The sequence below is a fragment of the Xiphophorus couchianus genome, chromosome 10 (assembly GCF_001444195.1).
Source record: "Xiphophorus couchianus chromosome 10, X_couchianus-1.0, whole genome shotgun sequence".
NCBI lineage: Eukaryota > Metazoa > Chordata > Actinopteri > Cyprinodontiformes > Poeciliidae > Xiphophorus > Xiphophorus couchianus.
In genome coordinates this window covers 17,636,867-17,776,809 of record NC_040237.1, presented here as the reverse complement: position 1 = coordinate 17,776,809, position 139,943 = coordinate 17,636,867, and the positions used below count along the sequence as shown (strand labels likewise).

Below are 139,943 nucleotides of genomic sequence, written 5' to 3'. Positions count from 1 at the left end.
CTACTTTTCATCTTCACTACAGAGGAGGGTTGGGGCCTCTTTTATAAAAATCTGATGTTTTTTCCTCAGAATCCGTATTTCTCAGAATTCTGACTTGATCTCTGCTGATTAAAATCAGACTTTTGAGGACAAAGTCTCTCTTTTCTTTTTTTTTTGTATCAGTGGCTCTAATCCTCTTCTGTACCTCTCAAATTAGAGACTTGCAAAAGTATTTGTACAGTTCAAAATTGCTGGCATTGTGTTCCACAAGCAATAAATCCATCCGTTTTCTTACACCTTTGTCCCCAGCGGGGCTGGAAGGGGTGCTGGTGCCTATCTCCAGCTAGACATTTTGGGTGAGAGGCGGGGTTACACCCTGGAGAGGTCGCCAGTCCATCACAGGGCAACACAGACCAAAAACAATCCGTCAGTGTCATTTATTGGGATTTTATGTCAGACTGAGATAAACAAATGCAGAATCATAAAGTGGAAGGAACATGCTTTTCAAAAGCAGAGGAGATGACACTCCTCGACAGACTTACAGAAGAGCTGCACCATTTTACTGCACCGACACTAAAGGACCCAAGCTTCTTCAAGAAGCACTGGACGTCTGAGGTGTACCCAGTGAAAAGGAATGGTGAGAGAACAGCCCCCGGTGGTACACCTGTGCTGGTTAGAGACTCCATCCTTCCATCTCACAAACTGTGGTCTGTTTGTCAGGTAGTCATTGATCGAGGCGAATGGTGACCCCTCCACCTGTGCCTTCTAGAGTTTATGACAAAACACCTCAGTTTCTCTTAAACTGCTCTGTATTTATCCTATCAGGTTCCCTGCCCCTGCTGAAGGAAATCAACCACCACGTTTCACTGTGGGGAAGGTGTTTTAACTATGGTGCTTTGTCAGTTTTCCTCTTCACTGCGTTTTTCAAATAGGGCAAAGATTTCAGTTTTGATGTGATCACAGTTTTCACACCTTTTCATGCTTAAAAGTGAGTTGTTCCTGCATATTGCAGTAATCCTCTTATAAATTCTCTTTCTTTACAGATGCCTGTTCTGGACTTGCCAAACCCTTTCTGGGTTCTGTTGCTCGGCTTGTTGCTCCTTTGCATCCCTCCGAGTCACACAGCAAAATGTCCACAGCAGTGCATTTGTGACCAGATCCAACTCAAAGTGGCCTGTGTGAACAAAAACCTGACCCAAGTTCCTTCCACTGTTGATGAGGTTTCTCCTCACACACACACACACACACACACACACACACACACACACTCATCAGGGTTTCTACACATACAGTTTGTCACTGAACTGTAAGGCTACAGCTGCGATGTGTTTTGCTCTAGATAACCGTGAAGCTGGATCTCCGAGGCAGTGACATCCAAGAACTTCCCTCAGGAGCTTTTAAACACACTCCCTATCTGACTCACCTTTGGCTGCCGAGGTGTAACATCCGGAGAGTTAAGGAGGGGGCTTTCCGTGGCCTTGGCCGCCTGGTCTTCCTTAACCTGGCCTACAACAACATAGAGATCCTCTACCAGGTGATCAGAAAGTCACAGATACAGCTATAAGCTATGCTGTCCCAATTTCTCCCTTTTGAGTTGCTGCCATTCTTCATGCCATAAATTCACCACCATTCTTCAACAAATGCCATTGATTAGACAAGTCCAATTTAGATCCACTTTCAAAAAAAAAAAAATCCAGTTCATGAATTCAGAATTGAATACAGTTGATCAATAGTCAGATCAGATTCAAAATAATACTTATGTTTTTAGGGCAAAGTGGGTAAAACTATGGTTTATGTCCTTTGAGTCTAGGAATCTTTTGATGGCCTTTCCTCGCTGAAGGAGCTGTTCATCGACCATAACCGTGTGGAAGAGATAAAGCCTGGAGCGTTCTCTCAGCTGGGCTTCCTCAACCTTCTCTCTGTCACCCACAACCAGCTGGTCTACATGCCCCACCTGGCCTTCCAGGTACACAATCACAAAAATTTCCCGAAAGGGAAAACTGCGCACACACCAATCAGAAAATAGACTACAAGCGCCTCTTGTAGTCATTATCGTTGATACAAGCAAATGTTCATCCTTCAAGGGCTTGCAGAACATCAAGTGGCTTCGTCTCAGTCACAATTCTCTGAATTACCTGGACACTGAGGCGTTCGCTGGCTTGTTCACGCTCAACCGACTCAGCCTAGACCACAACGAGCTGCAGTTTTTTCCAACTGAAACCATGACAAGGTAAGGATGCTCGGAGAGATGACCTCTGCTTTCAGTGGGGAGGGAGCTTAGACAATCCTCCAAAGGAGATACCAGACAGCAGATCCACTGCAGTAACATACATGTTTAAATCCTGATGTTTCCCTCTTCTTCTCCACATCTCTTCCTTCCTGTGTCCAGGCTGCCAGAGGTGACTCGTCTGGACCTTAGCTATAACCCCATGACATATCTGGGAGAGAACGCAGTGTCCATGGCAAAGCTGACACACCTCTTCCTGGACCACATGTCCCTGCAGGACCTGGTCAACACCGCTGTATCGAAATCTCCCAACCTTGTACACCTGGACATCAGCCATAACCAGCTGCGTGTCCTTCAGCCCTTTTCTGAAGGCTCACCCAAGCTGGCACGTCTCAGCCTGGCTGGGAACCCCATCAACTGCAACTGCTACTTGCGTCCACTCAGGTGCAGCTAAACTCACTGGCTGGTTTTTAATCAACCACAGGGATGTTTATTTTTTTATTTTTGACCATCTTGCAGAGAGTGGGCAATCTATCGCAAAGTGAAGCTGCTGGGGACGTGTGGAGGACCGGCCCATCTTTCAGGGGAGAGCCTGGAGGCTGTCTACCCTAAAGAGCTGCGCTGCCAGAGCCAGGAAGCCATGCTGAAGGCAGAGTTTGAGGAAGCAACCAGGATCACTCCACCACCCACCCAAGAGCCAGAAAACAAGATCAAATGTCCTGCCAACTGTGTCTGTGAGGTGACTGGATTACTTAAGGGGATTGGATGGATTAATGAGAGGTTTCAAGTTTTGCTTTGTTTTTTTTTCTTTTTCAAATTTGTCTTGCCCTCTCTTGTGATTCAGTATACCAGAGAGCAAGTACAGGTTATGCAGAAAAAGAAAGCACATTCTTATATTTCTAAGGTTTTTATGAAAACTAGATCATCTGGACCTTGAACCAAGTTCAGCAGCAATACCTTAAAACCATTGTCCTGTCTTACTTGGTTGTGGACTTTGAGGTGTCGTCGGTTATAAAGGCCTCGATGTGTTTCAGTCACTTCAGTTGCACTTTGGCTACATTGATGTGATTTAGGTGTAGAACTTAGGGTGTCCCTCACGTTTGGGCAAACCTCTAACTATCAGACAGATGGCTTCACATTTGACTCTACAACAATTTGATTTACGTACAGAGTTCGTGGCAAACTCCATGCTTGTTTGTTTCCCAGATCAGGAGGGCTTCAAAATGAGTCAAAAGCATCATCCCTCCACCACCTTGGTGGACAGCTGGTTTGAGGCATTTACGCTTAGTTTTGCGTAAACTGGTAACCTACCCTACCTGTCATGAGACCAACAGAAAATCAGCTTATGGATAGATTAAACTAGTAGTTGTGTTTGTCTGTGTGGGTCTTTGAGTCTTTACCAATAATACTTCTGAAACTGTTTGCCAGCAGGCAGAGACACACCACTCTTCATGCGAGAACCGCGGCCACACCAAAGTGCCTCGAGGTTTCTCTCCCGAGACACGTCTTCTTGACATGCGAGGCAATAACTTCCACTACATTCCCAGCAACAGTTTCCCCGGTGTGGCCCAGGTGGTATCACTGCACTTGCAGCGCTGCAAGATTGTGGATGTGGAGGTCGGGGCTTTCAGCGGTATGAAGGGACTGATATACCTCTACCTGTCCGAGAACGACCTCACGTCCCTCAGTCCTGAAGCCTTTAAAGGTGCTTTTTATGAGGAAAAAAATCTATAAGGTTTATTCTTTCAATAATTACAAGCTTGGTTAATCTTCTGAATCCACAGGTCTGCCGCAGCTGACTTACCTCCACCTGGAGAAGAATCGCTTTGCTGATTTCCCCAAAGGAGCCTTTAAATTGGTGCCTAGTCTGCTAGCACTTCACTTGGAGAACAATGCCATCACCAAGTTGGAGGCTGGTATTCTGACTGGAGCTTTGGGTCTCAGAGCTCTTTACCTCACTGGAAACAACATCGGGAACATTTCACCCAGGGCTTTGGATCAGGCCAGTGGTCTAGAAAAGCTCTACCTGGGGGGAAACAAGCTGAAGGAGGTGCCCACCGAGGCACTGAGCAAGGCAAGGAACATTGAGGACCTCAGGCTGTCCGGTAATTTGATCCGCTGGGTGGGCCCGAACGCTTTTAAACCGCTGGACGGATCTCTGAAGGACCTGTATCTGGATAAGATGAGGCTGGAGAAGGTGAGCTTCTCCCCAAAAGAGCTTAACCAAGTGCACAAAAATGCTTTCTGATGATGTTTTCCAAACCGCAGATGTCTGAGAACTCCCTAGTTGGTGTGGGTCCAAGGTTAAGGAGTCTGTTTCTGGAAGGTAATAAGTTAGAAGAGGTGCCCGATTTCCATCAACTTGCATCCCTGGAAGTCATCAACCTGGCCGACAACCCTCTGATGTGCGACTGCCCTCTACTGCCGCTACGCCTGTAAGCAGCTCCTTTGACTTAAAGATATCCCATTGGCAGACATTTTGGCATTGCTAATGGAGAACTTAGACATTATCTGTTCCTCTCTTTCATCTAGGTGGATTGAGAAGGTTAATCTCAAGGTGAGAGCCACTTGCGCTAATCCCCCTGAGGTGAAGGGCCGAAAGGTCAAAGATGTCTACGTGTTCAAGGCATGTTCGGGTGGAGAAAGTCTTCCACATAAGGCCACTGGCACGGAAAAGGAGCACAAGAGGTTATGCAGGGCCCCTGTCAGTGTTATTTGTCGCCATGGTAGACGAAGGGCCAGGGCATGCGCAAACCAGAAGTTGCGCTAGACTTTTTTGTTGTCGTACATTTGAACTGACTCCGTCAAAAATATTCTGTCGTATTCTATTTAAATGACATCGACGTGGGTTACTCTGTCGCATCTAATTTTTATGCAGTTTAATTAATATTCAACAAGTTGAACAGACAATCCAGATCCCATCACACATAAAAAGAAACCCCAAAATACACCACCATGGTGGACATCCGATAATGAGGATTAAGTTAATAGTAAAATCACAAGCTATGCTCCACCGTTGCCATCTAGACGTGTGTGTGTCTATGTTCTCTACTGCGCATGCAGGGACACTTTTAGGCAGTTTGCAACAAGCACATTTAATTGAAAATAACTTAGCAGGTGTTGATGCTGCATTTTTGTCTCTGTCTGTACATTAAAAAATAAAGTGTTCTAGATGACGCAACATATTACTTTAGTACTTACATTGCACCGTCTACTTGCTGTGTTGGTTTTCGTTCTGTTTTTTCCTATAACTGTGTAGCACTTTGCCAAAGACATATTTCCCTTTGGAGACAAAGTATATTCTAATCCACAGGTGTCAAACTCCAGTCCTCGAGGGCCGCTGTCCTGCAGTTTTTAGATGTGCCACAAGTACAAAACACTGGAATAAAATGGCTTAATAACCTCCTCCTTGTGTAGATCAGTTCTCCAGAGCCTTAATGATCTAATTATTCTATTCAGGTGGTGCAGTAGAGGCACATCTAAAAGTTGCAGGACAGCGGCCCTTGAGGACTGGAGTTTGACACCCCTGTTCTAATCTATTCAATTTTACAGTACTGTATTTTCTGTTTTAAATATAAGCAATATGGTTGATCTAAACGTTTTTGTTGGAAATTTGGTGCTAAAATCAAACCACATGCATTTTTAATCCAGTTTCTCACAAGTTGAAAATCCCCCACTTATGTCAGACAGTTCTTTGTTTCAAAATAAAATTCTGTATTAATATCCTGACAAAGGTTTGAAACTTTTAACTAATTGTCATTAAACTCTAATCTAATATGCTCAATAGCTTAGCTTGTTTCTGTCTGGATAAGCTAAATGACTCCATCTTGGCTTTGCGGCTTTTGCTCCAGACCCATAAACACAAACTTATCTGGTATTACTTCCACAAAAGACGACAGCAAATCAGCTGGTTTATTTGTAACTGATAGGAAATTTAGACAAAAGTGATTTGCAGAAGACAAAGTAAAACAGAAGTAAATAAAAAAGAACCATCATTACAGCCAAAGTTATCCATCATGCTTTTAACATGGTCAAAGGGAGGTAGTTCCTAAACTCTACACGATGTGATTGACATTGACATATTTATCAAAACTAATATTTTGTTCTAAACTTGTGAGGTTTTCATTGTCTGTGAAAGCCTCTCCCTCTCATACGTCTATGTCCTCAGTTTCTCCGGCCCGGTCCTGCTCAGTGTTGCTCTCCCACATCTCATTCTGGCTGCTGTCGTTTTCTCGACTCCCGGCCTTCAAGCCTTCTTGATCTGGGTTTTTGTTTTCACTCTGAACGGTAGTTTCTCTGAAGTTTTCCTTCGGAGATCCAACCTCCTCTCTGTCGGTCCGCATCGACTCCGTCTGCTGCTCCGTCTTCTCCTGCTTTACGGGTCTCAGTGAGGCTTGCCGAGTCTTGTGAGGATTCTCGATAGGAGTCTCCATCTCCTCCACTTTCACCTGGACCGGGGCGACTGCAGAGACAAACCTCGTTCAGCCGGTTGTTTGAAATGTATAAGTGACGGATCTGACAACCGGTCACTCACTCTCTTGTTCCTCCGCTTCAGTTTTGATGGCTGGGATCTCCGGCTGACTACTCTGAGAACTTTCTGGCAGCTCGTTAGAGGCGTCGCTCGCTTGTTCCTGGATCATCCGCTTCCTACCGTACTTTCTTCCTGAAGCAGGGAATAGAATAAAAAAATAAAGGAAAATAAAGCAGATGAATCTGTAATTTGTGAGGAAATTTAAATATTTTATAAAACACAAAGCAAAAACACGCTGGAGCAGAATTATGGATTTTTGTTAGCCGAAAAGTCAACCTGCGTCTAATTTATGGTCAACAATAAATTCAATTCAAAAATACTTTATTGATCCCAAACAGAATATTTTTGTAACTCCCACGATCACAAGTACATGATTAGACCTTTTTGAATACTGCACAAAAAAATTTTAATGCAAAAAAAAATATATACTACTAAGTCTAATTAAAAACTAAGCAACATTTAACTAATAATAACTAGAAAACACACTATTAGATTTATTGATGGGGTAATTAATAAATCTAATGAAAAAAATCCAAAACTATTGTGACCCTGGCGTGTAGTGGGGAAACGTTTCACGTACTCTTTCTGCCGTGCACGATGGGTTTGGGCTTCTTGTACTGCGCCGAGTGGTTTTCAGTCAAATGTGCTGGAAAACAAAAACAAAATCATTCCATTATCCAACACACCGCTGAGATGGGGTTAAAAATAAAAGCTAAAAACTAAAAAGAAAAGCTCTCCAGATGTTTTCACCGAGTCCTGGAGGCGGCTGCAGCTGGTAGCCCACCAGCTCGCACCATCCGACGGGGTAGATGTCCGGAGACTGGTGGTCTACCCACTGGTCGAACTCGTCCTCCCAGCCGTCGAAGTGGATCAGCAGGAGGCGGCCCACGCAGCGCTTCACCGTGGCGACGCACACCAGCCGCGGCTCCATCAGGTCCACGGCCTCCAGCTTCATGTTGGGGGAGAAACCGTGGCCTGGGTTGTCCTGAGGAAAAACAACCAGAAACAAACAACAAAAAACACCACAAGGTGTGATGGTTTATAATATTTACACCAGTAAAACTTTTCCTCAAACTTATTGGAATTTAAAGTGACGAATTGTCAAATGGAAAGAAAAATGATGACTTGTTTACATTTTTATTCTGCCCCCAGTTACTCTGACATCCCGAAATAAAGTCCAGCACAACAAACTGGATTCAGAAGTGGCCTAACAAGAAAACAGAGCTACCAGGATCTGCAGCCTAAATGGGACAAACATTTTTTAAAACAACTTCATAATCCTTCTCATTACTGACGACAACTGTTCAACAGTTATTGAATCTAAGCTGCACCTCTGGTAAAACACAGTGGTGGCAGCATAAGGCTGTGGGGACGTTTTTCTTCAGTGGAGAAACTGGGCAGAGGATTTTTATTCAGCTCCTCTTAGGATTTTGCTGCAGTATCAGCTCCGAATCGTTACGAGGCATATCTCTAGTAACTGAACATTTTAGCCGTCCTGATTCAACAAGCCTCATTACAATTGGTGGCTGATAAACAGGCTTTCACTAAACTGTAGTCATCTGAATCAGGTGTGTTAAAAAGGCAGTATTATGTATTTTCTAGGCCTATTTTATAGCACAATCATGTAACTACTGTATATTATCTGTTATAAAGATGTTGCATGTCAAACATAACCCAGAAGAAATCTGACTTTGTATTTTAGCACCTTGAAATTGGGTCTCTGTCTCTTTAAGAAGCTCCTGCTCCTTCTGAAACTCCGCCTTCAGGAAGTCATCACAACATGGCTCCTCTATTGACCCTTTGACAACGTTTTTACCAGCGTTGCACTGAGAAGTAGCTCCTATAATGAGCTCAGTAGATGAGCAGTTCCACCAGGTGTTTGCTAATTGCTGCTGGCTAGTCTGAAGGAGCTGAGTGAGGGACAAACAGGGGAGGGGCTGCTCTGTGAGGCGGAAACTTGGAAACTGCAGCTCAGAGAAGGTGGGGCTAGGTCCAACCAGGACTTTTGCACAGATTAATGGTTGCCATGGAGTTGAAAGGATTTCTCAAACATGCATGAAAGAATCAAGGCAACACTCCAGGTATGCTTCTGATGAGGGAATAACATAGCATGATATAAAGTAAAAAAAAAAAAAGAAAAGAAAAAAAGTCAATTTTACATAATACTGCCTGTTTAAAACAGTGAACCATGTAAAACCTGCAATAAACTGACGTTTTCAAGGTAGTTTGTAATCCTGGGTGGTTTAGTCCATCTCTGTTCAAACCGTCATATAACAAGGACCAAATTCAGACTTCTGCCTCCCAAAGCAGAACTCACAGTGTTAAACAGTCGTGCTGGTGCAGCCGTTGCTTTTGTCTCCTGCAGATATTTGTCCCAGGTGAAAGTCTGAGGATCAGAACCTGCCAGGACACAGACACGGATCACGTTTCTTGATAAAACCACAAGCTGATGAATCACAATCCGCAGGAGAACGACTCGTTTGGAGCGCTGATGAGGCAGCAGACCATCACCTCGGGGCACGGTGAGGGTGATGTCGTTCCTTTTACAGAAGTTGATGGGCAGTATGGCGTGGGAGGAGGCGTGGTAGCAGAACCAGTCGGCGCCGTTGTTCAGCTCTGTCCCGTCGATGCCCACCATGAGGTAACCGTCCAGCAGCACCTGCAGATGACCAGGTACAAGGCAGAGGTATTGATTCTGATGAAGGCAGAGCTGACCAATCAGACGCGAGTGCCACCCCCAAACAGAAAAACTAATAAAGCTTTGTTACCTTGTGAACAGTGGCGACACAGATGTTTCCTAGATTCAGAGGATCAATGGCTTCCAGCTTCATTCCCTCCTCAAAGAATCCCTCCCCCATGTAGACGATCCTGGGCTGCAGGTCGCACGAAAACATTTTCAATTCATACAAACAAGAATTTAAGATTCTTTTACATCTGACAATTTGAAACTAGAACAGCTGAAATCATCCAAGCAAGTAAACCTTTAGAAGACACAAGTTTATGGGGGGGGGGGAAACCCTACAAAACATAACCAAAGGCAGGAAAACACCGCCAACTAGTGGTGAGTTAAAGCAGCACAAACATTTTAAAGTAGGAATCTCCAAGTTTCCCCAGCCCAGCTGGTTGAGTCAGATATTTTATTAATAATTAGGGCAAAATTGTTACACACAAGTTTTAACTTTCTTACAATGGGAAACAAAAAGAACACAACGTGTCGGTCCTTTAATAAAGAATGTTTTCAGAGTTCGCTTTAATCTTAAAAGGATCACATTTATCTAATGAATTTTACTCCAAAGCAGACTTTGTTGCACCCAAATCTGCTTTTGATTTATCATAAGTGCTTTCAAAACTTTTTTTCTTTAATTTAGCCTAAATAAAGAATGTGTTGCAAACTGAATTTGACTAAAGCACACTGGCTTTTCAAGTTAAACATCTGCTATGCTTTAGACATCCGATAACCTTATTTGTTTTAATAAAATATTTACCGGATCCATGATGAGTTTAACAGGTAAATATTATTCACAATATATTTTTTGTGATGCTAGGTTATAGTATTTTTCTTATTTATTTATTTTTTCCAAAGTTGGGATGCCACCTCTTTACAGAATGTGAGACAGGAGTCAAACATTTTAGCATTAGAGATGCAGCTTACCTTTTTAAAGAGGCCCTGGAACATATTTTCACTGTTTCCCTTTGGGTTGCTTGAAGCTTCCATGTTGCTTCCTATAAACAAGACAACTGAGTAACTGACAGTAAAAATAAGAAGAAAAAAAAACTTCACTATTGTAAGCTATTATCCACAAGTCAAATGAACAGTTTTTTTTTATGTTTCCATGACTGAGTTGTTTCTAACTTTACACGCAATACACAACAAAGTGGAAATAAGAAATGGCAATCTTAGCGGAAACCGCCACAGCAGTGCAGTGATATGCCATTATGGTCTGTTAAGATCTCCATTGTGACAAGAATTCATTAATATGCAGCGATAACAATAATAATAATCCAAATGCAGCTCCCCATGAACATGTAAAAAGAACGAAAAGAAAACTTTCAAACACATGACATTTATAGATAAAGCTCAACACTCAGTATGAAAAATAAATAAATAATCCCATGTTTTTCCCCGCTTTTGAACTCACCATATGCTTTAATGGTGTGACCCACGGTCTTGGACCAGCCCAGCGGGTGGACAAGAGGACTCCACATGTGGCACCAGAAGTCGAAGACCACGTTGTCGGGGACGTCGCTCTGGTCAGCGTACACCAGCCGGAGACGGCCGCCGACGACGGCGTCGACGACGGCCAGGCGGGTGCGGCTCACGTGTTTGGGGTCCACCACCTCCACGCGTGTGCCGACCCTGAACGAGGGCTTCATGCTCTCCGCCAGCTGACGAAGCCAAAAACAAACAGTTCGGCTCCAGTTTCGTCTTCCGGGGAAGAGGAAACGCGTCAAAAACAGCGAAACGTCTACCTTCACGTAGAAGTCGACGGGCAGAGTGGTGGAGCCCACCAGCTTCTTCATCAGATACAATTTCCAGTCGGAGATATTCTTCGCATCTGTAAAACGGACGAGTTTTTTGTTTGTTTGTTTTTTCCGGTAGGGAACGTGGTTTTCTCGCGCGTCGTTTTACGGTTAGCCAAGATTCAAATCTGGGAAAAGGGGAAAAAAGCAGGAGCTCACCTTGCGGCGGCACCAGCAGCTTGCTGGTCATGGAGCACCACCCGATCGGGTTCAGCTCCCCCGACACTATGCTGCACCAGAAGTCATGGCTGCTGTCGTGTTCGTAGCCTTCGTATCGAAGCAGAGCTTTGTAGCCTGCAGACAGGCGAGCGGAGGACGGAGTTAAAAGCACAAAACATTACAGAGCAGCTCGGGATGCGGCGTGAAGGTTTTCATATTCCGTCTCGCTACAACCCCAAATTTCCGTGGCTTTCATAAGAGAACTGTCACAATAACAAATTTTGGTAGGCGATGCATTGAGACCATTTTCTTCAAGTAGCAGCCTGCACTGATAATGCAGACCAATAAACTTTTAATTTCTTAAAGAACACTTTGCACTGGATCTGGAAGATATTTTAAATATTCAAACAACCAAAAACTAAATAAAATGTAAATAAAAACCAAACAACCAAAAGCACAAATAGGGGCAGTATTATGTTTTTTCAGGTACCCGGTGCCATTTTATAGCACAATCAAGTAACTATGTTTACTTCAGTTGTTAAAAAAATGCTAGATATATCAAATATGAAAGGAAATCTGACTATGCAATTTAACGCCTTAAAATTGGGCATCTGTCTCTTTAAGAAACTCCTGCTCTTTCTGAACCTAATCATAGTATGGCTCCTCTATTAACCCTCTCACGACATTGTTACCAGTGTTTCACTGAGAAGCAGCTCCTATAATGAGCTCCACTGATGAGCAGATCCACCAGGTGTTTGCTAATTGCTGTTGGCTAGTCTGAAGGAGCAGAGTGGAGGAGGAGCAGCACTTTTCAGTTTGTTATAAACAATGTTTTGAGTCACGTTTACTTTTCTTACTAATTCCACAATTGTGCGCCCCTTTGTGTTGGTCTTTCCTATAAAGTTCCACTGAAATATATTCATGTTTGTGGTTGTAATGTGTCAAAATATGGAAATGTTCAAAGGGTGTGAATATGTTTTGCATACAAGTGTATATTGGTTATACAGAGATGATAAATGTATGAAGTTTCATCATCATCATCATCATCTACACCACATTTTAGAATTGACAAAAACACATTTGTTAGCAGGTATTAAAAAGTACAACTCTCGTGGTTTGACGGCACATTAATTGAAAAATAAGCAGAAAACCTTTACAAACCTGCGACCTGAAGAACAGTAGCAATCCAGTAGACTTTATTGGACAGGACAGCGTTGGTGTTGAGGACCTCCACCTTCATCCCGACGACCACATCATCCCAGTCAGAGCTGAGTGGAGCCTGCAGAGGGGAAGATCGTGAGCCACCTTCTTCATGCGCAACACGAGCTCACAACTACCCATAATCCATTTCTGGTCACTTTTCTCTTCTCTGCAGCAACACGTAGTCTGAGCAGCATTTTCAACCTGAAGACGTTCTCTATATTTAACCAATCGGTTCTTAAAAGCAACACAGGACATAATGTGTGTAACTTGCAGGACGTGGTAAGGTAGACTCACGTGCGCGAAGCCGGAGACGGGAGCAGCCAGCGCTGCTTCAGTCGTCAGGTAGGAGCCCCAGTCAAACACTGAATGTGCTGCAGAGTGAGCAGAGCAGAAAGCTACGTGCATGCCTGAGTTATCAAGAGAAAAGTTTCATCCTGTTGTAAATGGGAATATTTTTCAAGAACGACATTTATGTCTGTGGTACAATGAATGCTGTGCCATGCAGTCACAGCCATACAGTTATCTAACGGATCACAGAGAGAACGCTGATGCCCTAAACAGGCTGGAACAGACGAGGCATATATGCGTATATTTACAATACGGTCCATATTGTCTCTGCAAAAAAGACTCGTTATATAATCTTGAGGATTTACCCGGCGTTGAGGTGGTCGACATAAACCAACTATCTGGTGCTGCAGACTTCATATTATACGATGAGCCAAAAGCAAGTTTACAAAAGCCTGGAAGCATGCAGTTATTAAGTTTCAACCATTTAGGATCAAAAGAATCCAAAATGGTTGCTCTAACCTGATCAAAGAAATCCTCGAGATTATATGACAAGTCTCTTTATTTTCCCCGAGACAATATGGATCATATCCTAAATATACGTGTATGTTTTCCAAGATGCCTCGTCTGTGTCAGCCCATGCGGGGCATTAGATACTCGCTGTGATTAATCTTGCTCTGTTTTGAAATGGAGAAATAAACTTCCTGACCCCCGTCTGAATTTCACATGTTATTCTGCAACCCAGCAATAGCACCAAAAAATATCACAATAAAACTCTTAAGTCCACATTGCAGGATCAAAAGTAACATTATATCTATGATAATCTAACCAAGAACTTCTAATTATTATATTTGTATCACCAAAACTGCATTTCATTGCAAGTTGTTAGTTTTGACCCCTTATAGCCAGAGGGGTGTGTGTGTGTGTGTGTGTGTGTGTGTGAGCGCGCGCCCGCACCATTACCTTCTACTCCTGCAGTAGGGGAGGTTTTGTTCATTCTGTTGAGAACTGTAGCTTTCTTTGAGGGTGGTCGCCCCTAAAGAGAGGAAAGTGCATTATATATAAAGGTAGATCAGTTTCTCTGCTCTCACTACTGTAAACTACAGAAGAAGAAAATGTATTGTTTATTTATATATATATTATATTTATATATTTATATTACAAGTGTGCCAGGGTGGGGCCCCGTACGATCAAGATGCAACACTCTTCTGTTGTATTCTTACGTCTACCTCCAATAAAAGAATCAGTAAGTCTTTGTTTTTCCCTCTTTAATGTTTTGTTATGCTTGGATTCAAGATTAGAATGAGTCAAAACCCAAACTCAGCAGGTCAGACCTGAAAGAGAACCAGAAATCAGCACTGGCTCAAAAACAGACAGACTGCTGCATTTCTGCCAACATGAAGTTAATGTCCATCAAAAGTAAATATGAACTTAAATAGGTGTTGTCAAAAACTCAAAGTTCTTTTAATACACTGATCTCCTTTTAGAAGATGAAATCAGGTATGATGTCAGGAAATGGAAAACTGTTTCCAGTCAACTGTATTTTTGCACAGTTCTCCCAACTCGCAGAAGGATATAGAAAAGTAATACTTTTCCAAACTTTTTAGGACTGAATAGATATTTGAATTCAAACATAAACATCTGAATTCTCCTCAGATATCTACGTCCCCATCAAACGGTGGACCGACGCCGGCTCAGCGTGACGTCGCTGTTTTCCAGCATCCCGTCCACCGTGGTGACCGCGGGAACTCACCACCTTGCGCCTGAATGGAACGCCGAACAGGTCGTCGACGCATTCGGTCGGGACCGCAGTGATTTTGAGCAAGGGGCCTCGGCGTCTCACACAGGAGTCCGTTTCTAGGTAATCGTCCGGCTGGAAGTGTTTCTGGCACACAAAGATCTTGCTGACGACGTGGACCGGGGTGTTCGGGTCCATGCCCAGCGTAAACAGCCATTGTCTCAGTCGCTCCGGGTCGCTGACAGGAAACCGATGGTAGACGAAGTCAGACCGCCTGCTCAAGCAGGAGTCCACGCAACAGGTTTTGGGCATTTCCGTGAGGAACAGGACGGAGCTGAGCGAGCTGAGCCCCACACACGCTGGCTCACATCAACAACAGTAGCATTTAAAATCTAGCGCGGTCTTCTTCTTCTTTATTTATTTCCCCCCGGGGTTGGAAGCCGTAAAGTAGTTGAGTGCTGCCACCTACTGGTCACTGTAACAATAAGACTCAAAAACTAGGAGTGTTGAAAAGTTGGTGACGGATTTCCGATGGACGTTTAGGGCCGTTGTGGATAAAAAATAATAATAATAATAATAATAATAACGAACGAACGAAGTAGTGCATTTCTGCCGAAAAAAAGACAGACATTTCTAGATTAACTTCACACATTTGAAAAAAAAAACAAAGAAGAATATTCCTGTTTATTGAAGAGTAGAAACCAATTGCTAATTTTCAATGAGTAAATATAATTTACTATATTTTCACTAGTAAATTAGTATATTCTTGACCGTTGTAAAGTCTTAAAATTTGCATGAAAGAAAAAAAAAGAACTCGGAAAATTTCTGAGAGGATAAAAACAGATATTTGCGGAAAACATAAAAATACCAGAAGTTGTCAAGGATTTTAGTGGGAAATTCAGAAGATTCACATCGGGATATTTTCTAAAGTGTTAGTACATCCGAGCTATTTTCCTGTATCAGAATGACATTTCCTGGGTGGACAAAATTAAGAGTTTTGTTTTCTTACTAATTTCTAATTTTTCAATGTCCAAATTGTACATTTATGTCTTCAATTGTGGAAAATTTAACCTGTTTCTCATAAATGTATTACTCTTTGACATTAGAGAATATTCCATTTCTCTTCCAATTTACTCAAGAAATACCCATTTTTTATTTATTTTATTTTAACAAATGACTCTTTCAGATCAAAACCTTTGAGCTGATTAGATGGGCCACTAGTGCTGACTATATCGGAAACATGTCTAACACCAGGAACAACTTTTTAATTTGACAAAACGATTTGAATGGATCAATACCAAGGTATCGAGCCGAATCTCAAACCCTGCTGGAAGACACTCAGATTGAGTCTAAAGCAGGAATTTGCAAAGGCATAATACATAATGTATACCACAGTGTGCATTAAGAACTTTAAATGTTCTCTGAAGTTTGGCAATTCGTTAAAACAGAATTGAAAAGAAGACCCTACCTAAAACATGGCACATGCCGACAGGATGGATTTCATTCTAACCTGCAGACGTGCCAGTATGGACGACCTCTTGGAGTTGGATGAATAAGAGCGTGAACAGGATAAGCTGCAAAAACGCTTTGATTTTGAAAAGAAGGTGCTGAAAGTGCCGGTTGTTCCACACATCTCACAAATCACTGCGAAATGGAGAATGTAATCAGAGCCTGGTTTGTTTGGGTTTTTTTTTTGCAAAAACATCTGCAATTATTATTTTCAAATATCTGTTCCTCACATGGTCCATCACTTCTTGCTTTTTCCCTCCTGATCACCCGTACTTTTGGCACACATTCTTCTTTGCGAATGTTCTTATCGTCATCCTCCTTTCCTTTGTGTTCTCCCTGTGAAGAAATGGAGCTGAGGTTTATGTCGAACCACCGAGAAAACCCCACAAATCGATCAGCTTGCTTACATTATTCTTGCGCTCTGCTGTTTCCGCTGCGGAGGCGCGGCGCTGGATGGAAGGCAGGCACTGTTTGCAGCCCACTCCCCCGCAGGAGGAGCAGTGCGGTCGGACGAACACTGTGGGAGCTGCCCCCGGCCTCAGCTTCAGTGTCCCTGAAGGCATCTTGTCCTCAAAGTACTCTTTGCCAAAGTGCTCGCTGCAGAGGTGAGAGAAGCTTGTGGCCACCCACTTCACGCGGGTCCTCTGAACCTGCTTCTCCCACTTGCGGAACTCATCTGGATCCTTTGGGAACCTAAACAAAGTCACCCCATCTTCGACAGTTTTGCCACATCCGTAGGCCACACAGTGGTAGGGCATCTTAAAAACGGGACCATCCGCTTCTCAGAGCTTCACGCACAGGCCTGGGTTCAGTGGTGGGTTTCTGGGGTTTTTCCAATGAACGAAAATCCATGCTACAAAAATCACATTTCAAACCCAAGGGTCCTATGTCCTGTAATATCAGAGCGAACATTTTATTTTACAGACAAAGCATTAAGGAATTGGTTTTCTAAACACTGTAACCTAAGCTTTCATAAATAAATACTAAAACAACGAAGTATCTTAGCTTTAACAGCTTTCTACAGGCTCTTCACTCACATCGAACCAAAATGTGACAGACTGTAAATCAAAGCTAGCTGCTAACCGTATGAACACTTCCTCATCTGTCCGTCAATAATACAACACGTCATTCGATATTACCTTCAATTACTACTTCCTGTGTCTAGTGATGTCCAAACATTTGGTTTAAAGATGTGTAAAACTGTAACATGTTCACACATGAGCTGTTCGACATCTTTGGAAGCACAATATATGTACAGTAGTGACAGCTTCTTCTTCTTCTTGTGACAATTATTGGCGGTTGGTAAACAACTTAATGGTGCATTACTGCCACCAGCTGGTAAGACGTGTATAGCAGAATTCTGACATCTACACAAAATAAAAATTAAAAATAAACTTAAATGAAAATGATAATTTATTAAATCATTCTAAACATGTTAGTACACCGAAGAAACTGCAATATAAGTAAATAGCATTTCTTTCCCCCTTCAACGCTTCTGATAATTTAACTAAACTTAAAGAAACAGTTATTAGTGGTCGAGAAAAACGGCAGATGTCTCAATACTGCCACCTGCTGTTACTGAAAGCTTTTTAGTGAATAAATGTGAAGCGGCAGAAAAGGATGCAACTAAAAATCCGAACAGTGTTACGTGAATTTGTATTTTTTATTTTATTTTTTTATTTTATCTTACCGGTTCTTTAATGGGTAGTTTTATTAATATATGCTATCATATATATTAATATGGCAGAATATTAATATCTTCTGCAGATATATTCTTTCTCACTAGAAGTCTTACGCTGTATCAGTCAGCCATGCCCTTCACTGCCACTAATATCAATGTGGGATGATTGTGGCAATGTTAGTAGGAGTACATCCTCTAATCGGTAGGTTGCCGGTTTGATTCTGTTGATGTGTCTTTTACCACTTACCATCAGTTGGCAACAATCAGTCTAAATTATCTTTTCAGTCAAGACATATGGTTGTAACTACAATCATGTGAATATTGATCGTTGACTAATGAACCTAGGTGTCTTGTGACGCAACAGTGAAGCGGTCTAGAAGAAAGTATGGAGCAGACTGTACTTTTTGAGGATGCTTTGCTCCTTCAGTGTTTGGACCACAATGCTGCATATCTTCCATAAATCCATTGCTCATCATCCGTTGGGGTAGCAGCATCAGAGCCAGGGACTTGAAAAGGCTCAACAAGCTGACAAAGATGGATGGTTCTGTTCTGGGGACAACCGTCAACCTTCTTGAGATGATGCAGAGAAGGAATATTAATAATATGAAGAAGATTACGGACAACCCTGAGCGTCCTCTTTATGAGATTATATGACAACAGAGTGTCTTCGGTCAGAGACTGCTTCATCGTCGCTGAGACACTGACTGCTTTAGGAGATCCCTCCACAGCCATCACCATCTCCAATAACTCTTAGAGGAAACTTGGTTAATGCAAGTTACAAAATCCCTTAATTCCCCTTTGGGGTTAATAAAATATTTTAAATTTGAAGTTTGAAACTATGGGCCTGTCTGACATTGTGAACAAACAAGGATGTTCAATGTCAAAACACCATTCTGGTTCTTATATAGCAGCTCTCTTGTCCATATCACATCAAGTTACAGCGCCATCACCTATGTGGTTGCTGATATTCCCATAGTAAGTAAGATAACTGATGTTATCTTACTTACTATGGGAATTGTATGTACATACATAGTAAGTAAGATAACATCAGTTATCTTACTTACTATGTATGTACATACAAGATTCTAAAAAACATTCCCACACATGAAAAAATACCTGTATAGTGGATGAAATGTACCGGCTGTTTCTCAAACTTATTTTGAATGGATAGTATTGATCAAATTTGATTACACGGGCAAAAATATGAAAAGCGTGGCAATTTGATTTCATATATTTTTAATAAGTGCTCTTAAATATGCTTTTTTTTTTCTTTACATTATCCTGCAAACACAACAAAAGTTGAATTTTATTATCATCATAACACATAACACACTCACATTCTGTTTTGGTGAAATGTGAGACAGTATTCTCATAACATCTTGTTTTATTTGATGTTGTGAATCGTTATACTGTAAATATATCCCTGTTGTAAAATATAGCTGAGTGGGGCAATAAAGGCTATGAGATCAAGAGTAACTCGTAGATATGTGGAATAATAACTGCTGCTTGAATTTAGAGTTTGAAATTTCAACTTTAAGAGTTGTTTTTTTTTTTAAATGCATAGACAATTCTTGACATCACTTATGGGTTGGTTCAATTTTATTTTGGAAGTTATGGCACCCATAAAATAAGAAAAGAAAATATTACCGAGGACCATGCATGAAAGGTTTTAAGATACATCTTTAAAATAAATTATACATGAAATGCTTTACAAAAATATCCACACTTGTAGAATTCCTTCACATTTTGTCATGTTATAATCCCAAACTTTTACTGGGATTTTATGTGACGGACCAACATAACTATTAATTCTAACTTAGTTAGAATCAATTAGAAGATATATGGAGTCAAATTCCAGACAGCAGAAAAATAGCATTAAGATGTCTCAAAGAGCTTAAGATTTTTGCTGTATGTTTGCTTTTCTACGACAAATGAATAGTTTAAATCCAAGTATATACATTTTTTAGAATGGCCCAGTCAAAGTTTAGTCTTAGTGTGCATCCCAAACAACTTTCAACAGTAATTGTGGTAAAAGGTGGTTGCAGAATGAATTAACCAGGGGTAAATACAAATGTAAATTTGTATTAAAAACCTGAAATCATATGAGCAGACAATGGTTTTCAGAGGGCTTTTTTATTGTGAAAAAAAAGTATCACTTTTCTTCCCAGTATAATCATAGGCTACTTTGTATTGCTGTATTTTATAAAATTCCACCTAAAAACATTCAAATTGGTTGGAACAAAAATGTGACTAAGTTCAGTGGGTGTGAATACTTTGTAAGGAACTGTGGACTATAGATTTGTAGAGTTGGAACATCATCTCTGGTGTTGTGGGCACAAAGTTTGCTTGATTCCACTAATAAAAAAAACAACAACAAAACATTAACCCAGTGAGCTTCTGTCAAAGATAACTGTTGACTGGAATAATTCAAATCTCTTTGCATATGGTCACTTAAAAACGAGGATATGCAAGTTTGTTTCTGCATTAATAGACTTTTTTTTAAAAATTTACCTGTAACAACTATGACGAACATATTAATGAAAATACTTTTGTCCATTTTTGCTGCACATTTGTCAGTTTTATACATTTGATTTGCATCCCATCATCCTCACCCGCTGCCACCAGCAGCACCACCACCGTCACTTCGCAGCCAAGCGAGCCTTTCTGCCCGACATTATCTTCATCCTGACTCCGCAGGAAAGGAGGCTGAAATGACGGATGCAACCATGGAGGCGACACCCGGGGACGGTTTATTTACACCAGAAGAGCCGCTTTAAGTTTACTAGAGGGAAGCAGATGCGTGTGTCCCCCTCTTTACTTTCACGGACCCCCTCCTCCTCCGCTGGCAGAAATTTATAAAGAACAAAAAATCCGACGAGGGAGGGGAGGGGGGTTGATATGCGCCGAGGCTGAAATCTAGAGGCGAACCCAGGGAAAGCGGAGTAATTTGTACACGGGACTTTCCCCCTCTTAGTACCCCAAACGGAGGGGGAAAAGTCGCAATATTGGCAACGAGAAGGAATGGGCTTCTAAAGGCGTGAAAACGTCTGCAATTGTGGATACTTTATATATTTTTATTTCGAAAAAATATGGCCGAGAACGTTCTGGACTCTGGCCCGCCTTCAGCCAAGAGGCCTAAACTCTCCTCTCCGGCACTTTCCGCCTCCGCCAGCGATGGAAATGGTAAGTTTTGATTTAACCTATCCACCGCTGCCGTGATATTGGTTTACATAAATGTTTTTCGGCGGCGTTTGGGACTGAAGGAGGACGGCGAGGCGGTATTATTTGGCTGTTTTTGTCGCGGCTCGCTAACGTTAGCTTGCTATGAGAGTGTGTGTGACGGACGTGAGGAAGGGCTCCCCTGTTAGCTCCCGTGCTAACAGCCATTTTAGCCGGAGGAAGCTGCGTTAGCCACGGGGCTAACTCCAAGCGCTATACGACTCCACAGCTGACGATGTCGTGCCTAATGGCTACTTCGCCTTGGTTGATTAAAAGCTCTGTCCCAGGGGAACTTGTGCTAAAGTTTTGGGAGCTTTATCATTGTGTCACATAGGCACTTGTCTGGATAGGCTGATATATTAACCAAGGCATTATTAAAGGCTCTGCTCTCTGTCTCACCTATGATGAGATGTCGTTGAAAATGTTAGAATGTGAAAGCAGAGTGTTTAAAATGGGACTTCTCGGTGTATGAGATGTAAATTTGGGCTTCAGTTGTTGTTAAGCTAAATTTGTCATTTTTATCCTGCTTTTTTTATTATTACTAATTGGTTGGTGGTTTGTGGGAACAACTGGAATAATGGCCTAGGAGAAATCTAGTTCGCCATGCTTCAAACATTGCTCCAATTCAAGGATAGTTGTTAACAATAAACAGCTCGTGATTAATTTTTTTTTTTTTTTTTTTTTACTTCAGCCCTTTCTAACATGATCAGGCACGATTGTCACCAACTTGTCATCAGATTGACAGGTTATCCATCCAGAATGCTTCACACATGTCACGTAGCTCTCTGGTATTTTGTGAAAGAACTGCAGAGTCTTCAAGAAAATCTTAAGGTTGCAAGGATGCAACGTATTGTCCCTGCTGTATGTGACAGTGGCATGAAGTACAGTGGCTTGCAAAAGTCAACCTACAACTTTACGCTTTTTACAGGAAAGACCAACAACAGAGTAGCGCATAGTGGTGAAATGGAAAGCAAACAGTGCATTACCTATGTTTTATTTCATATATTAAGCTGGAGAGTGTGGCCATCTTTACCCGAAAACCCCAGTATAAAATCCAGTGCACCTGGTTTCCTTTACACAAAACAGGGTAAGCTAAATTCAGGACAATCCTGGGAGAAAACTAAGGATGCACTGATCTACTTTTTTTTTTTTTAGTTCCGATACCAATACCGATATCTGAGGTTTAGTATTGACCGATACCGATTTGATTCAGAAAAACAGTACTGAATTGATTTAAAATGTTTATTCCTTCTTAAAACACAGACACAAATGTACTTAATTACACATTTATTTGATAATTCTGCGTCATTACATCACACTTAAACCCACCAGCATCTTCACAAGCTTGGTCAAACATCCTAAAACAACTTTAATTTGTTCATTCAGTGCAGTTAGGATACAGCCAGAGTTCCGATGTAATGATTTAGATCATAACATAACTTTGCTCTAAAACGTCCCAGTCAAAGTTCAGACCTAAAATCAGTTGAGAATATACTTGGAAAAAGTGCAGTTCAGACACTGATCTGAGAACTGTTCTGGGGTGGATTTTTTTTTTTTTTTTACCTGTCTATTATCACACTGACTTTATTCTTACAGACTGAGCTGTGACGAAATGATTTGGATTAAAATGTATTAATGTATTAGAATGGCCCAGTCAAAGCACAACTGAGAATTTGTGGCAAGACTTGGAAGGAATGCTTGAGGAGACGGTCTCAGTCCTTTCTGACTCAGCTTGAGTCTATTTTGCAAAGAAGAATGATGAAAAGTTTCTGTCTGATGTGAAAAAGTGGTGGAGCCAAACCCCAAAACATTAGCATCTGCAACTGCAGATGACTGCAAATGCCTGCCACACTTTTCTGATTTTTATTTTTTAAAAGTCACAAAGCTATTATTTTCTTTCTCTCTTAGAATTGTGCACTAATGCGATGTTTAAAATAAATCTCACCAAACGTATGTTGCTATTTGTGGATCTAACGTAACAAAATATGTAGACTGAACACTTTTGCAATAACTACATTGAAGTGTGCAGTCGGGGCTAAAATGTGCAACATGTAAATTGCAAAAAATAAAAACAAATTTTACATCTAAATTTCACTTTGATTTTTGATTTCTTTCTTGGAAGGTGAGGTGTGCTGTCATGGTTACGTGGCCTTTTACATTTGCGGAAATCATGAACAAAATTCAGAAAAGCCTTTAAATAAAAACACAAATTTATTGTCATCAGTTGTTTTTTTGACAAAATTGTTTTTTTTTGTTAAGATAAAATAAATAAATAAAAAAAACGTGACAAAAGGCTGGTTAAAAATCACCACAATCTTTCTTTTCAAAAGATATTTAGTCCAAAAATAAACTTTTGTCAAAATGACTTCGGACATTATTTGACATGTGGTTGCCGCTGACGACATGTGGTTTTAGTTTATCTTCTTAACAAAAATATTACAAAATTGAGTTTTGTGTAGAAATTGGTGTTGCACGTCATTCTTGGCTTCTAGAAACTTGACGGGTGTTAAGAAACAGCAAAGAGCTGGATTTGCAGAGACTCCCATCAGTTTTCATATGTTTTCACTCTCTGTGAGAACTCATTTAAAATCTCTACAGTAATGAAAATAAAATGCATGTTCATTTCCTATGATTCTTGTTTTGTTTTGAGAAAAAGTGGGTTTGTGCATCTGTCCATTGGGCATCTGATGGTAATGATGGGTGTTTAACTGAAGCAAAGAAACAATGTCAGCGGTGTTTCTATTTTTTGTACAGTGTTGACAGAGTATAGAAATATATATAACATCTATAAATATTTATAACAGCGATATTTATATCAATAGCTGCCAAAATGTATGTTTCGGTGCTAGACCTGCTATATGATAAATTGTCTAGTAATTGCGCTAAACTATAATATTGTTTTGAAATCGTTTTTAAGTAATATAATAATGTTCATGACATAATGCAAAAACACAATCTCAAATAACAATAAACTTTAAATTCTAATGTACATTTAGCACTGGAAACTGGAAGACGTTTTAAATATCCAAAATAAATAAACAAATCAGAAACGACAAATAAAATGAATTATAGCCTCTTTAAATAGTTCCTCTAAAAAGGACTGATTGACACCAGACTGAAGACTGTTATCCAGTTTCTATTAGAAGGAGAGAAAAATGATAAATCACGCAAATGGAATTTATTTTGTTTGAGTTTATTGTGTGGTTAATTTTTTGCTTATTGCAACAGGCCTAATCGGTGCATCAGTAGTCGTTGCGTATGTGTGTATGCCGAATGACTATGATTTATTAATTTGGTCTTAATGGTTTACTGCATATTTCACTTAATCCTTCTGGAAATTGGACTATTTATTATATCTTAGCTTGACTGTGGTGATTAAAAAAAAAAATCTTTTTTGTGTTTTAATAATGCCACCCAAAGTTTCCCTGAGAAATCTTGCTAAGCCCGGTGGTTGAGTGTTAGGGCAGTCATTCGTCCAGCAGCCCGTCTTGTTTTGAGTTAAAAAATGTTTAAAGTTGACAGGAAATTTGAAAATACCACTTGATAATTATGTGTTATAAAACTTAAAAAATGCAGACATTTTAAAACGACTAAAATAAATAAGTAATGCTTAGCCTGGTGAAGATACAAATAAAGCCTGGCTTATAATACACCAGGGGAAACCCTCTCACCTCTCCTAATCTTTGATTTTTTATTTAAATTTTTTTTGTTCTTCCTTTTTTCAGATTTTGGGACGCTGTTGGACTTGGAGCACGACCTCCCAGATGAGCTGATTATCCCCAGCGAACCGGTTCTTGTCAACGATGGGGACCTGAACCAGCTGAACAGCAGCTTGGGAAGAGGACCCGCAGGTGGAACAGCAGGGGGAATGGGGCTGGGCTTTGGCCCCGGTCCCGGTCCCGGGGGGGAACCCGGCGGTGTTGGCGGGGGCCAAGACGCAGTGGCCAAGCACAAGCAACTGTCAGAGCTTTTGCGTACAACCACCTCCAGTCAACAAGGGCATCCGGGAGCCATGGGTGGCCCCGGAGGCCCCGGAGTGATGGGGCAGCACCTAGCCAACATAAAGGTATCCTCAGGACAGGGGCCTCAGCAGATGATGGGGGGGCAGCAGCAGCATCTCTCCCAGCAGCAGGCCAACATGATGCAGCAGCAGCCGGGGATGATGGGTAACAGGGGCATGATGGGCGTGCAGCAGAAAGCCAATAACGGCCAGCAGCAGCAGCCGGGCATGATGGGAAGCCAGGTGATGAACGGCTCCCCCAGGATGGGCTTCGGGAACCAGGGGATGGCCGGCAGCGGCAACATGTTGGCCGACACACTGCAGCAGCAGGGAGCCGCTGGGCCGGGAGTCATGAGGGGCCAACAGCATGGAGCCATGAACAAGGTAGGGGCCCTGAGCCTGTTCACATGGAGAGCTGATGGAGTTCAGTCACATCCAGATGAAGATGCTCATGTTACATGTGGAAACCAACACATTACTGTGTTTGGTTGAAGGGAAAAATAAAGTCTTTTTTTCGGTTCTAATTAAATTATTAGCCAACGTTGTTGGCAATTTTATAGTTCATCAGCCTGAAACATGAACTTATTTATAGAGTTATGTTTTATCATACCTCAACAAAAATCACATTTCTTACCAACAGACATGCATTCATGTTGGGGGGGGAAACCTGGAGTTTGGTTGCAGAGGCAGCTAATCGGTCTACAGATAGAAAATGTTTCTTAATATTAGGAAAACATTAGTCTTACAATATTTGATATGCTATCCAATCAAGTGATGTTACAAGGAAGCCTTTTGGATCATTTAAGTACTTTGCATAAACGCCACAAGGGTCTGAACGTGAATCCTCTGATGTACATTTACTGTTGAGACGGATCTACAACATCAAGTAGAACGACTGCGTAGTGAGCCATGCTACATGAAAATATGTAAGAGGAGCCGCAGTAAAAGTTCATGAAATACAATACAATACACTATTATTATTATTATTGGTAATGCACCTGTCAGTATTTGTCCATTGATCAGCTCTGATTGGTGATCAGCAGCCTTAAGTAAATGCATCAAAACAAAGAATTGCCACCATTTTAAAAACACATAAACAAAGTTTTAAACATTATTTTAAAAACAATTTTTTGGAATAATTATGCAAAACCTTGCAAATGAGATTGTTTTATTAAAAGAAATTGTGCTAAATGAAAAAAACGAGCATTAAAAAAAACAAGCATTATAAACTTTAAAAGCACAAATGACGGCTGTTGTTGGACTTGCTATGTTTGTTATTTTCTGTTTTTCTGATTCTGTATTTTCTGGTTTCTAATCATTTTAACTTCATAGTAAAATAGTTTGAAAAAAAAATCAGCATGGACACTGGTGGGCCATATCTTTACATATACCACGAACAAAAAATATCATCAAAATTGTAAATGCTTTCAAACCTCAATGGTTGATTATTTGGTTGAGATGGATTTATCAGAATCAATTAGATTCATTAACAATTAGAGACCATGTCTGATTAAATAAACTTGATCACATATTTTCTCTTCATATGGTTCTTATACATAATTTGAGTTAATTTAATAGTCTGATCTTACTCATATGTGCTACTGCTATTGTAGTTGGTTAACATGGGTATAATTTTTTGTATAAATCAGATTTTTTTTTAACATTTCCGTCATTGGTCAATTAGTTCATAATTTTCTAAATTTATTGGAGGTTTTCATTATTTTGGTTAATATGTACAGTAAAAAGCAACAACAGCTCTGAATTTCAAATGATTCTAAAGTTAGTTTCTTTTTGCTAGTTGTCCTGCCAAACAAAATAACCCCTTTTCAATTCATTACAAAACAAACTATTGTTTCTCTGATTAAATTACATAATTGGTCAAATAAGTTGTTAAAAACCTTAAATGGAAACTTTAGGACTTGCACTACAATGACTTGGTCCCACCTCTGTTTCTGTAACTTTGGTTTCTAAGCGTCTAGTCTGCAAGCAGTGAAACATTTGTCTCAAAAAAGACTGTTTTTGCAATACATTCACCAAACTATTGTGATTAAAACTTCAAATTCATACTTCCCACGCCTGACCCAAATTGTATTTAGCATCTTAAGCTTGTTTGGAGATTTATCCCAATGAATCAGTTTCCTTTATCCCTGACTGGGATATTACAGCTGGAAGACATTTAAGTCTAAATCTTCATAAATGGTTCATATGCAACTATTGGATCGTATAGAGTTTACATGGTTGAGGAGAGATAAGCAAGTTTACTTATTTATAAAGCAGTAATTACACACAACGCTCTGTACTGGACTATAAGGGAAAGACTAGAAAGAAAGAAAAGCATGAAATGGAAGTTGTTTGGATTATTTCTGATAACGTAATTGCAAAATATTATAACAAGATTCTTCTGTAGCTACAGTTGTAAGTCTGTACAATTTTAGTGATGATGACAATCCCAAAAAACTCCACATCTTACAAAGTACTTTTGGTCTAGTTTCTAGTTCAGATATCTTGGTAGACTTGAAATAAGACTTACAAGTAACTTTTCAGCATGGCATAAGTTCTTGTTGAAGTCAATAATTATTAATGAAAAAGCTGTAGTTCACAGACAGATAATTTCACTCTTTTTCTTTTGATGCATTCTGTTGCAGCCGGGCATGATGGGAAACCCAGGCGGCTCGTTTGGAGGTCCATATCAAGGAGGTCAGGGTCTGGGAGCTGCAGGGCTGGGCCCTCAGCTCCAGAACAAAGGGCCCATGGCCAACAACCTGGGCCAGTTCAATGTGGACAAGAAGACCCAGCCAATGCAAGGAATGGGTGCCATGGTAAGGCATGCACTCAGATTTAATTATGACGAGCCAAACACAGGCATTGTTTTTACCGCTTCTTCAGAATAGTTTTCATGACAAACAACTTTTTTTTTTGCCCCCGTCTTCTGCTGCTTTCCCTTTTTGGGCCACCAAGCAGCCGCAGCCGGGTGTGGGCGGTCCAACGGGCGCACCGGTGGGAGGAGCACCAGGGATGGTCCCCAGCGCGCAGGCGGGCCTGGCAGGATACAACACGCAGGCCTCCGCGGCGTCCGCTGCGGCCGGAGCGCCACCCACAGCAGACCCCGAGAAGCGCAAGCTGATCCAGCAGCAGCTGGTCCTCCTGCTTCACGCGCACAAGTGCCAGCGGCGGGAGCAGGCCAACGGAGAGGTCCGGCAGTGCAACCTGCCCCACTGTCGCACCATGAAGAACGTCCTGAACCACATGACCCACTGCCAGGCCGGCAAGTCCTGTCAAGGTGAGAGTTACAGCGCTGTAAACTTGTTACCTTATGTCAGACAGATCTAATATGATGACTGCGTTTCTCTGGAAGTATGTTTGACTCTGCTGAAGTTCAGCTTTTATAGCTGCAGTATATGACTTTGTAAAAAAGAAAAAAAATTCTGTTTTTAACATATTTGGTTAAACTGACATTATATCCTGACAGTGTGGTATGAGACCCCTTGAACTGCTATTGCTGTCAGAGTCAGGAGGAGGGGCTTAGAGCTGCCAATAAACCTTGTATATGCACTACTAAATGTGCTAATGGCAGAGAAACAACTTGCCATTCCAGGAAATGCTAACTAACATTAGCATTCATGGCAGACTCTGCTATTGAAATTCAGCTTTAGCGTAGCAGAGAGAAGTAATGTGAGTAGCGTGTGCATGATTGACAGCGCTAAGAAGCTGGGTGCTAACAAATCGGTTCTGATTTTCTTAATGGGTGATCGGCTGATATTTACATAAGTTTCTGATCTTATCTACATCTGCAAAGGTCTTAGAATCAGCCACTGCTCCCTTTTGGTCTGCTGTGGGAGAGGACTGACAGACAGAGAGGTTATGTCTTCACATTAATGGTTTACTGAAATCAGGGCCTTGTTGTCAACTTAGAAAATTTTAGACAAAATATCAGTATTGGTCAATATCAGACTGGGCAGCTCAGGTTTTTTTAAAGATCGATGATTGGTCAGAAAACTGACCGGTGCACCAATAATTTTACCGTCCTTCATGTGCTCATATTTCATTTTCACATTTTGTACTTTGTGTCTCCCCCATCCCCTCTTTCCCTTTGCAGTGGCTCACTGTGCCTCCTCCAGACAGATCATCTCCCACTGGAAGAACTGCACGCGCCACGACTGTCCTGTTTGTCTGCCACTGAAGAACGCCGGGGACAAGAGGAACCCGCAGTGTGAGTGTCTGTATCTGACCAAACCGACACATCTACACTGTTTCTTATTTTGTTCTCAAATACTGTACATCTGCTTTTTTTCTATCATTTTATTAGCTTTGACTACTCCAGTAACTTGTAGACATTTTAATTCTAAGATTGTTAAGCTTTGCTTGGTAATGGATTAGAACCAACAACCTCATTTTCACCTCACTTGTAAACTCTACTCTTTTAGAAGCTTTTGCATAGACGTTTTAAATGTATTTGTTGAAATCACTGTTGTTGATGCTTTCGAGCAGAGGAGATAAATAATCACTGATCCAATATTATTCTTGCTGTCCTCACAGCTCTGCTGAGTGCAGCAGGTTCAGGACTGGGAAGCTCGCTGGGTTCGGTCCCCGGTGGTCAGCCCAGTACTCCCAACATCAACCCTCCCAGCCAGATTGACCCCAGTTCAATAGAGAGAGCCTACGCCGCCCTGGGTCTCACCTACCAGGGAAACCAGATCCAGGGTCAGACTGGTCCACCCAACGTGGCCAGCCAAGGTCAGGCCGGCATGAGGCCTCTGAACCCAATGAGTAAGTTAAACAAAACAAGCTAAGCTAACAGAAAACATCCAAGTAATTCCAGAATAATCTGTTCTCTACCTGGTTTCAGGGCTGGGCAATTATCGCATCGTTCATAATTTATTGTGATAAATTTATCAGAAGAATTTAAATGTATGGTTATGATAAATTCCAATTAATGATGTTTAACCCCCCCCCCCCCCCTCCCAAACTGTCACTTTTGTGAGTTTTACTATTTTCTCCACTGAAATGAAAACGTCAATAAATATCAGTAAACTTGAAAATAATGTGTGATACAAATCACACTTCTTTATGTCACTGAAAAACATGCTGCACCATCATCCTCAAACTACTTTCTGTCGTCTTCTTCGTGGTTTGCACCAACATCTGGTTGTTGATCATGTGACTCGTGAAGAAAGTGTTTCTGTCACAGTTCAACAAAATAAACCACTTTTTTCTTTTTTTTTTACCCCTCCAGGGGTCTTTTGTGGGCTCTAGTGTCCCTTATATGACAGTAGGCTGACAGGAAACAGGGAAGAAGAGGGGGGAAGACATGCGGCAAATGTCGTCGGGTCCGGGAGTCGAACCCGCGACGGCCGCGTCGAGGACTCAAGGCCTCCAAATACGGGTCACGCTATCCCCTATGCCACCACGGCACACCCAAAATAAACCACTTTTAATACAGCCAGAAACACCCCCTCACCCTAACGCCAAGACGTTTTATGAAAAACCAAAATATTTTCAAAATTTCTGTTAAGCAAATTTATTTTTGAAATGTCCAATTGTGCATTTATATATACAATGAAAACACACTTAATGTCATACAGTTACCTAAAAGTGAGGAAATAAATACTTAATATCGTCACTTTTATCGTTATCGCAATAGTACGGCAAAATATTGTGATAAAACCTTTAAGTCCGTATTGCCCACCCCGACCCGAGTAATGCCTTATTGCCAAAATCCTCCAGAAAATTTAGATGAAACTGAATTATTTAGAGTAAAACTGCAGACAAAAGTCACCCAATAAGAGAGCGTTCTGTTAGGAAAGAAGAAATGACATCAGAGTTGTATAAAGCCAATCTCTTATTTGTGTAGGTGTGAATCCGATCGGGGTCAACGGCGGCGTGGGCGGCCCCCCTCAGAGTCAACAAGCCAGTTTACTACAGGACACCATGATGCATCTTAATGTGAATAACCAAAGGTAAGAAATGGCACCACGATGTGTGATAAATATCAAGAAATCAGTTTAATGATACTCCATTTTGTTTTTTTAAAATATTATTTCCAGTTTGATGAATGATGCTGTGGGAGTCGGATCCATGCCCACAGCAGCCCCTCCCTCCGCCACAGGGATAAAGAAAGGCTGGCATGAAGACATCACACAGGACCTCCGGAACCACTTGGTGCACAAGCTGTAAGAGTCACCAGCAAAACACAACACACTTCGACTTGTGTCACCACTTCGAAAACCCTTTGAGATTTTCTACGTTTTGTCACGTTAAAAGCACAAACATCAACTTATTTTATTAGGATTTCATGTAAATACTCCAAATTAAAGTGGCACATCACTGTGGAGTGGATGGAAATGACGTCTGATTTTTCTGAGATGTTTGGCAAGAAAAGTCTGATAAGTGTGGCGTTTATTTGCATCCAACTCCCTGAGTCAACACTTTGTGGAAGCGCCTTTCAGTGTCTCGAGCAGCTCTGCACGCTATAGTTTTATTTCATTTATTTATTTTTTGCTCTTTTTAGTGTCTGAGTAACTTTCTTTTAAAAGTCTTTCCACAGTTTCTTATCTGGATTCAGGTTTGGACTTTGACTAGGATATTTAAACACATGATTATGCTGTAATCTAAACCATTACATTGTAGCTTAAACTACTTTTCCTAGTATTTAACTCCATCCGTTTGAGTACTGTAGCCAACTTGCACGTTTCTACCAAAGGGAAAAAAACAGCATCTTCATGATGCCGCCACCCCCTTCCACTTTGAGATGATTGATTGAACCGTTCTAGCTTCAATTTAAACTTTATTTCTAACTCGTCTGTGTTCCTTCGTCGTGTTGATGCGGTGTGAGTTACTCACAGGTGGATTTTATTCACTAATTTTATAACTTCTGAAATCAGTTGATTGCACTACATTTTATTCAGGGATACTACAGTTTAGGGCTTGAATACAAATGCATGCCACGCTGTAAATTCAGAATTTTAATTGTGAACCTTTGAAACCCATGCATCAGTTTCCTTCCACATGACAACTATCCACAGCTTTCCGGTAGTCAGTCACAGACTCTGCTGTTCCCTCGTCCATTAGCCTCTTCTCGTCTGCTTGTTCGCTCACAGTGTCCAGGCCATCTTTCCGACTCCGGATCCTGCCGCGCTGAAAGACCGTCGGATGGAGAACCTGGTGGCCTACGCCCGGAAGGTAGAGGGAGACATGTACGAGTCGGCCAACAGCAGAGTAAGCTGCTCTCTTCTCAACCTCACCAATTACACAAAAATAAAATATAAATGGAATATGCAGACTTCAATCTTCTTCATTGGTGGTTCTGCCGTTCTGATTTTTTCTTCTTTTAATTTTTTTCCCAGGCTGAGTACTATCACTTGCTGGCGGAGAAGATCTATAAGATCCAGAAGGAGCTGGAGGAGAAAAGACGGACTCGGCTGCAGAAACAGGGCACAGCCGGGCCCGGCATGGGTCAGTCACCAACCGGGCTGCCTCAGAGTAAGTGGACATCTAGATTCTCATGCCAGTGCCTAACCTTTTATTTCTGTTTTTACTCCAATACGTTGCTTAGAAATCTTGGGTTTGGAGTATAAATAACTGGTCGTCACAGCTGTTTTCATTTTTCTAACTTCTGCAACCTGCGCCTCAGTAAATCAACTCTGCAGTTCTACTTTCTCCCATTTTGCACTTATGGGTGTCGCTGTCTACCTCCTTTCTGCAGACGGCCCTCTCTCTGATCCATCCATGGTGCGGCCGCCTGTACCCAATCAGATCAACAGGATGCAAAACCCAGGTAGGGAACTTCCTCGAAGGATTGTTTTATCTGTTCAGATAAGATTTAATTGCACAAAAAAGTCAATTTTCCACTAAACAATTTTTTATTCCTAACATTATGTGGGTGTTTTTGTCAGGTATGAATCAGTTCAATCAGATGGGGATGCCAGCTATGGGTCAGAGGTCAACACCGCCTCTTCCTATGGGAGCATCTGGCAACCAGGTCAGCGCTTTGCTCTGTTTTGTGTTAAGCTACAGCTAGTAGAGCCATTTATTGTTTCTTGGACATCTCCATAGAGATGACTTTTTAATCAAAGACAAGTAAAAAAAAAATTGTTCTTTTTTTTTTACACATTTATTAATTTAGCTTGGAATGGTTGGGCCCAGAGTGGGGCAGCCCAACGTCAACACAATGCCGACCCAGTATCTGTCCCATGGACAGTTTCCTGGGTCGGGACCTGGAGTTGGAGCACCTCGGCCTGGACTGGCCCAGCCTGGAGCCCATGGCGGGATGGTACAGGTAGGAAGACTCACATTCCTTTAATTCTTCCCTGTCGGCCATGTTTATTTACTCCGAACTCATGTTTGGTCTTGACATTATTGAGAGGTTTTGTGACATTCTCTATCTGAAATCTGAGTGGTGGTGAGTGAAATCAGTTCACAGGTGTGTTACTCCTGTCTTGTGGCTCGGCGCCAAACACTGTACAAGCAAACCTGCAATAGCTAAGATTTTTTTTTTATCATGTTCGTGGTTTCTTAGGTTTTTAAAATCAGACGCTTGAACCAGACATTAGCTTTTCTTTAACTGAGTATATGCTGAGAATATGACAAATATTTTCAATAATCTCTTCATTAAAAAAAAAGAGAAAAGAAATCACCACCTCCCAAAGATGTTTTAGAAAAAAAAACTTTTGGGAAAAAAATGACTTGTACTACATGTAGTTTTTTTTTTTTTCGCAAGACTTTTCTGTCAGGCAAAATTTTGAGTAGCATTCTTCATCCTGTTCTGTAACTTGAACCGACCGAGGCTACCGCTAGTTAGCTTGTTTGCGTCCATCGTGGGTGCAGATTATCGGCAAGTTTGTCTTCGCCATTGGTTCACTTCTGTTACCAGCCCATATGATGTTTCATTCACACTATAGTATAAAATATGTTATTGTCTTTTGTACATCACATCTCTTAGATTTCATTCATTGTGGTCTTAAAAAATCTTTAAAAGTTTTAAATATGAGCTGGTGAACCCTGTCCTCCTCCTTCTCCCTGTAGGCCCAGATGGGAACTCCTCCGTCTCTCTCTGTGGCCAGTCCTCTGGCACAGCCCGGTTCAGTGGGCGGTCCCAGTGGGGTCCCCACTGTGGGGCCCATGGGTCCCCAGAGCGTGGGAGGCGGCGGTCCCAACGCATCTCTTGGGACCCCCGCTCCATCCGTGACCTCATCTAACTCCAACCAGCAAGCCAACTCCATGCCCCACCTGGGACCCATGCGTGGCAGCTCACCCTCCCCGGCACACAGTCGCTCCCCAACGCCCCACCAGACACCCCCCAGACTAGCGGGCTCCCAGACGCCGCAGCCACACACCCCCAACGCTCCTCAGCTGGCGGGGCCCCCGCTGGCCCTTCAGCAGAATCAACTCAGCCAGGGGCCTGGCTCCAACAAGCCCCTCCAGCAGCAACACATGGGGCCCTCGGGTTCAACCACTCCGTCTCATCCCGGACTAGCCCCCAGCTCCACGCCGCATGCTGCTCAGCTGCCCCGCACTCCGGTTAGTTAGAGCTGCAGCTCCTCCTGTTCTAAAGGAAATAATTAGATCTTATTAGTTTAAGTTTTATTTGCAAGACGTTGCTCTTTTTATTTCAAGTATAAATCTATTCATTCCAATCATAAAGCAGGGCTGGGTCATAAATCGATTTCATCGATTCATTGAGTTTTTGGCTATAGTAGATTTAATTTTTTGAAAATCAGGACTTTTTTTTTTTTCATAAAAAAAAAAATCTAGTTTCTGTAGTACAGTCTCAGTCTGTCACAACAAGCAATAAATCTATTAATTGCATGATAAATTAAATGAGCTCCATATTTTCCATTCTGATGAATATTTTTTAAAGGGCAATTTTGTTTACAGAAACATAATAATTAATTTTTTTTAATGGTTTTGGTCATGTGTGGTTTTTATTTCCACTTTATTTATTGTTCTTTGTTGTTATATTTTGTTTTGGATATTTAAAATATTTTCCAGTTTCAGTGTTAAGTGTTCTGTACAAAATTACAACAAAAGTTAGTTGATCTCTGAGAGGATGAACTTTGCCGTTATTATATCAGTTAATCTCAAAATGACAATATTATCATTTATCTCAGTAATTTCTAGGACAATCTATTAGGGCTGTTATAAATGAATATTTTTGTAATCGAGTAATCTATCGATTATTCTTACGATTAATCGAGTAATCGGATAAAAAAGAGCTAAAATAAAACATTGGTAAATCTAACATAACAGCAGTTTTACTATTGGATATCAGTCCAATTTTACACAGTTGAGCTTCCCTAACAATAACTTTTCTGTAGCTTAGAAAATTTACCTGTAACAATAATAGCTCACTTCCTAAGTTAACCTGAAAAAAAGTTATACAAGAATCTGAAGTTATATTCAATTTAATAATAAAGAGGCAGGCTCACAAATAGGTTAATGAAGAAATGTCTATACTCCAGCTTTTAGTTTATGTTTTCATCTTCAGTCAATTTAATAGATGAACTCTCACCTTGCCCAGACATTTATAGCTTTTGTGTTCATGTTGGCGATGGGATTGAACACCTTCGTTCGTCACACACAGAAACATCTACCAGTTACGTTGAAACTCCCTGTTGAGACCGGGATGATATGAAAAAATTTTTCCGGTTCATCCGTAAAGCTACACTTACGTTAATCATCTAATGCGCAGCTGCCTGCAGCGTTCAGTCTATCCGCTCACCTGTATAAATACACCTGCAGCGCTGCACCCATCTGTTCGCTCTGAACCAGCAGCTCCAGGAGGAGAAAAGCTGCCGTACTCCAGGCATCGCTCCCGTCATTTTAAAGATGCTTATTGGTCCCCCGAAAAATGACAAAAACCCAGACATTATCATCAATCAATAAAATCTTTCCAGGCCGAACGTGAAAACTGGACATTATGCTGCTAACACTTAGCTTTTGTTGCCAACTCAGGCGGAAGTGAGAATTCTGCACAGCGCTAATAATAACCCAGCCGGAACACGGTGCATTAAATAATGAAGCTTCAAGGCAGATAAATTTTCCTCGAGGAATTTTAATAATCGAGGTACTGTAATCGTTCGAGGAATCGTTTCAGCCCTACAATCTATCATCCTAGAGTTTATGACGGTCGTAAACTCGCCCAGGGCGGCCATCTTGTGTTATAAGTGTGTTTCACAGCAGTAGCAGTAGAGTTGACCTTTGAATTCAGGTCAACTCGACATGAGAATATCAGGTCCAGGCTAAGACTTTACAAAAGTAAAGTTGTAATATCAAGAAAACTAACTAATAATTTTATAAGCATTTTATTAGTAACTCCTACACAAAAAAAATGAAATGAGAAATGTTGATAAACTTGTAAAGTTGTTGCTTGGTAACAAATTTTCAGATATGCTAAAAGATGACGTATTTTCATTTCAGCATCAAATTATTAGCAGCAACAGAACTTTAAAACTATTGAGGAAACGACCGGGTTCATTTAGATTAAATAATCAAATGGTCACAATAGATCTTAGTAGCTGTAGAAGCTGTTTTTCTTATTAAAACAACTTTTTCTTCCTTATAATTTTAAGACGTTCTGGTAAAATTCCGTCTTTATTCTGCCAATATTTTAGCTATAGTCCCATAAGTCAAACAAAGATCCTCAGAACCAGCCCTCATAATTTGTCGCCACTTTTTGTAAATATTTTCTGTTAATTTAATCCAATTAACTGGAATCTGTCTGTAATGGTCCCTACAGCTGTCCCAGAAGGGCTCGTTCCCAGCAGACAGCCAGGCCATGACGCCTGCCTCCGTCGGCAGTCTGGACGCCGCGTCCCAGCAGCCGCCGCTGGACGCCTCCGCCACCAAGATGGAGCCCAAGGCAGAAGTGAAGCACGAGGATGAGGAGGAGGAGAGCGACTCGGGCAGTTGCTCCAAAGGGGGGAAGCTGAGCAACCACAAAGCGGAGGAAAAACCCATCAAACTAGAACCTAAGAAGGAGGAGTGTTCCGGAGACGGAGGGAAAGGAGTCCCCATGGACACGTCCAAGCCGTCAGCGGCCATGAAGACCGAAGTGAAGAAGCTAGAGGAGAGTTCAGAGGCAGCTGCTCCACAGGCTCCTGTGAAGAAGAAGAGTAAGGCGTTGTTTTACAGAGCTGAAAATACTACGTCACAGACTAGTTGAGTTAAATTTCACTTTTTTCCCTCGCCATAATTTCATAGTCTTCAAGCCAGAGGAGCTTCGTCAGGCCCTCATGCCCACGCTGGAGTCTCTCTACCGACAAGACCCAGAATCCCTCCCGTTCAGAATGCCTGTGGACCCAAAGCTGCTCTGCATACCTGTACGTATTCTGAGTGAGAACGATGTCCAATGTCCTCAACCTGTTCTCTCTCATAACTACCATAACTACCAGTTCCATGTTCCTACTATAGCTGCGTTTCCTCTAGAGGTGGGTGGATCCATCCGAAATATCAATAACATCAATACCAAGTCGGTATTAGCATTAGCCTGCTAAGATTGATAGTTAGTTTAAAATTCCATCTTGAAATTTTATTTAGGTTTGTATTCTCAACTCTACCTCAGAAATAATTTTGTTTGTTGTTTTGTTTCTTGGCTTTCTCTCAAATGATCATTTTTCCACTTTGTTTAGGAAAAATGCACAAAAATCATGTTAATATGTGATTAAATTATTTTGTAGATACATATATAGACTTTGTCCAAATTCTGTCCCAGAATTATTTATTTGAATTATTTGAACAAAATAATTCAAAGAAAATAGGAACAACAAAAACGCCAGTAGTTTGATTATATATCAATATCAAACTTGAATAAAAAGTATCGGTATCAGCGATACAGGCCCTGTTTTTACTTGATATTGGATTGATATCTAAATATACAGTATTGCACATCTTTTTCCCCCATTAACCACACAGCTGCACTAATTGGAATCACAAGAATTCATTTGCTTAATAGAAACAGCCGTTTCGAAAAGAGTCAAACGTTTTGCCGTTACCGTGAGGTTTTTTTTTTTGCCGCATCAAAGCTACAATAGAAAGACTTTTTTCGCAGCACAAGTCAAAAACCGGATTTCACTGCTGGTCAAGAAGACAAAACAACAATAAGTAGTTGGAAGGTCATGTTTCTTAATGACTTATCACATAAACAAATGTATTCATTGATTTCAATTGTGCTTCTTATTCAATGGAAACACAGCGTATCACCACAGTGTATTTTTGAAATTAGCGGAATATCGACAAAGTTTTGCAAACGTTTGTAATGGAAACAAAGCTTCTGTCTGGACTGTGTCAGCATGTGTCTAATGACATTTCCTCTGAAACATTTGGACAGGACTACTTTGACATAGTGAAGAACCCGATGGACCTGTCCACTATCAAGAGAAAGTTAGATACAGGTGAGTGTCTGTCTGTCTGTCTGCTGGAATACATAACTTAACTTATCAGAGTATTTCTACACCTTGAACCACAAACTTCACTATATTTATTTTCCAAATTCCACTTTTTCCACTTGAATTTTTCAGAATTCCATTTTTTCCCTATTTAACCATATTTACCAGCCCAAGGAGTACTTGATTACAGTGTGAATAGAAAAAATAGATGGACCATATCGATGGGTAGAGGTCAACATTTCCTGCTATGCTGTATCACAAATGAAACAAAATGTTGTGGTTTTACAGGCTGCTAAAGAGTTTCCCCTTCATTTTTTTCTATTTTGATCACTATGAGCAAAACTAAGAATCTTGTTCTTAAAGTAAAAGAGAATATCCCTTATTAAAATACTTTAGAGTTGATCAGAATGCTAAAAAAACCCAAAACGAAACAGTTAGTAGTAAAAGCTCATGCCCTGAAGAACAGGACCTTTTGTTCATTTTTATTTCTTCCATCTCCAGTGAAGTGATGACTGCCAGCGATTTGACGCTTAGCTTCCACGTTCGCATCCACTGAACATGAATATTGTGGATTCCATTTTGTTTACTTAATTCTGCCTGCGTTTTCCACACCGTGAAAATTATACACATCTCTATTTTACTTGGATTTGAAGTGATAAACCGATGCAAGTTGCCTCGGAGAACTGTGAAGTAAGACGGAAAATCTGATCCTCCTTTTAAAATATTCAACAACTTTCACCCCCCTCTGCTCTGGTACCCCTAAATAAAGTTTTGTGTAGTCAGATGTTGGTCAGTAAATGGAGCTCCCGACTGGTGGATGGTGACCAGAGCATACAGTTAATGCCCATAGGAATGGTTTGGAACAAAGCATTGTCAAGTGTTAGAATGGCCTAATTAAAGTCCAGAGCTAAATCAGGTGGACTGAAAACTAATCCATACCACATTTATTTGTTGATATTTTAGAGAAAAAAAAAATAAAACTGCTGTTGAGATATTTTTTATGAGATATTTTGTGTTGGTCTGTCACATAAAATGCACTAAGGTTTGAGGCTGTAATGTGACAAACGGTGGAAAAAATTCATGACTAATGCACGACTCAGCATGTCCCATCAAGTGACGGCAAAACGTCAAAGTTACTTAACCAATAAGTGATCCCCTCCCTTTATATTTTAATGTAAAGTTCTTCTACTAACCACAGATTCATTTAAACCTCTGGATCTATCAGTGATCAGGCACTATCTGACCAGCCGGGGTTTGGCTCTGTCTTTGTGGCGTTTGTGTCGCTGCAGGTCAGTACCAGGACCCGTGGCAGTACGTGGACGACATCTGGCTGATGTTCAACAACGCCTGGCTGTACAACCGCAAAACGTCCCGCGTCTACAAGTACTGCTCCAAGCTGGCCGAGGTGTTCGAGCAGGAGATCGACCCCGTCATGCAGGGCCTGGGCTACTGCTGCGGCAGGAAGGTGTGTAGGCACACAGTTCTTCTTTCAGCAGGAAATATTGCAAAGTATTTGTCTTTTATCAAACACTTTTTGCTTTCTCTTTGATTCCATAGTTAATTAGGCCAGACCTGTCAACTGACGTTTAGTTAGAAAAAGGTTTTAGAGAACGAAAACCTTCTTTTTATTCATTGATTACACCTGGATTGATAAAAGTGGGACCCAAATTCTGCTTTTATTGCCGAGGATTAGCTGAATTTATTCTTTTATGTTTTGTCCAAGCCCAAAAGAATTTTCAAACTGGAAGCTTTTCTTTCAATAATGTGCAAAATCCCTTTTAAGGTTTGGATCTACAGTGATTTAAACAAAACAAGACAAACAACAAAAAAACAGACTTCTTGTTTCTTTAAAATTGTTGTATGCTCAGTTTGTTGTTGAGCCTGTTCAATAAAAAGATATATATAAAAAAAAAAAATATATATATATATATATATATATATATCTGCGACAGACTGGCGACCTGTCCAGGGTGTACCCCGCCTCTCGCCCGGAACGTAGCTGGAGTTGGGCACCAGCAACCCTCCCGACCCCATTGGGGACAAGGGTGAACAGGAAATGGATGGATGGATGGATATATATATATATATATATATATATATATATATATATATACTATGTTTGTTTTGTCGTTTTAGTTCTTTTTAAAAAAAAGTAATTTTTTGGCTCAGAAATCACATGTCCCATGTGACAAAAGGTTTAGACTGTTTGGTCACACAAAAGCGAAAGGAGACAAAGTTTGGACAAACAAACAATAAAAACGGCAGGAAATAAGCAGAATAAATTGAAATACCCAGTCAAACCTCGGTGACACCAACCAGTTCTTGCATATACAAAACATTGTTTAATTTAACCATTCATCCATTTCTTTATATCCTTTGAGTTTCCTAATTGTTTTAGAAGCTTTTGTTTTCTGTGAATCTGTGGACAAGTCGTTTCCTCCGCTAATGAAACCTGATCCGGCTCTCAAATGCAAAAATGAAGTCTGCTTCGCCTGTGACGTTGGTTCATAACTAATTTTAGTCAGGGCCATACTACTGCAGTATCATGTTTCACTTTTTATTGGGGGGGTTCTATTTTTGTTTTTAAAGACAAATACCTAAACTTAGTGTGTGTATGAGGAAAGCCTGGATGAATGGTCTACATTTAATGACTTAATATTAGACATGTTGGCACTAATGGCAGACTTTTCAAAGTTGATGTTTGGATTAGTCTTCTTCCTATTTTACTTATTATTACTGAGTGCGTTCGCTGAATGCTTCTTAAAATGACAGCATTTTTAGTTGAAGGTGTCTTCTTGATCCCCGACGACGTTATCCTTTAAACTTCAAGTTGTAGAGAGCCATCAGATTGACATGTCCCCTGTCCCCTTGTCTTGTGTCCATCAGCTGGAGTTTTCTCCGCAGACACTGTGCTGCTACGGGAAGCAGCTGTGCACCATTCCCAGAGATGCCGTTTACTTCAGCTACCAAAACAGGTATGTAGAGGAGATGATTATTGAATAACACAGGGTCGGGTTTCACCTAGGTATTTTGACTGGTAAAATTACTACTAGTAATCAACTATATGTATTTACATGAGTGTTCTATGTATAAGTTGATTTGATTTATGGTTTCCCTGAACATTTCACTTTATGTTCTCCATTTCTATTAACCTCCCTGTGATTTTTGACGCACTGGCATTTTAACAGTCAGTCCTACGATCACATTCTTTATGATTTTCTGAAAACTCAAAGAATAATTGTTAATTAATAATTAATTAACAACAATAACCAGCAGAAAGGAGTTGTGGGATAAACAATAATATTGTTGTTTTGAGACCATTTTCAAGTAATGTGATGGTAACGGCACAATAATGCAAGAATACGTTGTCAAAGAGCAATAAACTTTTAATTTTAATGAACATTTAACACCGGAACTGTAAGGCATTTTAAATATACAAAATAAATAAACAAAACAACACAAACAATAAATAAAATGAATTATCAAGTGTCTGTAAACAAAATAGTTCTTCCAAAAAAAAAAGGGCTTGTTGAGACCAAAGCAGACTGAAGACTTTTATCATCCAATTTTTGGTAGAAAGAGAGAAAAATGATAAATCATTCAAATGGAAATAGTTGAGTGATTCATTGATTTATTGCTTATTGAAGCAGGCCAAAACACAGCTACTGTTTACCAATGTGAAGCAGCAAAGTGGAGAAAATTTGTAATTTTTCTGCTGCTATTTATACTTTATACAATGTCAACAGTCTGCAGTTTAATGCAGCTAGCTTGGCTAGCATCACTAAAACAGTGATCAGAGTTTGTATTCAAATGTAAATCTTTCCTCTTACTTTGAAATTTCCAAAAAACATGTTATTGAACTTGGTAGATTTCACAGTATTGGCAGAATTTGAAGGTTAAAGAAAATAAAACAGAATCTTGCTGAATTCTGTTAAATTTTTTTGTTATGAGCTGAAAGTCCTTCTCCCTTATGAGCAAAACATGTCGCAAAACAAACTCTTCAGTTTAAATAACATCTCTATTTCTTCTGACATCATTACATACAGAAACTAGCCAACTTTGAGCCCTCCTTCAGTAACGACATCCCCACTGAAGAGTGTTAACACAATCTGGTAGCAATATATGGTACTTTCAGTGAACACTAAAAGATTGGATTTTTGAGTTTTGGTGTGTTCATTGCCAGTCAAGAGAGGAAATGATGCAGTTTAAAGCTATTATTTGAACATCTTGGCCTCTACCTTCATTTTCATCCTTCACCTTTGACCTTTGCTAACCAAAGTAAACCAGTTCACTGTAAAAGCACCGACTTTAAGATGAGCTGCTTGAATGAAGAGCTGAGCCGTCTCCTGTGCTTCCCCTGTTGTTCTGTGTAATCTACATGTCCCCCCGCCCACACCTTCCCCTTGTACAGCGGCTGTTAACTCTGCTCCTGCTTCGTTACCTGCGATGCTACCTGTTGCTCATCCTCTCATGTCCAAATTGCTAATTTGTGCTTTGCCTCGCCTCTCTGCTGTCCTTGGTGTTCGTCTCGTCCTGTTCCGTCTCGTTGTCCTGTCCTCTCTCCCACTCACTGTGACATCAACACTGGCTTCTCCTCTCCCAATCCCTCCCGTCCTGCTGTCGTCCTCCCCGCCTTGTTCGGTGGCCGCCCCCCTCCCATGCGCTGTCTGTGGTTGACTGTGCTGTGGGGGAATGGTGTAGTTCACCAAAATTTGGGCTTGTTGCTGACAGGTACCACTACTGTGAGAAGTGCTTCAACGAGATCCAGGGAGAGACCGTTTCCCTGGGCGACGACCCCACCCAGCCGCAAACGTGAGTATTTCTGTTTTTCTTGCTAACATTCCGGAGCGTCTCTGCTGCATCTTAATCAGTTCTGACCCCATAGCTGAGGTTTCAACCTGTCTCACTGCTCTCATTTCAGGTCCATAAACAAGGATCAGTTTGAAAAAAAGAAAAACGACACACTGGACCCTGAGCTGTAAGTCTGGAGCCATTAGACACCACGGCGCTATGGCGACCTGAACCTAACATGTCTGTCTCTCTGTCCAGGCTAGTTGAATGTATGGACTGCGGACGCAGGATGCATCAGATCTGCGTTTTGCACAATGAAACAATCTGGCCAGCAGGGTAAGCAACATAGTTTTCTTATGGAATAGCTAATTAGTTTATGAATTGCTTCTTTTATTGATTTTTACCTGACCTGTTTTTTTTTTTTTGCTTGCTCTGTGCTTCGTAGTTTTGTTTGTGACGGCTGTTTAAAGAAGACAAACAAGACGAGGAAAGAGAACAAGTATTCTGCCAAACGTGAGTAATGCATGATGTTGTTGCTCCTGTTGTGATGCATTCATGGTGAACCAACTCTCTGTATAAATTTATGGTGAGGCAGAAGGGAACTCGGTTCAGTTCATTTATACACCATCAATTCACAAAAAATGACGTCCTGTGGGACTTTACAAAAAATAATTTCAGTTCAATCATACATACATGTATTCCAATTAGTCCTAGTTATCAAACAGCGCATTAAGCTCATTTAATTATTAATTAATTAGACTTTATTATTAAGTACAGAGTTTCTTTACATCTTACAGAAGTCTGGAATTTAAGTATCTTCAAAGTCTGAATAGCTGAAAGAATATAAATAATATTTCTATTTCCAAACTTGATTCCATAACTAATTGTCTGAAGGTCCATTCATCCATCATTTTGTCCATCTATCTGTCCATCATTCATCCCTTCATTCTTACAACATTTTGTCTTGTAGCTCATCAATTTTTTCTTCCTTTTGCCCATTGGTCCTTCTGTCTGTCCATCCATTTGTTCGTCATGAAGTCATCTTTTTCAATCCTGATGATGGTTATCAATCATATTTCAATCCATCTATCCTTTCACCATCGCTTCATTCATCCTTCTTTTTGTCTGTATGCCCTTCCATTTCCTGCTCCAGTTTTCCAAATTCCATGTTTAAAGCTGGATCATTCTAAAAATATCTCCATAAATTTGTAGCAAAGCTTATTTATTTATTTAAATTATGACTAAAAGGGACCAGGGCAATAAATCTGAGGGGGAAAACATGAAATTTTGACATGAAAAATGTGTTGGGACCTTGCTGTAACAACAATAATAATAGATGGACTCCAGATTGCGGTTTTTCTCTTACATTCTTACCTTCCAGTCAACTGGTGATGCATATTGGGTAACAGTCTACATACACATGATGAATGAGAGGAGAATGGTCCTTTAGTGTCATTGTAGTTAGAAGTGATGGCGCTTCTCTTTATTGTTCTCTGCTGTTTGCCCATCAGGGTTGCCCCAGACGAAGCTGGGAACCTTCCTAGAGTCGAGAGTGAACGACTTCCTGAAGCGCCAGGCCTATCCTGAATCTGGAGAGGTCTTCATCCGGGTCGTCCATGTCTCTGACAAAGTGGTGGAAGTCAAACCAGGGATGAAGTCCAGGTAAAAAAAACAACAAAAAGACTTGTGAACATGGGTTTGTCATCTACAGGTACTGTAGGTCGTTTTACAGTGATTGCTAAAATGAAGAAGTTAACCTTCAGATTCCTGAAGTGTTTCTAAGCTAAAAGATGTCGCCTTAAATGCAAATACATGGATGTTGCTCAATGTTTCTTAACCTTTGGTGCTTTTTTTACGTCAGAATGCGTTGGTTTATGTGTCACAGTCATAATTTCCTGATGTTTCTGCTCTCAGGTTTGTGGACAGTGGAGAGATGTCCGAGTCGTTCCCTTACAGGACCAAAGCTCTTTTTGCCTTTGAGGACATCGACGGTGTGGACGTCTGCTTCTTTGGTATGCATGTTCAGGAGTACGGCTCCGACTGCCCTCAGCCCAACCAGAGGTACAGAAACCCACCTTGCCGCACCTTTTCCACCTCTTGTGATTTTAACCCGACTTAAAATCAGGTGAATGAGTTTGAATCAAGTCTTCATCATGGTTTCCTCCCAGGCGAGTCTACATCTCCTACCTGGACAGTGTTCACTTCTTTCGGCCTCGCTGCCTAAGAACAGCAGTTTACCATGAAATCCTCATCAGCTACTTGGAGTACGTCAAGAAGTTAGGGTGAGTGCCGCAAAGTAGAACTTCTTTATGAGTTCTTGGATGTCCTTTTCTTTGAACGCAAACGTTGTTGGTACACAGAGTTTAAAGAATACAATGTAAGTTGATCACTTTTTGTCATTTCTTTCCAACCTGAAAGATAAAAAGTTCTAAATTTCAGTTTCATTGATTGTTTAGGTTTGTGAGTTTATTGGTATAAAACACACAGATAAACACCAAGTCATTAAAAAACAAACAGCCTTGACTTTTTAAACTCTCTTTTTGCCTCTAATCACTTCAGTTCAGTTCAGATTTTCTAAATCAGCATCAATAGATTTTGATTCAATCAGAATCTTTTTTTTTTTTTTACCCTTCCAATATCTAAAACGTTCTCAAATCTAAAGCTTTAAGTGTGTGACAGCTTGGAATGACGTGAGTATGGAGCCACTGGTTTTGACCTGTGTTGGGTTTCTGTTTTGCCCAGTTACACCACCGGTCACATCTGGGCTTGCCCGCCTAGCGAGGGCGACGACTACATCTTCCACTGCCATCCTCTGGATCAGAAGATCCCAAAGCCCAAGCGACTGCAGGAGTGGTACAAGAAGATGCTCGACAAAGCCGTAGCAGAGCGCATAGTACACGACTACAAGGTACACACCAATAAAACCTGTTTTAGTTTCTATTTTTCTTTTCCTCTAAGTTTTACCGGACAATGTTTAGCATGTCAGATTAAAATCAATTTTGCAGAACATTAACTTTGCTTTGTTTCTTGTGTCAAAGGATATTTTCAAGCAGGCGACGGAGGATCGTTTAACCAGTGCCAAGGAACTGCCTTATTTTGAGGGCGACTTTTGGCCCAACGTGTTGGAGGAGAGTATCAAGGAGCTGGAGCAGGAGGAGGAGGAGAGGAAGAAGGAGGAGAGCAGTACCTCTAATGAGAGCATTGATGTAAGGCTGAGTCACTTCTCTCTTCTCTTTGATTCAGATTGTGTTTCTGGGAAGAGGAGTCATGAACTGGTTCCAGAACGCGTCGATGAAACAATCACGGTTTTCTCCTTTTTCTTTCTCCTTTGGGCAGGATGCAAAAGGCGACAGCAAAAACGCAAAGAAGAAGAACAACAAAAAGACGAGCAAGAACAAAAGCAGCTTGAGTCGCTCAAATAAGAAGAAACCAGGGATGCCCAACGTTTCCAACGATCTGTCACAGAAACTTTACGCCACGATGGAGAAACACAAAGAGGTATGGAGGCAAACGCAGCGCGGACCATCGTACCTGTTGATCACTGTTAAATATTAGACCAGTCTGGCGTTTGTGGTCCAATTCTCAATGAGACAAATCAGAAAAAATCTGAAAAAAAATATTATTGGCGCTTTAAGTGAACTCCTTTGTTAGTCTTGCTTTTTTAAAGACTGCTAATCATCCATCCCTCATCTCTTCCTGCTGCCAGGTGTTCTTTGTGATCCGGCTGATCGCGGGTCCCATGGCGAACGCCTTGCCCCCCATCGTGGACCCGGATCCCCTGATGGCATGTGACCTGATGGACGGTCGGGATGCGTTTCTGACACTGGCCCGGGACAAACACCTTGAATTCAGCTCATTGAGGAGGGCCAAGTGGAGCTCCATGTGCATGCTGGTGGAGTTGCACAACCAAAGCCAGGACCGCTTTGTTTACACGTGCAACGAGTGCAAGCACCATGTGGAGACCCGCTTCCACTGCACCGTCTGTGAGGTGAGTGTCAGGGTGGAGGGTCGGACCTGTTGAAGTTGGAAGGTATACTGGACAAGTGTGGACATAGATTTCTGTTTCCAGACTTTATCTCTTACCACATAGTTTAAATGTCACCTATTCTTTTCTTTTTATATCCGAGTCTGGGAACGCATTAAATATCTCCATGAAAAAATGTCGATAAATTCTAACTTTCCCATTCTACATCTTAATTGTTCTGTCTGTGGCGTTTGCTACAGGATTACGACCTGTGCATCACCTGCTACAACACTAAGGGCCACGAGCACAAGATGGAGAAGCTAGGCTTGGGCTTGGACGATGAGAGCAGCAACCAGGCCGCTGCCACCACCCAGAGCCCGGGAGACTCGCGCCGCCTCAGCATCCAGCGTTGCATCCAGTCCCTGGTCCACGCCTGCCAGTGTCGCAACGCCAACTGCTCCCTGCCGTCCTGCCAGAAGATGAAACGGGTCGTCCAACACACGAAAGGCTGCAAGAGGAAAACCAACGGCGGCTGCCCCATCTGCAAGCAGCTCATTGCATTGTGCTGCTACCACGCCAAGCACTGTCAGGAGAACAAGTGTCCAGTGCCATTCTGCCTGAACATCAAGCACAAGCTGCGGCAGCAGCAGCTACAGCACCGGCTGCAGCAAGCCCAGATGCTGAGGAGGAGAATGGCCAGCATGCAGAGGGTCGGCCAGGCCCCTCCGGGCGGCCCACCTGGGGGGAATGGGCTGCCGTCTCCCAGTGGCAACAACGGAGCAACCGGTCCGGCCACCCCGACATCAGTTGGTACGCAACCTCCGACCCCACAGACCCCCACCCCGGGCAGCATGCCCCCGCTTCCTCAGCCACCAGGAGTTCAGATGGGCGGGATGGTCACTCCGGGTCAGCAGCCAGGCGGTGCGATGACTCCTCAGCATCACCACCAACAGTTCCAGGCAGAAGGGATGATGATGTCTCCTCAGCAGCAGATGGTGAATCAGCAGCAGCAGGGGCCCAACGTGCAGCAGCTGCAACACCCTGGAGGTTTACCTCCGTACAACCCCAGACCACCAGGGCCGGTGTCTCTCCATCAGTCGCTAGGGAAACCTGGGTTGGGTCCAGCCACCCCACCCTTGCAACAACAGCAGCCTAACCAGGGGCAGGGGTCCATGTCTGTACAGAGCCAGCCGCAGGGGCCTCCACTAGCCGCAGTAGAGACGGCCCTAAAGATCCAACGACTAGCAGAGACCCAGAGTCGGATGGCTCAGGCCCAGGCGCAGATTCGTGGCTTGGGGCAGGGCGGCATGATCCCACAACACCCCCACCACCAGAACAGCCCGGCACAGATGGTAATGCCCCACATTGGGGCCCAGGGCATGGCCCCCCAGACTCAGGGAGTGGTTGGCAGGACTATGTTGGAATCGCAGCAACACGGGATGGTAGCTGGCACACAATCCCAGCTGACCTCTCAAATTCAACAACCACTTCAGCCAACAAACCAGCAGTGGGGGGGCCCTAGGGGGCCGACCATGAACCCACAAACAAGGACAGCTATGATGGGGTCTATGCCCCCCCAGCAGCAGGCTGCCATCACTCAGCAGCAGCAGCCACCAATGAATCCACAGCAGACCCAAGCAGGAAACCGAGGTTTGATGCAGGTGTTGGGTGTGTCAGAAGGGGCAGCAGGGGCCCCTGGGCTGATGCAAGGAGGGGGAACGGGTAACTTGCCCCAGGGAGCAGTGCAGGAGCTTCTGCGTACCCTCCGCTCCCCAACCTCACCCCAGCAGCAGCAACAAGTCCTCAACATCCTGCGCTCCAACCCAACTCTGATGGCTGCCTTCATTCGCCAGAGAACGGCTCGGTACCAGGGTTCTCAGGGAGGCCCTGGGGGGCCGCCAGCAGGGGCCCCTGGAGGTGTAAGGTTCCCAGGCTCTGCTGGAGGCTTGCCCAATGTAGGGGGACCTGGAGCCAACCCGCTTGGCAACTTGGATGGGCAACAACAGGTTAACGTTAACCAGATGGGGATGAATATCGCTCAGGGTGGAGCTGGGGGAGGCAACATGCCCACCATGGCTCAGCTGCAGCAGTTGCAGCAACAACAGCAACAGCAGCAGCAGCGTCCCATGTTGCAACAGCAGATGGCTGCTCTGCAACAGCAGCAACAGGGAGCAATGCAAGCTGGACAACAAGGCAACCTGGCAAATATGAATCCTCAGTTCAGAGAGTTGATAATGAGGAGACAGCTGCAACAGCAGCAGCTACAGCAGCAGCAACAACAGCTACAGCAGCAACAACAGCTACAGCAGCAGCAGCAACAGCTGCAGCAGCAGCAGCTGCAGCAGCAGCAGCAGCTACAGCAGCAGCAAATGGCGAACCATGGGCCGTTCCAGCAACAGCAGCAAGTGCAGCAGAGCTTCATGCAACCTGGACAAGGACAGGCAGGGATGCCTCCGTCCTCTCAGCCGCAGCCTGCAGGGGGCGCTGTGGGGGTCCAGCAGCAGCAACAAGGACCACAGGGGGGACAGCAAGGGTACCCCATGTCACAAGTAGCTGCTGCACTGCAGCAGAGGCTGCATCAGGTGCAGATGCAGCAGAACCCTATGGGTGGTCACCAAGGACCTGACCTGAGTGGGGGGGGTTCTGGGCCCCCCCTGCAGCCCGGACAGGGTACCTCAGGGCCGGGGCAGCAGCAGGGTGGAGTCGGAGTGCCACAGCTGTCCCAAGGCATGGTTCACCAGAACTTCCAGCAGAGGCTGCTGCAGCCATCACACCTGGGGGCTGGCTCGCCCGCCCAGCACAGCAGCCCCATGAGCCCCCAGATGGCCCAGTCCCCCCACATCCCGGGCCAAGGCGGCCTCGGCCCAGCAGGCTCACTGGGCAGCCAGGTCCGCTCCCCTCAGCCTTCCCCCCGGCCGCAGTCGCAGCCGCCACACTCCAGCCCGTCCCCGCGCATGCAGCCCTCCTCCCAGCCGCAGCCCTCGCCTCACCGCATCTCCCCGCAGACCCAGAGCGGGTCGCCGCACCCGGGCCACCTCGCCCAGCACCACCCCAGCATGGCTCCACCCCAACCGCCACAGGTCCAACAGCCAGCGTTGTCCCAGCAGCCACCAGGGGGCTCCGTGGATCCCAGTCAGTTCAGTGACCAGAACTCCATCATGTCACAGCTGAGCGGGATGGCAGGGATTCACGGAGGGCAAGGCACGCAGCCGGACATGCTGGGGGGAAACAATAACAACGGCAGCAGCAACAGCCAGGAGCTCAACCACAATCTCATGTAGCCTCGCCTCCACTTTTTGCTCTGACTTGTTGCCCCAGACGACAAACTGCCATACAGCGAGCCGGGGCTTTTAGAAGTTTTTATTTTTTATTTAAACATTTTTGTGATATATAAATATGAACTAAAGCTTCCTTCCTATGGGAGATGCGACTTTAATCTTAGAAATCAATAAATGAATAAATTAAAAACAATGGTAAGTTATTGCTGTTAATATATATATATATCTATATATTTTTGCCAACTGTGTACAAAAAGGCAGAAGGGTAGAGTTTCTGGTGGAGATATTTCTTCCTTAAATATGACAATATTTTCGGGGACTGAGTATTTTGCCTTTTTAAGAAGATTTTTAAGATTTCAAATGTGGTTATAAAAAAATTAAAGTGAGTGATGTACCTTTTTTATAAATATACATATATATATATATATTGTTTTCCCCTGAAGCACCCTGTCATGATTGTATTTTCCAGTCTGATTATTTTGTATTTTCGTTCCGTCGATAAATCGTGAAAGGAACACGAACATATCTTCCGTTACAGCGGTCTTCTTCAGAACGGTGAACACAGCTTTGTACGTGACTGCAGCAAATTCCAGATATTTATTTACTTTGAGCAGGTGGGAGGAAATCTGTGTGTGTGTGTGTGTGTGCGCGCGAGTTTCATTTTGTAGGTATCTGTGTGTGAGAGAGAATCAGGGGTTTCTATTACAGGTTTTTGTTAAACATTTCCCGTGTTTTGGCAGATTTTGGCCACATGTACCTGACGGATTGCACCCCCTTCTCAGCCTTTTTGTGAATATGCATCCCTCCAGTCCCTTTTACCGATCCCCTACAAAATGTGGAGGAATAAAAAGGCATATTGCCGTTTTTCTTTTGTTCTTTTTTTTTCTTTTCCTCAATAAGGTTGTAAATATTTTCCAGCGCTGTTTTTCTGTGACATATGAAAGATTGAGCAAGTTCCGCCTTCGCCCTCTACCTTAACGGTTTTCCTTTCAATTATTTTGTCTCTTTTGTTTCCCATTTGCAGCAGCAAGGTTTGATTTGTTAGTACTGTAAAAATAGGAAATTGTGGACTTTGATACATTTTCTTGTTTTTCTTTGTAAAGAAATGTCTAAAAACAAGTGTACATATTTAAAAACAAATCTGTGCAAACGACATGTTTTTGCCCCTTTTCTTCCCCCCCTTCTTCATGGAATATGTGCTGTCTGGAACAAAAAGACAAATGATCCTAAGCTACTGTACAGTATTAATCTTTTTTTTCTTTTTTCTAAAGTGTACAGTATGGGTTGTTGTAGGTCACAAGCACCAATGCGCCTTTTTTTTAAGTGTATTTTTTGACAAGGTTTTGGAGAGGTAGGGGCTATCGCACCCACGTTATTATAGACATAAAAAAAAAACACACACACACAAAAAACAAAAACTTCCGCGGTAAACCTGCACAAAACGGAGCCAAAACAAGGGATCGATCTGAAAGACCGAACATTTGGTTGTTTAGCTTTTTACAGAGAGGACTAAAGACACAATATTCACACGCTTACTATTTGTTTTTCTCTGAAAGTCGGGCTTGTTGGGTATGGGGGAAGGAACACATCAAAACCAGGTTGCAATATATCTCGAGACTTATTTTATAAATAAGAAGAAAAAAAAACATGGATGAACTGTCTTTTATATATAGATATATTATTTAATTTAATTTTTTTGGAAATAAAACTTGAAGCTACAGGAATTATTAGATAAAAAAAAGGTTTTGTTTTCTATTAAAGGTGTTATGGTGATGAAAAAGACACTGCAGACAGTTATTGGATTTGCCCTGGAGAGGCTGTGGAGTTCATTCTACCATCCTTTTGATGAGATGTTTTATGTACATGAATAAAGTTGTATACATATTGAATCACTGTACAAACAAATGGCAACTGAACAAATTTTTGTCAATTTCTTTTCCTAAAAAGAGACTGGAAATAAGATATTTAAATTTGTTTAGTATTCAAATGGAATCGCTGACCACTTTTTTTTTCTCCTTTTCTTCCTCTTAACAATTTTGGTGCTTGCTGAGAGAAAGCAAAAATAACTGTTGCTCAATTTTTTTTAAGTTATTTTGGTGGTCTGATTGTTTTTTTGCCAATAAATTAATTGTACAATAAAGTATGTTTGTACTATTGGAAAAAAAAAAATTGCTTTCTTCTTTGCCACATCTATCAAATCGGTTTGTCAGGTAGATAAGTAATTTATGTAGAAATCCATAAATACGATGCAAATATAGAAAAACATGATCTAGAATAGTTTCCTGTTTCCTTTACGGTCTGACCATTTTGTTTCTTAAATGTTTCTTTAAAAAGCTGAAGCAGTTTTGATTTAGGTGAAAAGTACAGAAATTGACATTTTTCAAGTTAATGCATCAACTGTGTGAAAGTTAGGAAACTTTTAAGGGACGTTTCAACCTCAGACTCTTAGTTTGGAGCTCCTGACTGTGGAAGTGAAGATGACACCAAAGAGCTGTTCAATTCAACAGAGTATTTGTCGTGGAAAAAAGTACATTTTTGCCAAAAAAAGCAAGGAAATTTTGAGATTAATCTCAGAAATGTTCTAGAAAAAAAAGTAGGAAATTTCTAAGCTTGACAAGTCGAAATATTTTGTATTTGTAACTGAAATTTCCAAAAGAATTTCGTGTTGCTTTTCTTTTTGAGAAACACAAAGATCATTTTTGCTGCTTACTGATAAGTAAATAACTTCCCAATAAATTCATAAATGAACTCTGATAAGTTATTTATTTATCAGTGGGTCTCATGACTGCATGTACCTATAACTCCTCGCTGGTTAACGTACTCGAAAGTGCATCAAAGAACATGCAGTGGATTTTTCCATTTCGGTATTTCAGTTCACGTATAGCTGCTCACTCGCTCCACCTCGATAAAAGATGGCCGCCAAAGTCATAGTAAACATGTGCAACATTTATTTTCATGTTTCCCAACAAGCAGTCGAAACACGACAGCACTTGATAGACTGGAGCAGGTAATGTGCGGATTCACATCGCGGTACAGTGCTTAGCTTCTGCGCTCGGTGGTGGACATGCGGCGCAAGCGACAACAGGAGGCAACATGAAGCCCTGTAGGGGGCGCTTGTTCTATCACATCAGCACAGCTACTCTGTAAATGGAATCTTGGTTTTAACAAACTGTAGAAAACAATCATGTGCAGTTATATGCAGGACCCATACATAATCAATATACATTCAGGTCAATGTAGAAAAATGACATAGAAAAATGTGTTTCTGCTTACGGTCCAACCAGGCGGTCTCCAGGCAACAGTTTCTATCTTACATCAGTGGAGAGGAGAAAAATAAATAAATAGTCATGTGGAGAGATATTATTCTTAAAAGCGCCACGGTTACATCGAAACAAACAGTGCAGCGGTAGGCACTTTCATTTTCACTGATAAAAAGTCCATCATCATCATCATCATCATCATCATCAGGACATGGCCTCAGATCTTGTTCACAGAGTCTGGCTAAAGCTACTGGGTCGTTAAATGTGCAGCGCCTCACAACCCTGGAACTCTTTAACACTTTGTCACATTACACTCATAAACATCAGCGTATTTTAATAGTTTTTTATACAATAGACCAACACTAAGTAGTGTATACGTAGATTGTTCTGGAACAAATCTTGTGAAGCTGAGTTCATGCAGCGATTTCCACATATGCATGACTCTGTGAACTCAAAGTGCCTTCTGAGTTTATTTATAGGTAGCAAAGTAAGTGGGGCTGATTTCAAATGCACACAGTTCCATAGGACTGAAGCGATTAATCGGTAACAATTGTCAACTAATTTATTAATCGATTAATTGTTAACTAGAGCATACAGACTCGAGCAGAGGCCAATTGCTGAAAGAACAACATATTCAGAGCAGTAATTAAGCTAAAAAATATATACATTTTACATTTAAGATAAAAAATGTTTCTGTCTATAAATATGTTCTACACAGAACTCCTCCAGTAGCGTAGTCTTAGCTTTGTCTGATCCAAGTGTTTTGAAATCAAATCCATTGAGCACATTTTAAGTAATCATTTAATCCAAAAACTCGTCAACAGATCAGCTTTACACTGTATTGATATTAAGGGAAGCAGAAATGAGCTGAGCTTTTCACATGTTAATGTTAGAAATATTGTTCTGCTGCAGATGCATCCAAATGATGTAAAAGAATGCATTTTAAGCAATCAAACTTTTAACTTCTCATTTAGAAATGGAACTGAATTATTTGTTTATTTGCATCTTTCAATGCATTTTTGATATTGTAGAAAAAATCCTTAAATGGTTAATGTAGCGATGGTTTAGTCAGACTAATTGATCAATCATCAGAATAATCAATAACTAAAGTGATAGTTATTCGCAGCCCCACCATTCTGTGTGGGTCTGGCACATAAACCCCTCAGTAGTACACGGTGGAGATCGTGGTTGTGACGTGACAAAACGTGAAAAACCTCAAGGAATGTGAATACTTTTGCACGTTTTTTTATTTATTTTTGTTTGTAGAATAAAGGTCAGAATTGTTTCTGTTTGTGTTTTTTTTTAAATCTAAACCTGCAAACAGCAGATAAAATCAAATACATCAGCCTGGTAACGTTACACAATCGTTGTAACGTTGAGATTCTGAAACTCTTGAAACTGTAATGAAACTTCTGGTCAAGCTCTGATGGACACACACCAGTGTGACTGTGTTAACACACCACCATAATACATTCTGCCATGTGGTTTCAGAGTTTGGTCCGTTTGTGGCTTCTGCTTTGTGGTTTCATGACGCAGAGCTGGGTGGTTGAGAGAAACTATGCTGTGCGTCTTTGCACTAGAGGAGAGAGGAGAGAGGCATGCGGGCGGATCCAATCGTCTCTCAGTAGACTTTGAAACGCTACAAACCCAGACTAGGTAGTTTGGAGTATGTACAACATGTCTGGGTCCAGGATAACGGTGGAAGAGGGAAGAGAGGAACCAGTGGCTGTGTTGACAAGCGCAGAGGACTCCTCTACTTCACCCAGATCCCTTCTAGTTAGTCACCAGAGCTCCAATTCATTCTGATATGTTAGAAAGTGCATTTCCTCGTCTTATATATAATATAGCTGCATTTTATGCGAATATTTTGCTATAAATTACACAATTTCAAGTGAGAAAATATTCTTTCAAAATAAGGTTGATTGGATATTAAATGTTCAATTAATCAAGTATGTTGAAAAGAAATGTAAAGAAATACAAATATGGCTCCTAGCTAGCTGTTAAAACGTTAGCTAGGTGCTGGCTGATGAGTTTTCCTCCTCATCAGCTCCACTTTAGCATCAGATAGCTAATGGGTCCTTGAGGTTGTTGTGGTGTTAAATTTGACACACTTTACTGTAAGAGTGAGTCAGAGTCTGAAACCATGGTGTGGGAAAGAAAAACTAACGCAAGTCTGTAGTTGGGTTACATTTAGACCCTGCAGGTCCTCAGTTCACTGGAGATACAAAAACATTGTTTTAAAATTCCCTCTTCTGACTACATATTTCTCTGTCAAAAGCTGATTCTTCCTCCACGTTCTAGGTAACTTGGTTAACTCAACCAGCATGACGGTAACAGTTTTATCTGCATTGCTTAGTGGATGTGGGAGAACGCTCCCTACGATGGACTGGCATCCTGTCCAGGGTGTTGACAGCTGGAGATAGGCATCAGCACCCCTCCTGACCCCGACGGGATAAAGAAAAGGATGGATGGATAGGTGGGTGGAGAGATGGATGGATGGATGGAGAACCCTCCATGACAGAAAGAAAATGTCACAAGCTAAATGAAGCAACCCTTTTGGAAACTAATGTTTTCTGGATTGAGCAAAAACAATAAAACTATTTCATCTGGTCAAGAAGTCTGTATGTTTTCATCAGTAAAGAGGTTTTATTGCTGGAAATAACTGTCCACCAGCTTAAACAGAAAAGTGTTATTTAAAATGTTTTTTTTTTATGTATGTTATGATTCACTGGAATGAAGAAAACCTTTAAGCCAATCACCAGCTGCTCTCAGCTGTCTGCGCTTGTGTCATTTCCTTCCTGTCAGCTACAAGTACTTGATGGGTTTGAACTCCGATGTATTCCACTTAAAGTGACCAGATCAACCATACATTGCAAAAATATTCATACATTTTGAAGATTTCCAGCTTTTGGTCATGTTTAAACCGTAACTCTTGTGCTTTGTTGCCATTTTACAGGAGAGACCAACACAGAGTGGAGCATAATTGAGAAGGGAAAAGTAAATCACGGTTTAACACTCTTACTTGTCAAAATCTGAAAAGTGTTTTCTACCAGAACCGATATCACATATTATGACGTGATGTTACGTTTCATAATAAATGAACTGACAAAATGAGAGCGAGGACCCAGCATTTCTATATGTTTAGTGCTTTTCTGCTACACACTGACAGCTATATTTACAGAGTTTTCCTCTGAACACTTTCTAAAAACCTGCCAAATGTTGCGAGAAGCAGCTCTGACTTTAACAGACCCCCACAAGCTGCTCTATCCAGCCCCAAAAAAGGAAACTCGTCTAATCTGGCAACACTGTTAGAGCTGTTGTAGGGAATTCAAAATGGATGCCACACTTAAATTTAGACTTTTAATTGTAAAAAATGTTGACAACCAGACCTCATTCTCTTTTGATTTTCTATATCTACCCTGTGTGTTGGTCTGTCTCATTAAATCCACATATTACACAGCGACGTCTACGGTTGTGACATGATGAAAAGTGGACAAGTGCAAGGGGTGTGAATACTTTTGTAAGGCACTGCTGACTCTGTGCGTATAAACCGAGCGGCTCCAGTAGCGTGTCAGAGTCAGTGCCTCCAGCAGCTCTGAGGGGCCCCATCACCCACCTGCTCCCACACCTCCAGGCCCCAGTCCCGGAAGAATCCTCTGGCCGCTCTGGACTCCCTGAAGGTCACTGTGAGGGCATTGAGGGTGACGTCTGTGACTGTCACCTCTCCTGGGGCCACCATGGGTCGCCACAGTTTGTCTGAGCCGCCGGACCCCACTGCTGTGCTCCAGTTATCTGGGCCCCTGTGTCCTAAAGGAAAGGTGAAGGGTCAATGAAGAGGAATGAAACTCGTTTCTTTGTATCATTTGTAGTTAACATGTAGTATATGATAACAGTGAAAGCTACGCAACGTGAGGAAATCTCATAAATGAAGGTTTTTATTTGAATGTGAATAGAAAAACGTGCCTTGAAAGCAGCAGTATGTAATTTTTATGAAGTAATTTTTTTTACATACTTGTCGAAACTGTCACTGTGTCGTGACAGAAAATCTGTGGGAAAAAATGGAGCTCCTCTCCCTTTTCCCAGCGCTAACTAGAAATAACCAATCAGAGTCAGGAGGCGGGATTTAGCGCTGTCAATCTAACAAAGCCTGTTAGGAATGCTACGGCTAGTCAGCATGACGGTGGATAAACTGTTTTGCTGAAATGATGAGATGTTTCTCCACCAGTAGCACATTTAGCAGCAAGGTTGATTGACAGCATTAAGCCCCTCCTCCTGGCTGTGATTGGTGTGATTGTGATTTTTGGTTGGGAGCGGTGAATTTCTTCAGACAGCAATAACAGCTTTGTGAGGAGATCGTTCTTTTCACAGATTATCTGCCTCATATTACTCTGCCAAAATATGCTGACAGTTTTAACATATATATTTTTATAAAAGTTACATCTTGCAGCTTTAATGGGCCTCTGGAGGATTGGTTCTATAATCAGCTCAGGATGACGGAAGGCGTTGGCCGTATGCCCAGAAAACAAGCCAAACTGGGACAAGACTGGTTGGATTAAACTCTCTGACCAAGTGACACACATACCGTTAAAAACACCTTCTCCCATCTCAGCCTCCTCTTCCTCTCTGTGTTCACTATCCTCTGCACTGTTCTCCTCCTCTTCCTCCTCCTCCCAGGCCTCTTGTGAGGGACCCTGGAGGTTTAAGCTAAGTCGTCTGCTCTGCTTGCTCTTTCGATGCGTTCGAGAAGGAACGCAGGCCCCATCCTCATCCTCCTCGTCGTCAGGAACCAGGGAGCGCGTCAGAGAGAGATGCAGGCGAGGAGGAGGCTTGGCGGGAATCTTGTGAGCGCTGCGGAGATCCATGGTGTAAACGGTGTTCTGAAATGATAAAATGAGCTAGAAAAGGTTTGGCAGCATCATAATGTGGCGAGGTTTTTCTACAAGAGCAACAGGGAAGCTGCAAAGCTGATGGAAACTTATAGAAAGGAGCAGGAGTGTCCAAAGTTTGGGGGCCATGTGGACAGATTTCATGTGGAAAAAAAGGAAGCGCCTTGAAAGGTTTTTGGAGATTTCTAGATGTGTTGATCACGTTACCTGCAGCAGGAGTCGTTTTGACTTGGATCCTTTCCTCCTGTGGCCAATGACTCTGTCTTTCTCTTCTCTGGGAAAGTGAACAAAAAAAGGAATGGGTTAGCTGAATTTCGATTCTCTGAATGTGGTTTTGCTGTGTCGTCCCTCGTGTTGTAAATGAATGTCAGCAAAGCTCCGCGCTAGCATGCCTGCATCCTAAGTGCACTAAGGAGCGATAACATAGATCCTTCCCCCCAGAAGCTGTTAGCCTCCAGAACCATCGCTGCTCCCAACAAAATCAAGAAGTGTTTACCACCCTGCTGTTCATTTGAGCAATTTTACCCATTTCAAGCCTAATTTCTGCTGTATTCACACAGGTTTTTTTTCTGTTTTCATAAATTGTAAATAGTCTGTTTAATGTCCATTATGTACATTTTTTAAAATAGATCCTTATCAGTTGCACATTGATTGGATCAAAGTATTCTATTTCTGATAACTACACAGGAGGTTTAATTTATAATCTTGTCCTTAATGTACAGTGTGTTATTTATTTTTTACACTTTTACATTTCAAAACATTAAAAGAAACCAAAACACACAAAAAATAGACAGGAACAGATAGCTATAAATGAATAGTTGCACCACAAGACGCTTCAGTCTAGGTAATTCACACCGTTACGTTGCGGACATACATACAACCTCATGTCTACAGTGTAATATTCGGAAATTTGTTGGGGTTTTTTTTGTTGTTGGGTTTTTTTTTTTTAAAATACTTTTTCTTTTGGTGTGAACCTACATCTGAATTTTCCCACTGTGAAGAGCTCAGTGAGAAATGAGAAATGCTAAAAACCTGACAACACCAGAGCAATGTCAGACTGGCTCATGTTGTTTGTGTTCCGTTTGAAGGAGGGTCTCACTTGTCCTCGAACGCCTGCACCAGGCGCCGGTCCAGGATGTGCTCCTCAGGTTCCCAGGTGCTGTACCTGTGAGCCATTGTAAGAAAGAGATATTCATTTTTCCATAAACTCCATTTCTCTTTGTCTTTTTCATCTAATTGGCAAATGAAGCGACTCCAACTTCATCAAAGCACATCCCATTAAAACAAAGACTGAAAAAAAACAAACTAAGCTAATCTGAGCTCCATCTTCTTGAGCCAAATGAGAAGTTTTGATTGAAAGACAACTTAGTCAAAAAATGAAAAGGAGTTTGCTTCTATAAACTATTTTAAAATTCATGGAATTTATTTTCATTTTTCATACTGTACAAAGAAAACAAACCCTGAAATCCAAACATGTTAAATCTTAAAACCGAACAGAATATGTCTGAATTTGATGTGAGCTGCGCCGCCGTTTGAGAGAGTAGCTCATCTAAAGTATTGTTTTGGAAATCCTTCACAGAAGCCTCTGAATGCATGCATAATTGATTGGAGCGAACTTCCATATCAGCTTAATGTTTGATCAGACTGAGCTTCCGACCGCAAATGAAATAAACAGGGGATAATAGAACATCTGGTGAGTTAGAACAGCAATAAATTCAACTGGAAATATCAATTTATGCCATATCTTTAAATCAGTGAGGATGTTATTATTTTTATTCAGCATCTCTGGAGCATCTCCCATTTTCACCGTATTAAAATTTAACAAGCTGATATTAAATTTTTTCTAGAGAAAAAAAACCCCTACTCTTTAATATCATTGCAAAACTCTTGGAACCACAGGAACATTTTCATAATTTGACAATTTTTAGGGGGGGAGGGAGAAATTTATGAAATGGCTTTCAAACTCCAAACTCCAACTTTAACTCAAGTCTGAATAAAGCTGTTGTGTTGCAGAACAATGAATCGCAGGATAAATTAAATTGAGCCAGATCACTTTCATTCTGATGATTAATATTTCTTTGAAGGTCAATTTTGTTAACAGAGACATCATGATCCATTTTATTTATGGTTTCTGTTGTATTTTATTTATTGTTCTTGGTCTTCCAGTTCCAGTGTTTGCTTTTTTAAAAACTAAATTAGAGTTTATTGGTCTTTGAGAAGGGGGGAGTATGCATTATTATGCCATTATTGATATAGTACTTGAAAATGGTATCAAAGCAACAATGTTATTGCCAGTTGCTATAACTTCTGGGAACAAACTCAGCGTTTACACCTTGTTGTTATTTGCAGTGGTCCTTTAAATCTTCTGTAAAACGTCTGTTGCTGCTTTCTATGCACAACTTACACATTTTTTCAAAATTACCCTCCTCAGTTGCAATTTTTAAAATCATTTTGCCATTTTTTGTAATTTTACAGTATTATTTTTCTTATTTTGTAAAGTGTACACTCTAGTATTTTTCCACCTGTCTCATTTAACATGCTGCCCACTGCGGAACTAGATAGGATATTTTTATTCTATCCTATATAGTTGTGTTACTTTAGTGCACATGTTGTGCACATGATTAGATTTTTTTAGATAAAGCTGAGGCTCTCTTTAGATGAAATATTCCATGTCTACATACTCACTTTGGAGGCCATCCTTTCCACTTCAGCAGGTACTCCACATTACCCTGTGGAGAAAAGGTTCCAGACCAGCATCAAAGGAGCAGAAAATAACACAGCTTTTAAAGCTGCCTTGTTTTTATGATAATTCTTTGGTAGCTCTGCATCATTGCTTTGCAGTTCATGAAACATGTTAAAGACCGAGTGAAAGGTGCCAGCAAGCTTAGTGAAATACAGCCGGTTTACTTCTGATCAGAATATTCCACCCAACTTTCACTTTTAAGATTCTTCCTGTAGCAACTTGAAATGTCTTATTTTTTGATCTTCTGTTGGATCCACATTGAGTTATTGAGATGACGCTCTTTCGTCACATGACGCGTAACGTAATAATATTAATATACCAACCGAAGCACTCAGAGTCCGTCATCTCTTGGTGAAGTCATCCTGCTGTGACCTCTCGGCTCTTAAAAGTATTCTCAGTGGATGAAGTCACCACTTTCCCAAACTTCATCTGGATCCCATGAGGATATGAAGGTGCATTATAATCATTATAATTTGGTCTGATAAATATTGAGCACATCGGTAAATAAGTTTAACGTAGCTCTTACTCATCTAGCTGCCATCTGAAACTCTGTTGTGTTCGTTGTTTGGTTACTGTATGAAACCACCATGAACATCAACGGTTCTATATTTAAACAACAGAGTGTGAATGATGTCTGTAAATCGAAACACAGACCGTTGGCTCTTGTGAACTCCTAAAATTTACAACCAGCTAAATATATTTATGCAAAAACATACACCAATTGACTGCTAATAAATCTTAATAAAATATTTTTGCTCATTATTTTTTCCAGATTTGCCTTAAACTGGCTAGACTTGCTAAAATGACCATTCAATTACAGTCACAATTTCAGCTCTTTAAATGTGATGTTTGAAGTGTCTGGCATTTCTTACAAAAACTCCCCAAAACATGAATTAGAATTCATAAAATAAGTAGCAGAGGTTTTGGTGGATAAGCGACAACACGGATTTTATTGCAATATTACTTTAATGTGGCGCCAGCAACTCCCTCTTAACCTTGATGTGGCCAGAAATGCCCAAACACTCACATTGAATCTGCATTGTTTTGATCTCAGGCATTACCAGTGAAGCCAGAGAAATCCCTGCGCATTTAGGATCTCTTTATACAGACTTTAAACTGCTGTAATTGTTCGGCAGATCATTTTTTCCAGCTTTAAAACTGTAACTTTTTAATAGGGTGGAGTAAAATTTTGTTTAAAGTCCAGTGTTAGTCATAACAAGCAGATTTTTTTTATTTTTAATTGTGCTCAATTTAAATCTGTGCTCACATTTAAGCTTACCTCTACATCCAGTACAATGCTCAGAAATAAAGCAGAAATCAGAGTCTCTCAGGTTCCTCTTTTGTGCTCCAGAGCCCTTAAGTTCTAGGTACGCACCTGTTAATGTCAACAACATGGCACGAGACCCACTCAGCAGGCAGACAGGCCCATAATAACAGTTTGCCTGAATGTTTCCTCCTAGGGCTTAATGAGTCAAACAGCTTACGCCAGAAGATGCTGCGCAGTTACAACTGTTAGATTCAGGGACACCTGACCCCCTTAAAAAGCCTCTTAATTAGCCGACCAGGTTAAAAGACAACTGTGCTACTAATATCTCAGGCATTAAGTGGCATCCTCCCTCCCAAAATAAACACATGACACCGCAACGCACGCTGACATTACCCCGCTGCTAAACACGTCATTAATAATTTACGTCCCACTTTTGAACCCTTACCTTTCGGAGTCTTTTCTTCAGAATTGATTCCACGGCAAACACTTGCTCTCCAATGGCAGAGAGCTCCATCTCTCGCGCGCACCAATCCTCCGTGGGGATTTTACTGTCAAACTAACGTCCGTCCTTCTCCCTCACAAACTAAGCTAACGGTAACTGTTATTGAGGGCGCGTGCCTCGGCTCCCTCTTCTCTGTCGCCGCTTCGGTTTGCTGCCACTTTCAGAGGCCGGTGTATCTGGAGCGACTTCCCCAGGACTCAGTGACTTTACAAAATCTGCGACACATCTGCACACCGCTTCGCGCGCGCTCGTGCCATGAAAGCGCGTTCCCCGAGAAGGATGAGTCGGCGCGCGCCACCGGCTGCCTCATCATCCTCGTTATTTACTGGATACCAAACGGTCGTAGTACTCTCATCCTTTGGCTCCCTTAAAGCAGCAGAGCATCAATATGCTAACATTTATCAATGGGTACTTGTAAAAGTATTCACACCCATTGAGAATTTTTCACGCCATTGAACAACCACAAACTCAATTTTTTAAAAAAGAAGGAAAAAGCAGTGGATCCATACAGCTCTGCAATTTTCTGTTCCTTTAAAAGCACCACAAATCCTAATAAGTGAAATAAATGTACAAATTTGCCCTTTATTACCATTTTCAACACAACACATGAAATGCCAAATATGAGGATTTTATTTATTTTTTTCTTATGAAAAAATAAAGTACACTGATAACCAGGATTCCTCCAGGGGGAAGGACTTAATGGATTGTCATGGCAATAAAGCAAAGGCATATGAATGCAAATGTGCAACACAGGTCGCTGTGTCCGTGTTCAGTTAATAAAAATATCTGACAGTTCAACGCAGTTTCTCATGGATACAATGTGACATCACAGGTTTACAGACAGGCCTCGAACATGAGGATGTTGCTTCAAATTTGAAATAAAACATGCACAACTTATATATTTGGATTGCTTATTAAAAAAAATAAGAAGAAGTGTAACAAATTCCTTGGCAGAAAAAAGTGAAAACTCATCATGGGAGTAGTTGCTCTGCAAAAATGTTAGGGCGTCTCCCAAATATAACAAACTGCTCCTTTGGATTTTTTGATATGGCGCCAAACTCCAAAATCTACATACTTTTTATGTAAACGAGTTAAGGCCAATTCAATCACTAACATTTATAATAGGAAGAGTTTAACTATTGGAGACGTGAACTTTTAATCGCCTCACAAACTACCGAAATTTTTTCTTTCTTTAGACACAACAGATCGCCAACAACTTTCACTTTTCATCCAACTTTCTAGACTAATACCTGCAAAAACCTTTTTTTTTTTTTTTGCTCTGCAGGGGCCTCATGCATAAAAGAGTGCGCAGTTTTCACACTAAAACTTGTACGTAAAAATTTAGAAAAGTGCGGCGCACAAAAAATATCGGATGCATAAAGCCGTGCGCCCGCACGTGGCCGCGCACCTTCCTTTATAAATCCTAATTTGCGGGTAACAGAGCGCAGCTGCTGGTCCGCCCTGTCGCCGCCCATAAATACATATGTAAATTAGTATAAATACCCGAAAGTCTGCCACCACGTGAAGCAATAACCATGGCAACGTCCTTGTTCGAAGCGTTATAAGTATTTATAATAATAATATCTTTTATTTAAAATGTACTTTGAGGACACATACTGTCATCTCACAAAAATAAAAATGCATTTTAAAGAAAAAAAATCCAAATTAAAAAAATAAAAAGATCCTGCAAATGCCTGTTTGAACAGTAACGCGTTAAGCCGGGATTTAAAGACAGACAGCGTGTCAGAGAGTCATTGAGTGGGAATGTGGACGTTTATTCTAAATAGTAGATGCTTTATGTCCATAGGGCGCATTCACAAAGCGGGCGACTTGACTGAAGGATGACTGCAGCTGGACCGGTACCGGTACCGCACGGCTCTTTTGCTCAGAGCTCCAGGATGATCAGTCTGAGTAATCTAAACACTCATAAACCATCATCAACATTTACCAGCAGATCAATATGATCTTTGATCAATCGCTCCCTCTGAATCCTTCCACTGGCGATGTTCTCCATCAGAGCCAAAGCTCCACAATTACGCGGCAACCTTTGCGCAGCTACTTATATACGTGTGTTTGCATACACACCTTGATCAAACCTCTTGATTATTTTTAATCAGCAGATTTGACTTAATCTGCTGATCCAACCCTGTTTTCTTCTTTTAGTGAGAATGAAATTATCCCACAGATGCATTTCATGCGCTTCGGCGCACGGACCAATGCGTTACATCTTTATGAGACAAAAACGGAGGAAAAGCACTATTTATATTCGAGCGAGGTTTTCACAAACTTTTATTTTCTTTATTTTGTGTGCCTGTTAGCTTATTGTTTGAGGATAAATGCGGTTCAGTTCCATCGTTTACGTTTAAACAATAAAATATTAAAATAATCAAAAACAGCTTCGTGGTCTAGATAACACCGAATGTAGTCAGATTTCAGTGGATTTAGGTGAGTTTTGATGCTGTGTAGTTTGATATTGTCCACAGAAAAAGTTTGCGTGGCTCCCGCACATTTTCACGCCAGCAAAAAAAAGTGTGCGTATATTTACGCACACACGCCGACTTGTGCGTAAAATATGGCGCCGCACTTTTTTTGTGCGCACGCACGTTTTATGCATGATTCACCAGGTCCTTTCAGGTTTACAAGCAAATAACTTTCTTCGCTCAACTACGCTTTAAGAACAACTTCCTTTGACCGAGATTCCTCAGATTACAGTCAATAACTTGCTGGGACAGTCAGTGATTTCCTTTTAAAGCTGTGTTTGGCAAAAGAAACAAACTACAGGAAGATGAGGAAAAGCCCTTTATCTGCTGAGTTCCTGTGCTACAGAGGGCTGCTGTGACTGAGTCACTGAGGCAAAAACCTAAAAACAAAACTCTGGCAACAACTAATCAGGACAAAAGGATACATTTCAGTGGTAAAGAGCTAGCGTCTAAACTTTAGTGTAAAGTCGTGATTTTTACCGTTGATCCTTCCGTCAGTAGGGGTAAATAAATTCACTTAGTAAAAGGTTTTGCACGTAAACTTTAAATCTGAAGTCAGCATGACTCAGCATGAAAGTTATCCTCCTGAATTAGTGGATGCATTTTGCTGCATTTGAGCCGAAGAGGAAGAGAGTTTAGCATCAAACCCAAAATATATATTTCTTTACTGACGGGCGATGTTTGTGTGTAGTGCAATACGTCTTAAACAAATAACATATTTCTTTCCTTTACAGAGGCGTCTATACAGTGAGAAGAAATTCAAAAACACATGACTAGATGATCATCGATATAAGCAAGCTGGAGCAAATATCCACTAGAGGGAGTACTTGGCCTGAGTGTTGCATTGCTTTGTTGCCATAATATAAAACGTGTTGCATTCTACAGTAAAGGGTGAGTCGGTGCCAGAAGTGTAGGGAATTGCTGAAATACACACACAGTTGGCGATGTGGTAAACCTCTCACTCTGAGCTGGGATTCGATGAGATCGAGATGAGGGGGAATGGAAGCGAGGGTGAACTTTGGTGAGAAAGGTGGGAAAATATGGAGTAAAATAAAACATAAAAAAAAAAAAAAAAGAGGAGGAGGAAAAAAATAGTAAACATAAAAATCTGCATTTTCCTTAGGTCCAAAACTCACAACTTTAGAAATCTGAGAAAATAAAAAGGGAAAGACAGAAGAAATAAGCATCGATATATATATATATATATATATATATATATATATATATTTTTTTTTTTAAAAACTCATCGGCAGGAACAGAATAGTCTCAGTTGTGATTCTTTGATTCGCTCTGTAAAGTGTTTGCCTTCTTCATTACTTTGTGTCTCAGATCAGCTAAGTGTTCAGCAACGGCCGTGTAAACAAAACCCCCCCAAAAAAAGAAGAAGAAGAAAAAAAAAAGAGGCGTGGTGGGGAGAAAGTACAACTGCAAGGGTGCATCGATGCAATTGGCGGCGCACAACGCTACTTCGGCTCCAGTTCGTCCTGCGACAGGCCCGTTTGGCTGATGGGATTGGCTGGGTTGAACCCTCAGCCGTCGGAGCGCCACGTTTGGTGGGCCTCCACCTCTTCTGAGACAACCAGCAGGAGTTCACAGTTCTTCCCTCGCAGCTGCTGACGGAGAAACTTCCTGAGTTTGTGATGAAGAAAACAAAACAGTCAATTGTGATCATTTAAAAATAAAAATAAAAATAAATGAGCATCAAGTTTTCAAGAGGCTAAGTAAAACTGAGCTGAACAGAAGTATGTTTTTGGAGAGTGTAGGGAAACATCTCAAATCTACAATTGGTGTATTAAAGGTGTAGAAAAGGACAGACAAGAAGGAGGGAATTTTTGCCAAAAATGTCAGACATTTTTTTTGGCAGCATTTTGAGATTAATCTTAGAAATTTTCTAGACAAAACTAGCACATTTCTGAGTTTGAAAAGTTGTAAATCTGCTAAAAGAAACAGATAAATCTCACAAATTTCAGCTTTTTTTCTAGAAAATTACTGAGATCAATCTGAGGATTTCTGAGATTTTCTAGCAAACGAAACTGACATAAATATGCTTTTGAAGAATGAACTATTCATTTTGAGCAAGTGATGCTCTTTTGTCAAATCAAGTCACGTTTATTGATATAGCACATTTCAGAAACAAGGGACTTAAAAGTGTTTTATACCATAAAAATATAACACAATAACCAATTTAAAACCTACTTAATTTTTCCAGGAATGCAAGTAGGTTTTGCAGTTTGTACTAATTATTTTGAAAAACGCACCAGCTGTTGTGAAAAATGTTAATGGTGACGCAATTTGTTTATGCATCTTTGTTGCATTTCATGTGCTTCACATTAGTTAAAAGCAGTTTAATGTTGCGTCAGTAGTGAATAACTGCATGTAAGATAATGCTTTCTTACGTTTTCTGTCTACAACAGTAAAAAAATAATAATTACTGCGTTCTTCCTGCTCGTCTGAGAGAGGGACACACAGGAGAGTCCTCTTTCTTTTAGGAAAATATGTTACTTTTGTATCGCTAAATTGATTTAATCTATTAATATGCTTTGTACATTATTATTTCAAATATGAAATTACTATGGTCGCAATAATTACAATGGTTGAGCCGGATTTCTTTTTGTAGTGCGTGATCGGCGTGGCGGGATGTTGTTAAGAACACATTCTCAGAACTCCTCGCCTCTTACCTGAGCTCATCAGGACTGCCAATAGGCTGAGGGTTGCGTAGCTTAGAATCCAGGTTATAGTAGGCACCTCCCACCTCCCTGACTCCAATCCAGTGCTGGCGTTTAAGTGGCAGCCGGAGGGGCCCCCAGCGCAGATTGGACGGCACGTTCAGGATAAAGCCCTCCACGTTGGACAGCTCAATGCTGCCTACATCCCTGGGGGAAGAAAAAAAAAAAGCAATTTAAGCAAAGAACATCATAAAACAAAATGGACAACAAACCATTTGGATGCTGTGCTGTGGTGTCTTACTTGATGAAGTCATTTTTAATTCTGTACAACAGCAATGGAGATCTTCTTGAAGTTTAAAACGTTACGACATTTCCCGTCGCAAAGATTTTACAACTTCAAAGGGTTTTGTTTTTTTTAATGAGAACCGAGATTTTAACTCTGGCCAAAGATCATTTTTCCAGTCCAAGTCTAAGTCAGGTTTTAAGTTTCTTTCCCCAAGTCAAGCCTCAAATCTTTCGCCTCGAGTCTCGTCTTTCACTCGTCTCTGATGATTAGGATGATGTTTTCTGATTTAAAAAGTGTGCAATCTAGTCCACCTATAATGCTGCAAGTTCGAAATTCAAATCCTGTCTTTTTATCTTTAGGCGTATTTTCACAAAGGAACAAAACTGTCTTTCAATCGGGTACCATTTAACTCAACAAGCAAAAAACCTTTAAATGACTTTGAAAACCAAAATTAATTCATGAAATCTTTATTTAATTTCCGTTAATCCTTTAATCAACAACAGGTGGTTCCACAAAGTATCGACTCACGGGGGCTAAATACTTTTGCACACCACAAAAATGTTTTGAATCATGTAGAATTTTCTTTCTACTTCACAATTGCGCACCACTTTGTGTTGGTCTTTCACATTAAATTCCAAATAAATATATTTATGTTTGTGGTGGTAACGTGACAAAATACGGAAAATTTTCACGAGGGTGAACATTTTGTAAGCTGCTGTAAATCAATGTGCTGAGCTCAGCTGGAGCAGAGCGTTCAGTAAACATATCGATTTTTGGATTCTTCCCAATATTCAAAATCCTCTTCAAAGATTTTTAGTGGTGCTTACATCCCCTCATTTAAATCCATCTTTTTCAACTCTGCGTAAAACTGAAAGTACAACAAATACGCAAACAAGATTTGTGCTGCATGAAAAAGTAACAGAAAGAGAGTCGCATTTATGTTGTCAATTGATTAATGGCAGTGATTATGTTAAGGTTTTAGCACAGGCTAGAAAGGCAGGAATTCATTTTCACAGAAAAAGGCAGAGGCTCCTGATGCCATTAGCAATCCTGAGAGACTGATAATGAAGAAAGCACAAATACTGATAATAAAAAAAGGCTAACTGATGGATCTCTGAAGACTCGGCTGATGAAGTCGATGTAGTTTTAGCGGAGGAAGCAGAGCCTCTGTGAAGGGCAGACCTCCTGTTTACATTTAGGATTTTAGTGAAGAATGCAGATGTTTGAGTTGGTTGAGGAGTTTCCTGTTTTCACGAGTCAAGATTAGAAACACATATGAGAAAACAAAAACAAAACCAAACATGTGGACCCCAGTAAAAGTGTTTATGTTTTGGCTCTGTGGCCTCTGCCCAACCCCCTCATGGATTATTCTGGGAAATAAACTAAGACAACAGCGGAACATGCACTACAAATACACACACAAAAAAATCTCAATTACAGAGTGATGCAGTTTCACCACTGGATCTAAAATAGGTCTCAAACAGAGATAAGAGTTTGTGTTGGTGTAGTTTTAGACAGCGATGTCAATCCAAGAAACAATGCATTTGATGCATGTATCCACATCCTGCTGCGATGACTGAAGGTGCATTCAAAACAAACTGGAGTTACTGGAGAGAGACCAGAAGAGACCAGTGTTCATGCCACTGGTCAAGATCGTCATGTGTGGCGCAGCACATATTTATAGCTTGTGAATTTTTGGGGGCTTGACTATTTTATTATTCATGTCAATGTTTGACTTATGTTCAACAAACCAGTTAGATTTATTTGGTTTGGTGCAGCAGGATATTTATAATTCGAAGGGAAACACGCAACTGGTGTTTCGCCAACAGCTCAGAAAGTGAACCGTCAACCAACACAAGTGGCCTCTTTGGAAATTTTACCCCGAAAAGAACTATCGTAGAGTTCCAAAAGATTCATTCTGGTAGTCGTTCTATATTATTCAGAAGTAGAATCACAAAAGGGCTGAAACGATTATTCAGATGAGTTACTGAAATAATCGCCAACCGTTTCAGTAATCGATAAATCGCATGCAGACTCAAAAAGAGCCAGTTTGCTGTAAAGACAGCTGTAAACACAGTCAGAGCAGTAATTAATGCAAAACTGTGGGAAAAATATAAATATTTTGCATTTAAGATAAAAAAAAAAAAAAAAAAAGATATACATTTGTCTGTTAGTCTGTTCTACCCAGAACTTCTCAAGTGGGTGTTTTGGCTTCACCTGGTTCAAATTCTGTAAAAAAAAAAATTCATCTTCACCAACTAGTTATTCCAAAAATAATCAACAGATCAGTCTTACACTGTGCTGATGGGTTAGGGTTAGGCTTGAGTTTTTCACATGCTGATTTTAAAAGTTTTTTATTTTTTAGCTACAGCTGAAATAGAATTGAATTTATTCTTTATTTGTATTTTTAATGCATTTTGTTGTAAAAAAAAAAAAAAAAAGGTTCTAGATTGTTGAAAAAATTCTGCAGGATGTGCCATTCTTTAAAAATGAACCATCCGAATAATTGACAAAATAATCGATTACTAAAATAATTGTTAGTAATGCTAAAAATAAAATTCCTTTTCAATGTGAGAAGCTCTCTTTATGAAACGATTAATCATTTGTGAAACAATTAATCTCAGACAGGACTTTCACTCTCTTAATGGAGAAAAATACATATTTATATATACTGTTGAAATCAATATTCAGAAGGACAAAAACATTTGTCGTGTACTGGCGCTATATAAATCAACTGAAAAGTAATTTTTTTTAGATTTACTGAGCTGACTGAGCAAAAACCAAGTGAGAAGCATAAGAATATTAACACGAGTGATTCAGTTATTTATCAATTGATATATCTGTGAATGCTTTTTCTAATTTCTTTTGCTTCTGTGGCAATTAAACTTAAGACACTGTACTTATAAATCCTATAATTTAGACTTTAGAGGCCCCTGGTGTGTTTTGCAATACTTTCCACTTAGTGCGTCTGGGTCCTAGTCCATAGAGTCTCGTGTCATCTGATCTATTCTGACCTTCTGTCATCTGATCTATTTTATATTTATATAAATATTTCATATAAATATAAGATATTTATATTTATATGAAATATAAATTATATTATATTTATATATTATATTTTTTATATAAATATAAAATATTTCCTTCTGTGAGTTTTAATAATATCTGAGCCGCAGAGAAACTCATCCCGTTCGTGTCTGAGATTAATCAGCCGATGTACCGACAGTGTTTGGGTTTTCACAGAGAGCCAGAAAGTTGCTTATCCAACATACTAGAGCCTGGAAACAAGACCTGCATATCCATTCCTCACACAACTTGTTTCAACGACAAACTGGTATGCAAACCTGGACTGTATCAGAACTAATGTCCAACTATTCCTAGAGAAACATGACATCCATTGAAACGTTTTGACAAACATCAGAAATGAAAGCAGAAAGTGTCTGTGACTGTTCATACCATCGTGGCTCTGTCGTCGTTTGATAAATAATTGCATATTTGGAATGTGCAGCGTTTTGTACACTTGGACTTAGATTTAAATGACTTACATACCTTCTTTTATCCCACCAGACTGCCTCAAACCCTCGGGTCTGCAATGCCGCCATGATGACGTTTACATCATAGTTCCCGTTTCCCAGCATGCTCTTTTTGTGAGGCGTCACCATAGTGCTGGGACATAGCCTGCAACGTGTTGAAAATGAGAAATCAACCACAGTCTCTCATATTTACTTGCTAACATCGACGGTTTCTATTGGGATTTTATGCCACCAACACAAAGTTGTGCCTAACTAAGAAGACATGGCTTTCAAATTTTTACTAATTATGAGTGTGTAAAGTGTAATATGCATTTGTAATGTGTAATGAGCCCTTTTTTCTGAAAATACACCTTTAACATGACTTATTGAAGAGTAAAACCAAGACTCTAAACCAGCTTCATTTGGTCGTCGTGAGTCCACAGCGGCTCTTTAGGTTGTAAAGGTTGCAAAGCCCTGCTCTAGATATGATATGCTCACAAGATATGTCAGATATGACAAGAGATATAAAAAAAATCCTTTGTATGAAAGCACAGTCAAATACCAGAAACATAACCAGCTGAGAACCAGTGTAAACCTTAGAACACTGTTTTAACCCAAAGAAGAAATGGTAAACCTCTGTCAAGTCTGGATACAAGCATAAAACTTTGTTTGCTCAACCCTCAGGTTGTATGTTTGTCATGTTTCCCGTTAGCCACTTAGGTTTCAGGATGACAGTCATGTTTTGAAATTTTCTGCTTTTTAAACCAGTTATTCACATAAAATGTTACCCATTTTCATGACTCGGATGAACTCTATGTCACATCATGTGTTTTCAACGATGGTCATCCTAATCATAAAACTCACTAATAACAGATGATAATCAGATGCCAAAACTGAAACTGAGGTTTCTGCTGTTACTGTAACAGCAGAAACGACAGTCCTTGACAACAGTCTTCTTGTCGTCAAGGAAGGACAAGAAGACTGGACTGACAGTCATCTTAATGGTTCTTCTTAGCTTCCGCTAATTTTTTTTTATTGTTTAGCGGTTTAGTATTAGCTTCCGTTAATGTTTTCATTTCTTTATCAGTTCAATTTATATTTTTATATTTTCAGTTGTTTCGCAGTTTAGTATTAGCTTTGGCTAATACTTTTATATGTTTAGTGATAACTTCTGGTAATGTTTTTATGTCTTTAGAGGTTTAGTGTTAGTTTCTCCTTATATTTTCATTTGTTTAGCAATAGCCTATATTGCTTATATTTCTATTTGTTTAGCGGTTTAGTTTAGTTTCTTCAAATATCTTTCTGTGTTTAGCAGTTTTTCCATCTCGAAAAATTGCCCCCTTCAATTTTTCAGTGGCCAACGTTTTTGTTTTTTTGTTTCAAAATACATAGCAAGACCATGGGAACATCTGTGCCAAGTAGGGTCCTTGTATCCACATGTTAAAGATTTTGCTGAAATATTCAGCTATACCTCAAAGACTTCGCAGCTCTAATTGCAGAGGCAGGGAGAGCGGGGAAGTATTGACTCAGGGGGGCTGGATGCAATTCCATCCCACACTTTCATCACCCATATTATTGTGTTGAGAGCATAATTTCTAAAATCATGTATCATTTTCCTTTCACCTCACAATTACATGGTACCTTGTGTGGGTGTACCTCATCCAACCCAGAGGAGAAAGGTAGAAAAGTTCGAGAAGTACAAATACTTTTGCAAGACAAACGTGATTCCTGGTGCATTTTAGTAACCCAGCTCTCTCACCTTTGGTAGATCTCCTGCAGGGTGTCCCGACTAAAGGCCGTCCCATCCTGGAAGACGTTGTTGAGCGCATGCAATGCGCACAGCTCCCTCCGCTGCTTCTCGTGATATATGGCCGGAGTTGTCGGAGAAGTCTGCTGGGGAGCCGGCGGGGAGAGGGAGGACGACGACGACGAGAGATCCTGCTGCAGCTGACCGTCCCTCGGATCCTTGCTCCTCCTCTCCGCTGCTCCTGAAACTGCTTCCCCCCCTCCTCCAGCAGCTTTCTGCTTGCTGACCTTCCAGGGCATGCAGCCCAGCTCCTGCAGCCCGCCTCGGCCCTTCTCCTTCCACTCACTGGCTGGATGCGGAGTACTGCCCATCCCTGGACGTTCACCACCGCCGCCGCCACCACCACCGCCACGTCCTCCTCCTCCAGCTCCACCACTACTGCCCTGAGGACGCTACATTGAAGGCAGGACAGCCGTTCCCATGGCAGCCCCCTCGACCTCCGGGAAGAGAGGAGTCTGTGTTGCTATGTAGGCTCTCAGAGGAAGGTGGAAGGTAAATAAACACCACCTCTCTCAACAGGAGAGGACGTAGAAAGTGGAATTCAGGACAGAATTTAGACAGGGGTGGAAAAATAAAAAGTATGAAGAAAATGGGATCCTTCGATAAAAATCATAAATCAAGTTGTCATCCCTCTCTTGTGTGTTTCCACTTCCTCCATCCTGTGAGTGTTTGTGTGCGTTGACCGTTGTGTCCCTCCAGTCAGCAGGCGTGCTGTTTTGCAGGACTTTCCATCACCAGAAAGCTGAACACGAAGCTTCTCTGGCGTTGCTCTGGAAACAGATGTTACGACCAGTTTAGAATATTGAACGCAATTTCAGGTACTCCGCTTTATTGAGCTACATTGATTGTGATCTAATCTCTTTTTTCCGTTTTTGTCACCCTTAAAAAGGTCTGGATTAAACAAATTTTTAGGGGTGCACCGATTGCAGTTTTTTGTCCGATTACCGACCGTTAAAAAGTCGATTTTTTTTTTTGTCTGAAAAGTTGCTAAGTAGAGCGACGGAGTTGCTACATTACCAAAAGCGGGGTGACTCTCTCATGTCAGAGCAAAATGGGGGCAGCTACTGAATTTCAGACGTTTGCGCAAGTAGATAAGATCGGCTTCACATGCAAGTACAAGCCGATCACAGAAAATTAAGGAAATCTGGACCGATTTATAAACGCACCCCAATAAAGTTTTTACTGTCAAACAACCAGAAAAAACACGACGACTTTTGAAGTTATGCTATGATTTAAAAAGGTCCAATTCTGATGATGTCATCCAGGACATAATTTTGTGGAACATTGTCTTTGCTGTTAGCATGTCATGATGGTCACAAGACCAACAGTCTTCAGTCAGAAGCCTCTTCAAATTTGTTGCGAGACGGACTGCTACTGCAGATTCCTCCTGCTCACAGCATCACTGTCCACAACCGTTCTTTGAAGATACTTGGATCATATGATTGCAACATTTCATTTCCTTTTGGGATAATGAAATATTTTTAATTGAATTGAATTTGTATCAAAGCTAACGTCACCCCAAAGGGTCGTTGTTTTCATATAGGGCCATGTTAGCTTGGACAGCTTTTCTTCCCCATAATAAATGTCCTCCTTCTTATATTTGGCAAATATTGATATACCTTTATTGATCTGAAACATTCAGGTGAGATATAAAGCTAAAGAGAAGATATTGGTAGGGGACAAATAATTTTTTTCACAGCAGTGCACAACTGCGAAAATGTTAAAAACGAAGAAAGTGGGAACAAATTATTGTCAGCTACGAACAATGTTCTTTAAAGCTATGCCGAATATATTGAAGGTGTATGCAGATGGTTAAAATACAACAATAATAGGCTTTACTCTTCTTTTCGGCCAGCGGACCTCAAAATAGGCAGAAAGTAAACATTTCCAGCAGCTGGTTCTGAATAGAGCTGTTCGCAGAGAACTAGCTAAATGTGTCAGCAGCCAAACACAGGTCACAGCAATAAGAAAGCAAACACTCACACTAACCAAGGACAGCCGCTCTTAGGCACTGAAAACACTCATACTGTAGTACTGAATCCATGTTGGCAGCTTTTTTTTTTTTTTTGCAGTTAGTCCTGTGGATGTTTTCTACGTAACTCCGTCTCTACAGCCAACACAAACACAACGCCTTCCTCTAACTTCATTATTTCACAACGAACACTTACCCGTCCGGTTCCGGCCGGTGGTGAGACAGCCGAACCTCTACAAAGCGGTCTAAAAAAACTAACTGAGCTGGTTTTGGTTTTTGCTTTCCCTAAAGGCTGTCCGGTCCTTTGTCTTTAACACTTTTTTTTTTCCTGTTGTGAGGTCTGTTTCTCCGTCCGTGAAGATAACGCGCATGCGCAGAAGCGCTTCCCTGGCTGCGTCAGAAAGCGCAGGAGCAGTTCCTCCCCTGAGAATAAAACCCTTAAAATGTTCCACTTTAAGTCTGGTCTGTGAGGAGGCACACCCTGGGTTCTGTTTACGGTGATTAAAATTAAAATTATACAGGTAAGAAATGTTTTAATGCCACAGGAACAGTGGCGGATGTTCCTTTTCTGGCGCCCTGGGCGAGGCTTTTTCTGCCCCCACCATATACAACCTATCAAACCTTTGTCTGCAAATGGATAATTTAAGGTTTTTTTTATTGGGCATCTGTTAAAAGGGTCTAAACAGTTGGGGGTTTTTTTTTTACCTGTGGTGTCACCTCTTTGGCCTCTTAATATGAATCCAGATATGGGTCAGCAAGTTGTATTGATAATTTTTGAGAACTTAAAACTAGGAACCCCCTCTTCACACAGTGCTTTTTAATAACAAACTGTGCTCGGATGCAACAATAATCACTAGAAGAATTATTTAATCCAGGTTTGACCAGTGACTATATTATATATTTTTTGCTTCTCTAATTCTAAAACCAAGAAAGCCCTGATTCTTTTTCTAAATAGAAAAAAATATATTTTTACTAATCTTGTGCTTTGAAGAGTCAGTTTTTCGGTTAAAGTCTAAGAAGTCCAAATATGTATACAGTAGACCTGGAGATCATAATTACATGCAGTACAGACTTAAAAGAAAAAGACCAAAATAGCCCTTTAATTTGGCATAACCCTAAATTGGAAATATGTTGTCACAGTGTTAACACAATGCACACCACAGGGGGGCGCCCCATTTCTCTTTTGTTGTCAACTAACATTTCCCCTATGGGGATTAATTAAGCTATATATTACCTTAATTGAACAAGAAAAATCCTCAGGGGCACAAATGACTTTTGTGTATGTGTGTGTTTTGTTTGTTTTCTTGTTGTGATACTCCTCCAGCCCAGATAAAAAAATATATATCATACATCTCACGAAAAATGTGATATTTTGTTATGATTCCATCTCGTAATATTGCTTTTGGCTTTGAGTTTCATTGTGTCAGATATCAGCTGACTTGATATAGATGTTCCTCTTATTAAAAAAGACATAAACAGACACAAACATATATGCCTCCAAGCATGTGATTTTTGCAGCTCTAAGCTGGTAGAGTACATCGCTCCTTCAGTGGTTAATTAATGTGTTATACATTGCCCCCATTTTAAATAAAGTCATTTATTCATGTAAAACCTATTCATTTCATTTGTTGGTGATGTGAAAGCCCTAAATCACATGTGCAGGCCACGTGCAACCCATAACTTACAAAAAGAGTCCAAATGGAATATGGGGTTGAAAATGTGACAAACCCAATGAAGCCGTTTCTGGTGTTTGCTCGAGAAAATATTGAATAATTCAGCCTGTGGACCAAGTTTGACTTCAGTTTATCTTCTCTGAATGTATTTCCCTTCTATAAATGATGAAATATGTAGGGAGGCAAAACACTGGAGCAGAGAGTGAAAATACAATCCACAGCGAAACAGGAGAAAAAAGAGACAGGTAAATTTATTATAAATGTAAATTGTATATATATTACACATTTTGACACTAGGAAAATTATCCCCAACAGAAAACATCAGAGTCCAGTTTAGACATATAACTATGAAATTTGACATTTTGAAAATAAATTTGTTTAAAACTGCAATATGTAACTTTTGTAAAAATATATATTTTACATATTTGCTGAAACTGTCACTATGTCATGAAAGTTTAGTACGATAATACGAAAAAGAAAAAAAAATGCTCCTTTGCTTTCTCCCAGTGGCAACTAGAAACCACCAATCAGAGCCAGGACCCGCCTCCTGCCTCTGATTGGTTAGTTTTGGTTGGGAGTGGTGCATTTCTGCAGATGCCATAGCAGCTCAAGGAAACACTTTATAAAAATTACAGTACAGCTTTAAATTAAACGCTGCAATTAATAAATGTAAAGTTTTTTGATAAAAAAAAGTTTTGGCGCGATGGAAATGAAGACATTTTCCTGGCATCACTGGAGTCACATGATCAACAACCAGATGTTACCACAGGCGCAAACCACGAAGAAGACGACGACGACAGGTAGTTGGAGGATGTTTTTTAATAACTTATTGTGTGTACAAACTCATTTTCATGTGTTTATAACAGCATTTGCTATTTCATGTAAACACCGCTATTACAAATGTGTTTTTTCAACAATATCAGAATACCGACAAAGTTTTGCACTCATTTTCAATGGAAACGCAGCTACTGACAAAACCGCAGGGCAAATGGAAAAAAAATAAATATATATGTTTGTTTGTTTTATATATATATATATATATATATACATTTTTTCTTTCTCTGGCCCAGGCTAACAAACACTCCAACACCTCTCACTGTGTAGTTCCCCTATCTACCTGTGGCCCAGTTGTTGAGCCAGTGCAGAGGACATGTCATCCAGCAGCTTCTCCCTCAGCTCATCTTCCCTCTTGTATACCTCGTGGACAAAATGGCCCCTGCTCTCCTTCACATCCGACACATGCTCAACCAGATCTCTGTAAGCACAGTCTTTAGACCTTCTACTTGAATACTTCCCTTTGGGTGGAATGTATGCGCTGATGTCCACAAGCTCTGGACTCTGACCACATAAATTGCAGGCCTTTTCCAGCCCCTCTAGCAGCTCCTCCACGGTGAAGCTTTGTCTGCCGCCTACATACGAGATCACCGGGATAATGTATCCCGTGACTCCCTCTCCAAACAGCTCAAGGGCTCCTCGAACGGCTCGGGTGAGGTCCTGGCCGACCGACTCGCCGGAGCCTTGAGCCCTGATTACCAGCAGAAAGGCATGTGGACCGGGAGTAGTGAGCTGGAGGCTCCTTAGGGCCTCCCTGGCGCGGCTGGCGTTCCCCATCGACGACCCTAAAACATCGGGGGTGTTGATTACTGTGATCTCTCTGCCGTCCAGTACTGTGGTCTGCATGATGCCATTCTTCGCCACGTCGCTGAATGGCCTCGTCTTGTTGCTACCTAATGCTAACAAATCGTCTGCTATGACGTATCTGTCCGCTACGTTTGGCCCCAGGAAGATCAACCTCAAATCTGACTTCCTTGAAGCTCCACTGATTTGTGGTCCATCTTCAGACGATCCTGTAGACGTGAGAAGTTTTAGTGTAAATGCTTAAACAATGTTGTTTGAAAACTCTTAAAACATTTTTTTTGTGTGAATTAAATATTTGGTTAAAAAAAGGCAGCAAATATTAAAAACCTTAGAGAAATCTTTGTAAATACTAAAGCTTTGGGTAGGTGGGGTGTCGGGGGCAGAAGGAAGAGCTCACCCAGGGTCACATTCATGCAAGAGCCACCACTGTTAGTAGATCCTATAAGTAGAGCTTTTCAGGAAATGAAAGGGCTGGAGGTGCGATTGCAAATACACTCACTGACGTAAAACATTTTCTTAAGTTTATATATTTGCAATGATGGAAGTAATTACTGTCAATCCGGTTGGAAGTGTGAATAGTATTCTGACAAAGTTTGCTATTTTGGAACGACACATTTCTGTTTTCTGTCAGTAAATTGGCAACGCGTCATCGGAAATTTAAATACTTTTTAAAAAACATTAAAGTAGATTTACTTTTCAAAGTATAAATGCGTGTTCCCACTAAATGAGGAGAATTGTCGGAGGTAAGGAGAACCCTTGGGAAATGACCACACAATTTAAAACAATAAAGAAGAGTATAATGACCTGTGATGGCTCTGATGATGGGAACCATCCACTTGAATTTGGAGGAAAATGCTGAGGTCGCATCAAATTAAGACGTTAGTCTAAGTTGTAATTACAGTCTTTTGTGTTTCTGTTGCAGGAATAGCTGCAGGGCATTTTGATTTGAATTTATGAAACACTGAAATATCACCCTACGGAAAAGGAAGAGGCGCTCACCGACTAGAAACCGCCAAACCCGAGAAACCCATTTCAACAGGTTCTTGATTCCTGAGACAAAAAGGAGAAAAGTAAAAGAGTTTTATTAAGGCTGCTTTAAATCCTCGTCACTGGATGTGAGACTGAGGATTCGTACCGCGGAAGGTTCCAACCAGGCGGCCCACCCAGCCCCAAAGAGCTGACAGACCTGAGGCAGGACCAACAAAACGTTTGCCTTGTGATTTCGGTTCCGGCCAAACTTCGTGGTGAAGCGTCAAGATGTCAGGGGGGGATAAAAATTTTTTAAAACTCACCGGTAATGTAGCAGAAGAAACGGATCGGCCAACGGATCAGCGCTGGGAGAGCTGCAGGAAAACCAAACAGCTTAAAACGTCTGGATAAAAATGACTCACACCGTCACAGAATTCCATATAATAGTCACATTAGTCCGTCGTCTTAATATATTATCAATCTTTGTATCATGAAATAGAAAATAAGGGGAACTGTGACAGTACTTAAAAGTGTTTGAAGTTTTGTCACATTTGGTGACGTTACAATCACAAACCTCAATGTGTTTTATTGGGATTTTACTGTATTTTTGTTAAATGAAATGATACATTTGATGGTAAAGGCCATAACAGGCAAATATGCTTTAATTAAAACTTTAAACGTCTACTAAGTTTTTTGTTTTTAACCATATTTAGTATGTGTAAGGTCGTGTCGAAACCTCTTGATATGATTTAAATTTGGACATTGATCAGACCGCTACATGCACAGGCACTGTGTCCAAGCTCCATGCTTCAGTGAAAGACACATTAGCAGAACAATGCTCTGAGTATTTTATTTATTTATTTTTGTTTAAGATGAGATTGTGAATATGCGAGATCGTCGTAGCGACTGACTTTGTGAAAATCTGTACAGAAGGTAGCCCACCACAGCGAAGGCCCCCATCTGGACGTTGCTGCCTCCCATGAACCAGCCTAAAGAAAATAAAGAAGGATTATTAGCACAGCACTGCAATTTCCCACTTGTTATGTAGGGTGTGTGTGTGTGTGTGTGTCTTCACATGTATCACGAGTCACACAGCATTCCAAAATTAGATTTGTTGCAGCATATTTTATATGAAAGGCCTTCTGAGGTCAAATCAATTTCTACATTGTCACTTTTAACACAAATAATGGCTTTTTATTTTTTTCTTATAAACTTTTAAAGTTTCCTACCAGCAGGGGCAGCCTCGGCGTTATTTTCACACTGACAGTCCATTTCAGCATCAATCTTTATAAAAAAACAGCACACACACACATCAGAAACCTCAAACCTTTATTTTTAAAACAATCCGGAAACGTATGGTTTCAATAAGCAAAGATCAATCGAGCACAAAGTCCATGTTTGACTTTCTGAACAGTAAAACGGATCTGAAGAGTCGTTACCTTTTGAGTGTGTGTGTGTGTGTTGGAGTAAACCTTCCTGAGGAACGTCGTCTGGTTCGGACACAGCTCACACGCGGGACGTTTACCTCCTGCTGAGGTCAGAGACACTCCCTCAACACGATCAGCGCTTCCGTTTTATGGACCCGATCGGAGACGCCACAACGCCTCCAGGTGTGTGTCTGACGGGCCTCCCTTTGGAAGGGCGCGCCTTCTTTTCCGGCAGAACTGGAAATGCTGAATGAGAACTACGACCTCTTCCAGTTTGACTGGCAGCCATTTATATCTTACGTAGAAAACATTTCAGCAGATACATTTATGTAAAGGTCAAATGTTTGCCCTTTCATTTACGCACAAACCTGTGCTCTGCATTGACTGATGTATGAATAAAAGGTGGATACATGTTGGGGCAGCAGATCCGGTACAGGAAGGGCGGTGGAGGATTTCTGTTGTGTCTTTGTTAGTGTTTTTTGTGGTTTATGTAAAAAATAATAAAAAGACTTTGATTAAAAAAAAAAATCTCTTTCAGTTTGAAATAATACAAAAATAAGATTCGCTTTTATGAAGAAACATTTTAATGCAACACGTTACCAATAATCATCACTTGTTGTCTGTTTAATTAAAGGCATGTGCCAATGATTCCGCCTGGAAAAGAAGATCTGGGATTTCCACAATACAAGTGAAGACGTTCAGTTTATTCTTCCACTTAACTTTCACTACTTCTCTAATCCGGCGCATAAAAAACCCTCCCTGAAGGTCTGAAAATGCCCTCATGAACCCAGTCGCTCGCTCAGAGCGTCTATCAGATCCTGCTTCTTGGTCCCGGTGGTTTTGATTCCAAACTGCTTGCAGGCCTCCTTCAGCACCGGCACGGTCAGCTTTCCCAGAGTGCCGCTCTGCATGTGGGCCTTCAGCTCGTCCGCCGTCGCTCCCACTTTGGGCTTCTTCTCGGCCCCGGCTCCGGCGTCGCCTGCACGCAAACAGAAAGACACAATCAGGCTGGAAACGGCGTCTGATCTGAAGTACGGCGGCAGAAAACCGAATCGAGAGTCTGACCCGTTTTCCGTTTGGGAGCCGGTTTGCTCTCTGGGTTGTACCCGGCAGGGTAGACCAGATCCTTAAACTCATCCACCAGAGGGCCGAGTCGCTGGTCAATCTGGTCCACTTTTGGCACTGAGGTGTGGGAAAAGAAAAGAAAAAAAAGCACATGAAGAAGAAAGAAGGTTAGAGAGTTTAGACAGAAGTACTGAATGTGGGGTACAGAAAGTAAAGTAATCGGCTTCTTACTGATGAGATCCTCGATGTCCTCTGGGGCCATCATGTCCAGAGCCAGGGCCTCCAGGTTCCTGAAGTGCTGCTGGAGGACTGGGTTCTCGAAAGCATCACTCCTGCATGACATGGCGGAGGAAGGAAGCAGCTTACAGAGAGGACTACAATAAATAATGTGACGTCATCACATCTATACGACGGCGTGTCAAGGGCAGTGCAAACAGACCAAAATATATAAATAAATGAAATCCCCCCCCCCCAAAAGCGCAATCAATAAAAACAAATAATTATTTATTTATTATATAAATTTGAAAATTTTGAACTTCTGAAACTCAAAAAACCCAACAAAACACACTGGTGACATGATTACCAGCAGCTCCCTCCCTCTGTATACTCCAAGCTTCCGAAGAAGACTAGAGTTTGGCAAAACGTTTGCTAACAGCAAGAGTGTAAGAAATATATTTTACAACTGGGGATTTTTTCTGGAATCGGTGTCTTCGTAAACTGACCTGTATTTGAAGCGGAGCTTCTGGACGATCTCCTTCATCTTGTTAACCTGTGTTTGTGAGGCTGGCGGACATCTAGGAGGATCGAGAGTTCGCAGGTCGTCGGCATACGGCAGGTAGATGACATTGAAACCTAATAAAGGGAGCAGAGAGTAGATCTACATAAATCCATCATAGAACAAAAAACAAACAAACCTTCATATGAACACTAGCTGCAACAGAGACTCCGTTTATGACTTCAACTTCCTGATCTAGGTTTAATCTTTTGGCTTCTTGCGACGCTAAAACCACCAAGAGTCACAGCAAACACGAGAGTCCCAACAGTTGTTTACCTGGAGGTGTGATCTGGACCTTCCCTTCGTCCACCGCTTCCATCTGAGGCACCAAGGCAACAAACCTGGGTGGGTAGTTTCGGCGGAAGACAGAGCGACACAGAGCAAACACGTTTCTCTCGACGCACTTCTTCAACAGGGCAGAGAACAGACAAGCACTTCCTGGTGCAGCGAAACAACAACAAGCACACAAAAAAAGAAAACAAAACAGTTTTAAAGGGGCAGTGTTATGTGTATTCAAGACACAGTGGCATTTTAAAACAATCAACTTCAGTTGTTATAAAAACGCAGAATTTAGTATATATGACTAATGAAACTGGAGTTTATAATTTAACGTCTTGAAATTGAGCCTCTGTCTCTTTAAGAAGCTCCTGTTCTCCTGAAACTCCGCCTACAGGAAGTCATCAAAACATGGCTCCTCTATTGAATCTTTAACATCATTTTTACCAGCGTTTCACTGAGAAGCAGCTCCTACAATGAACTCAGTTGATGAGCAGTTCCACCAGGTGTTTGCTAATTGCTGCTGGTTAGTCTGAAGGAGCCAATTCTACTCCCTTACATGCAGCCAGAAGATAAGAAGAGCTTTTAAACTACGTAAAATATCAGAATGGTATACACAGTTCTACCTTTCACTTCGTCCTCCTCGGGGTAGATGAAGACAGAAGGTCGGATGTGATGATGCAGTTTGAGTTTTTCCATCGGCTTAAATCCAATCAGGAACAGTCCGGGGTCGTGAAACTTCTTGATGGCATCCACTTCATCCTTCTCCATCACTATTTGTTTCCTACCGTACACCTACAACACACACAAGTTAGTATTTTTACCTGTATTAGGACTCTGTATTTACTTCCATTTATGCCTTGCCTGGACATTTACCCTAACCATTAACCAAAACTTAACTCACGCCATACCTCTAAACCTGTGTCTCTCAAACTGAGGTCAGCTGACGCCGCCTAGTGGTCCGTCACTTGCCTTAATGTGAGCTCAAAGTGTGAAGCGTGCATTTAGCTTACCAAAGGATTGTGTAAAAGTGGTTTAAAAGAAGATGAAGATACCGACAAGAAGAAAACATGGAAAGGAACTGATGTCTGCAGGAACGTTTCTCAGTTTCTTAGGGTGAGTTGTAGAACTTTTGTTTTTAGAACACAATTAAAGATACATAGCATGCCACTATGCCACCTGAGCTGAGTTCGATACAAAGGTGACTAAGCAGTGAGCAGTGCCACGCCCCACGCTGACTAACTGCATCTTTACCCCTAAAATAAGATAATTATTTATATCGGGTTTTCTTCGGGCTGAAACTAAATGTTACTTTTTGCCATAGCTTTGTTTCTTTTATTATTATTCTAAATTACAAATAGCTCGAAAATGTTACTAATGCACACAACATGTGAAGCAAAGAACAACGTATTTTTTTGGTACCAGGCTTTGGTCCCCCATAGGGCCCATCGGGCTTCAGAAATGGTCCTAAGCATTACAGCTAAACAATGCTAATAATTTCAATTTAAAAAAGTTCATTTATATTTCAACCCAGCTGCCGTGTACCTGGGCCTTCTTTATCTCGCTGGGCAGCAGCAGGCTGCCGGTCTGAGTGTGGAAGGTGCGGGTTTTGCTGCGCACCGGTTCGTTGGTTTCCCGGTACAGTCTGACGGAGGCGGGTTTCCGAGCCGTTACCGCGGTTGCGTACACGCCCACCGCTACGTTTAGACCCTCACCGAGAGTCAAGCTTAACCTGAACACGACACAGCACAGGGACGGGCAGGGGGTGAACACACAGCTGAACAGCACGAAGCAAAAGGCCAATAAACAAGAGGAGAAATGGACTTTGACTAGGTTGAATGGAAATATTTGTTTTGTCGTATTGGGAAATTCTGGTTTTGTGATACGATTTGATTCCATGCAGTTAAAACCGGATGTTTACATACCAAAATTTATTTTACCAATCGATTAAAAGAAGCAAATAAATAATTCAATTTATTTTTTAAATAAGAAAAACATTTTATTGCTTAAAAAAAGACCAAAAACCCCAAAAAACTTCCAACTTCTAATCAACATGTTAAAAGCTCAGGTCTTTCTGCTCTACTTATCAATACAATGTATTGACCTATTGATTATTTTTCGGATTAATCGGTTAATAATTGGACAGCAAATGGTGTTTAATAAATGTCTTTGTGTTTGTTTTTTTATACATATATATATACAGTATATGTATAATTTGAAGCTAAAACTAGGCCACTTGAGGAGTTTTGGGTTTACAGAAAAAATATATACTGTTTGGTTTTTTTTACCTTAAATGCAAAATGACTATAATTATTTGTACAGTTTTGGCTTAATGAATAATGACAAAAAGTCTTCATTACTTTGGAATTTAGCAGAAAGTAATAACTGCACTCATCCAAACGGAACAAAACAAATCTAATGTAATGTCAACAGGTAAATACAAAAAGTTTGTCCTTTTTATTTTTTTTACAGTGTCTGTAAATATCTGGTTCGAACTGCAGATTATGAACTTCAGTCTATGTCCTACTTGTACCAAGACAACATCGTAGCCAGTCTGCTACTATTTGATCTAGTACAAGTAAATGGCAAAATGGAAACAGAAAAAAACGTTGTTTTTTTTCCTGTTACCTGGCCAAGGCTCTCTTTTTGGTCTCTCTGGCCCGGACCCGTTTCTGAAGGTCCTCCAGTTTGTCGCACGGTTCCAGCTGCAGGCCGAGCTCGCCGTCGTCCTCGGGCGGGCTCACGATGTCCCGGAAGAAGAGCGACACGTCGAAGCCGCCCGGTTTTGTCAGGTGCATTAAATCGATAAGGACACCTGAGGACACCCGGAGGAGTCGGGACAGATCAGACACAGGCTGATCAAACAAGAAGCTGCAAACCGTTTGCGTGTCGGACGCTGCTGCGAAGTTAGAAAACTGCTTTGATTTACAAGCTGCACTTGCTTACGTGGGTTTTCCTAACATATTTAGACACCTAGATGCTATAAATTTGAATCTACCATGAATTCTAGCAGGGGATCGTCGGAGGGACCTGCACTGTGACAGTAAGTCAAAATACACGTGAAAATTCAAGTTGATTTGGGATTTATACCTGTAAGTAAACCAATTTCTGTCAGAAGAGGAACATAAAGTAAAAGTTAGGCATCGATTTGATGGACATGTGATTATTTCCTTTAAAGGAAGCAGGCGACCTAATGTACATTCTTTTGTAAATTTTTTTAACCATATAAACAGAGGCATCTTTTTCTCCAAACTGACCCGTCTCCTTCAGGTCGCTGGCTTTAGTGCGGGCCTGTCGGTCCCTGGCGCCGTCGCCCCCGTGTGGATCATCCCTGCAGGTGAAGATCATGAGGCGTTTGTGCGAGAGGCGCAGCTTGATGTCGCTGTAGAGGTTGGCGCAGCACCACAGGGCGTCGCCCAGAGACGTCTCCCCGCTCCCCAGGGCCTGCGCTGCAAGCCGCGCGCCTTTCTCGCCCCGCAGAGCATCCGCGTCCTGGACCCGCTTCGCACCTGAAGGGGCAAAGGTTTTCACTCTCCGCGCCGTGACTTTCCCCTTTCGTCGCCGCGCGGCCTCTGACCTGGTTCGTCGAGGTCGTGGTACACGTAAACGTGTTTGAACGAGTTCCTGGGGTTCTTGCTCTGCTCTGTGCCGTAGAACACCAGGGCCACCAGGTCCCGGTGGCTGCTGATGATCTTGCTGGTGTACACACTCCGCACGACCTGCGAGCAACACGAGATGCGGGTGAATTCATCCCAGCAACGTGAAGATTTAAAAAGATTTCAAGAATGTTTCACTGAAAACACATAAAGATGAGAGGTTTTGTTTTGGTTGTTTTAATGGAATACAGAAGTAAGAGAATGTCAACAGGATTAAACAAAAAACAACAACTGAACTCCTTACCTGCATGGTCATGTCAAAGTTAGAGGGTTGTCCATCTTCGCCTTTGATGAACATTTCCTTGGAGGCGTCGACCAAGAAGACCAGGCTGTCTCTGCCCGAGACTTTGTAATCTCCTGTCAAAGACAGAGACACTTGCTTTGGTTCAAAAATGTTTTACCTTCAACTTTTCTGAACTCCAGGATGCTGTCATTCTAAAATAAACACTTTAAAAAGAGGAACTTCATAACAAAACAAGACGCTAGATTGATTAGTGGCTTTTTGTAATGTTGTGATGACACCATGACCTTGTGATTGTGGAAACTTATTTTCCAGAGAGGGATTGAAAGAAATATGGAATGAAATGAAGCTCTAACTTAAAGTGTGTTCCTGTATGAAAGACTGCACTTTAAGTTAGAGCTAGATGTTGGGGGATGTCAAATATGCTACTGTATGGCACAGCACACATATGACCAGTCTGGAGGTATATAAAAGAATAACCGTTTGTCACAAGCAAGGTGTACAGAATATCATCTCTCTGAAACTAAATATGGACTACAGCAGCAGAAGAGAACACTGGGTGTCTCTCCGTCAGCTAAAGAGATGAAATTCACAACAACTTACCAATATTTGAGCATAACAAAATTGGAATAATGTCTGGTCTATTGAGTCTCGACTTCAGCTGCAACATTCAAATCAGAATTTGACATAAGTGATGGTGTAATGGTGCAGTACTCAGATACCTTAGGAATTATTGCAGAACTTTATGACCTTAATAGTGACCCATTTTGTGACGATCATTTCCACCATATTGCCGCATGTCAATCTGGTTGTTTTTGTTTTGTTTTATTTTTTTTTTATCAAGCCGATGAGTTCACTGTACTCAGGTATGGACCCGGACATATCATGGTGATGGCAGGCAGCTGGTTCAGACATGGACGTGACCCGGATTTACCTCCAGACAGCTCCGCTTCCTCTTGCTCTTGCTCCTCGTCCTCGTTCTGGTAGTAAGCGTTCCACTCCGCCATCTGGCCGGTTTTCAGCTCTGCACCGGGATGCAGTCATTTCAACAAGACGCCTTGGACTTTATGCGTCCATGCTTCGTACGTAAGCAACGTCGCTTACGCAGAAACTTCGTATTCACAAATCCATTCCAATGCGTCAACTGCTGTGCAGCAAAGTGTTAAGAGAAGCTCTCAAATACGCACGTTGAAACTACACGCAAGTTAGAAATCGGCTAAGATTTACTTAGCGCCATTATTACCACTAAAATAAAACCAACGTAAGTCTAACAATAACGCTAGCTAGCTAGCTTAACGTAACCACTCTATGTTAATAAACTGATAACTTCCTACTGCTTTAATGACGCTTCCGTCTCCCTAGTGATGCGTATAAACTATATAAACTAAAATAAACACAAGAATAAGAGATACTCAGTGGTACTCATCACTTACCGCGCTCCACAACTTACCAGTCCAGGCTAGTTTCAATTCAATGGGAGTTCAGGTACGTGAACGCGCTAGTATGGAAGCGGGGTGGTGCCAAAACATCTTCTTGAATTTTTTTTTTTTTTTTGGCGGGTGGCTATGATGTATTAGAAATGTAATAAATACTTTCTTTATCTTGTTATGTTTTACCAATGTCACATTCATCCTTAATGTTTCTTTAATTCTTGTTTTAAATTACTCTCCACACACACTATGTTGTTCACATTAAATTTTATGTTTTACTGTCTCCATGTCAATACCACATTTTCCTATTGAATGATTACCCTCCAACCTACAACCTTACATGTTGTAGCTGTAACTTGGTCATCGCTGCTTGTTCTTTTCAACTTCCTTCAATTGTTTCTATCCTCCCTACTTTCTGCTGTCTTCGTAGCAGAAAGTAGGGAGAAACAAATGTTAATCCACAGATCAAACAAATGTTGATCTTTGGTTCCCTCCTCCCAAAGCCGCTGTCATCCAGATTTAACTCGGTACTTGATAATAAATTTAATTTCAGACAATTTAGCTAGATGATCTGCTAATCATTCCCCTCAATACCTTTATTAGCTAAATGATCAGATGTTCTTTACTTTATAAAGAACATCTGAATTCAGGAATAACTTAAGCAAATCCTGTTTTAGCTTAATCTAAATTCTTTGAGCTATATAACAAGACAGGATGTACATAAACTCTTAATTCTGTTACTTAGTAAATCTACCCTGTTACAATCTTTATTAATCTGGACTTCTTTATGGATATCTAAAATCTGCACTCACATTGGGAAGCAAACAAAGAGGAGATGCCAACTTGTCCTCTTGGGTTTTTCCTTTCAATTTCAAACGTTAGCACATTTTCTTGCAAATTGTTTTTTGTGTACAATATTTTCATGTAAATTACAGATTAGTAAATAAAGTAGTAATTAGTATTAGTATATAAGGATATTAATAACTGACACGTTCTAGTTCACATGTAGCTTTTTTACACATAAAAAACAAGTCTTTATGTTAAAATATTTGTACATATACAGTACACAGGGTCAGACTGAAATCATTGTCATCAGTTATATGGGGGTATCATATTTTGGCACTGTCAGCCTTCCATTCACGTTAAAGAAGACTCGGTTCTCATTGGCGTCTCTGCTGAGGAGTCAATATATTGACCAATCACAATGAAGGGGGCGGAGTTTATCGTACAGAATGCGGAGGCACTTTTTGACAGTCATGTTATGATTACATTAAGACAGTGACACAGCTCTAACTGTCTTCGCCCATCAACCTCAGGCTGGACTTGACTGAATTTTCCTGTTTTTTTTCTTTTTTCAAAGATAAGTCTTTACCTCGTCGTTATTTCTATAACACTGTTTCCACTTTTTGTTTTCTGTTGCTAGCTAGCTAGCCGTAGTTCAACTTTTGTCGAGTCAGTCGGGCAACTTCGCCGTTGGTTTCCGTTGGAAAAGACTCCTTGTTCCACCATGGCCCAAAACAACCCTTCATTCCCGGTGCAACTGTTCGTTTACGACATGTCCAGGGGAATGGCTCGCCAGCTGAGTTCTGTTTTCCTAGGTACGTTTGTGACTTTCTTCCTCGTTCTGAAATACGCTGAAAACTATCGAGAATGAGCCTAAAGCTATAACCTTATATATTGCTGACATACTGTATGTGTTCATCTTCACAGGAAGACAGGTAGACGGAATATGGTGAGTAGATTTCTTGAATGACAGCTTGTTATCCAGCTTTAATTTTGGTAACAATACGTGGTTTTTTTGCCTCTTCTTTCCCCCCCAGGCACACAGGTGTTGTGGTCCACGGAAAAGAGTTTTTCTTTGGTGGAGGAGGAATCGCCCACTGCCCACCTGTAAGAATCATCTCCATATTTTCAGTAGTGGTTCGAGTAACTTGTGTTCGTTTCCCAGCACGGCGTCCACTAAACGTTTGAAATGTGTTTTCTCCTTTCTCTCAGTGTGGCACCGTACTGGGCCGGCCGAACTCAATAGTGGATTTGGGTTACACCGAGGTGAATGAAGATTTGTTTTTGGAGTATCTGGACTCGCTGGCTGAGTCAGAGTACAGGTAAAGACGTAGCGGCAGACATTTAAGTACACAGTGGACTTCAATCTGGTTGAAATAGGAAAACGACATAGAAAAAACCCGTGATAACCTGATTGGACGCCCTTTAATCCGTCTTGTTGAAGCAGCTTTCTTAGTTTACATCTGCCAGTCTGTTCACAAATCTTCTCATTTGAATCTGTTAGCCAAAGCCACAAATTTCAGAGGTATCAGTCAGGAGAAGGGTACAAAATGACTCCACAGCATTATCTGCATTATCACACCATGGCAGAGTGAAGGCAGGAGAAAATAGGGGACAAAAGCAATAATTTCTCCAACCTTGATGAAAAGACGAGACTGAATGTGATAAAGCGGCTAAATGCTACGTTGAAGAAGCATTGCAGGAATAATAATAATCTGCTAGATTCTCCATTAATCTGGACTTAATAAGGGTTGCATATTTCCTTCCTCTCAAAGAAAACATCCAGACTTGCCTGAAATCTCATGAAACCTCGCGCGAGAATGTATTTTTGATCTGAAGTGACAAAGCTGGATGTTTTAGGCCAAGATTCCAAATGGTGCGTTTTTCACAAAACAACCCCGCCAGTCACCAAAGGGAACCCGGTGGGGCATCATCGTGCTCTGGGCTTTCATGAGCCTAGGGGTGCACCAATTGCAGTTTCTTGGCCGATTATCAATCTTTACAGAAACTCTACCGTGTAACATATTTATTAAGAGACGTGTATTCTAATAGGACGCCACTGTTTTGGACAAGTAAGTAATTTTACTGGATGACTTTTAGTAAAGCTGTTCTGAAAAATATTTTTTGTGTTAATTTATTAATTAAATGATTCATTTTTACTTCTCGTTACAATTTCCCCAAAATACGAAACTCGTTTCTCCTCTTCATTCTCTCGCTGCGAAGAGGCGACAAGTACAACCTGTTTGAGCACAACTGCAACACCTTCAGTAACGACGTGGCTCAGTTCCTCACCGGCAAAACGATCCCGTCGTACATCACAGACCTTCCATCTGAAATACTCTCCACGTAAGTTTTCACCTCCACCTCTCTGGGTAAACCTTGTCTAATTTTGTCGGAGATTGCTGTCGCAACTTAACATTCCTTGCCGTTGGAGAGCGTCTGTGAACGTTAAGCTTTTGAATCTTGTCACAGATGCTGAATCAGATTTGGGTTTGGACTTTGGGCCGTTCTAGCACATGAACACACTGTGATATAAAGAGCAAAATGAAAGTAGGCGATTAAAGTAGTGAAGTGGTGATTTCCTCATCTCAAACAATGTGCTGAAGCAAAAGCCAACAACAGTGGAACTTCTGGTCCTTCTTTTTAACAAACTCTAACTTTAAACGGATTGTTCTACCCGAGCTGTGCGTCCCTTTACCTCCTCCAGAGCTATCGTGGACTTGTTGTCCCAGAAAATCCCAGTAAAATACATTAAAGTTTGCATTTTGTGAAATGAAAAAAATCAAGAGGCACTGTATATTTCTCTAAGCGAATGATTTGTTGATACGTTTTGACTTCAGTGTCCCTCTCCCTGCGTTCATTTTGCAGTCCGTTTGGCCAGGACCTCCGCCCGCTCTTGGACTCATTGGCCATAAATCCAGGAGGAAACATCACTGGACAGCGATAAATAAAGCCATGCATACAGAAGAATGCACTTGGTAACCTTTGTGCCAGCAACCTCTGCTACCAGTCACATTTACAGCTAAGCTGCCATCATTGGGGCCCTTTACTCTTACGTTTTTTAAAAATCACCATCAAGGTTGGTTTCTGCATGTAAATGCATTGCAAGGAATACCAGCAAACTAAGCCTGTGGACAAAAAAAATAATCACTCTAATTTAGCTTTTGTTCATAAACTTACTTCCACTTGCTCAGCCAAAAATCTGTTTTCTGCTGTAGAGCAGTTTTGAAATCGTCCCATTAAAGATGAGATTTGTCGAGCATTTCCTTAAGGTGCTTTGTTAGGTAGAGGTTTTAACATCAAAAACTATTAACGGTGCGACGATTTTATAAAACAAATTCTTGCCATGTACTGAACTTAATCTGTAAACAGGATTTATCTTTCAAGTGCAGTACAAAGCTTCTGTTCTTACTAAATGTTGGTCTTTTTCTGTCCGTCTCTAAATGGGTGACAGCTGACAACTGTCTGCATCATAGATGTCTAGCTAAAATAAAATGTTAAAAAAACCTAGCTAGCATAGCTACACAACTACAGTATGTAGCTGATGTCATCTAGCTACATAGCTAGCTAGATACGTAGCTTAAACACATTGCGAAGAAACATTTTTAAAAAATCGACTTTATCTAAAGGTTTCCCTTTAGAGTTTATGGGGACAGTTTGTTTTTTTAGCTGCTGATAAGTATAAATTAAAAGTCTATGAAGCTCTTTACTTATTTTATTTTTATTAATAAAAAGCTCAAATGCAAGGGTTGCGCTCACTGGGGAAAATAGCTTAGTCAAAACTGTTCTGCTGGCTTTTTATAACGTTGTCTAGGAAACCCGTTTTTACCAATTTTAAGGTATCTTTAAAATGTATTTAAAAAGCACTTTAAAAAAACAAACCTATTTGAACCTCATGTCATTTAGTAACATCGTTTTTGTTTTTTCTGAAAACTCCTGGACCAATCAGCTACATACCTCTGATTTGCTACATTTGGATTTTTATTACTGGCACAGACTGTTTTTATGCACTAAGTACCAGAATTAGGTATTTGTACAAAGAGGCCTTATCAATGGTGTTGAGACAACATCAAGTTCATCTGAAGTAGTTTTTTCCTTTGGACTCTTGTTTAGATCCTAATCATAGATTTAAATCTTCGATTATGACTATAAATTGTGTGCAGGTCACTGTAAATGAAAAAAAAAAAAGATTAAAGATTAAGTAAACAATACCTACAGAAGGATGTAAGGGCAAAGAAAAAAAAAACTGGCTTTAATTTACATGTTTTACCTTATTTAAATGTCGTTATTAATCCCAATTTTAAGTGTGAAGTTGTGTAAGTGAAACATATTAGTCTAAAATGATCCTAAGTTCCTCTTTCACAATACGGGTTTTGTTAAATGTTTGAAAATGAAGCTCTGATTCTGAACTATTAAAGTCTCTGCTAAAAGCTCTCTGTCTTCCTTTTATGTTGTTGAGAAAAACATTCAGTTTCACTGCATTACGTGAATTTTGTGTCCATGTAGTACGAAGAACAACCACAAGATGGCTCCACATAGTCAAATTTAAAATGTAGGAACGCGTTGACTTGCATCAGGGATTATATTGTAAATGCGTATTTCAGTGCATCATGGTACCTAATACAATAGAAAGCACGATATTAACGAGTTATAACCTCTCACCAAAACCTTTTTAAAACATTTAACATAAAAATAAAGTAGACAAAGCCTCACACATGTTATACAGTCTTTACTATTTCATCTTTAAAAGTGGCATCCATTTCTAAACAAAGTCTTATAAAGAACATTTTGGGTATAAATTGGTTGTAAGAAGTACAGATGAATACAACATATATGCACCCTTTTCTGCATATTGTCACACCAATGTGCTGTATTGATGTTTTGCATTTATATAAGTATAAATAACATTTATCTGTCATGTATTTCTTTTAATTATGCTACTGTAGATTAGTTTCAAAGTCTTGGAAGGAAGCTTTCACATGGTAAAAGCCTGCAAGTTCACAAAAACGGATGCAAATATGGATCTTCTGCAGCTCTGTCTGTCATTTTGAACAGGAACTTTAAGGATCCCGTTTACATTTGTCCCGTTTTCCTCTGTCCTATAAATATTTTTATCTTTCACAAAATTGCACATAATGAAAGCTGCACCACTCATCAATGAACAGTCATTCTGAGCCTGACATGGAATAATGTTACTGCAGTTACAGCTACATGTTTACAGCCCTTATAAAAGAAAGGAAAACCTTTACATAAACAGTGATTATAAATAGACAGCAGGATTGTTCTAATTTGATGCACTTCCTCAAACAACAAAGAACAGTGTGCATAAAAGAGATCGTCTACACACATGGTAAAGATATTTTTTATAAACACACAACAGGTTAATTAGTTTACCAAAGCAGATACAAAAATGTTTTTTATTTATTTATTTTTTTTACAGTGATAGAAAACATTTTCTCCCTGAAACTGGGAAGGATGCTAAGACCAGGGACCATTTTTAGAGCGTTAATAACGACCAGCAAACACAGACAGTGAGAACTCCTGCATCGATGCTCAGAAAAATGGGGTGCAGAGAGAGATAAACAAGAGTTTGATTTATTTTCTGTCACAGCACTTATTAATACTCCAGTGATTACATCTAGTGGTAAAAAGCAACCAAATAAACAAACAAACAAATACTGGAATATAGGAGTTTTTGAAAATACTTCAAACCTGCAGTAAGCTGTTTTGAACCATGAAGATAAAGGTGAGTTTCTGATTGGACGATGTGTGGAATGAAACAGGATCTGGATTTCAGTTTGGACAAGAATAGATCCACGTTGAAACATGCACTGGGTCTTAGCCAATAAATCAGGCGAATCGTTTCTGGGTTTAGGCCAATAAGGATTACTAAAGATATTTCCCTTTTTTAATCCTCAGAATGTTGAGACATCTTTTGGATACATGTTATTACTGTTTTTAAAGTCAGATTATGTCCTTTAATATTTCTCACATACCACATGTGACTCCAGTCGTCAACTGCAAGGAGATGAAGACGTGCGACAGACAGAATGACAGTCGTCTTAATGGTTAGCGTTAGCTATCGATCATTTTTTAATGTATTTAAGAGATCAACTTCATCTACTACTAATATTTTTGAGGGTTTGGCAGTTTAGCGTTAGCTTCCGCTAGTATTTCTGTGTTTAGTAGTTTAGGGTTAGCTTCTGCTAGTATTTCTGTGTTTAGTAGTTTAGGGTTAGCTTCTGCTAGTATTTCTGTGTTTAGTAGTTTAGGGTTAGCTTCTGCTAGTATTTCTGTGTTTAGTAGTTTAGGGTTAGCTTCTGCTAGTATTTCTGTGTTTAGTAGTTTAGGGTTAGCTTCTGCTAGTATTTCTGTGTTTAGTAGTTTAGGGTTAGCTTCTGCTAATATTTTTATGTGTTTAGCAGTTTTTCATCTTGAAAAATGGCTGCCTTGTTTATTTGGTTCAGTTGCTAACAGTTTTTCTGTTTTTGTTTATTAAAAAGCAAGCCCCTGGGAACATCTTTACCGAGTTAGATTTTGCTAACATCTTCAATTACCAGCTACGCTATAGTTATAAAGTACTTGTAAATCCGGTTGGCTCAGCTTAGAACAAAACAGTGTCCATGCTGGCACCCAGTCCCAGTTCACTTTTTCAGTAAACTCTGTGTTTATGTTTGTGATGGTAGGTTGGTTGGCATTGTATGGCTGTCGTGAAGACTTAGTGACCCCAAGTGATATTTCTAAAAATGATCATTTATGGAAATAAATTAATGAATTTACATCAACGGTTGGATTTTTTCTAAATATTTCAGTGAGATTATGCTGCTGCAATAGCAGAACAATTCGTTCTAATCCTCTTTCAACGTCTTAACCAGGAGTTGATAATTAACAATTCAGACTCTTTTGTCATGTCGCGTCTCACCTGAATTGTTTTTACCTAATTCCAAAAACTCAGAACCCACGCCAAAGCTTCACCGTGTTACAAAATGAAACAAAAAAACAAAATGAAAATCTGCCAGAAAAACAACAGAAATCTCGCTACCGAATCTAATGGGAAGCATTCCTGGATGGATGCGCCGAACACCGCAACGGTTCCTGCGGGTTTCGTCCGCCGTGAAGTCCAGTCGAGGGATTCCATTAGCTGCTGTGTGAACCTAGCAACAGCTGCAGCTGTGTACAACGTCCTTTGAAATCCAGGCCACATCAAATAAAAGATGTCAAATCCTCCAGGCCTGGAAGTGCCTCAATAAATTCCCCTGCCATAATAACCCGCGGGTCAGAAATCACACACAGGCATCTACACACTCGGAGTTATGACTCAGACAGTTCAGGAGTGAAAGACCCAGATCTGCACTGACTTCCTTTCCTTTCCCTCTCCGAGGAAGGAAAACATGTAGCAATGTACGTTTTGTTTTTCTATTTTCCTCTACTCTCTACCTCCTTTATCTCATTTTTCTAAAGAGTCTTAGCCTCTGGCTCCTTCGCTGTTTCCCCAGCCCCTCTCCTGTTGGGATGGAGGCTGATAGAAGCTGACATGACGGTGGAATTGTCCTCACCATCGAGTTAATGTGACCCAGGGGAAGCTGTCCATGTTCGCTTGGCCTGATGGCAGAGAAAGGAAAGTGTGTTTCATCGTGGAAAATCCAGGAAAAGGGCAACGGATGGAGGTAGACCGAGAGAAAAGTGAACGAAACTCTTTAGCTGTACAATAAACCGAGACGTATTTTTTATTCTCCCTAAACCATAAGCAACACAGTTTCAAACAAACTGTCCTCATTGAACGAACAGATTTTCAAACTTCTTAATCGTCACTAAAGAATCTAAACTTCTTCCAATCACTCCAGGACGCTCTTTTTATTTACTAGACAAGTCGGACATTTTGGAAAATGCTCTTTTTACTGACTGAAACGTTATCTTTCACACTGATTTCTTTTACTTTTTTTAACTCAAGGTCATGAATGAAGTGAAAATTTGACGGAAGTCAGCCCCATAAAGCAAAGATGGGGCTAACTTCTTTGCTGCATAAACCTCTGCACTATTTGAACAAAAAAAAATAGTTGTTTGCATTTATTAAGTTAAAGAATCAATGTATATTTGACCGTTTTATTACTATTTTTGTGTTTTTTTAACAGTGCAACAAAAGATATATGAAAGAAAAAAAAAGAAAAAATGGTTAAAGGGAGTCGTCACTTCAATGCCTTGCAGAAGTATTCACACTCTGAAGTTTTGAATCTGCAGGTCTTCTGGGCCGTTTCTACCAGCTTTGTTCATCTGGAAACAGAAAACTTTTTTTTTTTTTTTGGGATTTATTCTGAAATTGGAAACTAAAGAGGACCTCTCAGGGGAGTTGACTGCAGGATTTTATTTTGGGGTGTCTGTGTAAAGTGGCCAAAAACTCACTTTTTATATTCTTATTTGTAAAAAAAAAAACAAATATATATATATACATTTAAAAAAGACATGTAATATTTCCTTCCAACTGTACCCTTTATGTTGTTCTATTACATAAAACCACGTAAATGACATTGAAGGCTGTGATTATGTGACTAAATATGACATAATTCAGGTGGAATAAATACTTTTGCAAGGCGCTGCATGATTCTTTATTCTATTGCTCCCTATATTTATTGAAAATGCCTAAAATAAACATGTTTGAATTATAAAACTCAAAGGAGCAGTTTTATATACATAATCCCAAAACATAGACCAGTTTGTACAGAGGCTAACTATAATTTACTATGTAACTATTTATGAAATAAACGTTTTTTTACTTCAACTACCTTGAGACTACTTTTATTTTAAGAATGAAATTTGTCTTTAAGAACTACTATTAATGACAAAGCTGTCCAGTTTCTCAGATAGTTAGAATTTCTTTGGACAAACAAGTTAGCAAAAAGACTAGTGGTAATATTAGCTTGTATGCTAGCTTTTCAAATAATTTGCTTGACAAACCTGATTGCATTATTATAAATACAGGAACAAAAAGCAGTTATAGTAAGCCAATGTTTTATTTTATATGCTTCTCCCATTGGATGAGATACATATTTCTGTATCATGGTTTATGTTGATGTAATTAGCACATTTGATTAAAAAACAATGACAAATGCTAAAATAAGCCTTTTCCTCTTCTGTTATGAAAATATACTGAGTGTTTCTGTGTTTTTTGTGTCAAAGTTCTGGGCCGTACCAGACTCTGGTAAAATGAGCACTCATTGTTTAACCCCGGACTTAATATGATCAGCTGGTTAGCCAGGCAGCTAACGCCGCTGGAGTTAGCTAACTCCGTCTACTCCCAACTCTGCCATGTAGCATAGCAGTGTTACTGATTCACTATGTTTACTCCAGGCAAGAAACCATGATATAAGTTCCCTAAAATGTGGCTCTTCTTTTTTTTTTGATTAAAGGAACTAATTACAGTGTGACTAGTTGGTTTTTGGTCTAATATCCGGGCTAGTTACCAGAACCTTTACTAGGCTAACAGAAGTTTGGAATTTGCTCCTCCGACATCCATATTAAAACCAAAGCATTAAAAATAAAACCATGTTTGTGGACAAAACCAAGCTCAGAGTTCTAAAATATAAACAGAGAAACATTAGTTTCCTCCAGACCGGATCTCTACAGGGCTTGATCAACCGTAATCCTGTGACACAGTAAAACTGCAGCGGTTAAACATCTACAAGCCCCATGGAGCAGAGAGGAGCCTAAGCGTGTTTTTAACCCATCTTCTAGAGTGAGACCTTCATGAGTAGCAATGAGTCCGTCTCCTGGTTTTTTTTCCACACATTGAAAATCTGAGCTCTTGCTTTTATCGTGTACATTGGAAGGCGTGTCCTTGCTTAACCCCCGGTCATGTTGGACTGTGAGGAAGTGCAGTACCTGGCTCGCTCCAAAGTTTTTCTTGAGTTTAGCATTGCGGTAGGTCACTCTCACTGAAACACTCAGACAGTCACCTCGGTGGCGCTGTGGGTGGAGTAGCTCTTCGGCCTGGTGTGGTTGTAGTATGAGGGTTGAGAAGTGTGCTGGCATTGGCCGTGGCGACCCTGCCCTCCGCCTCCTCCTCCGCTTCCTCCTCCCCCTCCGTACATACCTCCGTAGGACAGGTTAGCCACTTCTTGCAGGTTCTCTATGCTCTGCTGCCGCCGCGTTGAGTAGCCGTGTCTTCGGGTGGAGCCATGCAGAGAGGAGGAGGTGTGCGCCGGAGCGGAGGTCTTCCTATGGACGTGGCGGCCGGCCGGTTCCCAGGCTTTGAAGGCCGAGTTGGAGATGAACGGGTGCGTGGTGGTCTTGGGGAGGCGAGAGTGCTCCAGGTGGTTGGACGGGATGGAGATGGACAGAGGGGTGTGGAGGTCGCGGTGCCCAGGCAGAGGCTGGTGGATGTAGGACTTCTCCTTAGGCTGCGAGGGCTGGAAGGCAGGAGGAGCTATGGGTTGGTAACTGGAGAAGTCCATGACAGGAAAGCTCTTATAGTAGCTACGGGAAGCGGTTTCTGCTGCAGAGGGAAACACAAGAAGTATTTCACTTTCAGGTCAACTCCTCATTGAAAAAGCTTCTAGTCAAAATATTATGAAACTGTTTCAGTTTATTATTAGCATTGTCTGTTAATGATAAACTGTTTAAGTTTATCATCTATCAAGGTTAATTTTTTGGGTACATTTTTAGTCTTTTTTTCCTTATGGGGATAAAGAATGGTGTTCTTATTTTTATATATATATTTTTTATTATTCTCAGCCTTAGTTTTTCCCACAGAAAGAACATTCTTACAGTCTTGCCATATTCTTCAAAAACTGCAACAAATGAAACAAATGAATTTTCATTTGATAATTAGGCCAACAGTGGAAAACCTTTTTTTTTTTCTTCTATTTGGCCTCTTTAAACTTGTTTATTCTTTGGAGTCATGTTGAATTTGTCACAGTGTGTTTCAGCCGTGAGTCATATGGAAGCAGCCCTAAACGTACCGTCCATGTGAAAACGCAGTCTGTCTTGGGAAGAACACCCATCTCTGAATCACACTTAATCCGTGATGCGTTTAGGCTCCTCACCCTCAGTATGTTTCTTAATAAGGAACGAGACGAAACTTTTGTTTGCCGACACAAAAATGAGGTTTTGGTTCACGTTTCTGGATTTGCCTGCACCTGCTTTTCAAATAATTTGTTTAGGGGGAGAAGAAAGCTTAGTTCCTCTAGCAGAGTTTGATTTTGTTTTTTCAGAAAATAAAGAAGTCTGGATTGGAATAAAAAAAAAAAAAAAAAAAAAGAATAGAAAAGAAAAAGAAGGTCAAGATGAGAGGAATGGTTTGAAGAAGATCAGAGGGTTTTCAACTCTTTTAAACTGGCGTACGCCCCGAAGGTGAGCCAGCAGCTCTACTCATCTTTTGCTGAGACCTTGGCAGAGTATGGCAGCCCAAGAAGGACAGACTTCCTGAAAAGTGCAATGGAGACGATGAACTTAAAGATATGCGTGTTGTACAGTTTCATAAATCCCCCCATCATAAGTCTAAAAATTGTCTGTGAATATTTGTCATTCTAAAGCAGGAGAGACAGATCATTTAAATGAACCACACTCTACAGTCAACCCTGGATCAAGTCTAAGTCTAATTTATTTCTTTTCAAGCAACTTTGTACCATCTTTTACTATTTTATTAGATTATTGTTTGAATGGGACGAAATTTTTAAAATCAGATTTTGAAGCGTCTCGTGTCATAAGTTGAATCTACAGGCTCATCCTTTCAAAAAAGAAAGAAGAAAAAGTGTTGTAGAAGCGTTTTCATTTGGACAACAGTCGGCCTCTAATTACAACTGTTTTATCACTGTGGTGGTGAGAAAAAAAAACGTCATTTTTATTCAGTGTATGTAAACCTCTGGTTTCAACAGACTTTCAGTGCTTTAGAAAACATTTTTAAAAACATCTACATTCAGCACTCCTTTGTAAAACCACAGTTTCTCTGCAACTACAGCAGCAAATCTTTTGCCAAGACTTTTTAAACCAGAAAATGGTACGACTTCTTCTACAGAGTAATTACTGTGCTCGCCAAAAGGGGAGTTTCTACTTGACAAACAGCAAGATTCTAGATCCCTGTCGTTGATAATTAGTAGAAAAACGATGCCATGGGGAACATGTAGAGTTGAGTCTTTAAGATCAACGCCTGGTTTGTCCAGAGGGAAAGGCAGCCTCTTCTTTATGCTGGTCCTGTACTGCTGTCTTAAGACTACTGTAAAGGTTACTGTGTCAGTTGCAGTCAGCATCATTTGGAGAGTGTGAGGGTGTTTGTCACGTACCCACAGCTTTGAGGGAGGCGTACTTGTTGAGTCCCAGTGTGCTGTGGTTATTATGCGGCTGCGGAAGGCCCTGTCCAAATGCGCCATAGGCTGCGTTATTCAGCTGGTACTGTTCTGTTAAGAGACACACACACACAAGTAAAAACATACAATATACACTAAGTGGCAGTTTCTGATATGGGCGACATTGGCAACCGCGCAGGGCGGCATGCGGCATGAGCACCTTGGAAATTTATGATTTTTCTCTTGCAAATTTTTGACTTTTCAAACTCAGAGATTTCTGAGTTTTTTTCTAGAAAATCTGAGAGATTAACCTCAGAATTAGAAAGTTTTTTCTTCCAAATTTTCAACTTTTCTAACTATGAAATTTCCAAGATTCTTTTTCTAGAAATCTCAAAATTTCAGTTTTTTTCACTCCCCCTTTTCTCTATTTACAGTAGCCCTAACGAGCCGTCGTTTTTTCTATAATTTCTTCACCTGTTTCTGCAGCAACCTCAACTCCAGTCTTGATAAAGTTTCATCAGTAAAATACATGCTAACTAATGCCAAACATAAAATTTTTTATGTGTTTTCATGGCAACATTTTTCATGGGAAAATGAGGACAGAACAAAGTGAAAAACATCACAGCAGTGTAAACATATTGACTGCTGTGTTTTCAGGTCTTTATTTCACTCAAACCAGAACCTTTCTTGACTATTTATTGTATAACTAACAGTGCACAGCAGATGAGACAGAATTCCTATGGGATATTCAGCATAATAACATTAAAAAAAATAATAAAAAGATAAAAAGAATGTATAAAAATCGGAGATAAGGGCAGTTAAACACAGCGCATAATCTTAGCATTCAAACAGCTTGAGGCAGAAAGCTTTGCAGCAGTCTGGTGGTTCTGTTTTTGATGTTGCGTTACTGTTTTCCTGATGGCAGCGGTTCAAAAGGTTTAGGGAGAGGATGTGAAATTCAGAACATCAACACAATGTCTCTGTAGAATGTTGCTGGGATGCTGGAAGGCAGTGATGTTTGTTTCAGTTCCTCCTTTCCTTTAGAGCAGCTGTGTTCAAAGTGCGGGTGACGGGCCCACTTCAGACCATAAGAATGATTTTGTGTGGCCTTGACCCGCATTCCAACAATAATACAGATTTACATATACACCTGCAAGTGATCCGTGGAAAGAGATTGTTGTAGTGTGCTGCAGTTTAAGGGCCAAAATTATGACTATTGCACACCACCAATCCTTCCTCATGGCAGTAGGTTATATCCATTCCAAAGCCAGCTGCTGATCTGATTAATTATATAATCAGTAAGTGAACGGCCAGCAAATGAGAAATGAGAAGGACTAGTGACTAGCATGTCTACATTGGTCATGCTCTGAACTGCTCTCCTGTCCATTAGCATGTATAGGCTAGTGTTAGCCTTGGATATGGATATGTTAGCCTTTAATAGGCTAGTGATAGCTTTGGATAGGCTGTTGTTAGCCTTGGATAGGCTAATGTTAGGTTTTTATATGCATATGTGTGTCGCCTTGCATATCAAAGGCTTTTAACACTAGTCCAAGGCTAGACTAGTGTTAGTCTTGGATAGGCTAATGTTAGCCTTGGATAGGCTAGCCTTTGACATGCAAGTGTAGTCTTGGATAGACTAGTGTTAGCCTGGGATTTGCTAACATTAGTCTTGGTTAGGCTGACAGCTTGCATGCACAGGCTGGTCACCTGCGACTCATAACCTTTTTCTTTAAAGAAAACTTTATCAAGAAAAATGGTTGGCTTACAATATCTGTAAGCGTCAAACATCAGAAGCATTGATGTGTTCTTTTCATTGAGTTTACTGTAATTCGACATGACAACAAGCATAGTATAGGCTTACGTTAAGCCTTGGATATGCATATGTTAACCTTAAATAGGCTATTGTTAGCCTTGGCTATCGTTAACTAAAGCTAACTCTATTGCACTAGCGGTAGCCTTGGTTAGGCTGACATGCCTATGCTGCTCACCTGCGACTCGTAAATTTTATCAAGAAAAATGGTTGGCTTACAATTTCTGCAAGCGTCAGATATTAGAAGGACTGACATGGTCTTTCTTTTGACAGAGTTTACTGTAATACAATGTGACACCAACATACTGTATAATAAGGAGCTCAGGTTAGCTTTTTACTATGAGGCTGGTGACTTTGAGGCAGTGGTACATCCCAGATGGCCAACCGGCCTCGTGCCGAAGGAACCGAGGTTAATGAACAATGGAACAAACGGGTGAGGGAGTAAAGCTCCGGCTTTTAGCATTAATGAAGCCCACTGATGCACCCGGCGCACTTGGTGTCCGCCGCAGGGATGGATAAACACATGCACAGCACTCATGGATGCTCACAGGGACACTTAACTATCCAGGTCATTTGAGACTCACAAGATCTGCTGAATTTTTATGTCTCTGTTTAATCAGCACACTAGCTTGTGTGTTCAGCTGACAGGACAAAATGATCAAGTGTATTGATATGCTTTTTTTTAATCAAGGTCAGATGTTTAAATGTGTGCACACATTAAAAAAAAAGATAAAACAGCATGGCTTTGAAGACAGTTTCAGACGGCATCTGATCCTGTCACAGCTGGGAAGGATGGAGAAATATGCGTAAGAGCAGCAACTTATGAATGCTAAGGACTTTATAGGCTGACATAAGAGAGAAACAGAGGGGAAATCATGAGCACAGAGAAAGAGACAGGGGGTAACTGAAAGAAAGGGTAAGTGGTTGTTCTGTTTTGTTTATTGTTTTTTTTTCTAAGTATTGGTGATTTTCTGCTATTTGCTGCAAATGAATGGGGTGCACTGTTCTGTGAAATTAAAGAGAATGCAAGAAAGTGTGGTTATTAAGCAGCAAACATTTGTGTCGTACCAAATATTTTCCATTGTAATGCTGCCCTGTGTTAGTTGGCTAATTAGCATCATGTTTTAACTGCAGTCATGGGCCACACAAAATCAGTGCAGGTGCTGCAAATGGCCCTCTGGCCGCACTTTGGACATCCCTGGTTTGCAGTTTGTCAGCAGCACCGGGCGACTCAGGAAACGTGGGAAAAATTAGGAAATATTCAAGGGATATGAATGATTTATAAAGGTGATGTAAACTACACCAAGCCGATTTTAATATTTCTGTTTTTGCTTACTTATAAGAACCTGAATATAAAAATTCACCTCTGCAGACGAGGCCCTCACCTCAAGAGTCAATTGCTGAGTCTAATGTGGATTCTGAGTCATCGCATTAGAAAAGGTTGAGATGTGGAATAACTTCCTGAATTTCGCTCGCTTGACGTGGCTTTTGGCTTTTCCGAAAAAGAGTCAATGTGCTAAAGAGGAGATGGAGACACATTTGCTGAATAAGTTTTGACTTTTCCATCCATTGGTGGGTCTGCACCTCAGTAGAGGCACAAAACTCAGACATTTCAAAGTCCAAACCTTCAACAACTCGGGGAGGAGGACTCCATGCTAACCTGTATCCTCTACTTCCTGTTTATTCCAGGGTCAACATCCGGTGATATTACACCTTGCATAGCCTGGTTGATTCGCTCCAAACCAGTAGATGGAAACAAGCCTAATTAGCATTTTCTCTCTTTTTTTTTTTTTTTTGAGACATTTTAAAAGTTTGCTCAAAATTTGCTCTACAAGTGGATGGAAACATATCTAGTGACCGTGGAGCAAACTGCATTCTTATCAAAGACAAAGAGGACAGCGTCGTCGTCAACGAGCCGCATATCCAACCAGCTGGTCTGTATTATGGAATGGAAGCCGATTGGTCAGCATTTAGAAAAACAAAAGCTTGTTTTACAACAATTAAGTGTGCTCAATTTTTGTGTTTTTCTCTTAGCCAGTTGCTGAAATATTTAATAATCATGTACATTTTCTGCTACTGCATCTGGCTAATCCAAACATATTGTGAAATGATGAGCTTATGAAAATGAAGCACGAAGTGGTCGATTATCAGTGGGATGTTTTAGCAGCCACAGTGGACACAGATGAGCGTAGCAACCTGAATACTGATTGATTAACAAACAACAACAATCGTTTCAGCATTACATACTATTCTCAGTCTACTTCAGGTAGGACACTGATTGCGCAACACAAACTAACTAAAACAAAGTTGACTATCATAAGTTAAATTTTAAATAAATTTTGGTTGCCCTGGGATGCATGCGCGTTTCCGACTCGGATACACAAACACATAAAATATAGGTCGACATTATGTGGTCGTGCTTTGAACTGGTCTTTAGTGAATGTTCAAGACCATGGAAAAAGTATTTCTTTATATGTTTTGTGTGTGTGTGTGTGCCTGCCGTGGGGAAAGTAATAAAGGAAAGAGTGTAATGCCAAAAAAAAAAACCTTGCTTTAAAAGCAGGAAAAGGTGAAATTCATGTCATCAAGTGTGACTTAGTACTGGGTCACTCTACTTCTGCAGTTGTCTTTTCATATTTAGGTCACTTCATTTCGCTTCCAGCCTCTTTCCAGCACTGAGTCATGCTAGCTGGAGGTTTTCAGTCCAAATATTTGCCTCCCGTACAGAGATTAGAACAGGCACAGATTGCTAATGCGAGTCTTCACGGATGCAGCTTCAGAGATCTGTGACTCCTCTGACATGTCTGTTAGAGATTTTTTGGTATTATCATTTTATTCTTACTCTAGTTCACATTAAGTCTATAGATCTTTGTGATTTTCTGTTTAAAGTGTTCTCTTCTTTAAATGACCTGGAGGTCACTACTGTCGGTTCAACTTTATGAGAAATAGATAACACTAAGTTTCTCAGACCTTAAATCCTTTTACAAGAATACCTCCTAATTTAGTAACTACCTGTGAGCAGTCGTATTTTGTTTTCTTGACAGTACTGACCGAGATTTGAACCGGGCTCAGACCTTTGATCAGATATCACATCTGGAGCTGGGTTGTTAGATGTTTGGGTTAGAAGCTTTACGACCTCTGTTGTTTTCCTAACTGCCCCTTGCCTGTTCTTCTTTGACAATGAAAACAGGAGTCCTTGTGAGAGCAGATCAGAATGCTCTGTGGATTCCTCGGAGGAAAGGTTCTCAGAGCCTTCTCCCAAGAGTTCTCAGAGCCTTCTCCTTTTGCAAAAGCTCTACATAAAATTCATATACGTTGTCTGTGGTTCTTTCTTTTATTTAGGTTCGAAAGGAAAATACCTATCAATGTCAAACTTGTTTCAAAATGAAACGGAACTAATGTGGCAGATTTAATGCATTAAGGAGAATGAGTTAAAGTCTGGTTTTAAAAACAGGAGTTCAAAGGACAGGATCTCTGTGTGTCCTATTAAAGCCCTACATACAGTAAGTCTGAAATCATTTCATTTCATGATGTAATATAATCATCTGCTATTCTAGTTTAAGAAAGAAGAAATTATTAGGAGAAATAAATTCTTGAAAACATCAGTCTGTTTCAAAATGGACGTTTAAGTAATATTGTCATTAAACTAAATTGTCAAAAAGGAGATTTATTCTCAATCGACATACCTGGATAGCTAAATCTTAAATAAACTAAGTAAATAAATATAACTGTATGCGTCTTGGTGATAAGTCTTAAATATTTATTTGTTTTTTATGTTTGTATATTTAAAAAATAAATACAGAGAGACATTATCATGGGCATTTTAAAATTGACTTATTTTCCTTTTAATGTAATAAGTATTTTTTTTTTTTATTCTTTCAAGCATGTTTTTTTTAATACTTATTTTTTATTGAACATTTCTGAACACATACAGTGGAGAGGTATCAATACATTCAACTTCATATACAATGTTGGACAACCGTGTCCATATTTAGCTGGATACAAGAATGGCATTCTCCTGGCGTCTGTAGTCGCTCCATTTTTCCCATTTAACAACAAACTTGTCCTCCTGCAATCTTAGTCTATATGTGATTTTCTCCATTACGAAAATCTCTTCCACAATGTTCAGCCACTGCTCCACTGCAGGAGGGTCTTGTCTATACCATAATTTTGTGATGGTTTTTCTTGATGCTGAAAGTAATATTTTTAACAGATATTCATCATCCTTTTGAATTATATCGTGTGTGAGGCATCCCAGGTAGAGTGTTTTACATGATCTGGGTATTCCATATCCCAATATGTTTTTCAAGATAAGGCTAACATTATGCCAGTATGTAGTTAGCTTTTGACAAGACCAGAATATGTGTGTATGGCCTACATCAGTCTGGCCACAGAGTCTCCAGCATGGTTATGAACTGGATACCATCCCGGACCTGATCTTTGGTGTTATAAAAAATCTAATCATGTTTTTCCAATTAAATTCCCTCCACACACGGGAGCAGGTGGCCGTGCACTGCATTTTACAAATATTAAACCATCTCTCCTCGCTTATGTGCTCCTTCAATTCGTCCTCCCATTTTTCTTTAATGTACATAGTAGATGTCTTCCTGCCTGCCATCAGTCCCTGGTATAGTGCCGAAATAACCCGCAATTTATTCCCCTCGTAGGCCTTATGAAATATCTCTATTATTTTACTTACGTTGGTTTAATAAGTATTTTTAAATAAACCTTTTAAATGGGATACATATCAGTAAATATCCCATTAAGCTATACTTAAATATTTTGATATACCTCTTAATGTAATTAAGATGTAATTATCTTATGATGTAGTTATCCATGTAGTTTTGTCCTATTTTTGCTCTCCATACACCTCAGAGGTCACATCATGAGGAATCTGAAAATCATCTTTTGACCCCCAACTTGGTGTCTCTCGACCCCCTGGGGGCTCCTGACCCCTCACTTTGGGAACCCCTGGTCTAGTGTCTTAAATATGCCATCAGAACGTCAAACAGCAGCGCCTGGATGTTTGTCTTCATGTTGCTTTTCAAGTGGAACCATGTAGGAAATTAAGCTATTGATTATCCTCCGCTAACTGCATTAGCTGTTAGCACAGGCGAACAAAATGGCCTCTGTGTGGATGCATCCCTGAAAACGAGAGACTTTAATGACACATAGACTTTTTTTTCCTTTCCTCCTGCTTTCATTTCCCATGACAACGTGATTAGTTTCTGTCTCCATATTTATAAAATCAGCGTTGGGTCACAGAGATCAGCTGCAGTCGCTCTCACAGAAACACCGATCAGTCCAAATGGGTTCAGTCACTATGTCTAATGAGCAGAACTTTTTTTTTCCAACGCTTTGTCTGTTGACTCATCTGTAATGGAAAATCCAATGCTGTTCCGCTGGACTCAGCTCCGTCCTGTGGCTCAGTTTTTTTGTTTTTTTTAAACCAAAACCTTATTATCCTAAAATGCTACAGAAACATTTGTGCACCTGATGCAAACTTTGGAGTGGAGAGAGGAAATAGTGAAGATCTAGGACAGACTGGGTGATTCATTGTAAACACTGAGGTGTTCTGAATATGGCTGAAAGAAAAAAACAAAGCACCCCCCCCCCCCCAAAAAAACAACAACATATGTAGATCACTAGGTGTTATAGTTACTGTTAAGGCAATATTCCCATTACTAACTTTTTAATTTATAAAGAAAACCTCATATGATGAAGCAAATTTTGTCTTAAAGGGGCAGCATTAAGTGTTTTCCATGGAACATTGAGCAATTTTACAGCACACTATGTTAACTTCAGTTATATATATACATATATCAAATATGATTTAAAAGAAATTTTGCTTTGTGATTTAACGATTTGCAATTGAGCCTCTGTCTCTTTAAAAACTCCACCAACAGGAAGTCATCACAACATGGCTCCTCTATTAACCCTTAACAACATTTTTACCAGCGTTGCTCTGAGAAGTAGCTCCTATAATGAGCTCTTCTGATGCTCAGTTCCACCAGGCGTTTGCTAATTGCTACAGGCTAGTCTGAAGGAGCTGAACTGGGGAGTCTCCTGCTCTGTGAGAAGGAATCTCAGAAGTTTGGAAACTGCACCTCTCATTAGGCGGTGCTAGGTCCAACCAGGCGTTTTGCACTGCTGAATGGTTGCCATGGAGATTAAATAACTCCTCAAACATGCATGGAAGACTCAAGGCAACACTCCAGGTGTGTTTTTCATCTGGGAATAACATTATAACATGATGTATAGCCCAAAAAAGTCGATTTTATCTAATTCTGCTTCTTTAATGGTGCAAAACTTTCCCTAATTTTGTCGACTGGGTTTTTCAACATAATTACCAGAAAAATATGTTTTGCGTTTCAGGAAAAACAAAACAAAAACAAAAAACTGCTGTAATTGCAGGACGAATGGTTTCAATAAAGAACTAAGTCAAGAAGACTGAAAACAAGTGCATACCACACTTTTCAGCTTCTTATTCATTAAAAAAGTTAACTTACTGCTTTGTGTTGATTCATCACATTATCAGGATATCAAGTCTTGATAAAGTACATTAAAGTGGGTTATTAAAATGTGTCACATATGCATGAATGATGTGTTGATTGAGCACAAAGCTAACCTGCGTCTGAGTCAAATATAAGAAAAGACAAGCTGCCTAATGGAGCTCAGCTTGATTACATTAACATGATGATTATGGAGTTCAATACTAACAGACAAACATGCTCAGGGTCTGAACTTTTAATCCATTTTACAAATATTAAATCAGGAATAACAGAAGTGCATATAATCTCTGTAGATGTATACAATAAAATAATACGTTTGTTTATTTTCATTAAAGTGATTATTTTTGTTGCACAGCCTGATTCTGAAGATTGTTTACCTCTTTTAAAAAGAAGAAAAACAGTCTTTTGTTTATCTTTTCTAAAAGAAACAGGAAGATATTGGGTTTTTTTTTTAAAGAAACTTAATCGCCCTAACCCTACTTGGGATTAATTTTATCTTAACTATCTGAAGTTCCACCTCAGTTTTGACAGATTTGACAGAAATCAGATATTCGGAATAAACAGCAGTAGTTCCATCAAAAAACAATACTTTAGCCACAATGTGTGTTTTCTGTAACCTAACAATAACGTGGGTGTTTTTTCATGAAACCCCAGATGTTCAGGGCTGACATGTTTAATTCCTCACACGGTGTCACACTGTGAGCAGTGGAGGAGCTCGTTGTGCAGGCAGACTGTAAAAAAAACCCCAACACGACAGCGGGGATTTGTTTAGTTATTTCCAGGAAAAGCAGCTTAATGAGCTCCTCTAAAGTTGTGCTGCCTGCTTTCCAATATATATTTATTTATTAAAAATGACTGTGCAAATACAAAAAAAAACAACAAAAAAACTTCTCCTAACCTTTGCAGTACTTTTTTTCTTTTTTACCCATAGATACAGATTGCATTACGTCCATCACCAGCAAGTTTCCTTTGGGGTCAATAAAGTATTTCTGAATTGAATTGAGCTGAGCCTTCACAATAATAAACATTGTTTGAAAATGTACAGAAAAACACCCTAAAATAAATGGTTGTTATGGAAACCCTTAACATTACCATTATCCTCTTTATGCATGGTGGCAAGATAAACTCAGATTGTCACATTTAACGTTGATTTAATCCTTTAAATTATTAGTCTGATTATGGGTAGTTGCATTCTAGCAGATTTGACTATGTTACCTTGTTTTTCTTTTCTAGCTAAAAAAATGAGTCTTGTAGCAAAATATTACCAATTAAAAATTCACTTAGACAGTGAACACTGTAAAAATGTGAGGACTTAATATAATGAAATTAAAACAGAAATGATTCAGCTACATTTATTTAAGAAATTCATGGGAGTCTCAATAATTGTATCAATGTTGATTTTGTTTCTTGAAGTAAAGTCCTACACACACGCCCACCCACACACCTATGCATAAATGTAGTTAAAGAGGCGGTATTATGTAATATCAGTTTTTAAGCTTTCCATCATGTTATAATGTTATTAAAGAAATACATGGAGTGTTTCCTTGATTCTTTCATGCAGGTTCCTTCAGACTAGCCGGCAGCGATTAGCAAACACCGGGTGGATCTGCTCATCAGCTGAGCTCATGAAAGGAGTTACTTCTCTGTGCAACGTTGGTAGAAATGTTGTTAAAGGGTTAATAGAGGAGCCATGTTGTGAGGACTTCCTGAAGGCGGAGTTTCAGAAAGAGCAAAAGTTTTTAAAGAGACAAAGGCCCTATTTCAAGGTGTTAAATCGCGATGTCATATTTGACACATACAGCATTTTGTGCTGATTGTGCTATAAAGTGGTGTTGTATGCCTGGAAAACATACGATAACTTTAAACTGAAGGTTGGATTTGTGAACTGATGCCTCCAGACGGCGGTTCTGCACTCACCACTCCTGCTGCGTGGCATCCTGGCTGAGACGCCGTTGGCTCTCCCTCCGCTGGGCGATCCAGCCGCGGCGTTCTCCATCGAGCTCGCCTCGCTGCCCTGCTGCTTCAGCAGGTCCGTCAGCGTCCTGCGGACTCACACAAACTTATTAGTGACTGAACTGAACAACTAAAGCTACACAAAGGGCTGCTATTTGATTTAAAGTTGTACAAAGACATCGAATAACTGTTAAACTTACAAGTTTTAGTGCTTCAAAGAATCTGATTTTCGACTTATCAATATGTCGACACAATGTATTTAGGGCATCACCACCCTCAACATCAACATTATTGTTTTGGTTTATTAGTTTATTAAATAATATCCTAAGTGAAAATGTTTAACCACTGGGGTTGCCTATTTTTCCCTCCATTCCTAATTACTAAATCACTCTAAATTGTTTGGAGGAAAGAAAACAGAGAAAAATGCAGTAGGTTGTTTGATTGAAGCAGTCCATCGTGTTCGCATTCAGTGTCCGTGTGTGTCCTTCAGTAGTTTTTTTTTTTTTTTTTTGAAGCGTACATCTCATCCAGCTGAACATGACCAGAGGCCTTTTTGCTTCATGACATCCGTGCAATATGGCCACATTTAGACTCTCTGGCTCTTGATGTGCTCCAGGAGCAACACAACAAATGTGACTGCACACACACTTGGTGTGTTCATACTAGCGGTGGGACTCGGTAAAAAATGAGAAATGTTAGAAATATTAGAAATGTGTACTGTGGATGCTAACGTTAGCATTGGGGACATCTGTGCTGCTGCAGCAGCATGTTAAGTATTGAGATGCTATTTTAGGCTAACTCCTCTTAGCGTAACAATAGACTTTTCCAGCGTCCAATCAGATTATTCCGTGCAGCAGAAATGAACTCCCAGTGAAGCAGGTTTGTTACCCATCGCCACTGTTGTTAGCAGATGTCGCTTGTGTGTCGGATTTATAGATGTATGGGAAACACGCAAATCCAAAAGTTCCAGTGAGAACTGTGTGTACATATATAAAATAAATTCCCTTCTCACCCACCGCGGGTGGTTCTTATCCTCTGAGCTCGGGTCCTCTACCAGAGGCCTGGGAGCTTGAGGGTTCTGCGCAGTATCTTGGCTGTGCCAAGGACTGCACATTTCTGGACTGAGATGTCTGATGTTGTTCCTGGGATCTGTTGTAGCCATTGGTCCAGTTTGGGGGTGACTGCCCCGAGGGCCCCGATGACCACAGGCACCACTGTGGTCTTCACCTTCCAGGCCCTCTCCAGTTCCTCCCTGAGGCCCTGGTATTTCTCTAGTTTCTCGTGCTCCTTTTTCCTGATTATATATATATATATACTGTATATACAGGGGTATAGCACCCCCACATCTAGCACCCTGTATATACTATATATATATATATATATATATATATAAACTTTTAACGCGTTAAAATTAATTAATTGAATAACGTCATAGGATGTTAGAATGGAACAGAGTCCAGACCTTAATCCGATTGAGAATTTGCGGCAAGGCTTCATAGTCGATGTCCACGGATGCTCCTGTGTTTTACTACTACAGCTGTTATGTGGAGCCCTGAGGTTACACACACACAGAGCATAACTGACCTGACAGCTACAGCCAGGGGGCGCTTGTTCACACCCAGACACTTCGCTCATGAGCTGTCTGCAGGTGTGATGATGCTCTGCAGTGTCACAGAGACTGCTCCACATTACCCTGCTGGTCATCACCTAAGAGGGAGCCTTAATTACAGCTGAGTATTAAGGCCAGACTAAAAGATTTTTCTGTCTTTTTTTTAATCAAAAGAATGAAGTCATAATATTATGACAAGGAAGTCATAGCCTAAAATTGAAAGAAAGACTCAGCCGTTTGCACAGTCATTTCAAACTTCTGCTGGTCTGTAGAAATATTAAATATGTCCAATTTGTAAAACCAATATCAAATAATAAATTCACAAGATGTTTCACATTCCTCATCTTAATTTGTTATTTTTTATGTAGGAGTTATACAATTACTACTTCATTCTACTAATGTTACAACTTTATTTTGGTCAGACTATGACTTTCTTCTTCTACTACTTCATATTTGTCATGTGACTTTCCAGGTAATATTATGACTATTCTCATATCATTCCGACTTTTTTCTTGTATCATTATGACTTTGGTCTCATAATATTGTGACTTTTTGTTGTATGACTTTCATCTCAAATTATTACAACTTTTTTCTAGTAACATTTTCAGTGTATTCTTGTCTTACTCGACTTATTTACAACTATTCTTTTAATATTGTGGTTTAATTCCGGTATGATTTCTTCTTGCTATGTCACGACTTTGGTCTTGTAATTTAAGATATTCTTTTCTACCCTGGCCTTAACACTCTGTCGTAAAAGATGCATGAGGTGAATGTTAACAATCCCAATCATCATCAGGATGAGTTGGTCAGGGTTCAGAATAGATGGGAGCTCCATGAATAATGTTTAGCTTAGCTCTATTTACAGAAGTACAGGGAAATTATATTCATTCATTTAAATTGATTCAGATCTCAGAGTGATTGTGTATCCATTCCTACACACTGATCGCTCTCACAGGTTTTTACTGCTTACTCCACATTTGGATTGCACCACAAAGACTTAAACGTTACATAAAAAGCCCCTTGTTCTTTACTTTTAAACTCTATTTAACACTTTTCTCTCTCCGGCCCGTTTCTACCTGGATCCAATCTAAAAATTCGTTTTTATCTCTACCCTCTCTCTGCTGCTCGTCCCTCTTTGACTCATTGCCTTCAAGCTATGCTCTCTTCTCTTGGCTCGCCGCTCAAACAACTCGCTGATTTAGACGTTTAATCTCCAACAAAATCTGCACCTGTCTCCAGGCTGGATGGTGTTTACAGACTTTTCATTAGAATTTCAGATGATGCCTCCAAAGGAGTTGAGCTAACCCCCCAACTGAGAAAAGAATTAGCTGTAGCAAGGTGTGGTAGATAACAGTGGATTTTGTGAGACCTACACAAATTCAGTAACACTGGAGTATATGCAAGTATACTGATTGCGATCAGGAGACAGCGGTGGTTAATTGGTTAATTTAAACAGTGAAAACACGTGAGGGTCGGCTTTTTTTTTTACTGAACCGAAACACACTGAATTCCACAACACATCTACATATTAAGTTTCTCAAAGTCAAGCTAGCATCTCTGACCTACTTCCCTCTCTTTTGCTATTTTTTAAAATGAAAACTTTTCACTGACCTGTGGAATGCTAAACCCTTGGACCTTATTATCTAGTAGCAAAGCACTGCATCCCTTTTTCTGTTACATATCACGAGTACATTTAAGATGGGCTGCACAGTGGCGCAGTTGGTAGCACTGTTGCAGCAAGAAGGTCCTGGGTTCGATTCCCGGCTGGGGTCTTTCTGCATGGAGTTTGCATGTTCTCCCTGTGCATGCGTGGGTTCTCTCCGGGTACTCCGGCTTCCTCCCACAGTCCAAAAACATGACTGTCACGTTAATTGGTCTCTTTAAATTCTCCCTAGGAGTGAGTGTGTGTGTGAATGGTTGTTTGTCCTGTATGTCTCTGTGTTGCCCTGCGACAGACTGGCGACCTGTCCAGGGTGACCCTGCCTCTCTCCTGGAACATAGCTGGAGATAGGCACCAGCAACCCTCCCGACCCCATTAGGGATAAAGAGTGAACAGAAAATGGATGGATGGACATTTAAGATGTAGCGTGACATGTTGACAAGAGCTAAAACCAATGCTAGTCATCGTTAGCGATCAGTCTTGCATGCATGACGTCACGTTGCAAAGTGATAATACAGCTACCATGCAGACTGAGTGAAGATCTCATCTACCAGCATTTAATAAGTTATATATTTTTTATTTATCTCTTGAAAGAGTTGTAAATAAAGTAGCTCATGCTAGCTGTAGCGTTTTAGTGGGGAGCTGAATGATTTTTTTTTAATCTGTGTTGTGTGAATTTAGAGCCAGTGAATTTAGAGCCAGTTCTCATGACTGACATGCAAACGCCGTCTCCCTCTTCTCCTCTGACTCTATTCTTTACTCAGTGTTCAATAGGAAGAATTACATTTATTGCAGCCAAACTGATGTGCTGTGCGTTAAATACTTCCACCGTCCGTCAACGCTCTGCCGATTAAATCAGCAACTGCTCCTTAATAATCTGGATTAAATTATGTAACTGAATTTGAGCCATGTTCTCTTCATGGTTCCTAATCACATTACAGCTTCAGTGAGATGAGTCTTTGCTAATGTTCTATAACAACCAATTACCAGATTAGATCACACACGCTGATTAGTTACAACTCATCCTCACAGGATGTCGCTCTTTTTTTCTTTTACACACTAGAACTTCACATTGCTTTAAATAATTAGTATCTACAATAAGAGACTAAGATTAAAGGTTATGTTTGATTAATAGCAGATACAATGTTAGCGTGTGATGTCCTTTGCTAATTTCAGCATCTGTCTGCTGCTAAAAATGACTGGAAACGTTTTACTGTTTACTAACTAAAAACCAGGAAACAGTTCAGGCTACCGTCCCTGTCACTGATGTTTAAATTACCATGACAACACACTGCGAAAACACCAGGGGCGGAGCTAGAAAAATATCTATGGGGTGGCAAGAGGGGAGCAAGGATTTTTATAAATAAAACGTCTCATTCTCACATTTAGTTTACACAGACCTATCACTGGACTTTATTTACTTGTTTCATGTAACACTGAGGATTAAATATCATTTCTTAATATAGTATAGTTAATTATTTTTTACGTTTTTCATACTGCTGTTAATTGATATATATTACTGGATTAGTCGCTGTGTGATGCATTGTGTCCAGAAAACCATTCTATTCCAACGCAGGACGAGCAGAAATCTATCACTAAAATATTAGTAGCACCATCATTTATTATCAGATATACTGTATCTATTAAATACGACTTAAAATAAAGAGGAGAAAACTGATGTTTGATACATAAATTCTCCGTGATACAAATCTATAAACAGTTTGGTTTCTGTTGGTTATGTCAAGATGCAAGAAAGGCCGAATTTCTCTTACATTTTATCAATCATTTTATTTTAAATATGTTGTAGCAGCCGTAGTTTGATGACTGTTATAAATATCCCCACGTTTTACGAACAAAGGAGAGAAGTAGTTCAGTGTCGCTTGTTTAACTTTTAGGAATTGCAGCGGCTGCAGTGCGTCGCAATAAAGGTGCAATAAAGCCAATAAACAGGTGAAGAACAAAACTAGACAAAACCACTTCTGTTCTGCTTTTCCTCAATCTGTGTGTCGGCATTACATGCGGACCCGTTGCCATGGCAACCGACAGAAAACAGCTCAATGAACCGATAAAGCAAAGATACGCTCAACACTATCAAGGGACTCCATACCAAAAACAAACATTTTCCACACAAAAAAGTACGCAAAAGCACCTAAACCCAAGTCTGTTACATTATGTTGTCAGATTTGATGTCTATATTGCGATATTAATACATTTTCGTCTGAACACAGCGGTGGTTCATTAGCTGATTTAAACACCTGCTCTACTGATGACTTGGTGTGTGGGTTGTTCTCTTTAGTGCTAACGGAACCAAAACACACCGAACTGCGCAGCATGTTAAGGTTGCCGAAATAGGTAGCAGGCTAGCAACAGTTAGGCTAGCATAAGTGACCCACTGCCCACTTTCTCAATATTGTTTTTAAACTAAAACTTTTTCCTCCCCTGTTAAATGTGAAACCCTGGAACCATGTTATCTATGGCTGTCATAGGGTTGAATTAACCGCTAAACATTGCGATTATTTCAGATTCTATGGGTGATGGTGGTATTTTCCTGACCACCGATATTCCTGACTCAATGGACAGCAATGGCGCACGATAAGTCAAGTAATGTTCAGTCGGGTAATAAACATCCATCCATATATATACTGCTCAAAAAAATAAAGGGAACACTTTAAGTGTGAAACACCTGTTTAAGTGTTCCCTTTATTCTTTTGAGCAGTGTATATAAATGCTGCTGCCTCGCGCGCTCTGTTCTTCTCTCTCACAAGCCACTACTTAGCAGTAGATGTCATGTTGCATTGTGTTGAATTCAATGTTGTCGGAAAAAAGAGATTCATGCACTTAATGTCCGATTTGCCATAACTATTTATTGAATTCATTGTCACCAGCTGGGGTGGCAACAGGGGTGGCAAGGCTCTCAGTTGGGGTGGCATTTTAGATTGCCACCCCAGAAGATCCGCCCCTGTAAAACACACATATCTCTGGTACTTCTTTATTTGTAGATATCTGTGACTTCTGGTTTAAAATAATTCTGGCAGGAAGTGTTTGCTCTGCTCGTTTGCTTGTCTAAATGAAATCACTGTAAATATATTTGTTGTTGCTGTAGTGTTGTGTTCTAGTTATGATTTCACACCAACTATTAAACAAAAACCGGGGGTACGCGTCCGAATACGTGTTAAAACAAAACCTGTGACTTTCAGAACCGAAGATGCTACGAAATGCTACAATTAAAATGATCAGAGGTTTTCAAAACGTTTGGAACAGTTTGGCGTGCAAATGTGTTTCATTCTGGTCTCTGTTATTATTATTATTATCATTAGATGACTTCTGAAGGCTGGCGGTCAGACTAGGTTTTACTTTAGGCCTCCAAGTTAAGTAGAGTATGAATCTCATGCCATGCTCACCAGAACTAAAAAAAAAAAAACTACAACAAAAAACCAAATAGGTGTTTAATCCATATGAACTGCCACTTTAAAAATGTGATGGTCTATTACATAAAGAAACATAAAGTTTGCAAAAATAAGTCCACCAATACGGAAACACACTTCTGACAATCAATTTGTAGAAACAAAGGTAGAGCGTTTGCTCCCCATTAATATGTAATATAATTTGTTCTTTAACAGAACATCTCTTTGTCTTACGCAATGTTAATTATTCAGGTAACGTTTTTGTCTGCGGGTATTTCTGAAACCACAGAAAAATGATCAATTCAAAGTGTGGGAAAATGATAAGATGGAGCCTGTGGTGTGTACCAGAGCACCATAATTTCCATTTTTGTATTGACTGCAACAGACAAAATCTTACCTTTGGAAAAAAACAGAAACACTTTCTTATGCCTGAGAAACCAAGTTAAGGCCATAAGCTCCCCGCCCCCACCTTCCTATTTTTTCATTCCCTTTACTCCAATAAACAAAGCCACCACAAAAAAAACAAAAAAAACAAGCATAAACAGCACACAGCCAGACCCTCCAGTCACTGTGGATGCTGACCCACATTTAGGTTTGTGTGGGCCCAGTAAAGCCTGGAAGGTAAGACGGAGGAAGAAGGTGACGCAGCTTGAGGGATTTGGGTGGTTTGTCACTTCTGATGCAACCAGGAATCCGTCAACATGTTTGTCTCTTCACTTTGGGAAGAATCGTGCCAAACGGTGACGCAGGCACATACATTAGGTACGCTTTAACACGTCTGCATGGAAGCGTGCATGCATGTGGACCAGGCTGTGGCGACAGAGTGACAGCTCAGCCCTGCAGCCAGTCAGTAGGCGGAAGTTTAGCAGAGAGGAAAGAAACTTTTCAAACATTTTAGATTGGAAGATTAAAAAATATTATTTAGTTATAAATGTAACAATAGAGTTGTTTTTGTTAAATTCTGCAATAAATGCATCATCACCTACATATCAGTGGGTTTGTTTACAGCTATTGAGAACCAGGTTGTTCACCTCGGTTAGCATTAGCCTTATGGCTCTGAAGTAGCTAGCTCATGTTATTGCTAACTATGTTCAACATTCTTAGCTTAACCAATAACTGGTCATAAATTCAACACAGGCAGAGAATACAGCATTTTACAGTGTTGTATGTTAAGTCTATAACTTCTGAGAACCAGTATGCTAGCGTCTGGTTAGCATTAGCACAAGGCTAATAAGAGTTTGTTAGCATTAGCCTTACGGCTCCGAAGAAGCTAGCTCATGTTATTGCTAACTGTGTTCAACATTGTTGCCTTAAATGAACCGGCCATAAATTCAACACAGGGGTTAAACATCTAATCCAGAACTCATAATCCCACCCTGTTTGAATGAATCAACTGTCTTTGGGTTGTTTTTAAGCCAGCGGTTCATCTCAGGGTACCTGAGTTGTGCCAGCAGCAGACATGATGCTGCAGTTTCGCTTCACTAATGTAAGTTCTGCTGAATCAGAGGTTTGTTTCATGTCTGCTTGTCAGCAAGGGTATGCAAAGTCTACCAAACCAGATTCTATCAAACTTACTGAAAATGATGAGCAGAAGCAAAAAAAAAAAAGAAAAGAAAAAAGAAACCTTTGAAATTTTGATGCAGCCCAGAGCCAGATTATTTTCTTTAACTTTGGAAAATGAGGCCTTGATCTTAGCAGTAAAGCTAAATGTGCACAAAGGTTCATAACCTGCAGTCAAAACTCGGCATCATTTAACAGACCCCTTTATAAGTGGGCTATCTGCAGAGATTTAAAAAAATACCTGCTGTTTGGAATCAGCCAGTGAAGGATTTCAACCTTGACTAGGTCTAATGGGCTGGAATCTGCAGCTTTGAGGAGGAGCTTCGTCATCGAAGGCGGTGCTAGGTCCACCCAGGCGTTTTGGTTGCCATGGGAGATTATTTCTCAAATCAAAGTAACACTTATGTTTTTAGGAATAACAATGTAACAACGTAGAGCTCAAAAAAGTACATTTAACATAATACTGCCCCTTTACTAGCCAGTTGAAATCAGTTTTTAACAACTTTAATGTTTGGAATCATGCAGGTCCTAAACTTTGGAACACTCTGGATCAGCTGAGCTCCTCTTTAAATCTTTTTTTTAAAACCTGTTTTTTTACTTTTTGGCCTTCAGATGCTGTTTTTATATTTTATAAATATTTTTCCATATATTTATGTGTGTATTATGTTTTTCACTCAATGCATCTCTTTGAGCACTTTGGTCAGCCTTGGTTGAAATGTAAAATTGCTTTCTACATAAACTACCATGTTAACTTTCTCTCTAGACCCCTAAAAAAATACCACCCTGCCCAAAAGACAATGGAAGGGAAATTACCATCATCTCTGATGTTCACATGACAAAACTGTTAATTGCTGTAATGAAGGCTGGTGATTAGATGATTAAAAGCTGGAATCTCATCGCCGTTCATCAGTGTCTTAATTGCCCCATGTCATCAAAACTGTAATCACAGGTAAGTTGTGAAAAAGTATCTAAATGTGTAACTTTCTTCCAAAAGCTCAAATGTATATGACGCTTTGTCAGGGCCATTGTAGATAAAAAATAAAAAAATTAAAAAAGAGAGAAATTTCCACCCAAAAACTCAGAAGTTTTTAGATTAATCTTGGATATTTTCCAGACAACATCTTGGAAATTTCTGATCTGGTAAAGTCAAAAATTCGGCAGAAGAAATGTGTTTATTCTAGAAAATTTTCTGATCATTTTTGGCAGAAATTTACTTTTTTAAATATCCACAATATGCGGTTAACAGTGTTAACCACTTAAAGATACTTTTCCATTGATTTGTGATATTTAAAATAAAGAGTTTCCAACCAGCCAATATTTTACCTGCAGTATGTGCAGCATTATTTTGACCTGTCATCATAATTTTACATGTTGGTGGGTCTAACAGCACACTTTTATGTGGGTCTAAACATGAAGCAACAACACATGTTGAGAAGCATCAGCTACGTTTTTGTTGTTATTGTCTCTGTTTTTTTACATTAGGCTAGTCAATAATTAATGATTGACTAGCCCTGATGTCATTCCATTTAAAGTTTTAAATCAGTTTATAAAAGTCCCAACAAAGTGTGAGAGAAATGCCCTTCAAGTATTTCTCTCACACTTTGTGAGAGCTGTCAGCTCGATGAATGTGGAGGACAGACAGGGTGAGCCCACTTGTTGCTGGCTGGAAACGGCCCATTAGTTTGACCTGCATCGACTATGACTTCTCCATGTTTATCTGCCTTAAATCAGAGCAGACCCTACAGAACGTTGGCTCAGTGTCCTTATATTTATATAACGGTTATTTACAGTCAGAGAGAGGATATGGGTCATGTGAACAACAGATTTGCATGCAATAAATAAATGTGAATGTGAATGTAGTCTGTGCTGAGTCAAAAGCAGTTGGAATCTTAAGCGTTGTAAGAAGTGAAGACGTTATGAATTACTTACAGATTCTCAATTGAGTTCAGGTCTGAACTTTGACTGGGCCAGTCTAATGTTTGAATGTCATTTGATTTAAATCTAAAGACTTCCCCACATTCAGGTGGTTGGCTAGATCTCTTGTGACAATTTACTCCATTTCCCACAATCTTAGGAAGCTTGATGAGCCAGCCTCGTTTCTTCTGATGATGACCTGTAGAGCACTTTGTCTTTGTGTTCCACACGGTTTGTGCCCAATAGGAAGGACTTCTTCCAGATCAATATTTGGTATCAAACTCCTTTGCATTCTTCCATGAAAGCCAGATTTCTAGACCTCTGAGGTGTTCTGGTTCTGCTCTGAATCTCCAGAACCAAACACGGAGAAGCACCATCCAGCTTCTATGCACCACAAATCTGGAACAGACTTCCAGAAAACTGCAAAACAGCTGAAACACTGAGTTCCTTTAAATCAATAGTATAAGCCCCACCTGTTTAGAGTTGGTTTTATTCAAACAATTGGAACACTGATCAATATATGTGATGTATATTTTTTGTCACTGATTCTGATTGTTATTTGGCAAAATGTTTAATGTTTCACAATTGGTTACTATTTTCACCACTTTGAACCGTCTTGTTGCTAAAATGTCCTGTACGGATAAGACTGACTTGTCAACATTTTTTCTCGTTTAATTCCTGAAGGGCAAGTGAATTTTTTTTTCTAAGTCTTTGTCATACTTACTACACTGCAAAAACACAAAATCCTAATTAATTTAGTTTCTAGTGAAAATATCTTGGTACACGTGAAATAAAACTAACTTACAGGTAACTTTTCAGCAAGAAATAAAAGCTCGTTTTGAGTCAATGATTCCTTAATATTGATTAGAAATAGAAACTACTAGTTCCATTGGCAGATTATTTCACTTATAACATGGAACAAATGTTTTATTATAAGTGACATTAATCTCCCAATGGAACTGGTAGTTTTTAATCAATATTAAGGAATCATTGCCTTAAAATTAACTCCTACATTTTGCTTAGTAGTACTTATAAGTTTTATTCTATCTCACATTTTATATTTGCACTCGAAACTATACGAAAATATTTGTTAAGATTTTGTGTTGCTTGCAGTGTAGTACTGGTTGCACTGGATGTTATTTAGGTGCATCAGAGTAAATGAGGCTGAAACTAAACTCAAGAGTTTTATTAGTAAATAAAAAACACCTAGAAAACTACAAATGCTATCCCAATAAAATGAATTGAAATTTGTTGTTTCTAATGACACCAAAAGGTTTAAGGAATAGGATTAGTTTTGCAAAGCAGTCCAGTGTTAACCTGCACCAGTCTCCGCTGGTGCGTGGATCTCAGTCCTGACCTCTCTCTCTTTCTCTCTTTCTGCGTTAATCTGAGCTGCACTCACCGAACCGAAATGCCACGACTATCATTCCCGTTCCTAATGAAACTGTGAATTAGCGCGAGAACACGTGTTGCCGTGTTTGTGTGAAATCGTGAAGGTCACCGGTGTTTGTTTACTCTCTCAGTAGCAAAGCTGAGGGCCCTTTGCTTTGGAGCCCTTCATTAGACGTGACACACGCGGCCGAGGGCGGCCCTTTCTGTTCCTTACCGCTGGCCAGGGGAGGGTGTGTGAGCGTGAGGGAGGGGGGCAGAGTGCAAACAAGCAAAGACCCTCAGCTGGAACAAGTACTGGCGGTGTACATAAACTAGAACTTATGCGTTCAGGATGACGGGCCCTGGATTTTAACTTCCAAGTTGATTTTGGGGAAACTATCAGGATTTCAGAGTTAATCATCTTTCGCAGTCGTAACGTTGGAAGACAGAACGAAGAAAGTGTCATGAAATAAAAAAAACATTCATTTGTGTTTCGCCTCTTTATTACCAAACTTTGAAGAAGGTGGGGTCATCGCCACGGATACCACCTAAGAAAGTGCGGGCACCACACAAGCTCCTGGCTGTGCATTCCTGGGCCAGGTGGGATTTATGTCAGCAGGCTAATAACGAAACAAGCGCGGAGGAAGAGCACTCCAGGAACGGAGGAGCCGTAATCTCATAGAAAAGTGTTTAATCTCAAGGAGGGGAGGTAATCTGCTGAGACGGGCTCACAGAGGCAGCCCATTTATGCAGCAAGACTGTTGCTATTTTAGTGAGGTGCCACCCTGCAGGATGTATTAATCCTGCTCGTCTGGGTGTGTTTGTGCCGTTCAGGTTCGTAGGAGAAACAGAAACCGAGCTGCATACTGGGGGATGCTAGCAGCGAAGGTGTCTGGGTCGGTGAGGAAGGTGATGATGAGGGAAGGATGAAGGAAACCAGAACCAATATTATATTTTCCAGGCACATAGTGTCATTATATAGCTCAATCAAGTAACTATATTATGTGTAGTTCTTAAAAAAATGCTGTTCATATCAAGCATGACTTAAAAGAAATTTGACTTCATAATTTAACAGCTTGAAACTAGACCTCTGTCTCTTTAAGAAGCTCCTGCTCTGTCTGAAACTCCGCCTTCAGGAAGTCATCACAACATGGCTCCTCTATTAACCATTTGACAACGTTTTTACCAGGATTTCACTGAGAAGTAGTTTGTATGATGAGCTCAGCAGATGTGCAGTTCCACTAGATGTTTGCTAATTGCTGCTGGATAGTCTGAAGGGACTGAGTGAGGGAGAAATGGAGGAGGGCTGCTTGAGAGGCGGAAACTTGGAAACTGCAGCCCAGAGAAGGAGCTTCGTCCTTGAATGTGGAGCTAGGTCCACCCAGGTGTTTTGCACAGCTGAATGGTTGCCATGGAGATTAAAGGATTTGTCAGATATGCATGAAAGAATTAAGGCAACACTCCAGTTTTGTTTTTGATGAGGGAATAAAATCAATTTAAGGACTTTTAAGAAGCCTTACAAGAACTTTATCTTTTTTTTGTAGTTGCGTAATCAAACACTGATTTTTTCCAAACTTCAATTTTAGAGTGAATTTATAAAAATAAATGAGTGGAACTGTTCTTGTTTCCCTGGCTGTTGTATGATCTCCTTTCATGATTTGTGGTGGTGGAGGATACCAACACAGACCGGACCCAGGCAAGATCATAGTCCAGTCTAGTTTCTAATGGCTGGAGAAAAAACCGGTCCACAGCAGCACAGATCCTCCACCATAATTAGCAGTGGAGATGATGAGCTTTTCAATAACATTTCATACTAAATCTTTTTTTCAGTCCAACCTGTGAGCTCAACCTATGTCTCATTTGACCAAAGTTCAGGTCTCAAGTGCTTAAAAACGTCTACTGGAAAGAGACGTACAACATTTATGTTGCCTTATGTGAAATTAAAATGTATTCAAAGGCTTTTTACAAATCCTTACCAAGGGTGTTAATAAATATGGATGTTGGAAGACTTATGGTAAATACATTAAAGATTAGGACAAATAAAACGGCATGTGGTGGGATAAAAACAAGGAGGCGGGGAGAGATGTGCAGGAGATCAGGGGAAAATAAGGCAGGACTGCTGAGGATGGTCCTATAGTTTGGGATGGAGGTCCAGAGATGTTAGCCTGCACTGCTCGCTGTAACAATTACCTGAAGCAAGCAGGCTGAACTCTGGAGCAGATATTTAACCCAGCTGTGGGGGTGGGGCGTGTTTACGTGTGGCTACGCATGCTGGCACGTGTATATGTCGATTTCTCTTTCTATGTTTTCCAGCGAGAAAAATTAGTTAAGAGAGAGAGAGAGTGGCACAAAAACGTATCAGAGAAACAGAAGAAGCCAAAAAAAAAAAAAAAAACCTAAAATAGAAGCACAATAAAATAAAAGAGAGAAAAATGACACAATTAGAAACAGACAAAATGAGCAAAAGCAAAAGTTTAAGAAATCTTGTTCCTTTTATGTGCAGACATCTCATTTCTGCCTCATAAAGGAATAAAAAAATCCAGAGCAATAAGTACACATTCATCTAAAGATGGCAGCTTATGACCAATGAGTGCCATTACCAACTCTAATGAAAATCTATCTTTCCCCTAACAGAACGTTTCCACTGCATTTCCATGTTTCATGATCAATATTCATTTTCACTCACATTGTGGTTACACCTCCAGGGCAAACACACATAAACACACAGTCTTCTGGAATTACGCCGCTCCTGTTGGAGCAGCTTCTGTTACGTTAATACCGATTTATTCTTTTTGGAGACTTTTGTTCCTCTTTTTGGTTGAGGCAAAATCATTTCCTCTGGTTTTGGATGCTGTGTTGCTGGAAGGATTTCTTGCTCTTACTTTACCACTTTCGGACACATGTGTAACCATAGCAACAAGGTATTGTTTTTACAACTGGGTTGTACTGGGTTGTATGCAAGATAGCATAGGGTGTTTTCACACCTGATATTCTGTTAGACTTGATTCGTTTGGAGACCAAAGTTGCAACATTTGTTCCATTTTCAGACATTGTGGCTCATTTTCATGCTGCTCTGTGTCAAACCAACCAAACCCTTTGATAAACCTGTTCTCCAATAGGGTGACAGCTGAGGTCAACTTGCACACCTTTGGGTATTCCAACAAGGCAATGATCTACATACACAAAAATGCTTTGGGAAGGGTTGCTCAATGGATTCCCAAAACCCCTGACTTCAACCCTATGAAAACGTGCAAACTACGCTTAAAAGCCAGAGATCTGGCATAAATCCCATAAAGTTAATTAACTCTACCAGTTCTCTGTCAAGAAGAAGGTGTTGATAGTTATAAAAAAGTCTATATTGAAACGCACCGTGCTAAGGGACATTTCAGAAACTATTATGTAAGTAATTAAACTTATGCTTGAGTTTGTACGTATAAATTTGATCCAGTTGGAGGTTAGAGTTGGAGAACTTGAAACTTGTGTCTGCAGTTCTTGGTATTGTATGTTGTACTGTCATTAGGCAAAGAAGGAATGCCTATATTTGCGACATACACCCTTAAGACGAGTGCATGTAACCTTCTGAACAGAACTGTACACACAGCAAACAGGAGGTTTTCAGACACATTTCCTCACCTGGAGTTGAGGTCAGTCTGAGGTATCCCCGCCCCTCCTCCACGTCCTCCTCGGGTCTTCTCCAGAGCCAGTTTGGTGAAGATGCCCACCAACACCATGACAGCAACAACGCCGCAAATGATATAAACGATGAGGTGCGTCCGGTCATGGTCTGAATCCCCCTGGCCTTCAGTGATGGTGGCCACAGGCTTCCCGGTGTTGGCCCAGATGGGCGTGTCGTAGTTGGAGCAGATGGTCTGGTCCAGCCTCTGCTGACGGAACTGGCAGCAGAAGCGGTAAAAGCAGGTGCCGCAGCAGTACAGGAAGACCCCAGCGTTGCAGTTAAACGGTGGGTCCCACTGGCCCATTACGTCGTAGTAACCCTGGCAACGGGTCCCTCCAACCGGCGGGACGTCCTCGTCGTCGGCGTCGCCACCGCTGGTGGGGGTGGAGAGCCCCGTTTCCGGAAGAGTGCCCTGGGTTACGTCCTCCAAGCTGGGCGCTGTCTGGTTAGACAGTTTGGTGGGGGTCAAAGCAGGGTCCCCCTCGGTTACTGTCGCCGTGGAGAAGGAAGTGTCCTGGGTGAGCGCTGGCCGGCTGACCAGGAAGGAAAGGAAGAAGAAGAGAAAAGGGTGGCAGGAGGAAGGGCTGGTGGCCGCCATGCTTCTCAGAGAGTTTCTGTCTCCAGTGTCCCACCTTCAGGCAACAGGAGGGCGACATTTTAAACACAGTGTTGGGACAAAACAAAGGTCACACACAGGAAAGCTACATTTAGATGCACCGATACACAAAATGTCAAAACAAATCTTTTTGTGTCTCATAACAAACAAGACGAAGCTGAAAAAAATTGGGCATAATGTTGCTGACTCCTAGTAGGACTGTCTTGATCTGATATTGAAATTAGAAATTGGTTCAATATCAACCAAGAAACAAGCATTCCGGTCCAGCATTTAGTGCAGCCCAGCGTTTCTATCCTGCATCCGACCAACTGGTTAATAATAAACATGTCAGTTGTTCTCACCCAATTACTAACCCTAACCCAATTACTCGATCCAGCCTTTTCTAACATTCCACACTACATATAAGTAACAAAAGTACGTATGATTTGTGCTGATACCGTATCGGGTCAATATCGGTATCGGCAAATACTCAATGTTTCAGTATTATATCGGAAATGAAAAAGTTGTGTTGGAGCACCCCTATCTGGTACCACTGCCTGTCACTATTTTATGCGCTACACTAGATTGTAGCATAAGATAATTTGCATCTTCATTATAAATGCCAGTAGTCTGCCCAATCACAGTCAGTGCAACCCTTTTCTGGTGCAAAGTTGCCTCTGACACTGTAAGGCAACCAGACCCATTATGTAAAATGCCAGGACAGAACACCAAAAAATGAAAAGAAACTATTTTTTTGTTGGATGATGTCATTTTGCAGCAGAAAGTGGTTCTAAAACTGACTTTAAAATAAAGATATTTGCATCATGTTTAAGGAATCGGTGAAACATTGAGGGTAGAGAGCGTTTTAAACCAAGTGCTGATTCAAGAAAACCATTCCACTTTTATATTACTAAAAAAAACTAAGTCAGCACATCCGGAAAACCAGTGTAACTAATTCTTTTTTCTTTATAAAGTGACAATTTAATTTAGTTTTTTTTTTCAATGAGCAGCAGTGAAACGAACACAATGAATATTTTCTTACCTTCTCTGTCTTTACAGTAAACTCCCTCCCAAAGTTTAAGGGAATGAATTCAGTGATATCCACAAAAGTTCACTCAGCAGCATTACTCCTCATATTCCTGCAGTTGCTCATGTTTTCTCCATGGCAGCTGGACGCTCATTGTGTGCAAAACGTTGCACTCCTCTGATCTCTGTCGCTCTTTTTAATTCTTGCCTTCTCTCCTTCTGTAAATGCTTCCGAGTTGCGAGTCCAGTCCAAGATTTTTTTTTTTTTTTTGTCTCTTTGGTGCCTCTGAATGACCAAGATTCAAGAGAGTGAGCAGCAGCACGGAGCGCTGCAACAGTTCAGGAACTAAATGAGATCTCCCCTTCTGTTTACCTCTCCGCAGAGTTAGACAGACATGAAGGGGGGGAGAGAAAGAGACAGAGAGAGGAGAGGAAGACCGCGTTTCTGTATCTGAATGTGAGCGTAGAGGGGGGCGTAATATCCAGCTGCATCTCCCATCATACCCACAGGAAAAAAGCCTGGAAGGAGGGAGGAAGGAAGAAAAAATGAAAAAAAATGGAGGGAAAAACTAAGATGTTCTCTGAAAGACAGTAATTAGTCGGTACTCTTGATTTTGTTTCTATCTTATTTGTTTTATATCCTGAGAAGGGACTTAATTTTTTGGACACGACATTCACCAAAATATTAGTATTATGCATTAAGTAGTAAAAAAAAAGCCTTAAAAAATATTCCTAGCCTGTCTTTTCCTGACTTCCTAGCCAATCATTTCCTCAAAGTGTGAATGTTGAACATACTGTAGCTGCTGTGTGCCATTACATCTGGTAGCATTTCAGAATCAGAACAACACATCAACGCTCAGAGGTGCTAGTGGACCTGTGGGGGTCCCGGGCGGCTTTTCTACTTCAGCTATAATCGACAGAATCATGAATTCTCTTTTCTAGAAGAAGATTCAAGCGGACTTCAATGTGACAGAGAAGCTGTGGCGCGACCTTCCAGGTGTGGCGCCCATTCGTTTCACACCTGTCCAGATCGGTTTGGATAGCCTCGGTAAATAAAATGATCATCTGAATCTTTTTGATAATCTGAACATGTGTAGTTAGAATGTAAAAGAAAAACTGTAAGAGGGAGAAGTACTTTTTCACAGCGCTGTACAGATACAGTTCCTATAAAAGGTATTCACCCCCTAAGATGTTCTATCTTTTTTTTACGGATTTTGAAAATGAGTCATGACCAACCATTTTCTTTTACAAATTAATTTACAAAAAAACTCTATAATGTCAAATTAAAAAGTGATTTCCACAAAATAATAAAAATCGTATGCAAATATTTGACATGAAATGGAATAGATTTTCATCCCCTTTAAAGTAACTGACTTCATTCAACAGAGGTCCCGCCAGTCGGTGCTCATAGTCTCAATCTGAGGTGAGTTTAGTGCAGTGAGTGTGTCTCAAGTGACTGTAGCGTAACGACATCAATATCTGAAAGATCCGTTCACTGGTTCATCAGTATTCCTGGCTACCATTACAACATGAAGACTAAAGAACACTCCAAGCAAATCCCAAAACATTTAATTGAAAAGTATAAGTCAGGGTATGGATACAAAAAAAATCTCTGAGGCGCTGATATATCTAAATGTGTTGGAAACATTGTTATTGTCCTCAAAGTATTTGTTCTGGCTAGATTGGACAGGGCTTTTGGATTACAAAAATCTAATGTTTTATTTAATTATTTTTTGATTAAATAAACAAAGAGTTTCCAACGTATAATGGCCATGAAAACAACATGAAATGTTAGAAGGGTTAGATGCTGAGTCAAGTCTTGGAAAAAAAGGAAAACTCTTCAGCGAGCAAAGGGCAGCATGGTTGGCTAGCTTGATGCTACACAGACCACTAAATTGCATAATTGGGTAGCTAGAGATATATGGGTTTTATAACCCAACACTGTTGTGTTCTACAGGAAGGTGCGGTCCTGTATTTTTAGCTCCACTGGACTATTGATTTTATATTTCTGGCCTCCCCATAAAAACCTGAAGATAAAAATAACATTTATGTTGACGGTCTGGTGTTCAGTCCAACTCAATCCACAGTTTCTATTTTTAAATTAAAATGCCTTTGAAGAACATTTCACAATCCACTGGACTCAAAAGCAAAGGTGAAGAGATGCTCTAAGGTCATGGTCATGCTTTGGCCATCCTCAATGAAGCAAAGTTTGTGCAACTTTATGAGTGTGTGTGTGTGTGTGTGTGTGTGTGTGTGTGTGTAGGCTTGTATTTGTTACATTGTAAGGATCATTTTGGACGTTTAGGTTAGGGCTAGGAATGTAGACGTAATGTTTACCTAAGGTAACGTTTAGGGTGAAGGTCAGGGTTAGGCAATAGAAATCAATGAAGAATGAATGGAGGTCAATGCAAAGTCCTTGTTAAGATAGAAAGACAATGTTTGTGTGAGTCAGGTTTTTATATCCTTGTGGGGACCTATTTCTGTCTACATTGTGGGGTTGTGGGGACCTCTGCTTCTTGTGGGGACAAATCCTGGTTCCCATGAGGGGAAATGCTGTTTTTGTAATAGTTAGGGGTGGGGTAAGGGTTAGGCTGTAGAAAATGAATGGTAGCTTATGTAAAGTCCCCACAAGATGTGAAAACACAACTCTGTGTGTGTGTGTGAGACATTTCTGCATCTGCATGGCTCACAGAGGACAGTCAACATCTGCTGCAGTCACTCCTGCTCATCGTGTACGAATCACTTCCATAATCGCTCACACACTCCTATTTCCCCATCAGATTTCTCATCTCTTGCAGCAGTGTGTCTTCCTCCAGAGCTACCCTCATTGTTGCCAGTATATACAAATGTGTGTGTGTACTCCATACACATCTTTCTTTTGTCAAAAAGATACAGGAGTCAGCAGGGTCCAGCTCCAGCTTTCCGTGGTCTTTTGTCTAAATCAAAACTTGCGCAGCAGGTGCCAAAAACCAGGAGCAGAGACTGGCAGCCAGCGCTAAAGGAACTCCCAAACACCTGCAGCTCGACACATTCATTACGACAAAAATAAGCACACATGCGAAAACAATGTGTGCTGTTATTAAACTATTGCTTTTATGTTTCTGCACTGCATACACACACAGAGCCATAAATGCCACTGCTGAGGGCAATTATTGAGGCTTATTTTCCCAAAGTAAACCACCACTTGTGCAGAATTTAATGGAATTATAAGTCAGATTGACAAGAGGCGTTTTTGTTTTCCCTTCCACTAATCTCCTCTCCCAAAATGCTCCAGTTCGTGTGCCGAAGCAGCAAACTTGACTCTTCTTCCAGTTTTCTCTGTGTTGCACTCTGGATGCCGGACCCAGAGAGAACAATAACAGTGTGCAATAGGAGGGGGAAAAAAGAACAGAGGTTTATGTGGGGCAGCAGGGAGGAGGCTGACAGTCGAAAAAAGAAGCAAAGGATAGAGAGAATGAGATGAGGAGGATGGCAGAAAGTTGGAAGAATGGGGAGTGGGGAAAGGCTTGGCAGAAGACCAAAGAAGAGGAAAGAGCGACTTTGAGAAAAAGGAGAGAAAACTGAATTTACAGCAGGAGGAAGTGGGGAGAGATTAAAAAACACTTTATAATCAGAGAAGTAGGTATGAAAAGAGGAATTTATTAGGCCATTAGAGTAGACATGGAGGTACAGTAGGTAGGCAGAAATAGGTAGGTAGAGGTAGATAAGTAGGTAGGTAAGAAGAAGTACGTAGAGGTAGAGGTAGAGGTAGGTAGGTATGTACACTGTGTTCCAAATTATTATGCAAATTGGATTCAAGTGTCATAAAGATTACATGTTTGTTGTGCTATTAAATTTATAGATGGTATTGTGTGTCAGGGCTCTTTGAATCACTATAATTAATTTCAGAGAGCTGGTTGATTAGTTTGTCTGATGAGCTCAACTAAAGGAAATCTGCTTAAGAAGGATGTTCCACATTATTTAGCAGGCCACAGGTTTCAAGAAATATGGGAAAGAGAAAGGATCTCTGCTGACGAAAATCATCAGATAGTGTAGTGCCGTATGACAAGATATGAAAACATTAGATATTTAACAACTGAAGTGTTATAGTACTGTGAAGAGATTTGTGGCTGATTCAGAACAAAGATGGGTTTGTACAGATAAAAGGTTTCTGTTAGACAAATTCATTGGATTAAGAGAGCAGCTGTTAAAATGCCCTTACAAAGCGGCAAACAGTTATTTGAAGCTGCTGGAGCCTCTGGAACCTCAAGGTGGAGGATCCTCCAGAACAGGGGTGTCAAACTCCAGTCCTTGAGGGTCAGTGTCCTGCAACTTTTAGATGTGCCTCTACTGCACCACCTGAATAGAATAATTAGGTCATTAGCAAGATGCTGGAAAACATATCTACACAAGGAGGATGTAATTAAGCCATTTCATTCCAGTGTTTTGTACCTGTGGCACATCTAAAAACTGCAGGACAGCGGCCCTTGAGGACTGGAGTTTGACACCTGTGCTCCAGAGGCTTGCAGTGCATGAAGCTACTATTGGGCCCCTAACCAGAGCTCACAAGCAGAACCGGTCTCAGTGGGCCCAGCCGTACATGAAGATTAATTTTCAAACAGACTTGTTCATTGATGACTGCTGTGCAACCCTGGATGGTCCAGATGGACGCAGTAGTGGATTGGTGGTGGATGGCCACCATGTCCCAACATGGCTGTGACGTCAGCAAGGAGGTGGTGGAGTCATTTTTTGGGCCAAAATCATGGGGAGAGAATCATTGGTCGGGCCATTCAGAGTCCCCGAAGTTGTGAAAACAAAGTATATGGACTTTCTGACTGATCACTTTATTTCATGGCACAAAAAGAAAAACTGTAACTTCTGTAGCAAAATCATCTTCATGCATAACAATGCACCATCTCATGCTGCAAGAAATTACCACTGTGTCATTGGCTGCTATGGGCATAAAAGGGGAGAAACTCATGGTGTGGTCACTATCCTCCTCTGACTGTAGGTGATATCAATGAAGGGCTCCTATGTTAACATGTAACTCGGTCTGTTAAGATGTTTTAGATTGAAATAGCTTTTGATTTTAGTACATGTGAACACTTAATGCTGCACATTCAAAGAATGACCGTTTGCAGTTCTTTATAATCCATAAAATGTTTAGAAAATCTGCTGTGCATAATAATTTGGAACATTGCATTTTGAGTTGTCATGGGGAGCTTTGTTCAGTAAAATTTCATTTATACTGTAATAGTTCATGACTTGAAAATTATACTGACCATCATTTGCATTGACCATTTAAGAAAATCTGAGAAAATATCACTTGCATAACTTGGAACACGGTGTAGTTAGAGAGAGGTACAGTAGGTCGGTTACGAAATGGAGACTACAAACCAAACCACAAAGGGATGCGTAGCCCCTCCAGTGAGCTCCTGGTCTGATCCAGGGTCGGCTCAAGGTGCAGTATGTCTATAATACATCCAGAGGACACCACCCAGGAATCATCCCATTCCAATGCCTAAGTATTCTCCGTCGTGTTACTCCGAGCTCACCCTGAATGTTCAGAGTACACTTCCTCACCCCATCTCTAAAGGTGGACCCAGCTACCTTATATGACACAAGCTCTTTAAATTACTTGTGGTGGATCTGTGTTCCTTTGTCTATGACCCATATCTCTTGACCATGTGAAGGTCAGGCCATAAGTGAAAAGTTAGGTTCAAAGCTTGACGCAGCTTTTTCTTGACCACAGCAGTGTAAAAAACATTGCTTCCCCCAATTTATCTTTGCAACAATAATGAAGACATCACATCAGCGATGATGATACGATGATGAATCAATACCTGAAGAGAGGTCAATCTCTTTCCAGTTAACCTTGATAGCTTCACCTCTCTGTAGAATCAGAGGTTGGAAGGCGTTTTGGGGGTTTGCATATTCTTAGTATCCTGAAGGCTATGGTGTCCCTGCTAGGTTCTTACAATGTAAATGAACTTCAGGGATAGGGTTAGGATTCTGACTAAGAGTAACTAAACCCTAACCCATTTCATTAAACCACTAAATGATCAGTAACAAACATGTAGTATTCTCACCTTGAGTAGAAACTTTACTATAAGCGACAGTTTATCTCAAAGTGAGAGCACAGTGTGTCAAAAACAAGTTTGTGGTTTGCTTGAAGCTATTGCGACTGCCATCAGATATAAACTCAGCTGTGCATTTTTCCATTTGAAATGCATCTTTAAGCCTTCATTCTGCTGAAGCTGCTGTCTGTCTGTCGTGAAGACATGAAAGAGCTTCCAGAGTTCTCCGAAGCAGAAGTGCCGTGATCAGAGGGAACTACTTTATTGAGTTGACCCAGGAGACGCTTTGATGCTGCTCAGCCCAGGAAATCAGGTGAAAAAAAAGACAGGAGGTGTGATGGGAAGTTACCCTTTAACTTTGATAATGGGTAGATGATCTCTCCTTGTCGGCATGAGTCGGAAAACAGGTTATAATGCTGTCTTCATCATGCTTCTAAGTCCTAAGTTTAAATCAGAGTTAGGTTATAAAAGAACATCTCCTGTTTCAGAACTCTATAAAAACAAAGAGTACAACACAGCTGCAAACCAACCAATACATGTATGCCCATTCAAACTGACAAGGCAAGTCAAGGAGAGTATTAATTAGAGAAGTATTCAAATGGATCATGGTAACTGGAGAAGCTGCAGAGATCCACAATTCAGATCGGAAAACCTGTCAAACGGTTATTATCAGTCCTGCATTTCAAAGGTCTAATTTATATGGAACATGGACATGAAAACCCTGAGCCTACAGCAAGCGCTACAGCACAAGGACTTAGGTTAAACTCATGTGTTAGACTGGCCTACTCAAAGTTCAGACCTGGATCTGATCAGACTCACCTGGCTCAAAGAAGCCAAAATTTTAGACTCCATATGTGCAAAGCTGGTGGAGAGAACCAAGGAAAGACTAACAGCAGTAACTGCAGTGAAAGCTACTTCTGCTTTGTATTGACATAATGAATCCATATTGTATGCATGCATGTATACATGTACAGTACATAAAACTTCAGATGTATTCAAACAAGAATCAGGCACAGCAAACACAGATGTTGAGGACGGTTTGACCAAACAACCATGAAAAGGCCCAGCTGTCTTTCTGCTTAGTTCATCAATAAATGTTTTGGGGAAAAAAACACTTTAATGTTACTGGGTCACAGATACCAGCTCACTGTCAGCAGGGGAACAAATCCATCCATCCATTATCTCTATTGATTTATTCTCATGAGGACCACAGAGCAGGCCTGGAACCTCACCCAGCTGCTATCGAGTGAGAGGCAGGCTGCACTCTGAACTGGGCCAGTGTAAAGCCACCGTTATTCTCACATTCAACCGATTCAAAATGTATGACATGCAGGTGTAAACCCAGAACCCTACCGCTCTGGAAAGCATTGGTGATAACTGCTTTATTGCAATTCATTTTTTCTTTGGAACAATTTACAATGTACAAAACAGAGCATCTAGTCTCCAAAATAAATTTCATTTTTGCCACAGATCAGTCAAAGCAGTAGCTACACATGTTCTCCCTTTAATAAACAAACATGCATGCAATCTTTTTATTTCACACACCACCATGTTTTAGTCTTGATTGAGCTGATAGAACAACAACAAAACAGAAAGATCAAAGGTTTTCTGAGAATTAGTTCCCAGCATGCAGCAGTATTGACCTGCTTGAGCCATTACTGCAGGCTCTGTTTAATGTGTTATGGGCACGGTTTTTATTAAAGTCCCCCCCTCCTTACATACAGGAGCACATGCTTTGTGTTATGCAAAACAATGCAGTTTTGCTTAAATGCTGCATTATGAATTTAATGAGTTTGTGAAACTGATTTTTTCCCCCCATAGAAGTGGGGTAATGTGGAACTTGAATAGAAACTTCACTAGTGACAAGTAGAAAGCAGTAGAAAGCAGTCAAAGTGATCTGGATAAAAAAGGAAAAAAATTGTGTGATAGGAAATCAAAGCTAACAGATATTTGGACCTGGGTCCACACAAGAACAAGCATTCCACTTTACTAACTACATAAACTCAAAACTTTCATTTGTAAGTTATTTTTACATCCCATTGTTTCTGTATTAGACACATATGTGTGTTTCTGTGTTCTCCGGCTAACGTGCATTAGCGAAATCAAGTCAGGTTTTTATTGTCATTTCAATAATATAGGTAGCCTACAGTGAAATGTATGACAGTCTTCAAGATTATGGTGATTAGGATTAGGTTTAAGAAGTCTGTGCCTTTGCACAGACTTCTTAAACCTAAACATAAACAAAGAACTAAACCTAAACTAAGGCTAAAGCTTAGAATAAAGTCAAGCTAGCTAAAGTAAGATTCAAATGCAAACTTACAGCAAGAAAGCAGCATAACAGTAAAACAACAAAATATAAAGCTAAAATAATTAATAAGGGAGTTAAACAAACAGGACAATGCAAATTTATGCAATCTAGTTTATTACGCATAGAATGTGAGAATAACTGAATACATTTTGGAAGCTAACAACCTAGTTAGATGTACATCATCTGTTTTATCAGATTTTAGCACTTTAAAACAGGTAAAACTGATCAGCTACATATATTGAGTAAATATTTGTCACTGCTGAATCAGCTCACGATTTGCGAATCCGCCAAACTAGCAAATTGTGCGTTGATGCAACATAAGCCTGACTAGGTTGGTATCTTCCACCACTCATAGAATTCATTGACTTTTCAAGCTTATGATATTCTGACATCTTTTTACCAAAGGAAGGGAACTGTTAGCAATTTTTTTTTAAAACTCAAGAGAACTGTTAGGTTGGGGTTCTTTTTCCTGTTTTATTTTGTTTTCTTTTCCTCTTCTGTCCTGGGTTTTTTCTGGGAAGCTGCGTTTCCTTTAACAGCCATCAGATGTCACCAGTGAGCGGAGCCCCTGGAGAAGTGTGGCGGCCAACCTGTAGACGCACCTGTGTCTAATTTTCAAGAGCTGCGGAGGTGCTTCATAAGGACAGCCTAGCTGACACTCCAGTGCCTGAGTGTTTGCCTTCACTGGTAGACGTTTTTCTTAAGAAGAAGCCTTCTATGATCGCTCCCTGTGTTCTGATCGCTCCTTGTGTTCTCCCCGTCAGATTTCCTTGTGATCGCCCTGTGACTCCTGGATGTGGACAAGCGCTCCCCCCTGGATTTCCTTGTGTTCCTCACGACGCCATTGGTATTACCAATCGGTTGCCTTCCTCCGTGCACTTACCTCCCTGGTCCCTCCCCGTGGATCCTCTGTGCCTCGCCACCGGCTGAGCCTGCCAGCGTTTCATGTTCCGGGAGCTAACTGTCGAAGCCCCGCTCGGAAGTCAGCTCACTCTGCTCTCCAGCTGCAAGGCTTACCTGCTCGCTCTCCGACGGTAACTCACTTCTCCAGCCGCCACCATTGACAATACTAACCTCCGCATTCAAGTAAGCGTCCTACGAAAGATTCTCAGAATTATTCCATTTGACCCATCCCGTGTCTCACTCCGCTTTTTCTCATATACAGTCTGATGACCAGTTTCCTCCAGTCCCAGGTTCCAGAACTATTTCCCCTGACCCCTCTTCCTTTCACCAAGATAAATATTATTGTTGTTTCATATCGCTTCTCTTGGTGTGTTCTTGCATGTGGGTAACCCGGCTATCACCCATCATGACAAGAACTCAGAATAGCCTACATGGAGCTAAACTAACTTCTTCTGTTATTACGAGTAAGAGATTTTTAAAAACAGGAAGGATCAAACCCAAAACATTCCGTTCAGTCTAATGAAGTCGGATATCACAAGGTGTTTCCTCATGCAAAGAGGTTTTAATGAGTACCAATTAAGTGCGTTATATGCCGTGGAATACCGTGTGCATGCTGTCGTTTGCTAAAGATCTCAAAACATTAATAAAGCGACAACAAAATTTTTACCCTGCAAAGCTAGTAATTAACTTTGTGGAGCAAAGGGTTTGCTTTGAATGGGAAAATGTTTTCATCTGCAAACATGCTAATAGAAACAAGACTGGCCAGTAATAAAAGCGACCTGTTGGCATGGAGTTTCTGGTCACCTCTATACTGTTTTGAAGAGCTTTCCAGTTTTCTTGCCTCTTTAACATGTCAGCCATAAATTCCATCCTATTACTCCGTCTTATCTGCTTGTTCAATGGAATGTGAACGTGTGTGTAAATGAGGCTAACTGCCTGTTGGCCCTGCTGGCGCGCAGTGTGAGGTCAGAGAACAAAGACGCGGAGCCGTTCTGATGTTTCTGAGCTGAAACCGTTTGGAGTGAGATCCGCACACTGTGGCTCGGCATCTGACGGGACACAGAGATTTGTTTTAAAGATGTTTGACCAGATTAAGCACTTGTAAATTCACCCTTCTCCTTGGCATGGCAGGCTTAGATTTGTAGTTTTGACCAATAAAAAGAGGAAAAAGTAAACCCTAACTATTTTTATTTTGTTTTACTTTGCCTGCAGAAGAATTTGAATATCTTCCACTGCTGTCGTTTGTGCTGTCATGCTGTTAAGCAGCAATGAGCATCCGACGTCACATATCATCTCCAGCTTTAATAGGAGAACTTGTGGTGACACATTAATGCGTGCTTTGTTTTCTACTCACCAAAAAACATTTTCATTTTCCACTCTGCTGTCTGCACTAGTCAGCCACAATATTTAACACCATGCCCCCACAGGGCTACTGTGTGCGGTGTGCCACATAACAATGGCACTCCAGCTTTTACCGAATGTCTGACATCATCAACTTTTAAGTGCCGTTACAGATTCTTCTTAGAA

At 40.6% G+C, this 139,943-nt stretch overlaps 9 protein-coding genes and 3 long non-coding RNA genes across 27 annotated transcripts in view; 6 read left to right on the top strand and 6 right to left on the bottom strand.

Annotated features, from left to right (window-relative positions):
- chadlb (chondroadherin-like b) overlaps window positions 1-5,408 on the top strand; it is a 6,350-nt gene extending 942 nt beyond the window's left edge. For 3 of the 5 annotated variants that reach the window (XM_028028990.1, XM_028028992.1, XM_028028993.1), the window contains 10 exons: window positions 1,023-1,199; window positions 1,319-1,513; window positions 1,790-1,945; window positions 2,064-2,209; window positions 2,369-2,650; window positions 2,726-2,945; window positions 3,635-3,911; window positions 3,991-4,403; window positions 4,475-4,641; window positions 4,739-5,408. In XM_028028990.1, the coding sequence (XP_027884791.1) occupies window positions 1,023-1,199; window positions 1,319-1,513; window positions 1,790-1,945; window positions 2,064-2,209; window positions 2,369-2,650; window positions 2,726-2,945; window positions 3,635-3,911; window positions 3,991-4,403; window positions 4,475-4,641; window positions 4,739-4,976 (2,271 nt within the window). In that variant the 3' untranslated portion in view covers window positions 4,977-5,408. The remainder of the gene's footprint in view (window positions 1-1,022; window positions 1,200-1,318; window positions 1,514-1,789; window positions 1,946-2,063; window positions 2,210-2,368; window positions 2,651-2,725; window positions 2,946-3,634; window positions 3,912-3,990; window positions 4,404-4,474; window positions 4,642-4,738) is intronic. The other 2 variants (XM_028028991.1, XM_028028994.1) reach the window with 1 other exon arrangement.
- A 675-nt stretch (window positions 5,409-6,083) lies between these two features.
- Window positions 6,084-17,437, bottom strand: l3mbtl2 (L3MBTL histone methyl-lysine binding protein 2). Of its 3 annotated transcripts, none has more exons than XM_028030037.1 (18): window positions 17,292-17,437; window positions 16,560-17,043; window positions 16,383-16,488; window positions 16,154-16,287; window positions 13,869-13,941; window positions 12,915-12,991; window positions 12,579-12,696; window positions 11,418-11,552; window positions 11,208-11,293; window positions 10,877-11,123; window positions 10,390-10,460; window positions 9,506-9,610; window positions 9,249-9,396; window positions 9,055-9,137; window positions 7,476-7,722; window positions 7,318-7,383; window positions 6,741-6,869; window positions 6,084-6,668 (listed from the first exon to the last, which is right to left on the bottom strand). In XM_028030037.1, exons 2-18 carry the CDS (start codon window positions 16,908-16,910, stop codon window positions 6,355-6,357), a joined length of 2,490 nt encoding a protein of 829 aa, XP_027885838.1. In that variant the 5' UTR covers window positions 16,911-17,043; window positions 17,292-17,437; the 3' UTR covers window positions 6,084-6,354. The 3 variants fall into 3 exon arrangements, with proteins under 3 accessions (XP_027885838.1, XP_027885839.1, XP_027885840.1); XM_028030038.1 differs by having other exon boundaries at window positions 7,488-7,722; XM_028030039.1 differs by lacking the exons at window positions 16,154-16,287; window positions 16,383-16,488; window positions 16,560-17,043; window positions 17,292-17,437 and adding an exon at window positions 14,659-16,147.
- Window positions 17,438-20,501: 3,064 nt separating this feature from the next.
- Window positions 20,502-51,959, top strand: ep300a (EP300 lysine acetyltransferase a). Of its 5 annotated transcripts, none has more exons than XM_028029233.1 (31): window positions 20,502-21,016; window positions 24,778-25,436; window positions 27,698-27,871; window positions 28,014-28,332; window positions 29,149-29,268; window positions 29,589-29,819; window positions 30,904-31,009; window positions 31,097-31,222; window positions 32,150-32,267; window positions 32,396-32,531; window positions 32,755-32,826; window positions 32,945-33,030; window positions 33,175-33,327; window positions 34,074-34,568; window positions 36,787-37,162; window positions 37,251-37,369; window positions 38,377-38,440; window positions 39,724-39,899; window positions 41,321-41,409; window positions 43,136-43,246; window positions 43,356-43,412; window positions 43,484-43,561; window positions 43,671-43,738; window positions 44,737-44,887; window positions 45,140-45,286; window positions 45,394-45,507; window positions 45,968-46,133; window positions 46,264-46,431; window positions 46,562-46,723; window positions 46,932-47,213; window positions 47,450-51,959. In XM_028029233.1, the coding sequence occupies exons 1-31, from the start codon at window positions 20,923-20,925 to the stop codon at window positions 50,468-50,470; spliced, it is 8,238 nt and encodes a 2,745-aa protein (XP_027885034.1). In that variant the 5' UTR covers window positions 20,502-20,922; the 3' UTR covers window positions 50,471-51,959. The 5 variants fall into 5 exon arrangements, with proteins under 5 accessions (XP_027885034.1, XP_027885037.1, XP_027885035.1 ...); XM_028029236.1 differs by having other exon boundaries at window positions 28,011-28,332; window positions 29,149-29,262; window positions 43,166-43,246; XM_028029234.1 differs by having other exon boundaries at window positions 28,011-28,332; window positions 29,149-29,262.
- Window positions 51,960-53,392: 1,433 nt separating this feature from the next.
- cbx7b (chromobox homolog 7b) lies at window positions 53,393-63,416 on the bottom strand. The gene is made up of 6 exons (XM_028029237.1): window positions 63,069-63,416; window positions 61,299-61,342; window positions 59,713-59,778; window positions 58,821-58,887; window positions 58,310-58,604; window positions 53,393-57,534 (listed from the first exon to the last, which is right to left on the bottom strand). The coding sequence occupies exons 1-6, from the start codon at window positions 63,135-63,137 to the stop codon at window positions 57,305-57,307; spliced, it is 771 nt and encodes a 256-aa protein (XP_027885038.1). The 5' UTR covers window positions 63,138-63,416; the 3' UTR covers window positions 53,393-57,304.
- Window positions 63,417-65,601: 2,185 nt separating this feature from the next.
- On the bottom strand, window positions 65,602-76,222 carry josd1 (Josephin domain containing 1). 3 transcript variants are annotated; one of them, XM_028029227.1, is made up of 5 exons: window positions 76,045-76,222; window positions 73,829-74,646; window positions 72,107-72,235; window positions 68,284-68,478; window positions 65,602-67,234 (listed from the first exon to the last, which is right to left on the bottom strand). In XM_028029227.1, the coding sequence occupies exons 2-5, from the start codon at window positions 74,185-74,187 to the stop codon at window positions 67,135-67,137; spliced, it is 783 nt and encodes a 260-aa protein (XP_027885028.1). In that variant the 5' UTR covers window positions 74,188-74,646; window positions 76,045-76,222; the 3' UTR covers window positions 65,602-67,134. The 3 variants fall into 3 exon arrangements, with proteins under 3 accessions (XP_027885028.1, XP_027885029.1, XP_027885031.1); XM_028029228.1 differs by lacking the exon at window positions 76,045-76,222 and adding an exon at window positions 75,860-75,982; XM_028029230.1 differs by lacking the exon at window positions 76,045-76,222 and adding an exon at window positions 75,866-75,971.
- Window positions 76,223-78,322: 2,100 nt separating this feature from the next.
- LOC114151807 (uncharacterized) lies at window positions 78,323-81,986 on the bottom strand. Of its 2 annotated transcripts, XM_028029225.1 has the most exons (8): window positions 81,568-81,986; window positions 81,358-81,412; window positions 81,040-81,117; window positions 80,452-80,502; window positions 80,295-80,345; window positions 80,159-80,209; window positions 79,964-80,014; window positions 78,323-79,368 (listed from the first exon to the last, which is right to left on the bottom strand). In XM_028029225.1, exons 2-8 carry the CDS (start codon window positions 81,398-81,400, stop codon window positions 78,635-78,637), a joined length of 1,059 nt encoding a protein of 352 aa, XP_027885026.1. In that variant the 5' UTR covers window positions 81,401-81,412; window positions 81,568-81,986; the 3' UTR covers window positions 78,323-78,634. The 2 variants fall into 2 exon arrangements, with proteins under 2 accessions (XP_027885026.1, XP_027885027.1); XM_028029226.1 differs by lacking the exon at window positions 79,964-80,014 and having other exon boundaries at window positions 81,568-81,983.
- Window positions 81,987-82,116: 130 nt separating this feature from the next.
- On the bottom strand, window positions 82,117-89,070 carry xrcc6 (X-ray repair complementing defective repair in Chinese hamster cells 6). 3 transcript variants are annotated; one of them, XM_028029222.1, is made up of 13 exons: window positions 89,002-89,070; window positions 88,503-88,592; window positions 87,572-87,684; window positions 87,249-87,390; window positions 86,929-87,180; window positions 86,300-86,486; window positions 85,217-85,403; window positions 84,298-84,466; window positions 83,672-83,833; window positions 83,343-83,472; window positions 82,852-82,952; window positions 82,621-82,737; window positions 82,117-82,534 (listed from the first exon to the last, which is right to left on the bottom strand). In XM_028029222.1, exons 2-13 carry the CDS (start codon window positions 88,573-88,575, stop codon window positions 82,335-82,337), a joined length of 1,833 nt encoding a protein of 610 aa, XP_027885023.1. In that variant the 5' UTR covers window positions 88,576-88,592; window positions 89,002-89,070; the 3' UTR covers window positions 82,117-82,334. The 3 variants fall into 3 exon arrangements, with proteins under 3 accessions (XP_027885023.1, XP_027885024.1, XP_027885022.1); XM_028029223.1 differs by having other exon boundaries at window positions 89,019-89,059; XM_028029221.1 differs by having other exon boundaries at window positions 88,503-89,047.
- Window positions 89,071-90,211: 1,141 nt separating this feature from the next.
- LOC114151809 (desumoylating isopeptidase 1-like) lies at window positions 90,212-94,004 on the top strand. The gene is made up of 6 exons (XM_028029231.1): window positions 90,212-90,596; window positions 90,709-90,730; window positions 90,819-90,888; window positions 90,994-91,103; window positions 92,005-92,127; window positions 92,650-94,004. The coding sequence occupies exons 1-6, from the start codon at window positions 90,506-90,508 to the stop codon at window positions 92,726-92,728; spliced, it is 495 nt and encodes a 164-aa protein (XP_027885032.1). The 5' UTR covers window positions 90,212-90,505; the 3' UTR covers window positions 92,729-94,004.
- On the bottom strand, window positions 93,890-130,000 carry shisa8b (shisa family member 8b). The gene is made up of 5 exons (XM_028029224.1): window positions 129,166-130,000; window positions 127,486-128,160; window positions 112,299-112,423; window positions 102,057-102,170; window positions 93,890-100,270 (listed from the first exon to the last, which is right to left on the bottom strand). The coding sequence occupies exons 2-5, from the start codon at window positions 128,124-128,126 to the stop codon at window positions 99,720-99,722; spliced, it is 1,431 nt and encodes a 476-aa protein (XP_027885025.1). The 5' UTR covers window positions 128,127-128,160; window positions 129,166-130,000; the 3' UTR covers window positions 93,890-99,719.
- LOC114151811 (uncharacterized) lies at window positions 104,992-106,013 on the top strand. The gene is made up of 2 exons (XR_003597020.1): window positions 104,992-105,441; window positions 105,559-106,013. It is a non-coding gene; the product is annotated as an uncharacterized LOC114151811 (long non-coding RNA).
- LOC114151810 (uncharacterized) lies at window positions 114,201-125,316 on the top strand. The gene is made up of 3 exons (XR_003597019.1): window positions 114,201-114,211; window positions 119,260-119,264; window positions 125,170-125,316. It is a non-coding gene; the product is annotated as an uncharacterized LOC114151810 (long non-coding RNA).
- Window positions 130,001-137,967: 7,967 nt separating the features above from the next.
- On the top strand, window positions 137,968-138,818 carry LOC114151772 (uncharacterized). Its single transcript, XR_003597005.1, has 3 exons — window positions 137,968-138,200; window positions 138,278-138,599; window positions 138,679-138,818. It is a non-coding gene; the product is annotated as an uncharacterized LOC114151772 (long non-coding RNA).
- The last annotated feature ends 1,125 nt before the right edge of the window (window positions 138,819-139,943 follow it).

Excerpts from the sequence above, each read along its gene's own strand:
- LOC114151809 (XM_028029231.1), top strand. The coding sequence starts at position 90,506 with ATGGCCCAAAACAACCCTTCATTCCCGGTGCAACTGTTCGTTTACGAC. Across the intron at positions 90,597-90,708 it reads GCTGAGTTCTGTTTTCCTAG|GAAGACAGGTAGACGGAATA; the intron begins GTACGTTTGTGA and ends TCATCTTCACAG. Across the intron at positions 90,731-90,818 it reads AGACAGGTAGACGGAATATG|GCACACAGGTGTTGTGGTCC; the intron begins GTGAGTAGATTT and ends TTTCCCCCCCAG.
- l3mbtl2 (XM_028030037.1), bottom strand. The coding sequence starts at position 16,910 with ATGCCCTACCACTGTGTGGCCTACGGATGTGGCAAAACTGTCGAAGAT. Across the intron at positions 13,942-16,153 it reads CCATACTGGCACGTCTGCAG|GGGCGACCACCCTCAAAGAA; the intron begins GTTAGAATGAAA and ends TCCTCTCTTTAG. Across the intron at positions 11,124-11,207 it reads CCGTCGACTTCTACGTGAAG|CTGGCGGAGAGCATGAAGCC; the intron begins GTAGACGTTTCG and ends TGGCTTCGTCAG.
- cbx7b (XM_028029237.1), bottom strand. The coding sequence starts at position 63,137 with ATGGAGCTCTCTGCCATTGGAGAGCAAGTGTTTGCCGTGGAATCAATT. Across the intron at positions 58,605-58,820 it reads CAAAACGACTCCTGCTGCAG|AACACCGTTTACACCATGGA; the intron begins GTAACGTGATCA and ends TTATCATTTCAG. Across the intron at positions 57,535-58,309 it reads GGGAGAAGGTGTTTTTAACG|GACACAGGGGCCCAGATAAC; the intron begins GTATGTGTGTCA and ends CCTTTCCTTTAG.
- xrcc6 (XM_028029222.1), bottom strand. The coding sequence starts at position 88,575 with ATGGCGGAGTGGAACGCTTACTACCAGAACGAGGACGAGGAGCAAGAG. Across the intron at positions 87,391-87,571 it reads ACTTTGACATGACCATGCAG|GTCGTGCGGAGTGTGTACAC; the intron begins GTAAGGAGTTCA and ends TGTTGCTCGCAG. Across the intron at positions 82,738-82,851 it reads GGACATCGAGGATCTCATCA|TGCCAAAAGTGGACCAGATT; the intron begins GTAAGAAGCCGA and ends CCCACACCTCAG.
- josd1 (XM_028029227.1), bottom strand. The coding sequence starts at position 74,187 with ATGGGCAGTACTCCGCATCCAGCCAGTGAGTGGAAGGAGAAGGGCCGA. Across the intron at positions 68,479-72,106 it reads GTCTGGTGGGATAAAAGAAG|GGATGTAGGCAGCATTGAGC; the intron begins GTATGTAAGTCA and ends TTCTTCCCCCAG. Across the intron at positions 67,235-68,283 it reads GGCAGTCCTGATGAGCTCAG|GAAGTTTCTCCGTCAGCAGC; the intron begins GTAAGAGGCGAG and ends TCACAAACTCAG.
- shisa8b (XM_028029224.1), bottom strand. The coding sequence starts at position 128,126 with ATGGCGGCCACCAGCCCTTCCTCCTGCCACCCTTTTCTCTTCTTCTTC. Across the intron at positions 112,424-127,485 it reads CAGACTGACCTCAACTCCAG|GACGCTGACGGACCTGCTGA; the intron begins GTGAGGAAATGT and ends GTGAGTCCGCAG. Across the intron at positions 102,171-112,298 it reads GATGCCACGCAGCAGGAGTG|AACAGTACCAGCTGAATAAC; the intron begins GTGAGTGCAGAA and ends GTCTCTTAACAG.
- LOC114151807 (XM_028029225.1), bottom strand. The coding sequence starts at position 81,400 with ATGGACTGTCAGTGTGAAAATAACGCCGAGGCTGCCCCTGCTG. Across the intron at positions 81,118-81,357 it reads CGCCGAGGCTGCCCCTGCTG|GCTGGTTCATGGGAGGCAGC; the intron begins GTAGGAAACTTT and ends TATTTTCTTTAG. Across the intron at positions 79,369-79,963 it reads CATCATCAGAGCCATCACAG|GATCGTCTGAAGATGGACCA; the intron begins GTCATTATACTC and ends TCACGTCTACAG.
- ep300a (XM_028029232.1), top strand. The coding sequence starts at position 20,923 with ATGGCCGAGAACGTTCTGGACTCTGGCCCGCCTTCAGCCAAGAGGCCT. Across the intron at positions 32,268-32,395 it reads ACGAGTCGGCCAACAGCAGA|GCTGAGTACTATCACTTGCT; the intron begins GTAAGCTGCTCT and ends TTTTTTTCCCAG. Across the intron at positions 39,900-41,320 it reads GCTACTGCTGCGGCAGGAAG|CTGGAGTTTTCTCCGCAGAC; the intron begins GTGTGTAGGCAC and ends TGTGTCCATCAG.